This window comes from Opisthocomus hoazin, chromosome Z (assembly GCF_030867145.1).
Source record: "Opisthocomus hoazin isolate bOpiHoa1 chromosome Z, bOpiHoa1.hap1, whole genome shotgun sequence".
Taxonomy (NCBI): domain Eukaryota; kingdom Metazoa; phylum Chordata; class Aves; order Opisthocomiformes; family Opisthocomidae; genus Opisthocomus; species Opisthocomus hoazin.
In genome coordinates this window covers 4,844,478-4,987,704 of record NC_134454.1, presented here as the reverse complement: position 1 = coordinate 4,987,704, position 143,227 = coordinate 4,844,478, and the positions used below count along the sequence as shown (strand labels likewise).

Below are 143,227 nucleotides of genomic sequence, written 5' to 3'. Positions count from 1 at the left end.
TCAAAGACTTCTGGAAGAAAGGGAGAACTGGTGGCGTAGGCAGGGAGGAGGAGGAAGGTCATACAAGGTGAGAAGAGTCTCAAGGCTGGGGGACAGGACGTATTTGGAAGGAAATCTTGCTACAGGCAAAAACAAAACATTGCTAAGGGTGGAGAAAGGCAGACCATAGGCTCTCCAGGGCTGTGATCAACAAAGATACCTCAGACCCCAGGAGCTACTGCTGAGGACAGGGTTTTGCAGGTGCATCAGTCTCAGATGGACTCTGAAAACCAAGGTAGCCCCTGGAAAGCAGGGGCAGACATCTTCCCTTGGGGGTCTTGGGCTGGCATGGGCACCCTTCCAGGAGCTGCTCCTCGGTCCTTCATTCCCATCTCCCAGGGGAGCCCAAATTGAATCAGAATGTGGATGATGCAAGAGATGAACTACTTGATTGCTTTTCGGTGGGTTGTTGGGTAAAGCTTTATTTTATGTCACGATGACTCCTGGACGCTGTCCCGTGCATCCGGCTCTGGGTGACCCTGCTTTGGCAGGGGGTTGGACTGGGTGGTCCCCAGAGAGCCCTTCCAGACCTGACCATGCTGGGATTCTGTAATTCTGTGACTCAAAGCAGTAGGAAGGGCTAAAGAAGAGCGGCTAGTCAAAGCATGATTACTGCTCCTCTGCTATGGAAACACAATGAAATCTGCCCATTACTCTCTATAAGATGGTTTTTTACTTCCCTTTCCTTCCACAAAAAAGAAGTTCCCTGAATGAAGTCATGTCAAAATATAAACACACTTTATTTTCCCAACACTTCAATAGGCTTATTGTTTCCACCATTTATATTTAACATTAAAGTTTAATCATGAATTTGTTAACCATAAAAAACTATTACATGAGTACAGAACATTAAAAAAATTAGTAAGTATTTCAGAATGAGCACTTGAAAAGAAAATTTATGCATAGAAACAATGGAGAATTACAATTAAGAGCTCTAGGGATCTGAGAATGATTTGTCCAGCCATTACACAGTCATTTCAATTTAAATTAAAATTGTAACTATTTTCTAGTCTACTAAAAATATGTGGTGTCACATGAAGAGTTTTAATGGAGCTTTCTCTAGGGAATGCAGAAAAGCTAGTTAGTACACATAAATAACTATATATTGGAAACTGAATAAATTCTCTGCCAAAAACCTAATATGACAAAAACAAAAATGACAGTGGATTATTCTATTTTCTCTAATGAAGCGCAGCCCTCTTATTAAACCAAAGAAGCAGTTCACAGGGTGTCTGAGTCTACATGGTTTTGCCAGAGCTGACTGACAAAAATAAATAAATGTCTGCCAGATATATTCTTTTAACTTCACAAAGAGCTGTGTGAATTACACTGCGTACATTGTTCACAAACTATGACAGTGTTATCTACCAGTACAATCTTCCCTCCTCCTTCTCCTGGAACGTATGGAATAAGTTGCTATGGTCTATCCAATACCCCTGACACAGGGAAAAATTAGCTTAGTCAAAGCTTTAACCACTGCAAAACATGTTTGCAGAAATAAAGAGAGCTTTTTTTGTGAATTGCTTTGTTCAAGTCTACTTAAACATTAAGATCTGACCGAACAAATGTACCCACGCACCAAGTTAAACCAACTTTCATGTAGGCTTTTGCAGTTGAGAAGGTGCTTGAGATCCGGAGGCTGCTATGCTGGAAGTGAAAGCCAAGTTTAACACAGAATCATAGAATCATATGTTAGAAAAGACCTCTCAGATCATCAAGTCCAACCATCAACCCAACACCCCCATGCCTGCTAAACCATGTTCTGAAGTGCCACATCCACACGGTTTTTGAACGCCTCCAGGGATGGGGACTCCACCACTGCCCTGGGCAGCCTGTTCCAACACCTGACCACTCTTCCAGTAAAGAAATTTTTCCCAATATCCAATCTAAACCTCCCCTGATGCAACTTGAGGCTGTTTCCTCTCATCCTATTGCTAGTTACTTGGGACAAGAGACCAACAATTTAATAAAGTGTAATAAAGAACGAGACAATGTGTTTTGCCCGCTTTGCTCACCAGCACTGTACTTGGGTTTCAGAGAAACGCAAAGAATCCAGAGCTCACCCAGTCCGACCCCAGTGCTCCAGGTGGGGCCTCAGTGGTGCTCAGGGATGGGCAAAGTCCCCTCCATCAGCCGGCTCCTCTGAGCACAGCCCAGAGAGAGGTGCTGCCCGCTGCTACTCCATAGAGAAGGATCTCCCTCCTGCTTTCATGCTCAAAACCTATAGGAATCCACCCACTTATCCAGTCTGTAAGCACATACATGCCTGTCAGACCAACCTAGACACTGGTTAGTGAGGTATCTCATGACATCGTTAGCAGGTCAGCGTGGATTGCAAACAAGCACCATGCAGTCCTGTGCAACGCCTGCACTGCAAGAGGGTGCGTTGTGCTAGGTGGGACGGGTGGCAAAACCCATCTGTGAACGCATGGAGGTATTCTGGGGTCGTGGAAAACATCTCCCAGGCATTAATCAGGCTTTGGGAACACAACAGTACGATGCAAAGTTTCTTTGAAGCCAGTTTACTGTTACAGCTCTTGAGCACCCAGAAGGTAAAGCTTTAGGGACTGGCAGCTGCTGCCCAACCTGTTCTAATGAAGCACAAAAAATTTTGTTATCTGTCTCTCCCGACAAAGGTTGGCGGCACTTAGACATCTGAGAAGTTTTCCATATGGCATTCCTGCTTGTTTTCTCAACTCTTCACTATTTTCATAAGTTACAGATGTTGGAACAGTAATTCCCTTAGTTAATATATTGACTTTAACTAAGTAAAACAAAGGGCAAGCAATTAGACTAATAGCCTCAATCCTGACCGAGTCTGGAAAAAAAGACTCTGCATGTTTTCCTTGTGTTACGTCTATACCACATCTCACCCTATAGACTCCACAACTACCGAGGCTTCAATATGTAAACACATTTTGATTTTCCCCTCTCCTCAAAATTTGATTCCAGATCTCATTTAATCTTATCACAGGCCAGCTGCAATTTCTCTGTTGGTTTGCTATTACCCTCGCACCCAAACCATCCAACTGCCTGCTCCTCTGTCAAACCATCCAGCAGGACAAGAAAAGAGGCAGGGAGAAGAAAAGCAGTGAGAACGTGCCATGCGGCAGCGAAGGCACAAGGTTTATTGAGGTGTTAGAAACCACGGAAGCACCTGAGAATGGCCACACAGGAACTGAGGCTTCTCCCCCCAGAAAGGTGGTGGGATCAATAGTCCAGCTCAAGTGCATCCACACCAACGCACGCAGCATGGGCAACAAGCACGAGGAGCTGGAAGCCATCGTGTAGCAGGAAAAATATGATAGGGTGGCCATCAAGGAAACAAGGTGGGATGACTTACACAACTGGAGCGCTGCAATGGACGGCTACAAGCTCTTCAGAAGGGACAGGCAAGGGAGGAGAGGTGGTGGGATAGCCCTGTATGCTAGGGAGTGTTTTGATTATCTAGAGCTTAATGATGGCAATGATAGAGTTGAGTGTAATGATCAGCGGGAAGGTCAACAAGGCAGGTATCATGGTGGGAGTCTGCTACAGACCACCCAATCAGGATGAAGAGGCAGGTGAAATATTCTGTTTTCAGCTGGGGGAAGTCTCACGATTGCTGACCCATGATCTCATGGAGGACTTCAACTTAACAGCTGTCTGCTGGAAATACAACACAGTGGACAGGAAGCAGGCCAGGAGGTTCCTGGCATGTGTGGGAGATAACGTCCTGATACAGCTGGTGCGGGTCCCAACTAGGGAAGGCGTCTGCTGGACCTGTTTGCGAACAGGGAAGGACTGGTGTAGTGAGGTGGGTGTTGGTCTCTTCTCCCAAGTAACCAGCGATAGGAAGAGGGGCAATGGCCTCCATTTACGTAAGGAGAGGTTCAGACTGGATATTCACTGAAAGGGTTGTCAAGCACTGCAACAGGCTGCTCAGGAAGGTGGTGCAGTCTCCATCTCTGGAGGTATTTAAAAGATGTGTAGATATGGTGCTTAGGGACATGGTTTAGTGGTGGAATTGACAGTGTTAGGTTAGTGGTTGGACTCCATGATCTTGAAGGTCTCTTCAAACCTAAACAATTTTATGATATTCTCTGATATGAACAATATTTTCTGTGTTATAATTTTAAAGCAGAGGCTTTAAAAAGGGTTTTTCATGTCAAGCTTTGAATGGAAAAAGAATGTAAATGTGTTAGCAGATGGGCTGCAGGGGTAAAGCAGGAAGGGTTCACTGCTGTGTGTTCCTGTAAATCAACATGCAACACAGTTTTGCCAAAACAGCAAAACTCATCTGGCCTTTCTTTGGGAACTGGTTTTGTACACAACACATAGGAGAATTGATCTGCAGTTCTGAAGGGCTTCAAACTGGAACAGACAGGAAATACGATTACACTGGGAAGGGTAGGGATTACTCCATGAATTACAAAGAAAAGGGAGTCAAAGCGATGAAAGCAGATGTGCTGAAGATGGAGGAGCTTCTAGCAGGTTTTTCAAGCATTGGCATAGGACTACTCTTGTTAAATATCTTTATTGACAGCCTGGACACAAATAGCAGAAGGTGTCATAGAAATTTGCTCATAGCAGTTAAGTTAGAGGTGAGTGAAGTGGAACAGAAGGGAGGAACTGAGAACACGTGCAGTGGAAAGAACATGAACATCCACAGAACAAAGTAGTAGGGACAATAGTTCTAGTAGAAAGAGGACAAAAGAGTGTTTCCATTGCATTAAGTCCATACCAGGACTTAGAAGAACAGGGACCACCTATTTCAAAGGAAGATGAACCAAGATCAGCCAGGGGAGTACTCTGGGAGCTAAGAGGAGCATCCGAGAGCTTGGCCAACTCAGTCTCACAAAACACGTCAGTAAGTCATGGTTATTCATATACTTAGATAACAGTCTCCTGGGGTGCAGTAAGAAGGGTGTGGCCAGCAGGTCGAGGGAGGTTCTCCTTCCCCTCTGCTCTGCCCTAGTGAGGCCCCATCTGGAGTACTGTGTCCAGTGCTGGGCTCCCCACTTCAAGAAAGACGAGGAGCTGCTGGAGAGAGCCCAGGAGGGCTACGAGGATGATGAGGGGACTGGAGCATCTCTCCTATGAGGAGAGGCTGAGGGAGCTGGGCTTGTTCAGCCTGAAGAAGAGAAGGCTGCGAGGGGACCTTATAAATGCTTATAAATATCTGCAGGGTGGGGGTCAGGAGGATGGGGCCAGACTCTTTTCAGTGGTGCCCAGTGACAGGACAAGGGGCAACGGGCACAAAGTGGAGCAGAGGAAGCTCCAGCTGAACATGAGGAAGAACTTCTTCACTTTGAGGGTGACGGAGCCCTGGAACAGGCTGCCCAGGGAGGTTGTGGAGTCTCCTTCTCTGGAGATATTCAAGCCCCGCCTGAACGTGGTCCTGTGCAGCCTGCTCTGGGTGACCCTGCTTCAGCAGGGGTTTGGGCTGGGTGACCCACAGAGGTCCCTGCCAACCCCTGCCATGCTGGGATTCTGTGATTCTGTGACAAATTATAGCATTGTGGAGAGATAAGAGTTAAGTGTAGTGGTAACACGAAGAACACATTCACATACAACGAACATGAATGAAGTCCAGACTGTAGGAGGAGTTCCTAGCCAAGTGAATGAAGTTAGGACAGGCTCCCAGGTGTAGTGTACCAGTTGATTTCAAGGCTGAATGATACGCATGACTTCAAACAACCTGGCTGCCTGCAAGAGCAGTAGTCTGAACACAGGGAAGCAAGAAAAACCTTCTGGCCCTGTGCAGAGGCTTCCACAAGTTGGCACACAACCCATGGCCCTCATGGTCCACACAGCTTCTTGCTTTGTTAACCCTTGGTTTTGCCTCCCGGAGATCACCCGAAATAGACAGCCAGCAATCTCACTAAAAAAAAATTAGCAGTAGTGTAGCAGCAGTTTCGTTTCCAAGGAAGCACAAATGCTTCTTGCTTCTTGCCCGTCCTCTGATTCCTATCACCAGATGTCGTTCACTTGCAGCAGGGAATATTAGCAAAATAGTCAGGACAGCAGCCTATGAAGGGGAACCTTATTTCACACATCAGAGCTTGTAAGACAACTTGAATCAATTATCTCCCAGTTGTTTTTAGCTTAAAAAGAAGGAAGCAATGAGACATCTTAATTAGTATTTGTCCTGTCATAACATCAGTCTTGTCACCATCAGGAGGAGATGGTTACTCACATGGACTGTGCTTCTAAGCAGTGGCACTTTCAGGTATTTCGGCGTACTTCTGTAGTCACTCCTGAAATTAAAACTCGAGGAATGCAGAAGCAAGTGGATGTTTCAATTCTTCAGCCGCTGGGCTTGGCAGTTGTGATTGATGATACAAAACACACATCATGCTATTCATTAGCTGGACTGTCATCAATATGCCTCCTTCAATCAGCCCTTCCATCCTCTACCCTTCTTTCACTTCAGATCAGGTTCCAGGCAGAAACCAAATTCTTGGGAAGTTTGTATTCAAACAACAAGCAAGCAAAAAGCAGAGCTCGCCCAGCCCTGCAGCGCTCCAGACAGGTATCAGCTACAGCCCTCGGCTGCACTGCCGGTGTTTGTAGCCGATTTCCAACCGATGTTTAGTGGACTTCCATTTCAACATCCCAAAACCGAACAGGAGTCTAACGTTGCAGCAAGAGGAGTCAGGTACAGAAAGTATTTCGGTGCTGATACGCAGCTTTAAGGGCTAATTTGTTAGAGCAGCTTAGGTATGCTTGTGCCAACACAAACCCTTAAATCCTGTGCTGGTTGCATACCGGCTGGGCTGTCACTCCGCACATCACCCCACCGCTGCCACTGTCCCACCGACCCCCTGGGCTGCGAAGGCCAGTGTGCCACAGCTTCCCAAGAGCCCGTCCCCTGCTGCGATGGACCAGGTTGGTTCGTCATCCTGCTTTGATGGGTTTGCACCCCTCTGTTACATTTCTGACTTCCACCTTTTCCTCTGTATCCCACTTGACAAGGTCCTCAATGAGATAACCTTTCCAAAATTAATGTTTCCATGTTCTACACACACTTATCTACTAACATGACCACCCAGGTCTGGTTCTTGCTACTGGCTCTCTCACCATCTCCCAGTCAGGTCTGTGTCATTGTAGGTTGTTGTTGGTGTTGTCCCTCTTTTCTTATCACCACCCCCTTCTGCATCCAGAAGTTTCCTGGCCAGAATAGCTTTGAGAGCAGCAGCTCTATCCTTCCACAAGCCCACGCAAACATTTCTACCTTTTCTTGAAATTCACTAAAAACGTCACTATTCCTTCACCTGTCTACTAAGCAGCAAAGGGACAACTTGGTGTTGCAAAAAAACGATGGACCGCTTCTACCTCCACTGCTTTAACAAACAAGTGCCTCTAGTTACGGGACAGTTGTAATTAGCAAGCGTGTCTCATATCTGTCCCTGGCAGTTTCCAGCAACACTCCACTGTCCACCTGCCCAAGCCTGCGATGGCTGAGCCTCAGGCTTCGGTTACGGGGCAATAACACAGGGTTCACACACAGCATGGGCCACGGCTGCCTTCATCGTGTACATTAAGAAAAATGTGCAGCACGTTGCCGGCTTGCCTAGACATCACTGGACATCTCTGCCTAGAGCAAGGCTCCGACGCAGCTGCCTTCCCACTGCTGCTGCCTGGATTTATCCCGGTGCGGTTGCTGAGGCTGAAGGTATAAACGCTGCTACACCACAGACAACGCGAGCGCTTGGTAGACACCCACCTTTGTCTAACTGTTCCGTGTACTCACTAGTTCTGCACAGTTCAAATCATATTTCTAGCGCCTGTGTTCTGCGCCCAGCACTGCTGAAGGTGTTGCTCTGAGCTGCTTGAGGGCAGGCAGGGTTACAAATGGCTTCTCCCTTCACAACGGTTCAAAGGTGCCATTGTTCTTCAGACAACGTCCTGATGATCACTTAACAGGAGAGCATCAGAAGGCACACACACTTGTTCAGCCTCAGTGATGCTTAGTGATGAGATGCAGTCATGTCTTACAGGGGATCACAGTTTAAATCCTAGCACTCCTGACTTCACGTTTGCTGAAGACGGTCCTGTTTTGTACAACATCGACAACACAGTGCGACTCCAGGAACCACAGCTGTGACTTAGTTAATGATCTCAATAAATCCTACTTAAGCAGAGCGAAGAAGAGAATTATGCAAATGACTGTTTCTGCACCACATGTACTTGATAACTTCAGACAACATCAATACTTTTTTAACCTGCATATGTGAAAAATATGCAAGAGGGGGAACAGCTTACAGGATTTTATTTTAGAAGACTTGCAGTTGCAGAACATTTATTACAAACTTCACATTAAAGGAAACATACAGAAGACATATGTACAAAGAGGGATGGTTAAAAACCGAAGAAAAATGACAGATTTTTCAAATACAGCTGTGAATGTGGCAAAGAACAACTTCTCTGAACAGACCTTTCTAAAACAGTACGATTAAAGCCTCAGTACGGAACTGCTGCTTCCTCCACACACACATCACCCCATCACACTTGGCAGCTGGACAAGATGTCTTCTATCAGTCTCTTGTAGACCCAGGCATCACCCTTAAGCCGTTGTCGCCGGATACCCACTACTTCAGTTTTACTGAGCTGACACACTTCCAAGTCAAACTCCATAGTTACTTTGCCAAAATCTGATCGTGTTTGACATTTCAGGGTGTAACTGTACAAATGACAAACAGAACAGTCACTGAACTGTTTAATGTGTTTTGCAATGCGATTTTGAATTAATAAAACCAGTTTACAGACACTATCCCACTGCTGTTCAGAACATTGGGAAACAACCGAGAATGAGGTGAACCAAGAGCTTTGAATGCGTCAGTCCCAGAACACCATCGTGTACAGCAAACGCCCTGCCCCGCCACAGGAACCACTGCTGGCCACAGTCCCCCACCCTCCCAGTGCACAGCTGGAAGGATGGGGATGTCCCCACATTTTTCCTGGACAAGACTGCTCTCCTCTCTGCAGAGACAATACTGCCGAGAGGCTGGCTACCGCTCATCTGGGGTGAGAAGGGAGAAGCTGAGCGTGAAGTTTAAATCATTACAAAGGGAGAAAGTAGTGATGTGCAATTCTGTGTCCTTCCAGATTCTGAGCTTGGAAATGCATCAGGAGTTGAAACGTACTCTGACCTTCTACAACGCCTATATTTAAATATTAAAGAACTTTAGAAAATGCATATTCGTAAGTGAGCACAACGCTTCCTTCATGCGTTGGGCAATCAGGAAACAGACTCTCTGGAGATATTCAAGCCCCGCCTGGACAAGGTCCTCTACAGCCTGCTCTGGGTGACCCCGCTTCGGCAGGGGGTTGGGCTGGGTGACCCACAGAGGGCCCTGCCAACCCCGAACATTCTGTGATTCTTTGATCAGAACTAGGAACCAATGCTACTCTCAGTACCTTCGTCTACTTAGGAAACCCCACAAATTAAAATATAAGTTGTACAAATTAAAACAATCCACAAAGGTGTATGATTTCTGTGCAGCTTTTAAAACATACTGATCTCTAGGCTAAATGCTAATGTCTTTTCACTCACAAGAATGAGGGTTAAAGGTCTGCACATTATCTCCCAAAATTGTGTGATTTGGTCATGCGACTGTACCCCAACAAACCTGTCATTTTTATAATTTCACAAAAGATGGACAAAATTCAGATCAGCCTCTAAGAGCCACCTCACTGCTACCAGTTCACGTCAGTCAAACAGCCCTATTAGAGCTCACTTAACGTTGATTTGAATCTTGCGGATAAGTTTTATTGGACACATTCATTCCGTGCTCTGTACACTTTCTATAAAATTAGTCTGTTGCAGTGTGGGGCTGAGAAAGTAAGCCTAGACACTTTGCTGTATCAAGGGTTGGAGTACTGAATATTGGACAAATACAACTTGACGTCATCATATTCTACACTTACCCCTTCTGAACATATTCCACATGCTTCTTTGACAGAACTGTTATTATTTCATTCAACAGTTGGTCTGGATTCAGTAGCTGAGTGGTGGTAACGTTATAGTGTGCCTAGAAGTAGTCAGCTCATTAAAAAAACAGAGTAAAGGAAAAAACCCAACCAAATCTTTCTCCTAAAACTGAAGACATTACAAAAAGTTTTCATAAAGCAAGCCATAGTGACAAATACTTCAACTTCCCAATATTCTCATAGTTAAGACATTGTAGTAGCAACAGGAACACTCAGCAACAACTGCTGGACAATTAATATCAAAGCACGTACAAACTATAACCCATCATGAAACTGAACGCAGCAGCGATGGGCCAGGGCAGCACAGAGGCTGTCAGAGGCTTGTGTACGGCCAGAGGCCACTCCTGCAGAGGCCTGCTGAAGACAGCCACGCGACGGGCTGAGCACCCCACTGCACGCTCGGCAGCCAGAAGGCTGCCAGCAGCGCGCTGACCAGCCGAGACCCAGCACTGCTGGCAGCAAGGAACAGGCACGGCGCCACGCAGCTCTCCTAGGACTAATGCAGCACTGTGTTTAAAGAAAAAAGGTAACTTACTGCTCGCAAGTTTCCCGTTATGGGGGGTTTTATGCCACATCTAACGCTTCCTATAATGGACTTGTCCAGTAAGTGACTTATTAACCAACTTTCAGACAGCCATACGTAACGAGAGAAAGCATTTGCCAATGGTAATACATCACAAACATCCTATCTAACTCCTGACATCACAGAAGCAGATGAGAAGACAAGATGATAAAATAGCTTGAAAAACGAACACAGGCTGAAGATGCAAAGCCAGAGTAACTTTGGTGCTTGCAGCTCCTATCGAGCCTAAAACACGTGCAACTCCCTGCCACAACTGCTGTAGCACTGTGAAATAAAGTTCTGTCTTCCCCTGCTGCACTTCAGTGTCCCTAGACATGCACCAGTAACTCTGCATATACTATGGACACAGGAAACTGATGCAGAAGGATAAAAGCTTGTAGAGACAGAAGATCTAGCTTGTGTTTCCAATTGCCCAGGTTCCCGAATTATCTGAACAGTCTGGATTCCTGTCCGACAAGTTGGTCAGGTTTGTAGCCCAGCTTAGGTCCTGAAGTCGTCAGAGGCAAGATGGCAGTCTTACAGCTGCCTCAAGGAAAAGCTTCCAACTAGAATAGTGCAGCTGAATTCCATTTACACGGCCGCAAAACACAGAGCGGTCCTCTCACCGACAGGCAGCTCTTGCTGTGCCGGAGCTGTCCCAACAGCAGCAGCTCCAGCAGCCAGGCAGCTGAAGGGATGCATCACTGATGGCTACAGAAATCTTCATGCCTCAGTAACAGCCTTGCCTCTGTCACGTTAATCATGTTTCTCAAACGTGTCGTCTACAGATTCGAGTATAAATTCCTCCTTGCATAGCTTTTGAAGTATATTAGTTGCTTTTGAGTGATGTATACAGTTCTGTTCACTGCACTAGGATTACACCTATGTCATTTGACTTGCAGTCATCTAAGCTAATATTAACTTCATGAGACAACTTTGATCGGTAAAAATTATTAATGTAATTTTAAAGTGCTCTGTCCAATGCACTATCTGAGGAACTGCTTTTTCTACGGTTACTGAAGGAAGAATAAGTAGCCAATGGGCTCGAACACAGCGACATCAAAACTTTAAAAATCAAAATTACTCCCACAGTGTCAGAAATTTTTTCATAAGGTGTAGTTATTCAGGCTTTAGTTTAATCTCAGGTTCTCTTGACATTTAAAGACTATATATAAAATTTTTTAATTTTTTTTTTTTTGTAGGAGAACTAGCAGTATCTAAATGACAAATAACATGATTAAAATTTTCAGCTAGGGTTCTTTTAAAATCATCCTGCTTCCCTCACATTTGGTTTAGATGGGCTATCAAAAGCAATGGCCAAACTCCTCCCTTACTCTTTTGGTGACCTGCCTGAGTCCAGACTAACATGATATCTCTTAGCGATAACTGGGACTTTATCACGTTAACAGAGATGCAGTACGAGCAACTGCACTTTATGGTAGAATGCAGGAGAGTCAGGTGACAGACGTTTTCACAAGACCATTTCTAAAGGTATTGGATGTTTTATGTTTTCAATAATTGTACTTCTTTTCATGCAAGAATTTTCCAGCAACCATACCTTAAGTTTCCTTGGACGATCTCTAGTGGATCTTTTCTTTTTCCTTGGCGTAAGCATCGTTTTCACTTTGTCTAGGCCTCTTTCAAGACTTCCGAATATTTTGGCTTTTCTCTTCTTTTGACTGCTACCCACGTGAGCTAGGTTGAGATCTAAATCCACTGAATGACACCTGTTACACGAACAAATTCATCCATTACTTCTCCTCAGTGTTTAGAAATCAGTTATTTCAGATACATCACTAAAATATTACCAGACTGGACAGAATGAAGAAAACCAAAGCACGTGCAGTGTATTATGAGAGCTTCTGTCTGAAATTCAGTTGAGATTTAAACCCAGAGATGTATACAGAAACTGCAGCCCTCTGGGGAACTGCAATGCGAAGGAACTTACATTGTGGAAAATAGGAATATATTCTGAGGATAATTGAGTTACATAGATTTAAAAAACTTTTCTCCACCTTCAGTGTTTTCTAGTCAATGCAGAAAGAGGTTTTAGGAAGGTTTTTACGCAGAGAATGGAAATAACAGTTTGCTGTTGTAACAAGGCTTCCTATGCAGTACACGGATTAAGGTCATCCTGCTCTAAATCAGAAGTGTACACAAATAACTGGACGTTTACCTTCTTTCGGGAAGAACTTCAGCTGCTGTCAATTCATCTGTGTTCGTCAGGTTTGTGGGTTTCTTAATTGGGGTGACAGTAGTGAACTGGCTCTCTGAAAGAAAGCATCGAAGCCAAAGCATGTACACTTCTGCATAAGAGATTTTCTTCTCCTCAGCAAGGATTTCTCATGATTAACAATTTATTTCTAAATCCAGCCCTCTTCTGTCTCAGGTCTGTATCTTCAGAATGATAAAATATATTTTTTAAATGGTAACAATACTACCCCTACTCTACAAAGAAAAACTGCAACTGATTTCCCCAGGGCTCACAAGTGAAGCTTTAGTGCGACTGATGCAGTTCAGTACTAAAAATTTGGAAAGGAAGAGGATTAGAATTGCTTTCTTGCTCTGCCACTGGTCCCAGAATAGTGAGCATTTCACTGTGTCAAATAGTTGCATTCTTAACCAAGCCATTTTCCTCTATGAAGGGTGTGAGTTTACACCGCCATGTTTAATAATACACACTATATAACAGCCTAAAAAGTTAAAAAAACTTTTTAAAAAAGTAAAAACTTCCCACACACTGACCGAGCTCTGCAGAGCATGGTTGTGAATGTGCAGAAGCAAACACCAAGTGAAACAGCCAGCAAATGAGTTGTTACAGTTCAACACAACTTCATCATTTGAAGCTTCAGCTCTCCACAGAAATTGCACCTGGCCCCAGACAAAAGGATCTCAAAATTTCCAATGCATACTTCTACTTTTCATTCTCTAAGAAAGTACTAATACTACTTTTCCTGAATCAAAGATCTTCCCATGAAACAAAGAATTAGTTTTAAATTGTTTAATACTCAGAAATTCTAAGATGAGATGAAACACTGTTTCTGCATTTCCCATTTCAGAAAGAGTACGTACTTTCACTTTTTAAACTTACCACGAAGTCAAACTTCACAAGTTACTACGTACAATTTTAGGACAAAAAAACCTCACGTAAACAAGTAGTCTTTATAGTGCGTTTCCTTAAATCCTTCACAACGGATGTCACTGAACAGCAGTATGTCCATGATCCCTCACGACCTGAATCAGCCTGCAAAGACTTACTGTTTCTGAACAGTGTTCCTTGGCGTCTGGAACAGAAGAGCCTCCTACTGTAAGGAGCCCTTGGCATTTGAAGGCCAGATTTAGCATTTACAGCATCAATGCCAAAACCTTTATGTTAATGGCTGAAGGGAACAGTAAGGTACCTACAGGATCCATTATTTTTCATAAAAATGGACTAGACAGGCTGAGGACAGAAATTTCTCATAACTCAGAAAAGCTGACATAACTTAGATTTCTGTGGTCTATCACACAACTCTAAGATCTACACTTTGTTAACAGAAATATTTTCACTGCCACACTGGACTGCTACTGTGAAAATGCTGGTACGCTACCATGACAAATCCAAAAGTTAGATCTCTCCTAGAAGAAGCAATAAAAGCAGACTTGACTAAAAGTATATCTTTAATATCAGTCAACGTAATAACAAAGAAAAAACAGAGTGTTGAGGAAATTGTGTTCTTAGCCTTCATCGAAAAGTGGAACTGGATGCGAGTTTTAAGAACACAACACTTTGCTCCATGTCAAAGTGGGCCAGAAGGCACGCATGCATGATACTGTAATCAGCAATGACTTCTGTAATTAACATACAAGTAACGTGCCCTGCTATATGGTTAAACCTCTTGCAGCACCCTACCAGATGTACTAGAAGGACCAGGCTGGTGAACATGGCAAAAAAAGTAGAGTCTCCCAGAGACAGATGTGTTAGATACACAATGCTTGTGTTCATATATGAATTTACAATAATTCCTCAGCAACATACATGTTCGAAGTTTTGGTTAGTTGCATGAAGGTACCTTTGAAGGCAGGTGCCTGAAAGGGTATGGTTTGTACTTGCATCTCAATCTGACTCTCTGCAAAAGGAGTCTTTGGAGGAGGAAGCGCAAAGGACATTTCATTTCTTAAAGCTGACTCTGTATCAACATTCTCTTTGTATTCATGCTGCTTTGATGCCACTTTTCTTGTCACTGGAGTTGACAGTGTGAATTCTGTATCATCCAGCTGAGCATCATGCCTTGAATTCTACGAGAGATGTAACAACAAAAAAAAATACATCTTTTGCTGTATTCTGAGCATATTCAGCAATGTTACAGACAAGAAAATTTTTAAATTGGAGCAGCTTAAAAAGACCATACAATTCTTGCCTATTGAGCAAAACAGTTAAAAATTTCTTCAATTCTTCTGATTCCCTGTACTTGCTAATAAACACCTCAAGTCACTGGCCATTCTTTATCTGCTCTTCTAAATTCTTCACCTTGCACATTTAAGACTACTCCTCACCAGTTCACCTAAACACAGCTCAGAACTTTTGTTTGGTTTAATTGTACAATTTCTTTTGCTTCATTGGATTTTCTTCTCCAGTACAGACAGGCTGAACTTCTTCAAAGACTAGTCCACCTCTAGCTCCAAGATCTTGTTTGCTGGACTTTACTGTTTTCCTATCAGTTTTAAAATGCTCATTGCCTCCTTTACTCATTCCCTGTATGCTGTTTTTGTGTAAATCAAATGTCAAAGCTCAAGTTCTCATCAAATGAATCATGACCTACAGGTGGAGGAAGCTACGATTTATGTTCAGCTATATGTTTAAAACATTTCTTTACTCAGTTTGTAACTCTCCTTGGCCAGTGTCCACCAAACATTTAAATATGTAATAAGTTTTATGTACAAGGAGAATAAGATTTTTTGGATTAAGAATAGCATATCTATTTTTTTTAAAGGAACTAGAATTTATTCTTCAAACATCTGCTTTGTTCTGTGAGTATTTAGAACAAACTCTTCTAACAGAGATGCTCCAAACAGTGAAGCTGCATGAGAAAATTGCATGGATCCAAATGCATGTGGTGCTTCACTGCAGTCTGGCATATCTTCATATATCACAGTTTTTTCAGACTGAAAAGAAAGATTCGGTTGAGATTCCACTGCACTATTAGAAGGAAGATTTCATCAGAAAACTGTCATTAAAATCTAAATCTTACTTCTTCCTAAATTCCTAATTATGGTTAAGAACTAATGGAAGTTCCCATACCCTGAATACTGTCATCGTGGATTTGTCATTTGCATCAAAAGCAGATGTGGAATTATCCTCAAAGCACCATTACCAAGTCATCTTTTATGACCCGTGTCAAGAAGAGAAGCAACTCACAAAAAATACCTGTCTTTGATTTTAAGACTTGGACCACAAACTCTTTTTACCAAAAGCCAAATAATAAGCTGGAAAGAACCCAAGAAAAGTATGCAGTAAGGTCTGAAAGGGAGTCGGATAAAGGTAAACACACTACCTCCAAAACATACGATTATGGAATCTGCAACAGTACTTGAAACTAGCATTCAGAAGCCTTCATTGAATTGCTAGCCCCCCAAAAAGTTGTCATTAAATCACAGGATTCCTAACTTCAGCTAAGGCTTCTAACCTTCATGGCTTACACCACTTACAATCACATGGATATCACAGTATCCTTAGTTTGTAACACCTTTCCTTGTTTTTGGGAAACTCTTCCCAAGGACTTGTTTCATACCAATCCAGTGAAATTGCACACAGTTATTTTAAATCATCAGTCCCCAGCTGGAATGGATACCATTTTAGGAAGTGATGTTCTGCTAGCAGCTAAGTTTTTCTCATGCTACGATCCAGGACATTGCAACAACCAGACCTCTCACTTCTACTGGGACAGAAACAGAGCTTCCCGGTGTGCTACCAGACCTACTTCGATGACTCACTAAAAAGCCGTTATCAGAGGGCTGCTAGCTGGACCCGAGAAGCTAACAGCCCAATACTGTAGTTGAAGTCACATTCCATTACAATATGAATTCCTGAGTAGGAGTCCTTGGCTACCATGTGCCAGAGGAAATTCCTGCCGTGGTGGATTTTTTTGAATATCCTTCTACATCAAACTGCTTGAAATAAGGCAGTACTATATACAAGTTTGTGCCACTGATATTGGACGGAAAACTTTTAGAGCATAGCAATGCTTAGGTTGTAATGATACAGGACAGAAATGCTTAGGTCGTAGTGACTTTGTTTAATTTAGGCCTGACTACTTTGTATAAATAATGCATGCCTTACTAACAATCCTGCCCCTGAAGAGGAGCTAACAGGCTGGTAATAGGTGAACATCCAGCCCAGAAGGCGCCAAAAGCTGGACGACAGCTGAAGCAGCGTGAAGTTCACAAAGATTGAGGGTAACCAGGAAAAAGGTAAAGATGGCAGGGGGAGATCGCAACCACTGACTCCATTCAGAACCGAAAAGACTGCACGTCCCCAGCTTGCAAGCACGTGTAGTTAAGCAGGGAAGGAGCATACTTCTAAGACAAGCACGTAATGCGATGAATCAATCAGAATGTAACAAGTAATTTCTTTATTTTTGTAGGAATGTATGGTCCCTATGACTCTGTTAAGCAGTGTGCTAGCTTTGTGGATTTATCACCTTGCCCCCATACCCTCGCAAAAGTGCAATAAAGACAATTCCTCTGCCCTGTGTGTATATTGGCGTACTGCACACCGGGTAAATGATCCCACTTTTGGGACAACACCACCAAATTCAGAAACTGGCTAAGGTAAAGGTTCTGCTTACTTTGTTGTCTTCAAACCAGACCAGCTCTAGCTAGACAACTTTGCTAGCTGGGTATTTCAGCAAATTCAGTTGATACTTGCTCACAGTATCAAAATGTGGGTAAGTTAAAAGTATCCTGAGTGCTGTAGAAGGACTAATGGCTTGTTGTGGTGTGTAGACATGATTTTCACAACCACATCTGAAGGCATAATGCATGTGTGAAATAGTAGCATTAGCCACATCAATTCGCCTAGGAGACCGCTCGAGATGACGTAACTCCACAGCATCAGCACCACTGAACCTAGAGAACCTCCACCTTGCAGAAGGCTAACCCATGGTGATCATGGAAATCACATTATGCATATCCAGCAATGTTTTGGATTCATGATCTGGTAATCTTAGAATTCTCATCTGCGTTTCAAAGCAGTTGTATGAGTGAACTGAAGTGATCTGCATGCAATTGGATCAGGTGCATAAAAAAGTATTTGTTCTGAGCGCTTGTCTCCATGCAGAGAATAGCACGTTCAGACAGCTAGTTAGCAATTTTACACACATGTCTACAGTTCAAGGGGGAACAGCTAACACAAAGTCTGCAATTTTACTGAATGCTTTTGAGTTTGTAAAACACAGATGAGTATCACTATCAGCACTTTAGACAAGTACTGAAGTGCTCTATCTGCACTTTGCTACCAAAGCACAGGAACAGAAACTACCATAAGATATACAAGACCAACTGAGAACTCAATTCATCAGAAAAACATCAGCAATGTGTTTCCTTTATGCAAAATGAACAGAACCCTCTCTGGGACTGAGTTCTAAAAAGAAACAGGCGAGGACGGAATGGGTCTCTCCGCTTTGACTATCAGCTCATGAGGTATCCACATAATCTCAAAGCAGGCTGCCCAGATGACATGCCAGGAAGCTTCAGAGGACTTTCCTTACTAAGCCATGCTAAATGCAACTAGCAAGGTACAGTAATATTTAGAGATAACCGTGAAAAAGCCCAATAAGAAGTTAGTCACCACAGACAAAAACCCTGAACAATGACATCAGCCAGACAATGGGCAATTTGAGTTTGTGAGTAGCCAAGGGGAGATGCTGTGTGGTGCTCATAATGCACTATGTCCTCCCAGGTAGCTGTTTCAGTAATGTCAGCTCATAGAAGCAGCCCAGCTTGCTAAAACTGTTAATGAGGAGACTGAACTGTTTAATGACCAAGACTTTGGCCGATTGCACACATGCCCTCTTACCGATGTTCAGGCCACCAGTCTGTTTTCCCAGGCAGAGCTTTGCTAATGCTGAGCAGCATTTTAATCAGTATGTTGTCCTGTTGAATTCGAGAACTTACCTCGAGGTCTGCTGATTGTGTTGTACTGGCATGCCCTGGTAGACACGGAACCCTTAATTGCACGCGCTTGCCACGAGCCTTCTTCGATTGAAGCAGGAGGTATGTTGCTGACATTTGGTCATATTTCCACTAGGGGGGAAAAAAAAAAAAAAGTATTTTAATCTCCTCTTTGGAAACCTTGTAAGTACAAAGCAAGCTCAGCCTTCTGAAAATTTCTGAGTTTCTGCAAGTTTTTCTACCTGATGTGCATCCCTAACGTTTGATCACCCAAGTGTAATTTCAGACTTCAGTTGATTCACATTATGTGTTTGAGATCAAAAAACAGACTATGGTTGTTGCACTTCACAAGTTAGTTTGTAGTATGCTCACTAGTGTGAAAACTAATGCTGGGGCCAGAATCTACCTACTGAAGTGAATGGCAAAGCTACTAATTCAGTTTAGGCAATATTTCAACCAGAGTATTGATTTTTTTGGAAGTTGTCCCCCTCCATTCTTTCCCCACAAGTAGCACCAACTTTTTGCATGATTTTCAGCAGCTCTGCTTGTGTGAAGAACACAGGTACAATGGCTGACAGGTTTGCAGCATAGTACAATTAGTTTGAATTATTTACAAGGGGGTAAGGGATTATAGAATATAGAAGTCCTCCACCAAAGGACCATGCAAATGCCACAAACCTATTTGGAAGAGCTTCTCCCCATGTAGACAAATTATTCAGATTATTTCCTGTAGCTGAAGACCACGTGGCATTAACTTCACAATTCCATCTTAAGTATCATACACATTTTAAAAGTCTGTTTCTACTACAGTTACAAGGAAAATCTAACAGTTTTTCCAAAGTGAAGAACAATGTCACTGCTACCATGTACAAAGAAGAAAAAAATTCAATTTCAAGGGAGAATTTTCAGATTCATGTTAAAGCTGGAGCATGCATCATGTTTTAAGTCTCTTCTACAGCTTGCAATACAGCTGCTAACCTTTGTACAATTCTTCTAGCAGTCAGTTCAACTTTTGTCATTTGTATTCAAAAGTCACTAAACATACTCACATTTTAAAAAACTGTGACTAGTAACTCCAAAAAAATGTGTTTTATAGTCTGTCTGGGTGACACTCTGATATTTTTCTCTTACTCTTTTTTTCCTCTTACCTATTGAACCATTTGAAAGCAAAGAGTTAACCCAGCAAATGGCATCTGTTGTTCAACTATATATTTCTGTAAACCTAATTTGAGTTTAAGTGATTCAGAAGGATTTTACCATAGTGGGAAACAACAATAAGGTTTATGAAACATCAGAAGTACAATTAAAGGAGGAAAAGGGAAAAAAAATACTGAACTTCAGAACTGTAGTTACAAGCTACAGCTAGATTCTGGAGTTCTGCAGGGGCTCCTTAAATCTGAAAAGTATTAAAAATTTCATACCTGAGAATAAACGAGCACTAGTCTATTAATACAGTAAGCTTAATTAATTACTGTAAATTACTGATATACTCCTTACCTCTGATATTAATTCCAATATACTCTCCCTGCTCTGTTTATGAAACACAGAAAGCTCTGTTACACAGTCTTCATCAAGGTGTCCCAGCTGCAAGAACATGACAGATATTGAAGTGTGAGGCTGTCAAGTTGTCTCATAATCCATGTCTGACTGACACCGTTGTGAAACATAGTGGGCTGAGTCAATAATCAACCATAATTTTAGACCTCATATAGTTAGCATCATAGTTAAATATTGTAGGGAACAGACTGAAAAAGTCATTAACGCTTCAGTCTGGCCCCTCTTTGGTGAGAGGCTGCGAATTCAAATAAGAAAGCCTGACAGCAGATGAGATTTTAACTAGAATGGAAGCTACGCTTTCATCTCTCCATAAATACTCAAAGCTATCAGACATGCACATCTTTTCTAGAGCAGTCAGAACTAATGCTGCAAGCACAGCAAAGCTGTTCATTATCTAGAGAAACAGTGGCATCCCGTGGCCAAAAGCAGGCATTGGCTCCACACACGCAGGAACTTCTCAGTACTTACTGACAGCTATACTGTTTTTTTCCCTCTCCATACTACCTGAGTGTCTCACACAAGTAAAACAAGTGATAGAGAGATAGGACGAACATGTGGTCAATCAGGACAAATTTTTATTCAGATTAGAAATTTTCAGCGAGGACTAGATACAAGATAAACCATAATCATCTCTAGCATGCTCTTAAGAACGTTTGCGTTCTGCACCTTGAACGAAGCGTTGACTAAGCAGCCTAAAGAACCAACTGGTCATTTATATGAGGAAATACATTTTGATGAGAAGTCAGTTATTTTGCAAATTAAGCATGAGCTGCAGAATACAAGGAAAACACATTTGAAATTCCTCCTCAAGAGGAATCGAGACAAAGTAATAACATTTTGACAGCAAGAAGAATCAGAAAGGAACCATGGGCATCTCAAAGTTTGTCTTTGGAGAAATGCCTTCATACCGTCATACTGTGAGGACAGTACTAAGCCAGTAAAGATTACATTAAAAACTTTAGTATTTACCTTGCAAGTGTACTTACTGGGTATTTACTTTGCCACTCAACAGCATCAGAATAACCTTGCATGAGCCAAGGGTGACTTAATAGGTGTTTAACTGTAATCCGCTTCTTTGGGTCCACCTAGTGGGAAATAAAAATGAAGCTGATACTTCAATCACACAGAATCACAGAATCACAGAATAGTAGGGGTTGGAAGGGACCTCTGTGGGTCATCTAGTCCAACCCCCCTGCCGAAGCAGGGTCACCCAGAGCAGGCTGCACAGGATCTTGTCCAGGCGGGTCTTGAATATCTCCAGAGAAGGAGACTCCACAACCTCCCTGGGCAGCCTGGGCCAGGGCTCCATCACCCTCAGAGGGAAGAAGTTCTTCCTCATGTTCAGACGGAACTTCTTGTGCCTCAGTTTGTGCCCATTGCCCCTTGTCCTGTCACTGGGCACCACTGAAAAGAGCTTGGCCCCATCCTCCTGACACCCACCCTTCAGATATTTGTAGGCATTTATAAGGTCCCCTCGCAGCCTTCTCTTCTTCAGGCTGAACAAGCCCAGTTCCCTCAACCTCTCCTCGTAGGGGAGATGCTCCAGTCCCCTCACCATCCTTGTAGCCCTTCGCTGGACTCTCTCCAGTAGCTAATGACTGAGAAGAACTGAGCAAACAATTTGTTTTCTACTCAGCATCTTAGGGTGGTTAGAAGTTCAAATGGAAACCAGTACTGCTTCATAGCTTCACCAAAAGGAAGGTCAAACATGTGATCTGTCAAGAGCAGTTATAGAACATACAATAACAATAAATGTTCCAGGAATACTTAGCATTGGCTACATCGCTTAGATGCAGTCCAAGTGCATATTTGGTAAGTTTAGCTTCATTTATAAAACAACTCTTATTTACATAGCACAATTAAGAACCAGAAAATGCAGGCTGCCTGAAGACTTTTAATCATTTAAACTTCTCCTAATTACTTCTATATCCCAACATTCTTCTCAAAGAGTTTTCAGCAGAAGACAATATTAATATTTTCTTCAAAAATTTGTAAGAATTAAACTTCTTGTTTAAACACAGAATATTTTTAATATATTTCATCAATGTAATGTTTTGACCTGTACAATAGTACTTCATAGACCTACAGAATAGAAGCAATACCTTTACCTGCAGCATTTGGTTAAGTAGCAGCGTACTGCTAGGAGACAGCCACTTTGGAATAGAGTATTTTCCTCTCTGCAGAAAGAAAAGAGGATTTAGAATGAACCTTAAACAGCTAGCTCAAAAGGAATTGCAAAATTACTTGGATGATAGTGACATCTGTATTTGGTCAAAAAGGAAGAACAGCAGGCACATGCAAACTTAGCTTTAAGAATGACTTGAATAAGTTTAATGGTAGTACTAAACCCCAGCTGTATTAGTAAGGAAAATGCCATGTCTGAATTATCAGCGGCAGTTTTCACCCACTGAGTTTGTGTGACATTTCTATCACAGTCCGCTTTTGTAGCTAACCTGCTCCTTATCTATTGCATTGTTTCGTCATATCAACTTGACACTGAAGTCTTGGAAGTACAAACAGGTTGGAGCATGAATAACTGATATTAGCACTTGGAAATGTGAATATTTATTGAAATCACTACTTTTCAGACACTAAAAAGAAACCATCCTCAACATTTAGTTATTCTTTTTTCAAACAGGTTACATCTGATGCTAGAGCTTCAATTTCTGCTCATACTGCACACAGGAAAAAGGTTACAGATCCAACAGGTAAGTTTCTTTCAAATTATTTACTGGGGGGGTTAAATCCTTGATTAGAAGAAAATGGAAAATGGCTTTCAGATACAACAACAGTAGCTAAAAACCAAACCAAAATCACCATCAAGTACCATTTATCTCTCAGTGAAAATGGAGAAAAAAATTAATTAAAAAAAAAATCAGTAAACAGCCATTATGAATTAACACAACTATCAACTTGTCATGACAGTTTTCTTTCCACAAACAAATGCCTCCGTAACAAAACAGTTGATATTATATACAACATATATTTCTAAGCAGCGTATGTACTGCTTTGACATCACAGGTTAAAGAATTCAAGTTACATCTTTACAGACACTACTAATGAGCTATTTATAAATAGTTTGTAGGCTGTTTCACAATGCAGCTTCACTCTGAAACTAAGCCAAGTCAAGCAACACATGTAATCTGCATTTTTTTTTTTTAATTATATCACTACAGAACATGAGACCAGGAAAAACAAAATTAGCATCTACTTGACTGCGGGGTAATGCTGGAAGGTAAACAGCTTCCAATAGCTACCATACGTATAAGATCATATCAGAAATAACGTGGGTTTTTTTTAACAGAATCTATGACACACTCCTAATTTTTCATTCAAAAAGTAAAGGCATTTATTTAAGTGTTCCGCAAGTAAAGACATATGGAGCATTCCAGGGAAAGAAACATTGCGTGGAAGTCATACGATTCTAATTAGATTCAAGCAGCAGATTATTACATTGACTTGGAACAATAGTTCTGAGTTGAGATTACAATAAATTTCAAGATCTATAATGTGTGAAATTAAATTCCACAATAGTGCGTTGAGTGTCCTCATTTCAAGCAATCTTCAGTTCACAACCATATAAAATTAAAACAAATTCAGAGTGGAAATAGCAAGCCTGCAGCTTAACACCTGTGACTTTATCAGTTTGACTGCACCCAGACCAAGTTTTAAAACTCTGTCCTCTCAGTTCACACCAACAAGTTCCACTGGCCAACATCCTGTCAGTCCAAACAGCTCCTAGTTCCTGTGCACGCTGGGCAACTGTAACTATACAGAAATCATCTTTGATGATCTTAAGATCTCCCTTACACATCTAAGCTCTCTGTTCACACCACTACTGACAAGTTTACGAGAATGACCACCTTGAGCAGTTAGATCATTTACCACGTTCTGCATCTTGGCACAGTGACCAGCATAAAAGATTTTCTGTTGTCCTACAAAAGTATACTTATAAATGGACAAGTTCTCAATATATACTAAACTTACATGTCGACACCACAGTTCACAGCACAAGCAGAGAGGGAAAGGTAGCTCAAGTCTGACTGACAACCTAGTTGATTCCCCCTTACAGGGATTTTACTGAGAAATTGCAAGTTCTTGCTAACATTATCTGGAGGACATGCTTAGTCATATGGTTTAGTTTTAGGTATGCCTGCGAGCAGCAAGGAGTTGGACTTGAAGCTTATGGGTCCCTTCCAACTTGAGATATTCTATGATTATACAGGTAGGAAAGTCACACCATTTTAATGGTGACCTGTCTGAATATATGCACATTTGCATGATCTCTGTGGATCAGTTTGCCACAGATTTTTTTTTTTTTTTAAGTTCTTTACAAGAACTCATACTGAGCTTCCTACAGACCTTCTGTCAAGGTACTCAAATCCACTCCAATTCCAGGCCAAAAAGCCACGTTTGATAAACTAATGCTGCACTTCATACAGCTCTGATTGTTATGCATCCCAAAAAACATTCCCTGTGCAGATAAGCTTTCAGTTGCCTCCTACCAGGGTAGTCCTTGAACACTCTCGAGGGGGTTTGTTGGTTTTTTTTAGACATATCAGACCCTGGCTGAGAGAAGGAGAAAGAGGTAGAGGAGGTCAAAGCCCCTACCCAACACAGCTACTCCTCACACCACTCACTTACTGGAAGCTTTAGCAACACAAATTTTGTGGCAGCTTAGAAGTGATTGATAGAGGTGTGTATATGATGTAGAACACAGCAGCCGTTTAGCTGCATCAGGAGTTTACAGGCAAACACAACCAAAGCCTGAATTCTGTTGCTTACTATTTATTCAACTTTTTCTGTTGATCGTAGTGTCTTACATTTCCTCCTCATTTTGGAGGAGGAAAGCATAATAGCAGATGCAGCATCCTGCCTTTCCTAGACATGAGAATAGCTGACATTTAAAAACATTATTTTTGATAAATCAAATTCCAAATTTGCAATTCTATTCCACAGAATACAGGGAGAAGCCAGATAAAGGCTCAGACACAAAAAATCCAGTCCACCATCAAGAAAATGCTTCTCCTGAAACTCAATTTCCTATCATATTATAGGACCAAGCTAGAGTACTGCAAAAGCCAACTGAAAATGGAAACAAATTCAGAAAATATTGATAGGAGAAGGTAGCAAAGGGTAACAGAATTCAGCAGATATGCCTCTTCGCACCAGGCACAGCTCAACAGGTTCTGCCATCAGAAAAGCAGAGGCCTCTCATAATGCTTAGCAATGTCTGTTCCTTGTATTCTAGCACCATCAATACCTACCATGATCTTCCTGTAGAGAGCCATGACGCTGTCGTCATCAAAGGGGAGAAAGCCACACAGTAGAGCATACAGCAGAACTCCCATGCTCCAAATGTCTGCCTAAAAAAATAACAGTGAGTGGAAGTTCGTAAACCTGACCTATCTAAAACACCTCAGAAACAAGTAATATTGTCCCCCTTTGGCAAAGCCCACATACAACTCGTGCAAAGTAGGCTCCTTAATTCTGGACAAAACCCTTACATTCCAAGCGAAAGCACACAACCCAAAATCAATTTTCAATTCACTCAAGCTAGAGCACTTGTAACACCAATATCCTCTCACTGGGTCACCAAGTTGCTGCATTACCTTCATTCGACAAGGATTTCACTGGCAAAAATGAAATCAAACTCATCACGAGGGATTTGGTACGGGAACATATTACCAATTACAACAGCTGTCAGCACAGTTACAATAAACTGTAAAGCCCTGCTGCTTCTTCTTCTCTGTTTGTAGAGGCACGGCAAGATCCACATGCCTCATAATGTAATTCCCACTTAGATCGTAAACAAGAAGGAAGCTTGAAAAGCACTGGACTTTGCAGAAAACAAAACAAACAAAAATAAAGAAAGCAGGAGTTAGAGGCCAAAGACAGTGGTGCAAAGGCATGTAAAAGGAAAAAAAGGCTGACTGCACCCAACAGCACAGCTGTTTAGGAAGTTTGAGGGAACTGTAGTTACAGCATTTTGGATAGATTGACACAGGCAAGTAGCAGGTCCTGATGTTCTAGACACGGAATCAAAGCTGGATAAACTCCGCATTTTTTCTTCTCTCAAATTTTATACTACACTGTGCAGTACAAAGAGAGCAAGTTTTCACACAAGTTTCAAGCTAAAGACAGGCCTGGTAAAGCATACAAGATACTGAGACTGCACAAAAATTTGCAACAAGAGCTGGATAATTAACAGAACAAATAGCTGCTTGAAAGAATGTGCAGCAGAAGCCAGGAGTTTAAGTTACTGTTAAGTTACCGTTTCATAGGGCACCAAAATATGGAGCAATAAATGGACATAGTGAAGGATTTGTCAGATAAAGTACTCAGCTACATGACCTGTGGCCAAGAGCACTACGTGCTATTCCAGGCTGTGACAGTCCTTCGTGGTTTAAGCTGGCAGCTGCTCACTCACCCTTCCCCTGCAGTGGGATGGGGAGGAGAAATGGACAAAAAAATAAAACTCGTGGGTTGAGAGAAAGAAGTTTAATAAAGCAACCAAGGAAATCCTGATAATGAATATGCACAACAAACTATATAGAATACAACCATACACAATACAATATATACACTAAACTCAGTACACACCAGGTCAGGATGGCATCCAGAGGGACCTGGACAACCTGGACACGTGGGCCTGTGTGAACCTCATGGGGTTCAACAAGGCCAAGTGCCAGGTCTTGCACCTGGGTCGGGGCACCCCCTGATATCATTACAGGTTGGGGGATGAAGGGATGGAGAGCAGCCCTGCCAAGTAGGACTTGGGGGTAATGGTGGACAAGAAGCTGGATATGAGCAGTCAGCGTGCGCTGGCAGCCCAGGAGGCCAACCGTGCCCTGGGCTGCATCCCCAGCAGCGTGGGCACAGGGCGAGGGAGGGGATTCTGCCCCTCTGCCCCGCTCTGCTGAGACCCCCCGGGAGTCCTGCGTCCAGCTCTGGAGCCCTCAGCACAGGACAGAGCTGGAGCTGTGGGAGCGGGGCCGGAGGAGGCCCCAGCAATGATGCGAGGGCTGGAACCCCTCTGCTGGGAGGAAAGGCTGGGAGAGCTGGGGCTGCTCAGCCTGGGGAAGAGAAGGCTGCGGGGAGACCTCAGAGCAGCTGCCAGGGCCTGGAGGGGCTGCGAGAGAGCTGGAGAGGGGCTGTGACAAGGGCAGGGAGTGATGGGACAGGGGGTGATGTCTTTCAACTAAGGGCAGGTAGATTCAGACTGGATACAAGGAAGAAATTTTTTTATGATGAGCGTGGTGAAACCCTGGCCCAGGTTGCCCAGAGAGGTGGGAGATGTCCCCATCCCTAGAACCATTCCAGGCCAGGTTGGATGGGGCTCTGAGCACCCTGATCCAGTTGCAGATGTCCCTGCTCACTGCAGGGGGTTGGGCTACATGGCCCCTGAAGGTCCCTTCCAACCCACAGCATTCTATGATTCTAATTTTTCTCACCACCTGACGGCAGACTCACAGCCAGTCTCTAAGCAGCGACCGCGGAACCCGGAAACTGCAAATTTCACGAAATTCCACCAAAAGTTCAAACTCCTGGACAAGAGAGGATTCGAACTCATGGAAATGAGAGGAGCACAGAGCTTCCTGCCCCCCGGCCAACCACCATTCCTAAACTGAGCATGATGTCCATGGTATAGAATATTTCCATCTCCCAGCTTGGCTGGCTGCCTGGCTGTGCTCCCTCCCTGCTCATCAACTGAATGTGAGAAACTGGAAAAAGTCCTTGATTTCATAGCAACAACAGAAAACATCAGCGTTACCAACATTCTTGTACTAAATCCAAAACACATCAGCTACTGGGAGGAAATTAACTCTGCCCCAGCCAAAACCAGGACATTGTTGATGCGAGTCACACAGCTTCTGAGAACTACCTAGGCAATGTTATCCACTGGTGTTCGAGAGAGACCAAGTGAGTGCAACTGAACCTCACCACCTTTAAATACACGGGGTGGGTGGGGAAAACCCTAACCCAAAGCGGTGCTACGTACCTCTGAGCCAATGTATGCTTTGCCCTGAATCAGCTCTGGTGCTGCATAAGCTGGGCTGCCACAGCATGTGTTCAGATGGTAATCAAGGCCACCCTACAACAACACAGAAAACTGATCACACGGGAGCATTGGCTTTAACACAGTTTAAGTCTTCTGGCAGTGACATATTAGAGCCCTCAGAGGCTTAATTTTCCTCTGCCATGCATCTACATTCACCTTCGATTTTGCTTTGGTGCAACAGGTGGCTTCACTAGGCAAAAATTGTCTAAGACCATGAGTTTCCTACAAACGTTCAGATCCCAAGCTGTTCGCTCATCTACTATCCTAGCAGTCTCTTCTGCTGATCCTCCTCTGATGAGCATACTTCCCTCTGCAACTTCAAAGAGAGATGGAACTTGGGAAGAAGCGATTCAAGAGATTCTGAGCATGAGGCTAGCTGATTATTTACATCAGCATTTAATGCAACAACTTCATGAAGAACCACTAAAAGAACTTCCTTATTAAAGCCATGTTATTACTTTGCCTGGGCTTTGTTCTAAGCAGATCAGAGTAAGAGAATATTATACCACCAAGACGACGGTCTAATAGTCTTGATTAACTTGAGTCAAGTAAAACAAATTGAGGACAAGTGACTGTCTTTGATTCAGTAAGACCTTCTTCCCATTAAATTATTTCTTAACAGCACCCAGCATGTTAAGCTGGGGGTTGAGCTAGATGACCTCCAAAGGTCCCTTCCAACCCAAAGCATTCTATGATTCCACATAGCAAGGGCTCCTAGAAACCAATTTTAAACTCAGGAAACAACTCAGCACAAGCATATGGAACCAGGGGATTTGTAAATGCAACTGGAATAAACTGCTTGATTTGATCCACCACCTCCACATACATACAAATCTTTTGAAAAAAGACATACACCATTGACACTTCTTAGGGAATAATGCACAACAACATAAGATTTATATTATGGGCCTTTATATGTGACAGTAGGTGCTATACATACAAGATGAGCTCTGCCTTCGATTATGGTAAAAGATGAAGAATATGACCTAACAGTCTGGTCATAGCATGCAGTTAACTGCTCTCTCACGTAGTTAAGCCTCACTGAGTAATTAGTAGTGGGATGACAACTATGCAGCTTAAATTTAGGGTCTTTGGGGAAGTCTTTGCACTGCACTCTGAAGTCGAACATGCATTTTTCATGTGCGTGCGGCACCTCATTTCGCTCTACTCTGTGAAAGCAACTTACCTTTGGCTTTGCACAAAGTCCAAAGTCTATCAGCTTCAAATTATGTTCCTCATCAATCAGCAGATTTTCCTGGTAAAAGAGAAAGTGGAAAGGAATGCTTCTATAACCTAAGTATCTAAGGTTTTTTCTTTCACCTTACTTCTTCTTGTCATTAGCAGCTACACTTTATCTAAAGTTCTCCTCTGGAGATTCTGACTGGTTGCTAATGAGCACATCCCATTATCCAGATGGGGAATACTAGGTTCCTGCCTGCTGAGAAGGGCCTGGGGGTGGTGGTGGGACTGATGGACAGCAAGCTGAACATGAGGCAGCACTCTGCTCTGGCATAAAAGGCAGACAGCAACACCATGATGGTATTAAAAGGCACAGAGTTAGTAGACTGGGAGAAGTTACTCTAGTCCTCTGTTCTGCACAGCTGGGACAGCACATCTACTTTGCCTTCCAGCACAGGAAAGTCATCAAACTGACATAGGCTCAGTGGGTGGCCACCAGTCTGCTCAGGGGGCTGGAGCGCTTGCTCAGCGAGGAGAGGCTGAGGGAAAGACATTTGTTCAGCCCGTAGATGAGAGAGCTTCAGTGGAGACCTCATGGCAGCTTTTTAATACCTGCAAGGAGGGCACGAAAAGCGAGCTAGTCTCTTCACAGCAGTGCACGGTGGGGTAATGAGAGACAGCAGGCATCAGGAGACATTTAAAGTGGAAATAAGGAAATGCCTTTCTCCTCATAAGGACAGTGAAGAGCTGAACAGGTAGCCCGGAGAGACTGAGCTGCCTCATCCTTGGGAGAGGCTGAAGAGGTGACTGCATAAAGCCCCAAGAAGCTTGGTCTGACACTGCTTTGAGCAGGAGGTTTGAGCAGGGGCCTCCAGAAGTCACTTCCCACCCACGTTATCACACAATCCTATGATTCTGTCAGCTCTCCAGCTACAAGCCAACTCCTTCCAAAAGGTACAAACAATGCTTTGCTTGGGGACACGTTCTTTGGAGACAGCAATTTCATGAGCTATCTAGGAAAATGCTTGTGCACTAAGAATTTGTTTTTCTCAGAGATGCCAGCTTCTATAAAAATGCAAATTTCTAACCCCCTCAAGAAGAAATGGACCCAAGTCCATTTGCTAAATGCATGCTTGAACTCTGCAGTGAAAGCAAAGCCACAGGATAAGTCCAGTAGCATGCATCTCCCCCCAGTGTTGGAACATAGCAACAAGTAGCAATAATGCTTTTTCAGAAGATGTTAGATAAAGAGCTCTAAGCAGAAGAGAATGGAGAAGGTATAAGCTACTCCAGTTCCTAATGGAGAAACAAAGAGTGGGTGTTCATTATTATTTACACAAATCTGACTACTATTCAGGCTTACTGGCTTGAGATCCCTGTGGGCATAGCCCTGACTGTGAACATAAGCAATTGCTGAAACAATCTGCCGAAAAAATACACGAGCTTCCTCTTCTGAAAGGCGGTCCTTAGAAATTATGTAATCAAACAGCTCTCCTCCAGGACAGTACTGCGGGAAGACAGGAAAAAGAGAATGCATTCAGCACATAGTAACGAAACCTAAACAACAACAAGAGCACTGGACAGCAACGGGAGGACTCTCTTCCACTCCCACTGCTTTATCACAGCAGTGCCTGAGTGCCCCAAGCCAGCCCCGTGGCTGACCCAAGAAGCCGAGAGGTCCGAATCTTGCCTGACCTGTTGCAACAGATTCATTATGCTAATGTCACAGGCGATACAAATTGCCCAAGGGGTGACAACCACGCAGGAGTTCCGGGGTCCCATGTATCCTGCTGATGCTACTTTAAAATCACTGAAGCGCAAGGTAGGAATTAAAGTTACTTCACTTATTGCAAACAGCGAAGAGAAGCCTTTACAAGAAGGTAGAACGTATTACCAGCTTCCTTTTTAAACTAAAGCATCTTGAACACACTCACCACTGACGTAGCCTTTTAAGAATTGATTCATTCGAACTCTGTTATTATCTACCACCACAGCTACAACCAGGAACCTTCGCCATGGCAGAAACACCACTTCTTACCTCTAAGACTATGAATATTTTCTTGGATGTCTCTATCACATGATACAACCGGCAAATATGCTGATGGCTCAAATTCTTCATGGCATCAATTTCTATTTTAACACGAGGCAAGTCATCCTAAGAGACCACAACAGCAAGCTGTGAAATTGCCAACTACTATGACAGCCTGTACATCACAGTAAGCATCAGATCATTGTGCAACACAAAATTTCACAGTATGTATATGACAGCATATAATTCAACTGCGCAAATTCAATCTGGCAACAGTGCTGCTTTTAGTCCCCTACAATTTGGGCACATTGGTCAGCAAAACCCAGAGAGGCAGATGTAAAATAGCTAATATTCTCATCAGCATTCTCATTGTGTTTGAATTGCTGTAATAATCTTTAACTTCCTCAGTTTTACAGCCAGGGAATGCTGCCCTCTCCATAAGAGGGCACAAGATTTGCAGTCTTCTGTTAAAATACTTTCCAGCCCCCAGCACCCACCACTAGCCAACAGGACAAGCCAGCAGCGCTCTGACACGTCGCAACCCCACGTTCCTGAGAACGCCACAGCACGGGAGAAGACACTACCAACTTTTAAGTCTTCTGGCTTACCCCTAGAGCAACTTTGTCCATGATTTTTATCGCAACTTTCTCACCAGTGAGATGGTGTCGTGCAAGCTTCACCTTTGCGAACCCACCTAGAATTTGAAAAAACAGGAGACGTTAAAAGCTCAGTGTGACGGTGTGCTTTCCCGTCTGTCACCTCGCAGCGATGGCCACTGCCAGCTTCCAGCCAGGCTTCCAGCGTCCTGACCCCCCCAACTGATTCGAAGATCTGGTAGGAAAAACCTAACAGTACAATGTATACTGTTAAGCAGGTGTTCTATATTGCGGCGCTGGGCACACGGGGGATTTCTCCTCCAAACGTGCGCGCCAGACACCCTGTTGCTTCAGGTTAAATACAATCACACATGTAAATATTCATTATATTTCTAAGAACTAAACAGCAGATGCAAATATCTTTCACGCAGGTCTGTTAGCATCTTTGGGTGGTCTTTGGGGGTCCCAAGATGAAGGCCCATCCTCTTCATCACGCTGTTCACTGAGTGACATTTGTTTCTGCGCAGACTCAGTTCTAGGATCACGTAGATCATGTCCTTCGGGGTGTTTGGCTCTGGTCTTGTTGCTCTCTTGGTGCCTCCTTATCTCTGTACTTGGCGCATCTGCCCTCCCAAGGCCGAGCTATCTGGAGTAGAATTATTTAGGAGTCTCTTTTATCCCACAATTATCCCAATTATTTGCTGAGAACCAAGGCCGCTTTTGTTTCACTTAATTATTTTGTCTAACGACTAAGTGGTAGCTTGTGCCCATGTCCTTCCACTACATTCCTTAGTGAGAAAACAGGGATCAGTGCAACGGTTACATCGTTGGATCACTATGCACGCAGGAATGCAAGTTACAGTACTAAAGACTACTAAAAACTAGGAAATATTAAGGCTTTTTTTGTCATAGTTTCACTTTTCTTACAATCCCCTCTATCACAACACCCCCGTGAAGCGCGGCCCGTGGGCTCCGCAGTGACGGTTCACCCAGCCCCAGGCAAACACCGGCGCGGCAGACAGACGGCAGGCGCCCGCTGGCGCTGACGGGCGAGGCCTACCCGTCCCGACCGTCTCACGCAGCTCATAGTGCTTCAGGACTTCCTCGTAGTCCCCGACAGCCATCCCGGGGGGTGGAACCGCCGCCCCGCGGCTCTCCCCGGTGCCCGCACCGCTCCCCTCCGGGCGGACTCCCAGGAGCAGCCGTTACCGTTCAAATCTCCCTGTCGCGGCGCACGCTTCCGGTCAGCTCCCCGGAGGGGCCAATCAGCGCCCAGAGATGGACCGGAACGGGCGGGGCCACGCCGGGCATGGCGGGAGGGAGGTCGAGGCGGGGAGGTCGAGAGGGGGCGGGCGCCGCCATAGCGGGAGGGTCTCGGCCGCCATCTCGCTGCCGGCTGTGCCCCGTCCCGGTAGGGACGGGAAGCAGCGCCCGCTGCCGTCGGGAAGCCCGCCGCCTCATACAGCCACCGGGGACGGGCGTGGGACCAGCTCCGCCGGGCCGTCCGCCACGCACAAGATGGCCGCGGGGCCTGCGCCACGCACAAGATGGCCGCCGGGCCTGCGCCACGCACAAGATGGCCGCCGGGCCGGGGCACCGGGAGACGGCGGCTCCCGGCATGCCGCGACACTCGGGGTCGGGGCGCGGCCGCGCTGCGACCGGGAGTGTCCTCGGCCCCTGAGCAGCGGGAGGAGAAACGCGGGGTCTGCGCTGTGAAGGCTGGGATGGGCGGTCTGCGGCCGGCCGCCCCCCTGCAAGGCCTTTTACGTTTCTGCACATCAGACGTCTGGGCCTAAAGACACAAGTGAAAAGTAAAAAAAAATGGTGGAACTTCTTAATTCTATAAACTGACTCTCCTTTGGAATCCCCCAGATATCCTTCCTGAGCAACGACCTACATTTCCAAGAGTGAAGTTCAGTTCTCTCCCGGAAAAAGAAGGAAGGAGGAGGTTTCAGTGAGAGAATGGGGCCGTTCCTTCGGGGCGAGACAAATGGTGTCTCCTCTAGAGGAGATGTCGCCTTCTCCTCTTCGTCAGCCGATTAACGGTTCCTTGCGTCCTGAGGAACGCAGCCACCCGTCACGAAAACTGTGATTAACTTCACCCCTGTGTTTTCAGTTGTTCCATGTGCGACTGCCACAGAACGAAGGAGGGCAATGGGAGAGGTGAGCGTGTCCAGTGAAACCAGGCGGGGGTCTTGGTGCCGAGGGTGGCACCGCACGTTGGCCAAGACATGGACTCTAAAACCTGTTTGGGAATTTTATACAGCAAGCGTTCTCTATCGCAGCGCCGGGTGCAGGGGGACCTTTCCTCCTGGCCTGCACACCGCGTATCGAAGCGGGGATTCCTTTACTTGACTTCTTATCAATAAGTTTCACGCCATGGGGCAGCCCCGTGCTGCTGCTTGGTTCTGTCATTCACCAAACTCTTGGTCAGTGTTTTCACACCACGTGTGTTCAGTGAGGAAGGGTCTGGGGGCCTTCCCCCAGGGGGTGTGATTTTTAGTATTACAATGTATTATAATGAAGGACGGGTTACTTTTGGGCACTACTTCTCGGCCAGAACCAGCCAGAACTAGCCAAGCACTACCAAGCAGTCTTCTCATGGTGTTCTTATCTCCTTCAAGGACAGTTCCCTGATTCAAAGACTCCTTTTGTTCATCTTCTTGGCAGCTTGAAGGCAACGGTTTCAAACATGTTCCTAAACAAGCAACAAAGTCTTGTTATTCTGACTATGCTAAGGCCTTTATGATCGCAGCTTTGCCTTCCCTCCCCGTGAGCCTGCAGGACCGGGGTGCCCGAAGGAGGATTGAGACCCTGCTTCTGCTGGTCCTGCATGCGCTGGTTCAGCCAACGGAGCCCTCCTTCACCACCAGCGGGACTCCCCATCCACTGGGAAGGGGTGAGCAGGGCTGAGAAGTCGCCTGCACCACCGGCCCTGTACCTCCACCGTCAAAGACGGGATCAAGAGCTGTCTCTGGCTGGCAGTCCTCCCTGCAGCCCTCCAGTGCTGGCTGCTGCCTGGGGTGCCGTGAAGAGCAGCGGGCCCTGAGAACGGCATAGCTGCCAGTCTGCCTCAGGAAACAATGGCAGCTCCTGGCACAGTGGCTCTGTGACATGCCACCGAGGCATCCTCCCGACAGGAGGAAGGCCTGGAACGGGGTCTGGCTGCCTCGCGACCTCGGGGACTGCTGGCAACAGTAAGTGACCTGCTGCAGTCGGGGAGGTAGCTGGATCCCACAGTCCCAGCCACCTCTGCTCCTTTCCACACACTCCTCCAAAAATGTCCGCATGTCCCCTCTCCAGGAGGACAGGAACCTCCAGGGAGGCTGGGCAATGGCCCATGAGGAGGCCACGAGAAGAGAGCTTCAGGGCTGGACTCCTCTTGCACCGTGGCCATGTCACCAGAGCATCAAGTGAAGCATGCTGGCTGTCCCCCTGCTGTGCTGGAGCAAGACAGAAGATGCTGCAGATGCAGGGGCAGAGGTGCTGGTGCAGCAAGCCTTCACTCTCTTGGGATCTTGGGTTGGATGCCAGGGCTTCCACGTCCGAGAAGGTGGCCACAGACGTCAGGGCTGTCAGTCCGCAGGGTGGTACCTGTACAAGTTGGAGAAGGGACGCGTGGAGGCATCTCCACCCTCCCCTGTGCTGCTGAGCCAGGGACAGAGTGCAATCCTGGCTGAAGGATCCCGAAGCCCTATCTGTCTTCTGCCTCTCCCCAAGCCAAGAGGCACTGAGGAGTACCATCTGCCCTCGCATCTGGCCCACCAACAGGCTGGTGCTTGGCCAGCTTTGCCCCCTCCCTCAGCCCCTGGGTGTCCCCTCACCTCCACTCTCCCCGCCAGCTGTTTTCAAACCAGGCAGGTACCTGCCCTGCAGCCATGGTCTGCGGAGCGTGCGGATGGAGGCCAGAAACCTCAGCTTGGAGGCCTCTTCCCGACAGTCAGGGAGAAGAGAGACCAAGGGGGAGGGTGAGGGGGCAGAGGCAGGGCCAGCAGCAGCCCAGGCTTGGGGGACCGCAGCGATGGCGCGGGGGGCCGGGATGGCAGCAGCTCTACATAGCCCTCCAAAAGCCCGCGCGCAGGCAGCAGACAGGCAGCACCCAGCCGGGAGCTGCAGGCAGAGCCTTGCTGGCAAACTGACCTGTTGCTCAGCAGCAAGGATGAACTGATGGGAGATGTCAAGACTGGCTGCAGTGATCATGCCCTGGTGGAATTAACAATCCCCAGGGATATGGACCAGCTGAAGAGTAGAGTCGGGATGCCGAACTTTAGGAGAGTAAATTTTCAATTCTTTAAGGAGTTGGTGGATGGGACCTGCAGGAGAACTGCCCTCAGGGACAAAGGAGTTGAACAGGCCTGGCAGCTCTTCAAGGACATTCTCTTTCAAGGACATTCTCTTGGCATCATAGGATCATAGAATCATTAAGGCTGCAAAAGACCTCTAAGGTCACCAAGTCCAACCACCACCCCAACCCCACCATGCCTGCTAAACCATGTCCTGAAGTGCCACATCCACACATTTTTGGAACCCCTCCAGGGATGGGGACTCCACTGCTTCTCTGGGCAGCCTGCTCCAATGCCTGACCACTCCTTCAGCAAAGAATTTTTCCCAATATCCAATCTAAACCTCCGTTTGAGGCCATTTGCTCTTGTCTTACCACTAGTTACTTGGGAGAAGAGACCAACCCCCACCTCACTACACCCTCCTGTCAGGGAGCTGTAGAGAGCGAGAAGGTCCCCCCTCAGCCTCTCCTTCTCCAGACTGAACAGCCCCAGCTCCCTCAGCCGCTCCTCATCAGACTTGTTCTCCAGACCCCTCCCCAGCCTTGCTGCCCTTCTCTGGACACGCTGACTTCCAGACAGATCTCCTTCCACAAGGAGCTGACACAGTAGCTGGGGGAGAGAAGAGTTGTTTTGCAGACCTTTCACTCAGAGCACAAGAGCTCTCAATTCGCCTGTGTAAGAGATCAGGCAAGGAAGGCAGGAGACCAGCATGGCCCAGTAAGGACTTCCTGGTCTGACTAAGGGAGGAACTTCACAGGCAGTGGAAGCAGGGACAGGTATCCTGGGAAGAACATAGGGATGCTGCCTGGATGTGTAGGGACAGGATCAGGAAAGCTACAGCACAGTTGGAGCTGAATTTGGCAAGGAATGCAAAGAACAATAAGAAGGGCTTCTACAGGTACGTTGGCCAGAAGATTGAAGAAAAGGAACACACACGCACAGAGTCCTGTGAGAAATAGGATGGGAGAACTGGTGCCAACCAACATGGAGAAGGCTTAGGTACTGAACAATTTTTTTGCCTCAGTTTTCACTGGCAGTTTGTCTTCCCACGTCTCTCACGCCTCTGAACCTCAGGACAGGGACTGGGGCAATGAAGTCCCTCCCATCATAGGAGAGGATCAGGTTCAAGAGCATCTGAGGAACTGGAACATTTGCAGATGATTATTGATATTTCTGACAACATGTGTGTAGAGTGAGGACAGGACAAGAAAAGAAAAGGTCAGTCTCAGGTTCATTCCCCGCCCGTCTGCTCACACCACACAGATCCCACAGGATGGTCCTCATGCGTGTCAGAATGGCTGCCCCGGAGATTTTCTGGTGAACTATTAAGATGGGGATTTTACTACTGAGCTTGTTTACAACAAAATTTGCTGCCTCACATCTGATGAGGTATTCCACCAAATCCCACTGTGTCCAAGGCCTGTTTGCACACTGTGCTTGGCGTGGTGGCCTTCTGTCTCCAAGTCTCAACAGGAATGGTGCTGCGTGTTAAGAACAAGATTAAGGAAAAAACGGTCTGTAAAAGTTTCTAGTGACACACTAGAACTGAACATTTTAAACTGCTCAGAGCAGCAAGTAACACACTCCTGAGTTGCTGCTTATAGGCTTAGAATCATAGGCTGGAAAAGCCCTCTAAGGTCACCAAGTCCAACTGTCACCCCAACACCCCCATGCCTGCTAAACCATGTGCTGAAGTGCCATGTCCACACGGTTTTTGGAAAGAACAAGTGGTGGCACTGAGACCTAAATCATGTTAAGGGCTTTCTTGACTTTTATTCCTCTATTAAGAGAAAGGAATTGCACTCCAGCACGGAAGCTTTAACAAACATTCTCCTAGCTAACATCTGGCCGATCCGTGGAGACACCGCCCCGAACCCACACACGCGTGGATGTCGCGATATCCAGCACCTCTGGCCCCGTCTGTAACCGAGCTGCAGTGCTGCACCAACCCTCGCTGGGGCCGGGGCTGGGGCTGGGGGCTGCCTGGACATGGGGTGCAGAGCACTCCCCCCCTCTTCCCCCGATACCGGGCAGAGAGGCTCGGGTCGTAGTGACGCTGTTTAATTTAGGCCTGACTATTTTGCATAAAATACACATGCCTTGCTAACAATTACGCCCTTGGAGGGGAGCCAGCAGGCTGGTGAGAGGGGAACACAAAGCCCGGAAGGCACTGAAAGCTGGACGACTGCCGAAGCGGCGTGAAGTTAACAAATAGGGTAACTGGGACAAAGGTAAAGGCGGCAGGGGGAGATCGCGACCACCGACTCCGTTCGGAACCGAAAAGGCTGCGCTCCCCCCTGCAGCGTGCGAAGGTAAATAAAGAAGGAGTGTGCCTTTAAGATGAGTGATAACGCGATGCCTTTAAGATGAGCGTATAACTCGATGAGCCAATCGGAGCTTCATCAGCGATTTCCTTGTTTTCGTGGGAGCTGTGGTCCCCGTGGCTCCGCAACGCCGGGTGCTGGCTCTGTGCGGTTATCACCTCGCCCCCAAACCCTCCCAAAAGTGCAATAAAGACAATTCCTCTGCCCTGTGTCTGTGTTGGCGTGTCGCACGCCCGCTAAACACGCCTGCTCTGGGGACAACACCCCAGCCCACCGGACGCTTTCACTTTCACTTTGCGTTTCCCTTTCACTTTTGCAGGGAAGATGGCAGCGGAGCCCCGGTCCTGGCCGTCCCCAGGTCTCGTAGCGGCGGTGGCCGTGCTGCTGGGGCTGCTGAGCGTGTCCCGGGCGATTGGCAGTGGCGACGCGGAGTTCCCGTGGGGCGCGGTGCGGCTGCCCACGGACGTCGTCCCGCTGCGCTACCACCTCCTCGTCCACCCTAACCTCACCACCCTCAACTTCGCCGGGACGGTCGCCATCGAGGTGGCGGTCACCCGGCAGACCCGCGCCGTCGTCCTGCACAGCAAGAGGCTGCTCATCGACGGGGCCACCATCGAGGGCGGGGACGCCATGGAGGCGCGGGGGGTGCGGGTTCTGGAGCATCAGGCCCTCGAGCAGCTGGCCCTGCTCCCCACCCAGCCGCTGCGGACCGGGCTCCGCTACACCCTCCGCATCCAGTACCGCGGGAATCTCTCCGAGTCCTTCCACGGCTTGTATAAAAGCAGCTACCGGACCCGTGGGGGAGAGCTCAGGTAATCCTTTCTGGCTTGCAGAGCTCTTCAGTCGCACCGGCGGTCATTTGCTAAACGTGAAATTGCTCTGTTTTCACGCATCGTGGGGGTGCACGCTGTGTGTGCGAAGGTGCGTGACCAAAACCTGTTGTTTTTCCCCCGCGCAGGGTGCTCGCAGCGACGCAGTTCGAGCCGACAGCGGCGCGAATGGCCTTCCCCTGCTTCGACGAGCCAGCCTTCAAAGCCAGCTTCTCGGTCAGGATCAGGAGGGAGCCGAAGCACCTTGCGCTGTCCAATATGCCGATCGTAGGTGGATACGCGTAACGATGCGCCGTTGCCTGATGGTCTTTGAAAGGAGAAGGTGAAAGGAGAGTGGAATATCCAGGCAGTTGCTGTTGCTGGTTATGGTGGCCTGAATGTCACCTCAGCTCTTTTATGAGAGTGTGGTACCCGCTGCTGGTAGCCTTGATGCAAGGTTAAAATGAATGAAGAAAACCACGCGTTGCGTGGGTTCCTGCTTCTCAGCAGAGGTGTGAGAACGATCAGCGCAATGTAGTCTCCATAATCCTTGTTTCACTCACAAAATGCCTTCCATGGTGATCTCAGATTTTAAGACTGATGGTGAAATATGTATGAATAAATACACTATTCATGCATATTAACGTAATTGTCAGATAAGCAGGACCATCTCTGGGAGGAAAAAAAAATACTTTGGACTTAAAAAAAAATATATGAGTGAAAGTACACGTAGTAGCTACAAATATTGTTTGCTATTATAAATATGTAGGCATATATAGGGTTAACTACGTTTTGTACATTTGATCTTGCTTTGGGTGTAAAAGGTTCTTCATACTGTACTATCAGTTGCTGGTTTGCAAGGAAACTCACACTTATAAATGAGGGACACCCCCACTCACCCCAGATACCTTTCAAAAGTGAAAGTCAGCTTAAAAAATCAGTTCTTTTGCAGAGAAATGGATAAAATAACAAATAAGGAGTGGGTGCCAGTGTTACAGTTCAGCATGGATAAACGTGTTTCAGGTCTAAGTTAGTTAGCTAAGGCTCTCTGTAACCAAGAGGGGTGAGCAGATACCTCCAGCACGCGACTCCTTTTGTGCTAAACCAGATATCTGAGGTAGCTGAATCACGATTTGGAGGAGTTCACTTCTCTCATGTGCAGCCACAGCTGTTGAGATTTATACAGCTGCTAATGAGCTAAAATTGTGTGAGATTCATTTGATCGGTGTGCTGGCAGACACTGAGGAAAACTGAAGCAGTGAACAGTGTTTCTGTTTTTCTAGTTTTACCAAAGTAGTATTAAGTGACACTTATGAAGTGCCTGTATATAGACATTTGTGTGTTTTAGTTCTCTCTGTGGGAAGAGTGGGCAAGAAAATGACTTCTTTTGGGTGTATCTTTGCAATGGAATGTAATATCTTCAAAATGCAGTATCTTTAAAGCGTAGTGTCTTTAAATGGAGAAGAATCACAAGTGTTTGTGCTCATTTTTTAGGTGAAGTCTGTGAATATAACTCCCTGGCTTGTTGAGGACCATTTTGAAACTACTGTCAAGATGAGTACGTACCTCGTGGCCTTTATTGTTTCGGATTTTAAATCCATCAGCAAAATAACCAGCCATGGAGTTAAGGTAACTCTGTCTCATTTTCTAAGAGCTTTTTTGGTTTTAAGTCTGTATGGACATGTAACGGTTTACTTTTTCCTTAAATCACCAGATTTATATATCTTGACGTTTTACGGGAACGAAAGGAGAGAAAGAAACTGGTTTTGTAGTCGCATGATTAGCTTGCATTGCAAGCTTTATTAATTTCAAAAGTTTTTGGTAATGGGCTTTTTATATAATTATATGCATTGGCAACATTGTTTTGTGTAAGATTATGTAGTTAAAAGCAAATGGAATGCAGTTTTATGGAGAATCTCAGCACTAAAATAAACCTGTGTTGGTGGAATGACTCTAACATGGTAGGGATGGAAATAGTAGAAGTCTTTGTAGGGGCGTACTGGTTCTGGTGGGTAAGTTTTTAAACTTCTATTCCTAATCCTGATAATATTTTCCTGCAAATGTGTTAATAATTCTTGTATGACAAGTGTTAGCGTTGTGCTGTAGTGTCCGTCTTTGTGGTCACTGAAGTGACCGTGATAAAGAACAACTTCTGGAAGCTTTCGGTGCGGGTGTTGAGGTGCTGCCTGCTCGCCTGCTGTAGGTTTCTGTGTACACGGTGCCAGACAAGATCGACCAAGCTCATTATGCCTTGGATGCAGCAGTGAAACTTCTAGACTTCTATGAGGATTACTTCAGCATTCCGTACCCCTTACCTAAACAAGGTAAGCGCTTAATAATTTTCTCAAATACATTAAGTTATTTAGCGCAGACAGTAAAACAGCACAAAATCAGTAATTCAGAGTACTGAGACAGAGCTAGGCGTGGCTCACGGGCTTTTAAAGTGGCTGCTTCGCAGAGCTTAAGGACAGATTGCAAAGCTCCACTGGAAATGAAGATCCTTGTCTTCTGTACAGAGCTTTTTCTTCAAGTATGTTTTTGCAGCTACAATTAAGAGAGCCCTTAGAAGTATGTGGGATACATGTGCCTGTGTGGGAGCTGTCATGAAGTGGGACAAGTGGCCGAGCGAGTTCATTACTGAGTAAAACTATACTGGTACTATTTTAATATTTTTTTTCCTAGATTTAGCAGCTATTCCTGATTTTCAGTCTGGTGCTATGGAAAACTGGGGACTGACCACATACCGGGAATCTGCTTTGCTGTATGACCCTCAAAAGTCCTCAGCATTTTCCAAACTTTGGATTACTGTGGTGATAGCCCATGAGCTGGCTCATCAGGTGAGATTTGGGGGAGAATAAGGAGTTTGAACAGCCCCCTGCAAAGGGGTCAAGGTGGATGGAGTTGTGGCAGGCTGCGCAGACACGGAGACCTGTGGTCGTAAAGCTGTTCAGTTCAGCAGCTCAAACGCTGCGGGGCCTTTGCACCTTTGTCAGCCCTTGAAATTAATTGCAGGCCACCAAAATAGGAATGTAAAGGTTTACTCTTTCATATGTGGCTCTCCTGCCAAATGTGGTTTCTTTACAAGGTTTCTTGGAACATGAGTGGAAGACAGTGTTTTAGCATGTTACCATTAAAATGAGAATGCAATGGGAAGAGGTCAGAGCAGGCTGTATCGCTAAAAAAAGGTTCCCTAGAGATCAATAACATACTATAAATGCAGTTTCATACAGCCCAGTAGCAGCTTTTGTGATAGATTGTGTATTTGATTTCAGAAGCTCTTTTTTTCCCTCCCCTCAGTGGTTTGGCAACCTCGTTACCATGGAGTGGTGGAATGATCTGTGGTTAAATGAAGGATTTGCAAAGTTCATGGAGTTTGTGTCGGTCAGCGTTACCCATCCAGAACTGAGAGTTGTAAGCAGCTGTTACTGTATTTTTATTTTATTACTGACTTCTGAATCCACTGATTAGTAAGGATAAAGATCAAGCAGATTTGTGCTGTGAACCACTTTTAAATTTCTGTTTGATAGGATTATCTGATGTTGACTCTGAAGGGTAGGAATGTTGATTTAGCTATATGTAAATATTTTCAGGAACTGATGATGGGAGTTAATGGTTGCAGTGAAAGTGTATCCTTATTTTAAACACATTTAGACTTCCAAAAATGTAAAGAAAGTATTTTATCTTATTTCATCAAATAGGGTCAGACTTGAAAACACTAAAATCCATCCACTAGCTTTATCAGAGGACTAATTATGAAATTTTCTACCAAAGTGAGACAAACAATGCATCTGAGCAGAATTTTGCCATAGCACTACGGTGGCATGATAATAGAGAAATTCACCTTTTTCTTGTTTAGATTTGTTTTATGGTTACTGATCGCTCTGTCATGAAACTGTAGGAATGTGCATGTGTCTTTTTGAAGTCTCACCAGCTCGGCTATTTACATTCGTTTAGAACACTAGAACTCACATGGCTGTGTTACTGGTTTGGGTTGTTTTATGCTCTGGAATAAAAAGAAAGTTATGTTTTGTTTTCTTTGAGTGATGTAAAGATCATGTGGAATGGACTGAAGAGTGAACGCATAGGGATTCAGGGGTCACTGAGCAAAATTTATTAGTAATATTTGGGTTTGCCTCCTATTAGGAAGACTATTTCTTAAGGAGATGTTTTGATGCCATGGAAGTGGACGCATTAAATTCATCACATCCCGTATCTACTCCTGTGGAAGATCCAGCTCAAATTTTAGAAATGTTTGATGAAGTTTCTTATGAGAAGGTAAAATATGTAACTGCTATTGATTTCAGTTGTACTGCTTGCAACACAAAATTGTATTTTACTGATTTCGCTGCTACATAGAAGATGTCCCTGACACATGGTGCTAACCATGTCATGACTTTAATAATTCCTTATCCAAAACTCCTGAGCAGATTCAAATGGCCATTGCCTTTTCCGTTTCTAAAATGAGGAAGCCTTCACTTCATGTATCTGTTGTGTATCAATTTAACCATTTTTTTAGGTTCTTAACCCAGGGAGTGTTTTTCAATGGAGCATTATATGGTACTGGCTTGCATAGTAATTAAAAAAATGATAACATAACTTACTCTATCAGTGATATTTTTAAGAGTGATGACCACAAATCACGCAAGTCCTGTTTCAATGTACATAAAACACGATTATTTTTTAATCAGAAAGACATACAAAAGTGAACTGCTACGCAGATAATCGGCACGCTGAAATTTTTCTGAAACAAGCATCTTGCCAGCTAAGGAGTAGTTTGTAAACACTTTGTCGCTCTTTTTTTTCAGGGATCTTGTATATTAAATATGCTGAGCGACTACCTGACTGCTGACATCTTTAAAGCTAGACTTGTCCAGTACCTGCAGAAATACAGCTACCAGAACACAAAAAATGAAGATTTGTGGAACAGCATGACAAATGCAAGTATTCCTTATTCTCTAATTTTTTTCAAATTTCGTAACTTTTCATGAATAATGTGGTTCTCTAATACATTACTGAAGACTGTGACCAGTACTTACGAAATCAAAGAGACATAACCAAAACTTTTTTTCCCCCTTCCAGATTTGCCCCGCAGTAGGTAGTGATAAAAATGAACTACAAGGTGATGGTTTTTGCAGAAGAAGCGAACAGTCATCTTCAAATGCAGTAAGCATCTAGTTTTCTACCCATCAGTATTTAGGAGTTTGACACTTATCTGTGCCCTCTCATGTTACTATTCCATGTCATTGATAGGTGCACAGTCCAAAGCATTCTTTGACACTTGGGCATGGTTCTAGGGAGAGTGTAAGTTTCCTCATTTCCACTGGAAGTCTGTTCTCTCTGAGACGGGGCAGAAATCCCAGGGCTGAAAAACAGCAGTCCTTAAAGAGATGTCATTAACGATATGAAAATGTCTACAAGGAAACCGTGTGGAGATGTCATGCTATCCAGTCTAAACATGTCTATGTAGAGCTTATGAGTACCCCGCAGCTTTGAGAGTTCTTGGGTACCTGTTTCCGTTTCACTGTCGGTGCAGTCCCATCTTCCTCCTCTTCTTACCTCTCTCATTTTTCCCTCGCTAAAACCCAGCATTGGACTAAAGGAGAGACTTTTGATGTGCGGGCAATGATGGACACTTGGACGCTGCAGAAAGGTTTTCCCCTGGTAACTGTCACGGTGAGAGGGAAGAACGTCCACCTGCAGCAGGATCGCTATGTGACGGGAGAGGATTCTACTTCGTCCATGGGGTAAACAGAAAGGGGTGATCTCGGCACACAAACCAAAATGCTTTCGTAGGGCAAAGGCTGATGTACAGCGACAGCTTCTGCTGCACTTTGTTAGGGAGTGCTCCCCGAGCTGTTTGGCTCTGCGTTGCTCCCTGCGCAGCCATACTCGTGTTGCTGGACCTCGGTCCTGGTAGCTGCAGAGCCGTGGTGCTGGGCATTGGGGTGAGCCTGCGCTGGGAACGCGCTGCTGGAACTGGAGTTCGTATCATAGAACCATAGAATCATTAAGGTTGGAAAAGTCCAACCATCAACCCAACACCACCAACGCCTGCTAAACCATGAAACCATGGCCCCAAGTGCCACATCCACACGGTTTTTGAACCCCTCCAGGGATGGGGACCCCACCACTGCCCTGGGCAGCCTGGTCCAAGGCCTGAACACTCCTTCAGTAAAGAAATTTTTCCAAATATGCAATCTAAACGTCCCCTGACGCAGCTTGAGGCCATTGCCTCTCGTCCTATCGCTGGTTACCTGGGAGAAGAGACCAACCCCCACCTCACTACAACCTCCTTCCAGGTAGGTGTAGAGACCGATGAGGTCTCCCTTCAGCCTCCTCTTCTCCATATTGTTGCGGCTTCGTTGCCAGTGGTCCCCTGAGCAAACTGAACCGAAGCTGGGCAGATGCGTCTGGCTCTGCGCAGGTGTCGGAGGTGTGCGTGCGGCCTGTCCATCGCTGTCACTGCGCCAGCAGAAGGTGTTACTCCATGGTTAGACCGGGACAAGTTGGAGAAGCTTTTGCAAAGTTCTTTCATTAAACACAGCACTTCTGTTTTGCAATAGGTACTTGTGGCACATCCCACTAACCTACATCACCAGTAAATCTCACACTGTTCAGAGATTTTTGATGACAACTAAAGCAGGTAATTTCTTTTGATTAATTAGGCAATTAATTTAATCAAAGTTTGTTTGCAAGCCTTTTGGGTTTGCAGGGTTTTTTCCAGAACGGGGAACTGGAACTGCTAGTACCAGAGAAGCAAATTTCTGTCAGCTCAATAGTATCGCTATAACAATTTCTCAATATATTCAGAAACAGTGTTACTGTGTTGTTTAAATCACTGAAATGAGAGCAGCAGTATTATTGGGTGTAGTACTAGGATATATTTGAATCACTGAGAAGAAAAGGAGTTCCATTTTTGTTTCCAGATGTCATTATCCTTCCGGAAAAGGTGGAGTGGATTAAATTCAACGTGGACATGAATGGGTATTACATTGTGCACTACGAAGATGATGGATGGGATCACCTGATTAACCTGTTGAAAGAGAACCATACAGTGATTAGCAGCAACGACAGAGCCAGTCTCATTAACAACGTATTCCAGCTTGTGAGGTAAGGCCTTCTGTCCAAGCCTGGCAAAAACACAAACTCGGTATTTATGGGTACACGCTGCTGAGGAAGGAAGTGTTGGTAACGCAGGTAGCATTCGTTAGATCTGTTAAACAGACTGAGAGCGTATTCTTTTCTTGCTTACAGAAGTGTAAACCTGGGATTTCTCTTGACTGCAGAGGATTTATGTATTTAGCCTATCTAGTGAAAGGTGTCGTGTTCAAAAAGGCATTCTGATGGAAGGATGCCAGCGTGAAGGGGGGCCTGGGATAGTGGTTTTGCACCAGGAAAGGCACTGGTGCTGTCTGCCAGCTACAGACAAGGCTGCTACAGTGGTAAAGGTGTGACGGGGTTACGGTCGTGATTAGCCATAGCTCTATGCATGCGTTACGAAAGTGGGGTGGTGGGGCTGGGGGAGGGTTAATACTGTATGAGTTTGAGGTGGCAGCTCACAGGGCGATGCCAGCAGGGCTGGTCAAGATTATAATCTGGACAGCAGAAGAGAAGTCTTTCTGATTTGAAGAGAAAAGAGGAGCGTGAAGAAAGGTTGCTCAGCACGTTCAAGGAACTTAGCAAAGGAGGAAGGGACAGAGAGCAAACTGGGTTTAGCAGGGTTCAGTTTATGGTGGGTGACTAGAACACGCTTGTGTTTTGAGGCAGAAGAGGCAGGTGGATAAGGACAAAGTGAGAATGTGTGCACGGAGCTGACTGGAAAGGAAGCGGAAAAAAGGTTTTGCAGAAGGATGAAAAAACAAACAAGGAGAGTGAGAAAAGATGTCTTGAGTTTCCTCTGTTTGCTCTTGGAAGAAATTTTTGAGATATGTCCTGCCAGAGACAGAAGACAGTTTGCAAAGTCAGGTAAAGACAGCGAAGAAGCAGTTGGGGTTGTAGCTTTGAGGTTTACCACAGGCTAAATACCTGCAGGTCGAGCTGGAAGGGTGCTGCCCAGGAGGAAATGAGCTCAGTCATTGGACTTCTTCTGTGTGTGTGTGGTTTGTGGAGCAAAAGCAGTAGTGGGGAGAGAGCAAGAGGGAGAGGCTGTGCTGGGGTCACCTTGCCACAGGAGAGATGGGGGGAAGAAATGAATCTTTCTTAATCATTCTCTTCTACTCCATTTCTTAGTTCAAAGGTTAAATATTAGGTTTCATAGCCTATGTAGCTGCTCAGCCACATTTCGCTTCAAAAAGCAAAGTGAAGAGGGATTTGGAAATACCCTTAAGGCTTTCCTGTTTGTACCGTTTTCTGAAAAACATTTGGCTTGGATTTTGCTTTCAAGTTTGCCTTTTAGGTTTAATTCTAACTTGTTTTATTCCCTCTCTTCTACTTCCTTAGAATAAAAAAACTGTCGATTTCCAAAGCTTTTGATTTAACTTTGTACCTGAAACATGAAAGACAAATCATGCCTGTACTCCAGGGTATGAGCGAGCTGATTCCTATATACAGGCTTATAGAGAGGAGGGATGTGGATGGTACAGAAAAACACTTAAAGGTAACATTTTAAGTATCTAAAACTTTCTAACTCTGCCTGTACCCTGTAAAACGCACTTTAAAACACATCTTTGTTGTTACCTTATTTTAGGAGTATATAGTCAACCTATTTAAAGACCTGATTGACAAGCAGTCCTGGAGTGATGAAGGCTCCGTGTCCGAGAGATTGCTTCGGCACTCGCTGCTGCTGTTTGCCTGCGTGCACAGGTACCAGCCGTGCCTCGACAGAGCCCGAGCGTATTTTAGAGAGTGGCAGCAGTCCAACGGAACCTTGAGGTCTGTTCTGTAACTATTACTGTTTTTTTCTGATACTCTGTTTAACTACACTAGAGATAATTTATGAAAACAGTTAAACTTGAGTCCTTTCTGCACTCTGAAGTTGGACCTTCTTAGTTTTGTATCTTATACTTCAGCTTCCCAGTGCCTTCTCAGTTTGGTGCACGATACGGGCCCAAACTAGCACATACATCGTGGTACTCCACAGCTTGGGTGGTTAAAGATGTTCTGAAAAGTGAAAATACCATGTATTCCCTCATTTATACGTCTGAAGATAGACCTGTACCCGCTGTGAAAATAGGTGACTACTGTTCATGGACTTCACCTAATTTTTGTTTCTCGTCATGACACAAGAACTCTCTAAAACACCTTCCAGAAAATCTCTGAGAGATTGTTCTGGGCAGGCCAAAGAAGACCGTTATCGGTATCTGACTGGGCATAGCCATGGGAGGAATATACAAAAATAAAGAAGAAAAAAAGAAATGAACAGAGAGTCCAGAATTCCTGGAAGCCATTTCCAAGGCAGGAACAATACTGAGATACAGCCTGAGATATCTGAGTTTCTTCCCGGCCACAGGAATCACTTTCTAACGCCCCGAAGGGACCGGTGTTTTGTAACGAGTTGTCTGCTGTGCCCATTGACGTGTGGTGGTGGCAGGGTTGTGTTCCTGCCTGTATTCCTCAGTGTGATGTGGAGAGTAACCTGGTGTTTGGTTTGTCGTAGCTTGCCAGCAGATGTGAAGACAGCGGTGTATGCCGTTGGGGCACAAACATCCGAAGGCTGGGATTTCCTCCTCAGTAAATACAGACTGCACGCGTTCAGCGTGGAGAGGCAGAACATTGAATTAGCTCTCAGCCTCAGCGGGAGTAAGGACAAACTTCAGTGGTGAGTAGTTACACAGAGCAGAGATGCGTTTGGGGAAGGTTCAGGAACGTTGAAAAAGGAAACAGAATTATTCAGAGCCTTGTGTCACCGCTTTTTAACACGGTGGGAGGAACTGCCTGGACCTTCTCGTTGCTGTGCTTTGGGGCTGGGAGTCAACGCGCTCAGAATTTGCACGAGCAAATTGGGGCGAAATACAATAAAACAGCTGTTCAGATACCTTATCTCTGCCTGACAGACACATCTTTATTTACCTTTGTAGTTACTTTGGCTATAGGTACACCTGCTGTACATCTCTCGTAAAAATCAGCGGTTTCCTGCTGTTAGGAGGGCTGAGCACCTCTGAGGTTTTCAGGCTTCAAACCGCACGTTCCGTGGCTTCTGCCTGTTGGTGGGGGTGACAGCACGGGACACTGATTTAACTGCGTTCAGACACTGCTGCAGACACGCTGCTGCTGTTTCGTTCTGTTCTTTTTCATTCCTGCCATGGCAGTGCTGTTTGGACGCCTTCGGCACGAGCAGCACTTGCAGGCCTGAATTTCCCACTGGCAGCGTAGAACAAAAACCTTTATTAGAGAGGGAGGAGTGAGGCTCGTTGTTAGCCTGGAAATTCTGAGTAGGAGCGAAATGTAGCCTTGTTTTTGTCCTGAATATTCAGAATACAGGTCTGCCACGTAACTGGAATTGTGGAAGTAACAGAAATGGGGCACATGGATGTGGCCGAGGAGCGCGTCGTGAAAAGCTGGAAGTGACCCGGCAGAAACGATGTGTCAGGACCTTTAGGGCTGTGAACTCTCAACCCCAGTACCACGTGCTAAGGGTATAGTGATTTGTCAGCTTTATCTACTGGCCTAAGCAACTTCCATTTCTGTTATCAATTCTCAGGCTGATGGATGAAGGTCTGCGTGGTGACATCGTAAGAACTCAGGATCTTCCACATATTATTGTACATGTTGGCAAAAACCCATCTGGCCATCATCTAGCTTGGACGTTTTTAAAAGAAAATTGGGAGAAAGTTGTAGAAAAGTAAGGAACATAAGTGGCTTTACGTCTCTCTCTCTAGCCAATTGTACTCTAAAACTCTGCTTTCTACAGAAATGGACATTTTCTGAGTGTGGGTGATTCTTTTTGGCAGATTTGAACTTGGTTCGAGTTCGGTAGCGAGCATTGTCACTGGAGTGACAAGTCGGTACTCGACAAGGTCACAGCTTGCACAGGTAAGCCATTCAGACCCTGGGTTTAACAAATCGCTGTAGTATAACTGACATGAAAATTTGGATTCAATCTCAACGTGGTGAAAGCCTGGCCAGTTGTGAAGCACCAGCGTAATACCCTGCCTGCTCCTTGAAAACAATGACAGCGGTGACGAGTTCGATCACTCGAGGGCCAGCATTAAGCCAGTGGCCAGGAGAAGGGCGTTCTCTGCTTAAGCGGTGAGCTTGGAGGCAGAGGATCAGTGGTTGTCTGCCAAAGCAGACGTGGCTTACCTGCCTCTGTTAATATTTTCTACCCACTCTGGAAAGCAGTGAGGGAAAAAAATAGCAGGTCTTTTCGCGGAGCAGGCACATGAAAAATGCTGAAGAACAGGGAGAAATCATCTCGCTGTTCTGCATCTCCTATTCTGGGGAGAAATCTCTGTGCTCCTGGTGTCGTACATGATAACAAGTTTGTCTACTCATTCCACAATCTCTGTCAATAGTAAAAAACCCCAAAAAACTGGTCCACATGCAGATTTAATGGCATTCCTAACACCATCTTCAGAAGCTGCTACTTTTTGTTGCCAGTTTAAAATTTTCTGCTTTAGGGCAAAGCACAGGCGTAAGTAATGCAACAATATTAAATAGAAAATGAAAGAATATAGAATATAGTCTCAGTCTTCATTTTAAATCTGAGTGGACTGTCGCAGTGTGTGAATGGCCGTGTCGTGGCCAGTGCCAGGGACTGCAGGGATGTGAAATCCTACCCAGAGATGTGGCTGCTTCTCCCTTGGGGGTCGTGGGGCTTGTGGGCGAGCCTGGACACCGAGTCAGTGTGAGGTGGGGAGGGAAACCCCAGCAGCTCCCTTCCTTCTATCCTGTCCGCGTCTTTCTCGTACTTTGTGGAAGTGTTTGCATTGTGTATCGTGCTCATCAAAGCAAATTCTCAGCAAACGATGTGTTTAATTGGTACAGGATGTACAGTCACTGCATCTTCTGAAAGCGTCCGTCTCTCTTAACGCCAGCTCCAGTCTGAGGCTGTACTAAGTTTCCGTGATGAGATCCCTGTGATCAGGAGTGCCTTCAAAAAAAAAAAGGGGAAAAAGAAAGCGAGAAAGGCAGCTGCCAGCAGTTCCAGCACCAGGGGGAATGCAGCCAATTCCAGGAGCAGAAGCAGCCTTCAGGTTTCCAGTGGCTGCATGGCCAAGCGCTTCAGGGATGAGAGCAGAGGCTTCCTAGGCCCTGGGGGAGCTGGAGCAGGGCTTTTTTAGAAAGCTAGAAGGGGGCACAGAAACCCCCAGGTAGGGAAAACTTCCTGAGGTGTTTCACCATCAACACTTGGGCGATGCTGCTCCTCCAGGCGGGCTGCAGCCAGATGCGGGGGACCCTTGCTGAGCGGTAACGCAGCCGCAGGGTCCGGCGTCTGTCCCGGCCCGTGGATGGTGTCGGCAGGAACGCCCGTTGTGGCTGCAGCCGGGGACGTCAGCGGGAAGGCGTATTGCGAGGCAGAGCGGCCATCGGGCAGAGCAGGGGATGCTCCTTCTCCTCCTTTTCCCGCTGACATCCACACTGGAACGCCGCCGTCCCGCCCTGCTGCAGCTCGGGCGGCCGCGGGGCTCTGCTGAGTCAGCAGGAACCGGACGGGTGTCACGACGTGACGGCTCCTTCAGCTGCGTTTTTTGTAGTCTGATTTGAAACATAATCTTCCTCAGCTTCTGACATCCAGCCACTATGAAACTGTTCTTTTAAAAAGACTGTTCTTGGGGTGGAGGGAGTTGGGGAAGGGGGTGGAAGGTGCTGCGTTCGAGGGTCATGGATGCCTTGCTGGTCCTCCTGTGCTGCTGAGAGACATTCCTGCCTCTTCAACCGCTCTTTCACATTTGTGTCAACAGGTGAAAGGATTCTTCGGTTCCCTGGAGGAAAAAAGCGCTCAGCTTCGCTGTGTCCAGCAAGCTGTGGAAAACATCGAAGACAATATCCAATGGATGGACAGAAATCTTGAGAAGGTCAAAACATGGCTGCAAAACAACCATCTGTAAATCAAGGCACCTTGGGTACGTTTGTCAGAAACAACTGTAAAGCGTTGAAAAGCTGTGAAAATTCCGGGCTGGAGGGACGTCTCGCTTGTACAAATTACTTTGGAAGGAGCTGTGAGGCCGGCTGATCTTGCTGCTCAGTGTTTTTCGTGTTTTCCTCCATCGTGGTTGTGGTTTGCTGGGAATGGACCTCTTTCACCAGGTGATGCTTCTAAGAGAAAAGGAACGTTGTGCAGAGACCCGGGGCGCAGGGGAGGCTGGCGACGAGATCTGATTGCTTCTGAACGAGCAGGAGGTGCTGGGAGACCACTAAGAGAAACTTTTCCACCCGCAGACGCTGACCCTTTGGTGTCCTTCCCACACGGGTGACAACTGGCAGCTCTACTGAATACTGAAGTAGCTCTGAGTGCAGCCCTCTGCCTGTGTCTTCACCCTGATGCTTTACGCTCCCAGGACAGTCATTTTTACAAACGTACCTCAGATCAAGCATCACCTAATTAAATAAAAAACCCCCAAGTATCAGCTAATTACAATTACAGAATCACAGAATCACAGAATCACAGAATCACAGAATCACAGAATAGTAGGGGTTGGAAGGGAACTCTGTGGGTCACCCAGCCCAACCCCCTGCCCAAGCAGGGTCACCTACAGCAGGCTGCACAGGACCTTGTCCAGGTGGGTCTGGAATATCTCCAGAGAAGGAGACTCCACAGCCTCCCTGGGCAGCCTGTTCCAGTGCTCCGTCACCCTCAGAGGGAAGAAGTTCTTCCTCGTGTTCAGCTGGAGCTTCCTCTGCTTCAGTTTGTGCCCATTGCCCCTTGTCCTGTCGCTGGGCACCACTGGAAAGAGCTTGGCCCCATCCTCCTGACCCCCACCCTGCAGATATTTGTAGGCATTTATAAGGTCCCCTCTCAGCCTTCTCTTCTCCAGGCTGAACAAGCCCAGCTCCCTCAGCCTCTCCTCGTAGGAGAGATGCTCCAGTCCCCTAATTGTGTCTGTCAAAGTAAAAATGACAAGGCCTGTGTCTGTGCAAGCTCCACCGCAGCCCCTCAGGCCTGGAGGTCGTGGTGGCGGCGCGGGCGCTGCGCGGGGAGATGCCGAGACCCGGCTGCGCTGCGGTGGCCTTGGTGCCACCCGGCCCCGTGCCCTGCCCGGCTCCGTGGCTGCCGGGGCGGATACCTTGCCTGCGCTGGAAACACCCCTGGCTTTTAGCTGACGTCCCGGAAAGGAGTGCACACATTCTGTGTGCAAAAAAAAAAAAGTCAGCGAATTTTACTTCAGATGATGAACCATCAGTTTGTTTCAGCAGGAATTTTTGATTTTAATTATCTGTTTTTCACCTAATTGAAAGGCAGCTGTTGTCACATGCACTCGCTGGCAGTTAAAAGGACAGTCAGTCGTTCATAATGGTCTTTACGTCTGACGTGTAGGGCAATGGTAAGAACTGGAAGCTAACGGCTCTAAGGACACTATTAATATCGTGTGCTCGGCAGGGAGAGTTACTTAAGAAAGCTAACCTGAAATCTTGGGGGTGGGTTGCTTTTTCTTTTGGTGGAGGGCTTTTTTTTTCAACAGGCAGCTGTGAATGGCCTGCTCTGTTTACCTGCAGAAAACTTTTAGTTCTGTACTAAACTTTAAAAAAAAAAAGACACCCAACAAAACTGTCTAATTACCACCAGATGTGCTTAAATGCAAGTGATTTCTTTGCTCTTACAACCAGGTCCTTGACACGATTCTGCAGGGTTCATTTCCCCTGCGGTTCTGACCTGTCTCAGTTTCCTCGCTGATGTGCTGAGGTGGCCAGAGTCGTTAACAAAGATACTTAAGGAAAAACACCTGATCTGGAGCTAATCGTAAGATTTTCTCTGTGCCTTGCTTGCTCTTCTCTTGAGTAGAAATGATGCCTGCCCGAGAAGTTGAAACCTGGTTCATCAGCCTGCGGAAGGGCTGAGTTCTGCTACTGAGGGCAAAAAGCTCCATGACAACGTTGTAGAAAATGCGTTCCTTTCCCTCGCCACATCCTTCTGCGCCTGAGGCATCTGGTGCCTCTTCACTCGTTAACAGGAATTCTGAGCAGGCTGTGCATCACTGCTGCATTTTCTGTTGTTAAAGGTATTTTGACTTGCTTTAAAATGTTTTCAGAGCTGAAAGAGCAACTGAACAAAAAATAAAATTTGTTTGTGTGGTTCTAGATGAAGAACTTCACTTGCTCGTTTTGCACGTCCATTTCTGTATTGGGTTTGCGTGGCCAGGGCTGGGGGGCGGCTGCAGGGGTGGCTGCTGTGAGAAGCTGCCAGAAGCTTTCCCTGTGTCCAACACAGCCAGTGCCAGCCAGCGCCAGCCACCTCCAAGATGGACCTGCTGCTGGCCAAGGCCAAGCCCATCAGCGACAGCGGTGGCACCTCTGGGATCACAGAGTTCAGAAGGGAGGGGGGAAACCTGAGCAACACCAGCAGGAGCTGGGAGAGAGGAGTGAGATGACGTGAGAGGAACAACCCTGCAGACCCCACGGTCAGTGCAGAAGGTGGGCAGGAGGTGCTCCAGGCACTGGAGCAGAGGCTCCCCTGCAGCCCACAGAGCAGACCATGGTGGGACAGGCTGTCCCTGCAGCCCTGGAGCAGACCACGGTGGGACAGGCTGTCCCTGCAGCCACGGAGCAGATCACGGTGGGACAGGCTGTCCCTGCAGCCCTGGAGCAGACCACGGTGGGACAGGCTCTCCCTGCAGCCCTGGAGCAGACCACGGTGGGACAGGCTCTCCCTGCAGCCCTGGAGCAGACCATGGTGGGACAGGCTGTCCCTGCAGCCCTGGAGCAGACCACGGTGGGACAGGCTGTCCCTGCAGCCGCGGAGCAGACCATGGTGGGACAGGCTCTCCCTGCAGCCCTGGAGCAGACCACGGTGGGACAGGCTCTCCCTGCAGCCCTGGAGCAGACCACGGTGGGACAGGCTGTCCCTGCAGCCCTGGAGCAGACCACGGTGGGACAGGCTGTCCCTGCAGCCGCGGAGCAGACCATGGTGGGACAGGCTGTCCCTGCAGCCGCGGAGCAGACCATGGTGGGACAGGCTGTCCCTGCAGCCGCGGAGCAGACCACGGTGGGACAGGCTCTCCCTGCAGCCCTGGAGCAGACCACGGTGGGACAGGCTCTCCCTGCAGCCCTGGAGCAGACCACGGTGGGACAGGCTGTCCCTGCAGCCCTGGAGCAGACCACGGTGGGACAGGCTGTCCCTGCAGCCGCGGAGCAGACCATGGTGGGACAGGCTCTCCCTGCAGCCATGGAGGTCCACGGTGGAGCAGATCTCCACCTGCAGCCCGTGGAAGGGACCCCACGCCGGAGCAGGGGGGTGCCTGAAGAAGGCTGTTACCCCATGGGGAGCCTGTGCTGGAGCAGGCTCCTGACAGGACCTCAGACCTGTAGAGAGAGAGGAGCCCACGCTGGAGCAGGTCTGCTGGCAGGACTTGTGACCCCACGGGGGACCCACGCTGGAGCAGGAGCAGAGTGTGAGGAGGAAGGAGCAGCAGAGACGTGTGATGAACTGACCGCAGCCCCCATTCCCCATCCCCCTGTGCTGCCGGGGGGGAGGAGGGAGAGAAAACCGTGAGTGAAGCTGAGCCTGGGAAGAAGGGAGGAGTGGTGTTTGTAAGAGTTTTTGTTTTATTTCTCACTATCCTACTCTGATTCAACTCGGTAATAAATTAAACCGATTTGTTTTGCTTTTGAGCTAAATCTCAACCTTTCAGCTGCTTCCCAACACGGCGGGAACCCACAGGTAAAGTTTGGTCTTAGTTAACTGTGACACGGCCTTGAAAACCAAAGGGAAAAACTGCACCTGGATCTTGATGGGACTGTGAAGGCCCTCACGAAGCATCACTTGTGGGAAACCGTGCAACTTGGGACAGAACGGCGCCGTCTCACGACCCTGAAGGATCCGCGCATCCTGCGCCTCCCTTCTCAGGAGATCAGCTGCTTGCACACCTCCAGCTGCAGAAGATCCTGGAAAACTGCAGCCGTGAGCTGGCACTCGCAAAGCCCCGAATCCACAGCTGACTGGCTCCTGTAACCACTGTTAGTATGTTAGGTGTTCACCTGAGCAATGAAATGATGACCCTCAGAGGTCCCTTCCAACCCCTACCATTCTGTGATTCTGATCGAGCACAAGACTGGGGTCCGTGAAGTCCTTCCCCACAATCACCAACAAGTATTTTGCAGGGTTTTTTTTTATACACGCTATCTTCAGTTTTGATATGCCACTGCTTAGGGTTTGTAAGTTCTTTCTAGCGTTTGTCTACAACAGCTCTTCAGGTAAGAGCACTAATAAATGAACAGTAACGAACACCGTAATGCGTTCTTAAAAACTTTATTAGTGTGACACAGGTTCCGAGCACAGGCTGCACAGTACAGTCAGAAGGCTAAATATCCCCAACGTGAATCTCCCGGCTGTCTCTGCCCGCCGCGCTGCATCGGCTGGCGTCAGATCTCGGTGTCGGCACGGACGCTGGCGTGACCTTCCCCCGCAAGCTAACGGTGAAGCCGCAGGAGAGGCGCAAGGATGCGCCAAGAGATGTCCTGCGAGCTCCGCGGACAGAGGGAAGCAGAGGGAGCCCCGGGCACGCCTCGGCCGCCACAGCCCTGCCCGCAGCGGGCTCGCGGGAGGCGACGCCTCGTGCCTGCTCCCCGGCAGAGCAGGCGGACGCGGCGCTGCCCCTGGCAGCGGTAACCTCTGCCCTATTTCTGCTTTCCCTTCTGGAGCGCGAGGAGCAGAAGCAAGGACGAGAAACAGTGCAAAATTTAAAAACAGAAAAGCCTGCCGGTTGACCTGAGCTTCTCTTTGATCTCTGCTAAGGCTCGAGTGTGTACCTGCTCTGTTTCCTCCTCCGAGACGGTAACGGTGTCATTGTTACACCAGGATTTGTGTTTGTTCAGTCCAGGAGACTCCTGAAGTTACGAGAAAACAGTACAGATACGATTGGAAATAAAAAAAAGAACCACTAAAATCCTTATCTGGCGTGTTTTTGTTGTTTTAGCTACAGTTAAGGCAGCATCAGGACACCTGTTTGCCTGCTAGATCCGCTTGGTGGAGCGGTTCATCCCCAGTTTCTCACTCTTTAGCTACCCACAGCTTACCCACGGTTTCCTACAAGGAAGTGGCTTGAGGAAAGGCTGCACGACCAGGCTGAGGTGGGCCGAGGATAACTAAAGCTCATTGTATTCCAGAATACTTAATACATTCACTGCAACGTTAAAAATGCTAAAACATACAGATTCTTCTGAGATTTACAGGCACTGCGTGGAGATTATGTGCAAAAGTCTGCAGATTTTTTTTTTGGCATTGCTATTCATTTACGAAATACATTTCTGGCAAATATAAAGCATTTTTTCCCTCTGAAAACTGAAGAAAATTACAAAATAGTCAAAGTATATGAGTGTAATAAAATGAATGGATTGGGGGGCAGAACAACACCTTAGTCTACTACTGGGAAAAAAGAAAACACGGAAGAAGTGCAGCAAGCATCGTTGTACAAACACCACCCAGAATAACCACATGCTTTTTGCATCAGCTTTTGTTCTTCAGGAATAATCATCCAGCAACAGAAAGAAGACGTTTCACATGACGCACCAAGACCCTGGGGGGAAGAAAAAGAAAAAAAAAACGTAAAGAGTGCTGATCTTCTTTAACTTGGAAAAAAAATTTTACATAAAAAATCTGTGCAGAATTATCGGAAACTTCAGTCTTTTGCTGACAGAAAGGAGTCTGAGCAGAAGCACCCGTGTGGAGCGGTGACGATGCCCCTCTGTCTGGCTCAAATGGAGCCAGGCCTGCGCTGCGTGCCGCCCCGCGTGCCCGCACAGCGCCAGGGCTCAGACCCTCGCCGTCGGCACGCAGCGACGGAGCGCGGCACGGGACGTGCCCTCGCCCCTCTGCTCCCCACCCCAGAGACCTCCGGCTGAGCATCGAGGTACAGTGACGCTGATACTTCCACCGATGACGATGATGACAGACTCCCAGTTGCTCTCAGGTTACAGGCACGACCAAGCCAAGGACAAGGAGCGCGCAGCGGCCGTGGCACGCGTGTATCCGTGCCAGGAACGCCGAGAGCAAAACGCTGACACGGCTACACCCGCCAGCCTGGCCTGGGGCTTTTACGTCTGTGCGGGACGCGGTTCCAAAACGAGCCTGGGCAGCAACAGCGACATGAGCTCCCCGTCCTAAACCAGCTGGGATGTGCTTGGTCTTCATCACCCCGTACAAAGGTCTTACCAGGGCAGCGATACGCCACGCCTCGGAATCCCTACGCAGCAATTCAGCTGCACGAAGGATTCTGTGCAAGCTGTACAAAGGCTGCGGGGAAAAACGTAAGGCCTTTTCTGCCCAGGAAGGCCGAAGCTCGAGGTCATTCCCAGTGCTGCCTCTGACCGTGTCTGGGCTCGGTTACAAGGCCGTCACCAAAACGCAGCTGCAGCAGCACTAGCGTGAGCTGGCGTTGCGGTAATTCAGAGAATAAAGAGGGAGAACTCTCACCCAAGGATGTTAGCGTTTAGCTCGTTTTCTGCTTCTCAGATTTGCTGCTGGAGGACTGTCCTTTTGCCTGAAGAGCAAGAGAAGGACGAGACAGTGAGAACCTGAGAACTAATCTAAATTCTGAAATGAAACAGTGACAGAGACTGATCAGAAGTCACAGTTCAGACAAATGTCATCTGCACTTGAAACACTGCAAGTTTAGCAACAGCATCTGAACTCCTGCATGTATGTTTTAATTTTTCCACCATCGCTCTGTTTCAGGTAAGGAGGGCTGTGGCTGACCTTCACATCCTATTTCTCAGCTTCCTTCTGCCCACGCTGGTGATCCAGCCACAACTCAGAACGTTAAGAAGCAGCATCCTCCTGCAGAGGAGCTGAAGACCCCCACAGCGTTACACTGAACGCCCCAACAGTTCTGCTGTTACGCAACAGGCACGTGTGGCCATTTCGTAATAAAGAAAAACCCCATCCCTTCAAACGTGAAACGGAAACTTTCCAGAGCAGATGGTACAAAATCCAAGCAACCTTTCTTTTTTTTTCAAAAATACAGAAACAACTGCTTTCCTTTTCCCACCAGATTCATTCCACATACTTACTTATGAATATATGTATATTTTCATTAATTTTTTACAAATAAATTATGATAATGACTTGAGAAGCGGACCTGTGGTTGAAGGAGTACATTCTAACCACTTTCAGAACGCTGTTATTTAAAACTGTCAAGAAAAGAAGTGGTGGGGATCCCGAGGCAGCTGTGGGCAAGTGAAGTGTGACTCTTAGATCTGTCAATACGGGAACGAGAAGCCTGGGGAGCACACACTGAGCCCTCTGTAGCAGACCACACTCTCTCCAAAAGAAACACCTTTTAGCCTCTGTTTATTGAAAATTTCCCTTGAAGCAGACAGGTGCTTTTCTCCCATGCACACGCTCACAGAAACGCATCAGCTTCACCCTGTTTGTTTAAAATTCTCCTCAAAGTAATACCCATGTCATGTGAATCCAAAATCCAGCCGCCCATCTTTCATGTTCACAGTGCACTGTCCATTGTATCACAGGTATGTTTCTACCTTTTTAGGGCCTTTGGGTTTTCCTTTATCCTTTGGGGTTGGTTTCGTGGTGACGGTTTCCTTTCCGCTTTTGTCCTACACTCCAAAGAAAAAAAATAATTACAATTACAAACACAACAGAGAACTGAGGTCTCCTATGTGACATCTGCCACAACACACTATTTTAAATGTGGTTGGTAAGGTGGGAGAGAGCTGAATGCAGGATGCATGTAATTACTGCCCTTGGTCCACAGCAAGCTGGAATCTGCAGCCTTGTTCAATACTGGGGAGACTGGGGCACCAGAAAGCACACACGGGTACAAACCCTGGTGCATGTGGGCAGATTCTGTATTTACCACAGACCAATAATACTGCTCCGAAGTCCGTAACCAACTAAACCAGCACTCAAACCACCAGCACAGCTTGTGTTCTGCTGTCTGAGGACTCGGTGTCCCGGCAAGCCCTCGGGGAAGCCGCGCAGCGGTCAGCAGAGCGCTCTGCAAACGCAGCTATCTCCTCCCAGGAATTATCTGAACTTCAGGGCTGCTGCTTCTCTGCCCTCAGGAGAGGAGCACACACAGCACGCAAGCACCGACAACCATAACCAACATGCTAAGCGTGGACAATTTGCAGTTGGTAGCTGGGCGCCTTGTCGTGTCAGATTCAGGCAGCTAAAGCAGAATTTCACTTGGGAACGGGTTATGCTTCTGTAGCTGTGTCTGCCCAAGGATTTGACTTTTGACTGCCAACACACTGGTTTGGTCAAAGATCAAGGATCTCGTAAATTCAAGCTTTTTTGTTCCACCTGGCAGGGAGCGGGCAGGTCCCTACTGCAGGAACAAGGCAGGGACGGGCTGGCAGGAGTCAGCAGCAGTGAGAGACAGCGGCAGCTGAACACGATGACGACTCTCAGCTCAAAAATGTGTGTACCCCCCTCTGCCCGCAGGTGAGGGACAGAACGCGCCTCGTCACAGAATCGCAGGATGGTTTGGGTTGGAAGGGACCTTCAGAGGCCATCTAGCCCAGCCCCCTGCAGCGAGCAGGGACATCTGCAACTGCATCAGGGTGCTCAGAGCCCCGTCCAGCCTGGCCTGGAATGGTTCCAGGGATGGGGCATCTCCCACCTCTCTGGGCAACCTGTGCCAGGGTTTCACCACCCTCATGGTGAAGAACTTCTTTATCTGATCTAAATCTCCCCTCTTTCAGCTCGAAGCCATCACCCCCTGTCCCATCACTTCACGCCCTTGTCACAGCCCCTCTCCAGCTCTCTCGCAGCCCCTCCAGGCCCTGGCAGCTGCTCTAAGGTCTCCCCTTGTCCTTCTCCTCCCCAGGCTGAGCAGCCCCAGCTCTCCCAGCCTTTCCTCCCAGCAGAGGGGTTCCAGCCCTCGCATCACTGCTGGGGCCTCCTCCGGCCCCGCTCCCACAGCTCCAGCTCTGTCCTGTGCTGAGGGCTCCAGAGATGGACGCAGGACTCCCGGGGGGTCTCAGCAGAGCGGGGCAGAGGGGCAGAATCCCCTCCCTCGCCCTGTGCCCACGCTGCTGGGGATGCAGCCCAGGGGACAGTTGGCCTGCTGGGCTGCCAGCGCACACTGCCGGCTCATGGCCAGCTCTTCATCCAGCAGTACCCCCAGGTCCTTCTCGGCAGGGCTGCTCTCCATACCTTCATCCCCCAGCCTGTATGGATACCGGGGGTTGCCCCAACACAGATGCAGGACCTTGCATTTGGCCTTGTTGAACCTCATGAGGCTTACACAGGCCCACCTCTCCAGCTTGTCCAGGTCCCTCTGGATGCCATCCTGTCATTTTGGTGTATCAACCGCACCACTCAGCCTGGTGTCATCTGCAAACTCGCTGAGGGTGCACTCGATCTCGCTAAGTCACTGATGGAAATGTTAACCAGCACCAGTCCCAGTACAGACCCCCGAGGGACAGCAGTGACAAGTGGTGTCCATTTGGCCACAGCTGTCCCAAGCGCCCTGGGGCTCCTCTGCCTGGGAAGGATGTTCAGTGACCGCAGTGGCACGGTGGATGTCCCGAAGCCAGACAAGACCTCTCCCTCCATCCCAGCTCAAGGTAACAAAAGCCGGGTTGAGAGCAAGCAGAAAGCACGTCTGACAGCGATTCTTCTCACATGTGGACCAAACCTCAGTCCCCTCCTTCACACTCTGTTCCACCACAACCATCCTGTCTCAGTCACCATCCTCATGCTGGTGACCTCCAGACTGATGCAGCTTCCACTGCCAGTTCATTCCACACAGCCTCGCACGTGCGGCACTCTTCCCAGCCGAGTCTGACAGCTGTCTGTCAGCTGTGTTTAAGACGATCACGTGACAAATAAACGCTCCATCTCCCCTTGTAAGACCTCTCCAGTCCATTCCCTCGTCTTTCTTCACAGCTCTATTTTCCCTAACACCTCTAAAACTCTCTTCTACTCCCAGCATTTCCCCCTGCAAAATCCCCTCGAGCTGTTTCTCAGTTCCACCCTACCCGCTATCGGACCACTAATCTGTACAAAAACTGTTACCACAATTCTCTGCTCAGCTTCTCCAAATCTGTCTTACCTCTCTACAAGACTCTAAATACCACAAATCTTCCTTCTTCCTAATAAATATTTACTACACAGCAAGACGCATCGAGCTTCCATTATAGCAGTAAGACAACCACTACATCTGGGCAGCATCTTCCAAAGAGGCGAGCTCTAAACCTCAACAGAGCTACTGCAAAGGAAAGTGAGGAACTTTCACAGAGTAGCAAAAAACTGTTTATTTTGCAAGTTATTAGCAGAAAATGTCCTACCTTTGAGTGCTGTGGTGTGGCAGGAGCCTTTGCACAAGTATCAAAGTCACCTGACAGGGCATCGATAGCTGCAGAGTCATCTGTAGGCTTCTGCAATGATTTTAAATCTGAAGTCACACAATACATGCAATACTTCCCACAGTCAAATGAACATTTCAGGAATTCATGTCTCCTTTAATTATCCCTTTCTTACCCCCCCCACCCCCCGATCTCCACACATCTGTTAGGAGGGAGATGTCCATCTGAGGTTTCCAAGATACACGACTTCTTTGAACACTGGCTGTGTATGATAACTGTATTAATTGTCAAGAGCTACTCTTCACAAAACAAGTTTTACTCTCCACACTGGTGCTACCTACTGCATTCAACAGCATTTATGAGAACTTGCAATGTATCACACCTCGAGCCTACGACGACATTACTTTGGAAAAAAGATCAGAGCAGGCAGCAGGAAACAAGCACAGAACAAAAACATCGTAAATGTTACCTTTTGTTCTTTGTGCTTCACATCATCCTTTGCTGTTGGCTTTACTGGTTTGCCCTTAGAAAGAGGAAAGATTACATACTCACTTTCAACTGGTCAGATGAGTTTTAAGATCCAAGTACTTACATATGACACTGGGAGTTACAGACACACCAAGGAAACTGCACCAGTCTGACCAGTGTCTTCATTTCTCATGCTATGTACTCAAAGTAGGTTCAAGATGTGTTTTCACGGTCTGTTACTTTAACTACGTCTGCGATACCATCTTTCTATCCTCGTAGTCTACTGGAAAAACAGTTTCCTGATCCACAAAAGACCGAATCGCTGCCAGAGCAGTCACGTGCTCCAGTGAATGGCGGTTTTACAGGGCCTTAGCTATACCACCACGGTAACACCTGTGCATAAGCTTTGTCCCCAAACTTGGAACGGAACTACTTGGAAAGAGTAAACATTATTACCCACAGTTTGCAAGGATCTCCTGCTTGAAAGGAGACTATAAAGCCAAGCTGTTTAAAGGGAGACATTCTCTTCTTTCACCTGGTTTCCTGGAGCACTTAAAACATTAAGCCACACTGGGTGGTTCAAAGTGATTTATTTGTTCAGACTGCCCAACAAAAATAAAATCTGATTTTTTTCTTTTTTTTTTTTCAAATTAAATGCATGCAAGGATATACAGAGCTACTCTAAGGATAGGATATTTACATGTTTAACCCTCATAAACACTGTACACACACTTACTCACTTCTTCAGCTTCCCTGTTCTTCTCGTAATTCCAGAGAGGACAGACTGGCTTATATGCACAAATTCCTGATGTTGCAAATAAAAACTAACAAAACTTTTCCTTACCTGCCCATCTGACTCCAGAAGTTTTTTATAGTCAGGTGGGATAGTATCATCTCTTTCTCCAAGTTTGTCTCTGTGTTCAGATTCAGCTGTTTCCTGAAAGCATTTAGTTTTTTAATAGCTTTAGTATTTTGTTACAAATGTTAGCGAAAAGTAAGTCAGAGTGCTCATTACACTTAGGAGAGCTGCCTTTTTTGAATTTAAAATTCTAAAACTACCAGGAAAAACTCGTATTTATTTCACTACGAAGTGTGTTTTATGCCTCTAAGTTTTAAAATTACTAGCTCTCAATAAGTGTACACCTTTAATAAGTTAAACATATATACAGAGCGGCATCCTAACATTAAAAAAACAAAAGTCAGGTCAACTTTCAGTTCTGCTTTTCAACGATATGACTAAAAGGAGTCATCCCATTCTTCCGCATCGAATCTCATCCATGCACTGTGGCATTAAGAAAAAACTGATATACCTGCAATGTCTTACCCGTGGAAGTGTCTGAGTACCTTTAGCAGAACCCAGGGCACTCATCCACCTCACACCCAAACTGATCAAGAGTGGCCTACAGTTCTCATCAGACCCAGGAGCCAGGGTCAGTTTCAAATCCAACAGAGTCAGAAGGCAGAGCACCACAAGCTCCTGAAAATTGCCCCAGGCGGGGAAGCACTCTCTCCACTATGATTATTTTTCAATTAAAGCTGCTTTGATTTCTGCCAAACATACCAGAAACACTCCAGACAAAAACACCGGGTTTGGATACAAGTAGGTTTTTAAGCATATTGTTGAAGAATATTTGAATTGTATTTGTTAATGTAGACTTTTTAAGGATCTTTTCTTTCATTGTTTTGAATATAAGCATTTTCCACGCCTTTGTAAAGAACAACACACAACGAAAGCTGGGCTCCTACAGCTCCACTGAAGCACAGAGGCTGCTGAGATCTCGCACATCAAGCGTTTGCTCTCTTGGTACAGCACAGCACATTACCCAGACGGCATAAATCCGTTCCCAAGACAGCCAACAACCTCCACACCAGAGCCTGGTCTGAGATTAGAAATCTCCTCCCAGATTCCAGCCTAAATTTATTCATGGAGTCTTACGGTGGGTTTTTTTTCCCAGTGATGTCCTTTACCATAACTATTTCAATTTACAATTTACTATTACTACTACTCTTATGCAGAAATGCATCTGATTTTCTTATTAGCAGAAAGGTCTTTGGACAATTATATGAAGAAAGACTGAATGAAGACAAAACAAGCAAGTTAAAAAATGAGATTGACTAATTCAACATGTCCATTGATGAACTTGTATTTGTGGGGTTATGAAAGTCAAAGTTTTGCAAAAAGGCGGCCATAAATTAATTTTAGAAATCTAGCCAAGAGAAGACACCTGAAAAATAATCAGAATAATGACAATAAAAGGCATGGAAATAAAATTATTGCAAATTTCCTGTAATATTTCAACATTTACCTCCAAGTGGCTAAAGTGTATTAACTAACTCAACATTTTTCATAAAACACCCACGTAATTCAGCTGACTGAAGAGTGGCTGATATGCCTACGTGTAGGACAACACTAGAGTATGGGCTTTTTTCCTAGTAACCTAACTCCTACGTCTGAAAATCACAGGCCATATACTTCTACGAGTATGTAAGAAGTATTGTACTATATCATGTAAAAAAAAAAAATCTCTAAGAAGTAAGGTATCTCAGATTTGGGGTTTTTTTGTTGTTGCTCCACCCCCCCCCCCCCCCCCCCCCCGACTGCTCAAGTTTCAGAATGTCTTTTATTACCTTTACTTTATCCACAACTGGTTTGTTCTCATCAGGGTCAGGTTCCCTCTCCCCCAGGGAATCAGACAGGAGATCCAAGGCTTCGTCCATTTCTTTTCCTCCCTAACAAAGTATAAACACATTCATGAAAGCAAATCGGCTGGAAAAATAATTTAATTCATCAAGCTAATACAAATACTGACTAATGAACTGTCAACTTCAGTGAACAATGAACAATCAACTCTCCCTTTGTAATTACAAAGTAGCACAATAGCTGGGGAAAAGAATTACGGAATATTCAGACCTACAGATAATATAATTTCAGGAAGGGGTTATGGAATTTATTTTAACCGCTTTCTTTTGTTACACTTAAGCCTAACTGATCTAATGAGAATGGTTCTACAAAAAGATTGCCTTTTGGTAATTGCCTTTCGTTTTGCAAACATCATTACCTCTGCAGATGCACTGCTGAGGAAGTGTCAATCTGAATCAAGACTTATTAACATTTTATCTTCACAATATGTATAATCTTTTGCTAATTCACATCAGTTTTATCCAAAGAGTGGTTAGGAAAAAAAGCCCTTAAAACCAACTGAAACCCAGGTGGGAGGAGCTTTCTCTTCCCCTTTCCAATGAGGCTGGGAACACTAGATGGAGCTCCCACCGCATGTATCAAAATCGAGACAGAATGAGCCACGCAACACCACCAAACCCAACGAAGGAAGATCTCCTGACATTAAGAAGAGGTCATAGCACTGCCTGAGCCTCCATTAACATTAAACTCCTCCTTTTACAGGATTAACAGATGACTTTGGCACTATGGTAATGACTACACTATTCTTGTTTTAAATGTTCTCATTACCTAACCAGGGAAAGAAGGGTGTGGTTCAGTTAAAGGCCCAAGCCTGAAAATGAAACCACACCAGCAACCACCCACGTCAACCCACAGAAAGGAAATGCACACATCCTCTGACGGCCTCAGAAACTCTGGAAGAACCCGCACAGGACTGGGCACTTTCTTTTCCCAGTGCAGGCGAGGAGCTTTCAAAGCCAGGCTGAAACACGACAGCGCGCGGGACTCGGACAAAATGGGCATGGCAGTCTGTGCAGTCAGCTGAACACAAAGTGTTCAGAATATCACACTTATTTTTTCCCCCAGAGAGAACATTTTCATTCTTCCTAACAGCCAGTATTAGCAAGAAATTATTTAACTTTGCAACAGTCTATACTGGTAAAACTGGCCGGATTATGCTCCCACCCCTATTCACCAGTCAGTTCCGAGTTTGAGACAAGGATCTACAGCAGAGGCTGCTTACGGAGGTAGAAGCCAGCGGAGCTGCTGAGTGCACAGAAGGAACTGTAGCAGCAGAGACAACCTCCGAGGATTCTGCAGGCTTTTTATCCTCCTTGATTTTCTGAAACAAGACACAGCATCATTACTAACGCAGAGGACTAAGAAAAATACCCATCAAATTCCATGCATCTGAAACACAATGTCCATACAATTTATTTCTAGGGCTTTATTTTTCTTGGAAGCTCTGCTTATTTCAGGCTGAAATTGAAACCCCCTCTTTAGAAGTATCGTGCAACTGCTGAGCATCTCAGTTGGCTCACATTCAATCTTCCATCTACGACTGCGTTAGACCCTGGTACAGCTTAAGCCAGAGGCAGGTTTAACGTGACTTCATAGGAGTTAGGAGTTCACCAAGCCCATCTATATTCCTAAGTAACACTTTAAGAAGTCTCAACTGCAACGCATTACTTACGCAAGCAACTGGCAAAAAGATAAGACAACTAACTTATTTAGGGTCTTCTCTTGTTAAAAGTCCTACTCTCTCTTCTATTAACTGATTGCAAAAAATATTAAGAATTTTTATTTACTGAATTTTATTTAGGAAAGTATACACAAACTTTAAGGGAAACAAATAAAACATCAAGATTACTGAAACAATTTGGAAATAAAACAGATTTTCAAAAATCAAACATACCTTTACTACAGCTGGTGTAGGTAATGGTGCGGATGGGGATGGAGAACCAGCAAATCCTTCTGTCAAACCCTCTAAAAGATCATTTTCACTCATAGGCTATCATTAATGAGAGAAAAAAAGGAGGCTTTTAAGCCTTTTCATGTATTTAAAAGTGAACAGGTAACGCAGTCTACCTCCATCTTTAAACTGAAGACTAGGAAACTTGACTGGGACATTTGAGTAAGTAATTAATGAATGAAATATATCTGAACATTCACTTTTTTACCTGAGACTTTTCTTCAGCTTTTGGTATGAGTGGCTTTCCATCTTTATCCTAAAAAAGAAAAATCGCCTCATATTAAACCAAGCCGTCCTTAAACGACCATGCAACACAAGCACTCTGAGAGCATTCACAGAACAACAGGCAGTATTCCACAAGAAAATTATCTGACTAGTAACCTCTAGTATCTACTCCTGTTACTCAAGGTGTCACATAAAAAATCCAAGTCCTATAACTTAGAAACGTCCCAGTGCTGAACAGTGACTCAGCGTGTGGGATTCTGAGCTTCCCTATTTCGAGTTTCAACTTCCATGGATACAGCACAATTAATAAACAAAATCCTAGCTTCCAGATGGGTAACAACATTCCTGGATGCGGAGTCCAGAAAGGCCATGTCCCTTTTCACACTGGCAGCTGTGGCAGGTGTTATGCAAGTCTTGTCTGTAAAAATACCACCTTGAAGGGTCGGGTTTTTTAACAGCTTTGACCAAAAAAAACTTACTAAGTTCTAAAACACAAAAAGGTCATGAAAGACTCTAGTGCAGTAATCTCAGCCAAAATTGTTCACGTGTAGGTACTTGCATCTAAACCACTTCTGGGCCTATGCAGGCATCTGATGATAGATGTCAGGTATTCAGGAACTGCAAACCTGCATTTTTATATATTACAAAAATGGTGAACTAAACAGCAACCTTGCAAAATGACATGGAATTTCAGTTTCATACATATATTCTGAGGAATCAAAGGAAAGTAAGACTAAAACAGCACATTAAATAAATTACTTTTGCTTCTGTTAATCTGTACTCCGGAGGAATTGTTTCTTCATCTTCACCCAGTTTTTTGTGTTCTTCCTGTTTGGTTTTCTCCTACGAATGCAAAATAAAAATTATATTAATGAAGCCAAATAACTACATCCCAACAGAAATGCATACGAGCAAGCTCTCAAAGCCTTCTATCTACTGATTCAAACTAGTCTTTTAATCCAACTACCAGATAAAAGTCTGATGCAAATTAAAAGAAACTCTTTTCTCTTGAGAAAGCCTTCATTTCTCTGCCTACTGCTTCCTGTGTATACCAGAAGTACCTCTACATATTTCAAAGAAGATAACAGAGTTAAGTATAGATACAGGCATGGAATAGTAACAAAATAGCATTATACCTCTGAGTTTTAATTAGTGACTTTTTTTTTTTAAATCCACTCAACAGCTACCTGGGCTGCACACAAAGGAAGGCTGAACGGAGAAATCCGTAGCCAGCTTCAACAAGGACTACTCTCCGCACCCCAGGTTAGGTTAGAGGACAACAACTAAGAAAAGGTATTAAAGCCAACTTTGGGAACTTTGGTTTGACAGAGTTCCAGCACATCAGAAGAGCTGTCCTCTCTGTTGTTGGCTCCAGCCAACACCACCTGGTCCGTAGTTTGGGGTGGCAAATAGGAGCATTCACACTGTGACTACGAACAGCATTCCTTTAGAGAGAATACACGTATCTCAGCGACTTACTTCAGGTTCCCTGTTGAAATGATGAGATCAGTGACAAAACCCAAAGTTTTATGCATTGTTCTCAATTTAAACAACTCATCATAAATTTGTTTCCTTTTGAAAAAGGACCATACTGTATGCCACCTCTGATGTGCACGTTAATTCAGCTTTGATTCAGCAGTAAGACACTAAGCAAATGCAGCTTTCAGAAGCTGACAGAACTACTCTACTGTATGAGGCAAAATCATTAAAAAAATGTACTCACTGTGCTGAAATTCTACTAGCACTTCCTAAGCAGAATCCATCTGGTTTCAAATGGAAATTTTGTTTTTTTAAAAAAAAAAAAAAAGTATTATCTCTAAACTGTTTCTCGCCTGGGAAAATACAGTAATGCTGACGATAGTTACATCAACAGTCTCATTTTTGAGGTCTGATTGCTTCCCTACCTTAACTTTGTCCACAGCAGGTTTCTTTTCGTTTGGATCAGGCTCCTTCTTTCCAAGGCTACTGGACAAGGCTTCCAGTGCTTCATCTGCCACGTGACCACCCTGCACGGGTATCGATACCATAAAAAACAATGCTTACTTTGGAGCTCAGCTGCAGCTGAAGAAACCTATTCATATACCACCACTACCAGCCACACATTACTTAAGGTAAAAACTGAGAAGTAAACTAGAAAACTGCAATGCTTCTTTCCCTAATTGTCTTCATACACTTGGGATCTGCTGAATTCAACACATAAACTCTGACAGGGGCTGCTCTGTAAACTTTCCAAAGACTTACGCACAGCTAAAGTGTTCCACAGGGGGCTTTTCTGTCTGTTTTGTTTTTTAATAGAAACAAATATACCCTAAGAAGAGATGCAAGAATGTCAGCCACTAAAGCAATCTTCCAAAATATTCAGTATGACAGTTACGAGTTCTTTGCAGAATTTGTCTTTTCCTGCAGTATCTATTCAGTTCACAAAGAGCATCCCATCCCTTTTAGAGCATCAAGAGCTAGATCAGATCACAAGAACTGTCAGTTTGACTTCCTCTACTAAGGAGGTCACTGACCTTCCCTGTTCTGTTTGTGCTTGACTTGATTTTTTTGGAAAGCAGTCAGCCTTTGTGGCTTACCTCTGCGGAAGAAGAATATGCGATACTGAAATAAGAATCCATTATGATTTGATATGTCAATACTGACAATACTCTGCGCCATTGCATAAAGTAAGCATTGAGTTTTGCTTTAGCTCCTGTGAAGACTACTCACTGAGGACACAGCTGATGGAGCTGAGGACTGCACAGTGCAAGCTCTGGCACGAGGGACTACTTCATCCTCAGTAGTTTTTGCAGACACCGGAGCTGAAGGCTTCTGAAACAGAACAATTACACTGCATTTTATGGAACATGCTCAGAAACGCAAAATGCACCTGTTAAGTGGCTTTTTTTTTTAAATACAGTACAAAACAAGAAAGAAAAGTCTTAATTTAAAGGTAGAAGCCCCTCAATTAAGGACCAAGTGCATGTTCCACTGAAGGCAAAGTGGGGGTGGGAGGAACAGAAACAGAAAAAAGCATTTTTCTAGAAAGAATAGTAGCATTATCCAGTCTTGGTAAAACAAACAATGTTTTGGCATCTTCAGTGAACCAGAAAGACATACTTTGGATGTGGTGCTGGGCTTCGATGGTTTGGACTGTACTGCAGGCTGTGCAGGGCAGGCAAAGTCTTTTGAAAATTCGTCAACAAGATCAGATTCACTCAAAGGCTGCAAAAAAAGACATATGTGGTACAAGTGACTCACTGCCTGTTTTTAATTTTTTTCCTCCAAGAATTATACTTCAGCTACTCATAAAGCAGGAAAAGTTCTGGCGTAGCCTACACCAGAATAACCTTTCACATTTACACACAACAAAACAGCATGGATTTTGCAGTGCATAAGACGAAGAAAAACACTTTTCAGTACGAGTCAGTTGCTTTGTTATCGAAAGTCCATACAATATCCAGAACATTATGTTCAATACTGTTTACAGTGCTACCGAAAAGTGCAACAACTTAATTAGAAAAAAAAAGAATGCTAGTATTTACTGTAAGAGCACCACGTTGTTACAATATTTCAAGCATAAATTACATACAGGTGGTCGAGAGCACCACCATCAGATCATGATTCTCCCATTTTATCTTTTTTTCTTTTTCTCCAGCAGAAACAGAGTTCCCTCAGCGGCAGTGTCAGCTGGAAGATCTCTTTGTTAGCTTGAATACAAACTGCTGACACTCAGGGGGTTTCACTGCGCATGTTCTGGGTGAAAGTGAATAAACAGCAGTTTGAGTCCCCTACTGTGTGACCTACCACAATCTGCTGACATTATGTGATCTAGCACTATGTGATCTATGTACTTCTGTGATCTATTACTACTGCTCCCAGGATTCTTCAAACTACTTATTACACCTAAATGTTTAAATCTTTGCTAGCAGTGATCGCCATCTACTTGCTGTGTCAAACTTCATTTGTTAGGCCTCATTTGGTTGAATTCATAATATGTAAAATAACATTTCTAAACGAGAGTCTCTTACTTCCTCTCCCATTTTCCTTCCTTTGTCCATTTGTGCCCCCAAGTCTTTATAAAATGTCTCACAAGGCCCCATTTTTTGTAATGACTGAATTAATCTACTAAATCAAAAAAGCGTTTAGGCAGTAACAACTTTTTTCACAAAAGCAATGCCGCCGCATGTATTTAAGGGTATGCAGAATGGAGGCCCAAAGTAACAGAAGCACTTGCTGAAATCCTGAACAGAGAAGAACTTTGCATTCACCAGGAATCAAGGAAGAACTGTAAGTGACTGAACTGATGACACCACACGAATACTGGCAAACACATCTTGCTCCAAATCGCTTTCTTCAAACTATCAATAGTGAAGTAGTGCTGAGAAAAACACTATAATATCCGACTTCCATACCCCTGTGATTCAGCTACAGAACACCTGTTCGACTGTATTTGTGTGTCTGATTGACAGCAATGCAAGAGCACAGGAATACTTCATTCTTCTACTAACCACTCAATGATTTTGGCGTAAGAGGTTTTAGCCAAATTGTGAACCAACCTCCCTTAACTCACGCCACGCTCCTCTTCTGGACATTTTCTTTTTCTTGCGTGCCACCTCTTTTGTGCTGTCTGTGAGACAGAAAGGCTCGTTTCCTAACACTGGTGCCTGGTTCCCCAGAGCACAGCTGCTCTTCTTTCCTTATGACATGCGTGGCAGGCGTCCCTTCTCTGCAGCGCTCGTACATCACCCACTCAAGAGAACTGCACATCTTAGACCTGACATGAAAATCTATACAGACGTAAAGTCTTTTCATCACTGCCTTTGCCTTCCTTCGTATTTCAAGCTCGAATGATACAAATGACTTCAGATTTCCGCTAAAAATGCACAATATCATTCTCGCTCAGATTGGTCCTGACCTTCACAGAAACCCAGCATGGCAGGGGTTGGAAGGGCCCTCTGTGGGTCACCCAGTCCAACCCCCTGCCCAAGCAGGGTCACCTACAGCAGGCTGCACAGGACCGCGTCCAGGCGGGGCTGGAATATCTCCAGAGAAGGAGACTCCACAGCCTCCCTGGGCAGCCTGGGCCAGGGCTCCATCACCCTCAGAGGGAAGAAGTTCTTCCTCATCTTCAGCTGGAGCTTCCTCTGCTTCAGTTTGTGCCCATTGCCCCTTGTCCTGTCGCTGGGCACCACTGAAAAGAGCTTGGCCCCACCCTCCTGACACCCACCCTGAAGATATTGATAAGCATATATTAGGTCCCCTCTCAGCCTTCTCTTCTTCAGGCTGAACAAGCCCAGCTCCCTCAGCCTCTCCTCGTAGGAGAGATGCTCCAGTCCCCTCACCATCCTCGTAGCCCTCCGCTGGACTCTCTCCAGCAGCTCCTCATCTTTCTTGAAGGGGGGAGCCCAGAACTGGACACAGCACTGCACATGGGGCCTCACCAAGGCAGAGTAGAGGGGGAGGAGAACCTCCCTCGACCTGCTGGCCACACTCCTCCTAATACACCCCAGGACACCATTGGCCTTCTTGGCAGCCAGGGCACACTGCTGGCTCATGGTCACCCTGTTGTCCACCAGGACACCCAGGTCCCTCTCCACAGAGCTGCTCTTCAGCAGGTCCACCCCAAGGCTGTACTGGTGCATGAGGTTGTTCCTCCCCAGGTGCAGGACCCTGCACTTGCCCTTGTTGAACCTCATCAGGTACATCTCTGCCCAACTCTCCAGCCTGTCCAGGTCACACTGAATGGCAGCACAGCCTTCTGGTGTATCTACCACACCTCCCAGTTTGGTGTCATCAGCAAACTTGCTGAGGGTACATTCTAACTCTTCATCCAGGTTGTTGATGAAGAAGTTAAACAAGACTGGGCCCAGTACTGACCCCTGGGGGACACCACTAGTTACAGATCTCCAACTAGACTGCACCACTGACGACAACCCTCTGAGTTCTGCCATTCAGCCAGTTCTCAGTCCACCTCACGGACCACTCATCCAGCCCACAGTTCCCGAGCTTCCCTAGGAGGATGTTATGGGAGACTGTGTCAAAAGCCTCGCTGAAGTCGAGGTAGACAACATCCACTGCTCTCCGCTCATCTACCTGGCCAGTCATGCTATCGTAGAAGATTCACCTCTTGGTGAATCCATGCTGACTGCTCCTGATAGCCTTCTTTTCCGCCACTTTCTTAATGATGACCTCTAGAGTGAGTTGCTCCATCGCCTTTCCTGTGATGGAGGTAAGGCTGATGGGCCTGTAGTTCCCTGGGTCCTCCTTCTCGCCCTTCACACCCTTCACACTCATTTCAGAAGAAGGCAAGTTACCTGTACTTTTCCAATTTCAGCAGCACTCCTTATCTCACAGTGTTTCCAAAGTGAAGCCCTCAGTTTCTCCAGTGCAGTTCCTTTGCTCTTCCTAACTTCTGCCTTCTTCCCGAGCATTTTCAGTTAACCTTTCTAACTTTCTCTGTCCATCTTTTCAATCTATCTTGCACATTCTAGGCCATGATGGATACTTTTTGCAAACTCCAGTTTGTTCTTTGTAATGAGGAAATTGTCCACAGCAGCTTTTTCCTCCTTTCCAGTTGTGTTCCTTTATATTTGATGACTAATGAAACTGTCAAGAAAACAAAAGATTTTCCTGTCTCGCCTCTCTCTGTCCTTCAAGAGCTCCAACAGGCTTCTATAGAATACCTTACAGTAACGCCCCACACAGCCTTTCTTTGTGTCCACAGTCATTTCTGTAACTCTACCCTATCTTTGTAATCTCTAAACCTTTTTCTTACCATGATCAGCAGGTTTTGTGCAAGGAAGTAAACACACAAGCAGACCAAGAGACTTACATAATGGCACAGAGAGAAGTGATGACAGAGAGGGAGAAAACAGGGTATCTATTCACGCCTCTACAATATTGTCGATTTTCTAACCTTAGGTTTTTCTTCAGGCTTCGGCAATATTGGTTTTCCATCTTTATCCTAAAAGTAAAATAAGTATTATTGACATTTCTCCAGTTACAAGTGCCATACTCCATAATCACCAGCAAAATAATAAAAGACAAATGATACACAGAAGATGAAATTGGTGACACAGTAACAGGATTCTCTAAACAGGAGGAAATCTTACATGGCCAGGTAAGTGGATAAAATAAGCAAATGTGATGTCAGCACACGAACGGGCCAAGTAACCAAAAAGTGTTCATTCCTACCAGTATCAGCATGCAGCAGGAACTACTCCTGTAGTAAACCAGCCCGAATTCATCTAGTAGTAAAACAAGCTTTGAGTGCAAAACCCAAACTCTTGCACTCGAACAAAACCTGTTGTTTTGCTGAACTTCGAGCAAATCTCCATCACTTGAAGTGGCAATATGAAATCACGAGTGCAATTTTCGGACCACTTTACAATCGTGTTTCAAGGTTACATGACAAAGTGATACCCAAGAGCACTTCTGTAAAGGCATGGATTTTACAACACTGAGGTTTAATACCAGAAACAAGTGACAACACTCTTGGAGAAGAAATGTGTAACCTGGGAAGATCAGAACTTTGCTCAGAATGCCTGAAAAACCCAGCCATGCCCACAAAGGGAGGGAAGGAAACTAGAGATACAGAAATCACCAACAGGAGAAACCTGCTGATTAAATACTATCTTTGCTTGTTTTCCCCATGTTCTTCCCCCTCTCTGTGATGAAGGAAAGAGTCAGACGCAGTGCCCTAGTTAAAAAGCAATGGAGAAATGAAAAACTTACCAACGCCGGTGTTAACCTATATTCTGGAGGTATTGTATCGTCACGTTCTCCAGCCTTTGCTTCTTTTTTCTCTTTAGCTTTTGCCTTAAAAAGGAAGAAAAAAAAAACACTTAGAGAAATTAAAATAAAAACTCAAAGTACACTCAACTTCACTATCAAGATTCTTCAGCCTACTGTTCGAAGTACTAGCATCAGATAAATTATTCCATATATCAAGATATTAAAATTCCTCAATTTATTCCTATAAAATTTCTGTGGTAAAATCATGGTTTAAGAATCAATGCTGATATGTCAATACAGCTATATTATTTTAAATTCTAAAAAACTTCAGACACTATTCAGAGCCGTAACTTTGTGGCAGGTACTTTCAGAATTTTTAGGGTGTACAAGATCCTCACGATTCCTTGGATTTCATCACTCTGATTATACAAGCTGTAATTCTGTATCTTTTTCCATCACTGCTACTGAAACACAGCTTTTAATTATCTGGACCTCCTCCGTGAAACAATGCATCCACGAAGTTATGTGAAGGCCCAGACTGACCACATCTGCAATGCAACGTTCTCTTTTCTGTCAAAATTGAGCTCCAACACCTTCTCTCGGCAACAGATTATTTTCTGCTATTCCCTGTCATTTGTTTGCTCTGAGCTGTAACTGAAGACAGGGGAAAATAACTGGTATTAGTAGGGTTACAGGCAGAGTTTGCAAAACTAAACTAAGAAGTTAAACACGCAAACACAGGGCTACTGTGTAAATCTAACTGCTGAATAAGAGCAAAAGTCTTAGAAGACACAGTGAAAGGCAAGACCCAAATTAGAAAGATAACAGCATCTGACGGAAAAAGGAGAACATGCACTAAACCCCCCAAAAGTTAACAAAAAATCAAACAGCAAAGATGTGCAAAACAAAAGCTTGTTGTAAACTGTCTCCAGTGCCTGAGGAAAAAAACAGAGCAACTATAAGTAAGACAGGACAGGTGTATGTATGTATCCTCATATAGCCAAATGAAATCATTATCATTTTCCAGACCACCTTACTATATTGTGTTCTACCCATATCCACTCGTGATTTCTTTGTTTCTTAATTTTCTTAACCACATACGACTTCAACATTCTTTAGGCCTTTGATGTGGAAGTTGCTTTGTTATTATTTTACACATTTGTATAGCATCTACAAAGAAGACTTTGGATGCCACAGGAGAGTCTGAAAGCTGCTGTGAAAAGGAGTAAGATTATACCTCTGACACCTCCACAACAGGGGTAAGATCTTCTGCAGGTTCAGGTTCAGGTCCACCAAGAGTATCAAGAAGAGCTTCCACTGCATCATCTTTAATTTCCTGTATTTAAGAAAATATGCAAATCATGTAATTGTATCTTCAAACTGACACAGGTTTTACCTTTCGTTATCTTTTGTGCTGTACACGAATCAAACAGCCACCACCAGACTGGTCATTTCTGTTTGGCTCTACCTGATTTCTTTACACCATATTGCAGATACAGCAAATTACACGGTAAGATAGCACAGTCTAATCAAGATGTATCTCCTGCTCAGGAGAGGGCAAAAGGAAAACAGCAACAGGAAACACAAAAAACGCATGGTGTCACGTAACACAACTGCCATACGCTTTGACATGGCAAACCCAGAAAGTGTAAGGTCACAACTGCTCTCTACAGAGCGAAAAACAAAGGTCTGTAAAACATGGGAAAATTACATCATACCCACGTTTTAAACACGTGTCGCATCGCTAAGAAAAAACACACATTTTTCTACTGCATTGCCTCTAGTCAGAAGAGCCAACAGTTATTCTGCAGAATAATCCAAAAGAAAAATCATCTGACTCACTAAAGCTGGATCTTTAAGGTACAGCAGAATGAGCAACAGTAATTCCCATTTTTCCTGTACTTTCTCTGATAAACATGATTTGCAACTGAAAATGAGGACAATGAGCATCTTTACAAGACCAGGCACACCTAAAATACAACATGCGCTTTTGAATTTTAATTAGAAGTTAACTAGTCAAATAATGGCTATGTATACCTCTTTTGATTTTGTTTCTTTCTCCTTAGGAGGAGCTGAATTCTTGACTGAACTTGCTGCTTGTGCTTGCACGATTTCCCCTTCCTTACTAGGTTTCTAGAAGAGATATGAAATTACAGGCAAATTTGCAAAAATAAAAAGAAGGGAAAACTCATCAAGATCATTTTAAAGTGAAATATTAAGATAATGATGGCAATATTTCATTGCAATGAAGGCATGCAACGGCAAGAAAAATATCAATACCTCTGTCAGACTTGTCCTCTTTTCTTCAGCAGCAGCAGTACTACAGGTAAAGTCAGATGAGAGGGCCTCTGCAAGCTCGTCATCTGTCATTGGTTTCTGAGCAAGAAATTGCAAACTAGGTTATGATTCTTAAAGTTCAAATACCAACGCTGTCAAACTTGGTTTAAAATCTGAGTGTGCTCCATGCTTAATCACACAATGACCTCCTTACGCACGGGCTGCTGTCATAGAAAAAAGAAAGATATTTCCCCTCACTGGCTGATTCATTTTTCACAGATAAGCTTTCATTATTGTACGTTAAACTTCTAAACCGTAAAATTAAGCTGTCTTACAGAATTCTCTTGTTAAGTTAGAAATTCAAGTAATCTTTGCTCAAGACGTTATGAAAAGACTCCTGTGTGCACTGCACTGCTACTATTCCTTGCCTTTGTTACTATTATGTGCAGTATCTCTATTAGCATTTATTTGACTTGTTTCAGCTTCAGTGTCCCGAAAATTCCTACTTCTTTATTAAAAACATCTGCGCCAAGTTTTAGTTAGTTTTTTCAGTCTCTATGTTATATGGCACCTCACAGACCTCTTCCTGGGATTTTTAGAAGACAAGAAACATTTCAATTTTCCTACGAATCCAATGATAATTGGGTTATTTTCACCTTCCAATATGAAAAAATAAATCTTACTTCATCTTGTTCATTGACTTTTGGTGGGACTCCATCTTTGCCTTCCACTTTGCTCTAAAACGAGAATTAATTTTGTAGTGAATGGGAAGAAAAAAATACACAATACAAAAAAAAACACACACAAAGAGTATTTTTTTTTTAACTCACTAACCTTCAACAATTTAACATACTCTGGAGGGAGACTACCTTCCCGTTTACCCATTTCTTCCAAGTATCTTGAAGATATATCTTCCTACAAAAAGAACGCATACATTAATGTTTGTGCGCTCTTGTTTGTTGAAATAAATTTATCATGTAGACCCATCTACAGTGATACTTCTGGAAAGAAAATGCAAGGGTCGGCTGGGGTAGAGGGCGAATCCTGGACCGTGACTATGACAGCGTTTTTCACAACCCAGTGCCGTGCACATGCATCTCGACCAGCTTCAGCAGTGCTCATCACCTAGGAAAACTCTGCATCTCCACTGCCAGATTGCTTCTGCATTAACATAAGCCACTTCAGAGTCTCGTAACGTAGAATGTATTGCTGTGCCTACAATGAATTTTAAATACTTATAAATTCCAAAACTTTTGTCAAGGCTGAGTACTGCACTGAGCCACTGAGCTTGTAATCTTAATCCTTCTTCTGTACTTTCCCATTCTAACTCACAAAAGTATGCATTCTTCCCCAAATTCTCAATGTTTTCCTCTCTCTCAAGTAGAAATGAGATTTCCTAGGTTGTTTATGCTCTCCTAGACCTCTGTCACTGCCATTTGTAAATCCACTGGAGACGATGCTTGGAAGTCTGTTCAAAAAGCAGCAAACTTTCTTTGTTCACACTTTACTGTTCCCTGTGGCAATACAGACGTAACTGTATGATTTCTGTATTACTGAAAACAACACTAAAATGCAACTGTGCAAACTCCATTTTACCTCTTAGTGATAAATACTGGATCAATGCAGCAGTGAGCAAATAGAGACACATTTTAGAGATAAATCTTCTAAACCAAAAAAATTCAAAATGTAAAATACCGTAACTTCTGGACCAGTGTAAACAGGACTAGTAGGCACATCTTCTTCAAGTCCACCTAGGGTATCTATTAGGCTGTCTAGTGCCGACTCGTCCATAGCAGCCTAAAAAACAAGCAAATAATTATATAAGCTATCAGGCTGTATGAAGGAAAAAACCAAAATCTGAATCAGCTGGTGAATCTGTGGAAAACTCCTGGAAACCAAACCAAAAGCTTTCTTTCAGTAGGTCCTGCATTTTGCCAAATTTTCCAGTGAGAACTGTTCTTACACTCATTCCCCAGGTTCAGTAACAAGATCATTTGTATTTCTATACCAGCTGATATACATGCATACATAACAAACATTAACTGAAGACTAATTAATTTTATGCTAGTTGTGGTAAAAGTGATTCTAAACAAGTCCTATTTAACAAACCACAGATTACACAACCCTAGTTTTGATACCTATTCTTTCAGATAGTCCTTCACCACCATATACAACTACTATGTAGCAATACTTCAGCAGTTACCAATTTATTTTTTCTGAAACTGAAGTGTTTCAGAGAGACAAACACTCCCTGAGACATTTTGACAAGGGAATCGTTTATCTGGGTCTGTGTTTACCAACCTCAGTACTTGGCTTGTCGGCTGCAGCAACCACACTTGCACCGGCTGCGCCTGCACCAGCTGCACCAGGCGCTATGGACATCTTCTCAGACTTTGGCTGGAGAAATTAGAGGAAAAACAAGAGATGGCTTTATTATATGGCCCTATGTTAAAAATTCTAGAGGCAAAACAAAGTAAATCAGAGATGTTCTACTCAGGCATGCATATCTGTCATCCCTCTTTACCTTCACTTTGAATAAAAATTGTAAGCTCGTTCTACCTACTGGCCCAGTGGTCTGTAAGTTGAGTAGCTGCAGCCTGCATGATGCTGAGCCCAGCCTACAACATCCAACTCGGAGGTCGTGCACATTTTCTTGGACTTGGCAACTGGCTAATGCATCTGCAGAGCATCCAGATGCTTGGGCAGAGGAAGCTACCATCTACCTGCAGTACTATGAAGACACACTCTGTTTTCAGTGTGATTTTGCAGTGAGAAGGAAAGTACTCTATCTCTTTTTTCTACTTTGCCAGTATAACAAATCTGCAGTGCAGAAAGACCATGAGACCCCTTCCAAGTCTCTTTTGAAAGCTCTCATTTACACCTGACAGTTCTCAATACACCATTAACGCCAGCAGCAAACGCTGCTCCAATAGACAGGGTGAAAACTGCTCCAGGGCGTTAGGTTCAGGAGCAACACCACCACAGAACGCAGACTTCTACATTACTGACATTCTCACCTACTGCAGCAGAGCTGCAGGAGTCCCTTCATGTTACTCTGGCCTGGTTACCCAGACACACGCAGACCAGAAGACCGAAAGATCTAGATCCTGCCCCTACCACACACTTCGCTTCACATTTTTCTCCACTTGTTTCTCTAAAATGACGTCTCCCCAGATTTTTCCCCAATCTTTCTCTTCCCATTTTTTGCCAGGGTCTTGCAGTCAGGGCATACGGGCTGCCCTACCAGAAATGGATAACCTGCTGACCTGATGCATCTGGAGCCAGCACTGTGACTACAAACATGCCTGATGTCCACACATGAAGGAGCTCCACGACGGCACTGCTCATATAAACAAAGCATTTGCTTCACTGACCAGATAGTCACAGAATCACAGAAAGGTCAGGGTTGGAAGGGACCTCTGTGGGTCATCTAGTCCAACCCTCCTGCCGAAGCAGGGTCACCTACAGCAGGCTGCAAAGGACCTTGTCCAGGGTTCAGCAGCGAAGGGGCAAGGGAAGAGACTAATGAAGAACCAATTACACCCACGTAGCTGCAAGGAACCCACAAAAAGCTTGCACGAACGACAGATGACCCCTAAACACGTAACACACGGGAACTGGCCTACAACTTTGCTAATCTCAATGCTGCCTGCTTGGCTAACAGCCACAAGCATGTTGGACAATGTGAACAGATGTACCAGGAGGACCACAAAAAGTGGATGCGCACCAGGATCACCACCAACGCCATCTGGTTGGGCCGTGTTGCCTGCAGCTGATGCTTATCCACTAATGCTGTCATGGGCTAGCTGGCCATGGTATATTCAGGATGTTGTTTAAGTTAGTGTGTGAAGTGGGAAGTCTGTTAGTCACAGATTTTTAAAGCAGCACAAGGAGGTTTGTCATACATGCCTTTACACACAAGACAGCTTTTGTACACTGTAATCTAGGGGGGCCCAGCGTTGCTATACAATATTCAGCATAAGAATCCATCTTGCTGCAGGTTTCTAACTCCTACAGTAACACCAATAATAAAAATTGGATTGCTACTTCTACTATACCTTTGCTGTCTCTATGGACATTGCTTGTGAAGGCTGGTCAGCCTTAGTTGTAGGTACTTTTCCTGTATCATTGGGTTTAGATGTTGTTGTCACAGAAGGTGAGGCTTGGCTTTTTGCCTGTGCAGATATAAATGATTATAATTAGATAGGGAAATACTTATGGACTGGTTTTGTTTGGTTTGAGTTTTTTTGTGGTTTTTTTTTTAAAAAACAAAAGAAAGAAGAGAAATACCACAATAAGCCCTGGGGGAGGAGGGGAGGGAGAGAGAGAGAGAGACACGAGAGAGAGAAAGAAATTGTGAGACTTACACCACTGGGTTCCTTTTGCTTCTCTTCAGACAGCTTTTGATTCTGAGAGTCTGTTGGCTGTTATAAAATAAAAAATTAAGATGATTTACCCTTACCACCATTCAGTGCTATGGAGCATGACCTACACTACTTCAAATAAGCACAAAGATGGTTACCAGCACACTTCTTAAGCTGTTGTGAAGCAGTAAGGCATCCTGACAGTTCCCCCCCCAAAATGTGTTTCCATACCTGTAAGTTCTGAGCTCTTTTGCACCCAGGTATGTTACCAATCACATGGCAGTTTGACGTGGCGCAGTAGCAGCAAAGAGCTTAGCTCCTTTTTTCAAAGTTAGTCAAAGACCAAAGTACAACTTGCCGAAGGTGAAAGGTAAGTATTTACCTTGGTTGGCTGTGTGGTTTTTCCAGGTTCTGTTTCAGTGGTTGGTGTGGACTGAAATACAAGCAACACATATTCAGACACAGATTTATAAGCTTGGTTATTTCTAAACGCTCATCTTCTTCAAAGAAGAGTATCAGACAGGTTCACACTCAGGAGCACACATGGTACATAACTAATACACAGTGCTTTGACCTTGCTGCTTACAACACCCTGGCACAGACCCCCGCTCCAGCGATCTAAGAGAACTGAAACGTGTGCCAACGCACACACACTCCCCAGGTGAAGCATCAAAAAGAGAGGGAAGGAAGATATTAAACAAACATAATGAACAGTTTGATTTACACTGGAAAATTTTCCGCAGCCAAGCCACAAAATGGATTCCTGTGATCCACATCAAGTCAAAGTACAGTGAGCAATAAATCAGTACTAAAAGAAACACACAGAATCACAGAACAGAATCACAGAACCATTTCAGTTGGAGGAGACCTTCAAGATCATTAAGCTAACACTGTCAATTCCACCACTAAGCCATGTCTCTAAGCATCACATCTACACGGTTTCTGAACCCCTCCAGGGATGGGGACTCCACCACTGCCCCGAGCAGCCTGGTCCCATGCCTGACCACTCTTCCAGTAAAGCAATTTTTCCTAATACCCAATCTAAACCTCCCCTGGTGTGACTTGAGGCTATTTCCCCTTGTCCTATTGCCTATTATTTGGGAGAAGAGACCAATGCCCACCTCACTACAACTGCCTTTGAGGTTGAAGAACAAGCACTGAACAGATGTAAGAGCATGTCAGAACAAACATGGAAAACTTAAAGAATGGTTACATCTGATAAGAAGAAAAGAAAATTTAAATGACAGCCTCCTCGCCATTTTTTATTTTTCCTGCTGTTTTTTCTTGCTCTTGCTACTTCAGCTGTGCTATAACTAACCCAGAAAGAGCCCATGTGGAAAGCGACCCAGAGATGCCAGGAGAAGGCTGCTGCCTACTGCGCGAGCCTCGGGGAGCACATGGATGAGGAGAGCGTGATTCCACCTGCCAGGAACAGCGTGGGGTGCAGAGACTGCGAGTGGGAGACGCAGAGCCCGACGCCGGGCCCCCTCCCCGCTGGGGCTGCCATCTCCAGGCTTCCTCAGGAGCCGGTGGGGACACCAGTTTTGCCTCGCCTCACACTCCATCTCCTGCAGCACAGACGGTCTGAGCTCTGCCTGGGAACTCATGGGCCACAGACAGAAGCCCTACGTATCCCTTCTACCCTAACACTACACTAAGCATATTTAAAAACACTAAGAGACAAATTGTACTTTTTTTTCCCCAGCAGCCTATTAAAAGTCAGTGAACAACAACAACAAAAAAATCTATTAGGCAGTAATTTAAATTTTTTCATTGTCTTATAATGTTTTCATTTCATCTGCCACACATTAAGTACCATTTAGATATATCCAGCTTCTCTTTGCTAGCTGACCACTTCAATAAATTTGCCGAGTTTGTTTAGCATTTGTTATGCAAGTATTCACACCCACACACCGAACCACACACACTTGGCTGGGAAATCCTGAACATGAATGAAAACGCAGATGACCGGGCCTAAGCTCAGCAAAGGTCTCGAAGCTGTAGACCACAGTAAAGAACACAACACCACATGCAAGTACGAAATAAAAGGTAAAATAAATGCACGTAGTATGGCCAATAAACAGGAGGAGCTGGAAGCCATTATACAGCAGGACGGCTACGACTTGGTCGCCATCACAGAAACGTGGTGGGACAACTCGCATGACTGGCATGCTGTCATAGATGGCTACAGACTCTTTAGGAAAGACAGACCAACAAGGAGAGGTGGGGGAGTTGCTCTATATGTGAGGGAGCAAGCAGAATGCATTGAGCTTGGCCTGGGGGCAAGTGAAGAAGGAGTTGAAAGCTTGTGGGTTAGAATTAAGGGACAGGCTCACACGGGTGACATTACGGTGGGTGTATACTACAGGCCACCTGAGCAGGAGGAGGAGGTTGATGAGGCCTTCTACAGGCAGCTGCAAGCAGCCTCACAGTCACAGGCTCTGGTTCTCATGGGGGACTTCAACCACCCTGACATCAGCTGGGAAGACCATACAGCTAGGCAGGCGCAATCCAGGAGGTTCCTACAGAGCATTGATGATAACTTTCTGATGCAAGTGGTGGAGGAACCAACAAGGAAAGGCGCGCTGCTGGACCTCATGTTAACAAACAAGGAGGCACTGGTGGAGGACGTGAAGGTTGGAGGTAGACTCGGCTGCAGTGACCATGAAATGGTCGAGTTCAGGATCCTGCGTGGAGGAAGCAGGGCGATAAGCAGGATCAAAACCTTGGACCTCAGGAGGGCTGACTTTGCCCTCTTCAAGGAGCTACTGGGAGGAATCCCGTGGTCCAGGGCTCTAGAAGGCAGGGGGGTCCAAGAGTGCTGGTTGCTCTTCAAACAACACTTCTTCCATGCACAGGAGCAATGCATCCCCCTGAGAAAGAAATCGAGCAAAGGAGGCAGGAGACCTGCATGGTTAAACAAGGAGCTTCTAGCGGAGATCAGGCAGAAGAGAAAGGTGCATGGAATGTGGAAAGAGGGGCAGGCCACTTGGGAAGAGTACAGAAACATAGTGAGAGCATGCAGGGATGCGACGAGGAAGGCCAAGGCCCACCTGGAATTGAAGCTGGCAAGGGATGTCAAAAACAACAAGAAGGGCTTCTTCAACTACATCAGCAGCAAAAGGAAGGCCAGGGACAACGTGGGGCCGCTGCTGAATGAGGCGGGTGTCCTGGTGACGGAGGATGCGGAGAAGGCAGAGCTACTGAATGCCTTCTTTGCTTCAGTCTTCAGTGCTAAGACTGGCCCTCAGGAATCCCAGGCCCCGGAGGTAAGAGAAGAAGCCTACAAAGAGCACGACTTTCCCTTGGTCGAGGAGGACTGTGTGAGGGATCGCTTAAGTGATCTGGATGTCCACAAATCCATGGGCCCCGATGGAATGCACCCACGAGTGCTGAGGGAGCTGGCGGATGTCATTGCTGAGCCACTCTCCATCATCTTTGAGAGGTCCTGGAGGACAGGAGAGGTGCCCGAGGACTGGAGAAAGGCCAATGTCACTCCAATCTTCAAAAAGGGCAAGAAGGAGGACCCAGGGAACTACAGGCCGGTCAGCCTCACCTCCATCCCGGGAAAGCTGATGGAGCAGCTTATCCTGGAGGCCATCATCAAGCAAGTGGAAGAAAAGAAGGTTATCAGGAGTAGTCAGCATGGATTCACCAAGGGGAAATCATGCCTGACCAATCTGATAGCTTTCTACGATGACATGACTGGCTGGGTAGACGAAGGGAGAGCCGTGGATGTTGTCTACCTAGACTTCAGCAAGGCTTTCGACACAGTCTCCCATGATATCCTCCTGGGGAAGCTGAGGAAGTGTGGGCTGGATGAGTGGTCGGTGAAGTGGATAGAGAACTGGCTGAATGGCAGAGCTAAGAGGGCTGTCATCAGCGGCGCTGAGTCTAGTTGGAGGCTGGTGACAAGTGGTGTCCCTCAGGGGTCAGTACTGGGCCCAGTCTTGTTTAACTTCTTCATCAACAACCTGGATGAAGAGTTAGAATGTACCCTCAGCAAGTTTGCTGACGACACCAAACTGGGAGGTGTGGTAGATACACCAGAAGGCTGTGCTGCCATTCAGCGTGACCTGGATAGGCTGGAGAGTTGGGCAGAGATGAACCTGATGAGGTTCAACAAGGGCAAGTGCAGGGTCCTGCACCTGGGGAGGAACAACCTCATGCACCAGTACAGGCTTGGGGTGGACCTGCTGGAGAGCAGCTCTGCGGAGAGGGACCTGGGTGTCCTGGTGGACAACAGGTTAACTATGAGCCAGCAGTGTGCCCTGGCTGCCAAGAAAGCCAATGGGATCCTGGGGTGCATCAAGAAGAGTGTGGCCAGCAGGACAAGGGAGGTTCTCCTTCCCCTCTACACTGCCCTGGTGAGGCCTCATCTGGAGTACTGTGTCCAGTTCTGGGCTCCCCAGTTCAAGAAGGATGAAGAGCTACTGGAGAGAGTCCAGCGGAGGGCTACAAGGATGGTGAGGGGACTGGAGCATCTCCCCTACGAGGAGAGGTTGAGGGAACTGGGCTTGTTCAGCCTGAAAAAGAGAAGGCTGCGAGGGGACCTTATAAATGCCTACAAATATCTGAAGGGTGGGTGTCAGGAGGATGGGGCCAAGCTCTTTTCAGTGGTGCCCAGTGACAGGACAAGGGATAATGGGCACAAACTGAGGCACAGGAAGTTCCGTCTGAACATGAGGAGGAACTTCTTCTCTCTGAGGGTGACGGAGCACTGGAACAGGCTGCCCAGGGAGGTTGTGGAGTCTCCTTCTCTGGAGATATTCAAGACCCGCCTGGACAAGATCCTGTGCAGCCTGCTGTAGGTGACCCTGCTTCGGCGGGGGGGTTGGACTAGATGACCCACAGAGGTCCCTTCCAACCCCTACTATTCTGTGATTCTGTGATACTGATAGAGAGGGAGGACAAAAAGTTCCCAAACTCTGCAGTGTGGTGGGCATGGGGACGGGGGGAGGCGAAATCACTTGACGTCTCAGACTCCCCCATTTGGATTTTCTCTTGATATCTACCCTGATTAAAACACAGTACTTTTAGGTTCAGGCACACTTTATATGCTGCCACTTCTGCATTCTCATTACATGACTACCACACGGTTAACTCAAAGATATACGTTTGTGTACCTGTACATTAATAATCCTATATTGGAAGGGTAACCCTAATTTTTCAGTTTTCAAGCTCAAAAAGGTTGGATGTGTTTACGTAACACCTAAAGCAAAGAGTCAATCAGACATGAGATGTCCTGCGGCAGCAAGGCTGCAAAGAAATGTAACAGAAGTGCAAGCATGAGGTTCAAGAAACAGAGTTTGACTTTTCCTGCTGTGGGACTGCTGCCTGCTCAGGGCTTTAAGTAGCCTGCTGTTAGAGGACAAATTCAGCTTTTCCTCAGGTGCTTTTCAGCAGAAAAGTAAACACACCTTTTTGCTTGACAACAGAATATATTTACCAACACTTCTGTCAACACCCCACAACAGCTGTACAGAACATAAACTCAAATTTTCAGCCTGCCAAACCACTTATTAGCAACTACACGCTATTTTTTTTGTATTATATATATAATAATAAATACTTCATGGATTTTTTTTGTGTAGGGTATGCATTATGCATTATTCTTGTGTATCTTTTAAAATGTGCAGAATTGCTCATACTATTAATTTATTTACGACAGTACTTAAGAATATATGGACTGATGTGGGCAATGCTTTGATTCAAGACTTACACACACATGGAGATGCTGAGGCCACACTAAAACACACGAGAATGAACACATACACGCTCACACACAGACGTATCTATTTAGATACGCTTTTAGCAATAACAAAGTTCAAATCCAATTTAAAAAAAGCTATTACCAAGCAGATTAAACCAACATTTTTAGTACAGGACTATATATTCAAAGGCAACTGTTCAGTCGCCCTTTAAACAGAGGCAGTTGTGAGCAGTCACAGCCTGAAGACACGGCATCAGTTTACACCGAACTCCTACAGAGAAAAAGATGTTCCGCCTCCCCTTCTGCTGCCTGCTTCCACCCTGCACTGTGCCAGCAAACTGACTCAGGAAACTGAAAAACAGCCTGGAAAAGAAAAATCATATTTTTTAACTCGTTCCCCGGTTTACAGCGCAGTTGCACAAAGGCGTGCTGAGGTAGGAAAGCTGGATGGGATGCGTTTTCCTGGGTGGCAGCAGCAGCACCCTGCTCCCTCCACTCCTCCAGCAGAAGCCACAGGGTGCCTCCTCTCCACCCTGGTCTTCCCACCTTCCCTCCCAACCCCCGGGGCTGCACCCACAAAACAAGAAGTTCCACATTCCTTCTTCCACTGCAGTAACTCACAGCTTTCTCAGAGGGGCAAATACCAAGGGTTAATCTGAGACAAAGGATTCACGTCCGCAGAACTGAAAGCTCAAGAGGAGTCCAGAGCATGCGTGTGAGGGCAGCTGCGCACTAGAGAGTGTCTAGGAATGACAAATGGGACGTGGCTGCAGAAGGCAATTAGGAAAGAGTTGTTAATTTGCAAGAAATTCAGGCCTAGAAATGAAAGTGACTCAGCAGCCGTGTTTCTTTTCAGAGAAGCCTACTGTCAAAACGCAGATGACTTGCTTAATGCAGCACGAGGAAGACACTAACAATGCAAGAGACATTAGAAGCAAGCACTAATTGTCTTACACATGTGAACGCAGGACGCTGTTCCAAAGGGATGTGTGTCTACCTGTCTCACAGCACTGAAGTACACCTCTGCCACTCTATTTTTGTCTCGTCTTGCAAACAGCAGTTTTAAAGATCTGACAGGAAATATACCACATTCTTCTGGCAGTTATTTCAAGTTTCAAGTAGGGCAAACCATAACGATTTTTAAATAGCTGTCTGGTTTAATCCATATGGAGAACAGCATCAATAATGAAGACAACACAAATCAGTTCGCTCACAAGCAGAACAGGAAGATTAAACTGGAGAGTTGCCGATACCTTCATTTGTGAGTAATGATGATGGTGCACAAACAGAAAAGGTTTAATTGTCATCCAGCTTGCTGCTACCAGTCTAAGCCTTACACGTGTGGAGGAAAAGGGTTTTAAAAGCCTGAAGGGAATGTATTGGCTAACTTCAAATACAGAGAAGATGGAGCTAGGCTGTCTTCAGAGACACACACTAAAATGACAAGAGCCACCAGATACACGTTGCAGCAAAGGAACTTCCTGTTTGGTAAAAGGAAAAAAACCACAGTAACAAAGGTGATGACAACCTCCGAAGTGGCCACCCAGAGATGCTGCACAGCCTGCCCGGTGAGGCCTGCCGCAGTCGGACTGGCCGCAGAGCTGGGCTGGACCAGGGCAGCTCCAGAGCCTCCTCACCCCAGCTGCTCCCAGCATCCCTCGTGTGTGCTTGGGAAATTGCCTCAAGCTGCATCATGGGAGGCTTAGATTGGATACTGGGAAAAATGTCTTTACTGAAAGAGTGGTCAGGCATTGGCCCAGGCTGCCCAGGGCAGTGGTGGAGTCCCCATCCCTGAAGCGGTTCAAAAACCGTGTGGATGTGGCACTTGGGGACATGGCTTAGCAGGCATGGGGGTGATGGGGTGACGGTTGGCCTTGGTGACCTTAGAGGGCTTTTCCAACCTTAATGATTCTGTAATCCTATGAGGTGCAGGCAGCCCTCTGCTCTGCCACAGCACAAGTCCCTGCCGGTCCAGCTCAGTATTAGGTGGCTTTGTTGGTTTCACTGCTTTCGTTATGGAAAATGAAGGAACAGGGATCTTTTATCAGTTGTTTAAATAATATACGTAAATTGTGTTAGGCAACAGAGGCGTAAGGGAGGATTATGACTCTCTTCTAACAAGTACGTGACTGATGACACAGCCTCGATGCGAAAGGAGTTCTAGTCATAAGACAAGACAGAACAGGCATAAACGACAAAGGCAAGGAAGCTGTCAGACAGACAAAGATATGAGATTAACGAGCAGACGCAACTGTACGTACACCAGAAGCTGAAACTTGTCCTGAATTCTTTGAATATGTGAAAAACTATCATTAGGTAAATGACCCTGTAATTACACTGGGGGGAGCTACATACATGTCACGAAGCGCGAGTGAGCTAAAACTAAAATTGCTATTGCTGTCACAAAATCCTCCGAGTACTTTGTACAGCATGTTTTAGATATTTTTTGCAGAGGAAACTAAGCTGCAGAGTAGAAATATGCAAAGTAAAGTTACTCTGCATCAGCGTACTGAAAAAGAAATTCCATTGCTTTGTGTATTTGTGCTTCGCTGCAAGCACAGGTCTCCCAGGAATTCATACCTTAGTTTCAGATGGCTTCATAATTTGTGGTTTCGATGCATCCGCAGAGGAGGGCTGCTTCTGAGAGAAAAAAAAAAGGCAAATTAATTAATTCCACCTTTGTTACACGTACTACTATTAAGCAAGCATAAGCAACCTGAATTCATTATATAGCCAGCTAAAAATTCAGAATAAATTAACTGAAGAGTTCTCGTTTTAGATCTTTCTGTGCTGTTTGTATTTCTACAATACATGTATGTAGGACTTCAACAGCGTGAAGCCCACAGATGTCCCTGCAACATTTTTTTGTCTTTGACATGTACTGAAAGCGAATCTCCTGTCAGCTATCAAAACAAACTCAAATCCTGCTCTCATACTGAAACATATATACTTACTGTGATGGATTCTGCCACATTTCTTTTTTTTTTTCTTTAACAAAAATTGTATTTTTGGATTTACTAGTTTGTCACACCAAATATTTATAGTAAACAGGAATAATGAATCTGTACGAAACACACAAGTGTTTCTACGTATCACGCAACCCTTTTGCAAAGCTCCAAATGACACAGTCTTATTCCTAGTTGCAGTGATGTTGATCACTGAACAGCACGTTTTAGTTCTGCTGTGATTGTACTAAAGTTCAAAGCCCAGCAAAGAACACTCTGGTTGTCTCATCGATACTTTATGCAGATGCTATACTGCCTGTCTACTCCCACTTCATGTTCCTCTCCTCAACCCCGTACCTGCCGTCAATCACAGTGACACATTTGTACTTTACATTTAAATGAACAGCACAAGTTATCAATTTTTCTACGTTTGTTCTTCATGTTTACCATGCCACTTGCTGTATGAAAACATGCACTGTCCGAATGAACTCTGAGGCTGTATTACTATTCCGTACCCAGGGTGACTTCTTACTTCCATATGAACAATGTTCTCATTTCCAGAACCTTTCATAGCATAAGCCTTTCTGAACAGTAAGACAAAACTTGCACAGAATTTAAAAGGTACACTATGGCGATGACAGCGTGTCCCTAGCACCAGCCTATCTGGTATCCTGCACACCTTGGTAGGAGGTCTGACTACTCTAACCGTACACCAGAGAGAATCTGCAATTGTCACACTACAGAAACGTAAGCAAACAATATCCGCTTCCATATATGTATAGATTGACTACATAATAGATGGGAACTTCTGCATGGGTGGAGACACACAGGAATGTACGGAGACTCCTACATCAGGACAGGGAACAGAACTTTTTAAACAACCTTTTTATACATTTCTACTACCACCATCAGGTAATCTGTAGGCAAACCCCATTTTTCTTAATTTGCCCTTTAGTAGTTTTTCCTTTTCTTTCTTCTCCGCGAAACTACTCTGAATTCCTTCTACACGACTAACAAGTAGGTACCTGCTCTACAGCTTCCTCTTAGTCACCTTAGTCCCTGTTGATTTAAGAAAAACACATTTATCTGAGCCCTGATCCCTTCCTCCCCTCTGAAAACTCCTACCAAGCCTTTTCCTCACAAAACACCAAGAATTTCTTTCCCCCATTCCAGCACAGCAGCACCACTACAACCGGCAGAGATCAGTGAAAACCTCCCCAAGCAGCCAGCGCCTTCCTTCCACCCCGTCCAGCTGGATGGCCGTAACCAGCAGGAGCTGGGGGATGAGGAGTTCAAATGCTTGTGGAGGAAGAAGAGTAGTTTCAGGATATAAAAGTTTAATGTACAGCTGTTCATCAGTGGCTATGGAGAACGCCAAGCCATCCTCCCTGAAACACTCGGTTGATTCGGCGAAGAAAAGCCTGTCCTGGGGATTGGGGGGGAGCGGGAAGGGTGGGGGGGAGCGGAAGGCATCATCCCGCAGACCACCGCAGTAGGTACCACGACAGCCTTTGGGCTCCCTCGGGGCCACGTCTGCCTCGCTTCGTTTAAAGCACGTTTTTCCCAAATTACCCACTATTCAGGGCCTCCAGTGTTCCACTCTCTCCTTGAAAAAGAGACACTACGAGGAGGACGGCGGTCCTTGTACCCCCCAGCCCTTTAGTGCTCAGGGTCTGCACCCACGCTGAGCCTTGCAGATGGGCAACGCAAGAAGCTGCCGAGGTCCAACCACCGTTTGGAAGCCACCATGCAGAGGGTGAACACCAGCCTGACTCCGGGGACTACTTTTTACTGCAGGCCTGTTCTGCCTCTCCCGTCTCTAGCCGTGCCCAGCTGCTAACCGGGTGCACTGACAGTCAGACCAGGGAAGGGGTGAAGCAACACACAGACGCGTGTCAGGCGCGGATGTAAATATTAAAACGCTGCCTAGCAACTGGGATAGTAACGGCCTGACACACAGCTCCCGCCGCCCGGGCAGGCACACCCTGCTCGCACCCAGGGGTGGCAAACCCCCCCTCTCCTGAAAAAAGCCCAAGCTGCCAAACAGAGAAGCAGGAAGGAGGAGAGCTTGACTTGCCGTGCAGGCTGGTCTCGGCAGAGAGCCGGGCAGTGGTCCTGCAGGGAAAGCACAGGGCTTGGTGAGCTGTCGGGGATGCCCCGGAGCGAAGAGCCGACAGCAGATGGAAAAATAAGCATCATCGGCTCCGACGCCTGCTCCTCCTGCTCGGGGAGAGGCACGGGTGATGGAGGATGCCGAGCCGGCCCAGGCCCGCGGGGAAGGTCCCCTGCGAGCAAGGGGCAGCCGGGGGTCCCGGTGCGGGGGATGGCAGCTGCACAGCCCTTCGGGAAGCAGCTCTGCGAGCGGGGACAGGAGGTGAACCCCGCGGCAAAGAGCACAGGGGCACACAGGGTTCACCTCCCACAGAGGAACCACCGGCAGCACAGGACCCCCACGACCACCACAGAAGCAGCTGGAAAGACATGGATGAATACTGATGAAGTGAGGACTGGTACCTGTTAATTACCCCACCCTGCTAGCAGAGCACAGCCTGTGCCCTAACCAGCCCATGGCCGGCAGGGCAGGCACAGACAGACCGACAGACAAGCAGAGGATCTGACCAGCGGACCTCAGATGCTCTTGGCAGCGAGTTAGAGCACGGCTTTCCAGCAAGGGCTGATGAAGAGACTGGGGACCTAACCAGATAAGAGAATGAATGCCCTTAGAAACTCTTGTCAAATCAGCAGGACAATCTTCATGGTAGTGTTGAAACAGAACAGTTACAAAAGCTAAAAAGTGGGTTAGTAGAACACAACAAAACAAGAAAGCCTATCAAAAGTTTGGTACCTAGTCTCACTTCATGCACCCCAGAAATCTAGAAGCAAAAGGGAAACTGCAACAGGAGAAGGAAAAAAAAAAGTGCAGCTGACAAACATCAAGAGAAAATAATTTTAACTGTTCAGAGAACTGGATGCAAACACCCTTTGGAAACAGAAAACAGCAGGTGAAGAAATCCATAAGAGCTCTTGGTCACAGAAAGCTCAAAGTCAATTGAAATCGCCCCACATGCAACACAGCAAGAGCTACTGTCAACTGAAACTACGCATTTCGTAAATCCATGGAGAAGATTCATCAGACTGAGGAAGGTCACTGCCCACCCTGAGAAAGGAACAGCCAGGTAACAACGCAGCCATCACCCGGCTTCAAAAACACGATGCTGAAAACACCAAGCAACCCATACAGAAATACTTCGATGACAAGAAGAGAGTAAGTAAGAATCAACACACCAGCCAAGAATGAAGTGCGTAAAGACAACACAACACTCAACACACTCCAACACGGCAGCCAGCCCGCTGGATAAGAACGCAGGAACCTCTAGAGGAGGACATGCTGTCACTGCAGCTCCAGGTGACGTTTTCCCGAGTGGAATAGGAAGTTGGTGTGCATCATGGGGGTTTCAAGCTTGCTTTCCTCCAGGTTCCAGTCTGAACGTTCTGGGGAGTTCCTGAAGGATCTCCGACAGGCGGGCAGCAGGTTGGAGGAGGTCGGATACAACAACACAAAAACCCAAAAGCTAGGCAGGCAGCAACACTAAGAAAAACACGCAAGGATACAATGCCACAGGCTGAGATACTCTTGCCAAAAATAACCAACAGGAATCAGAGATAAAAATCTGTTACCACGACAACATAAATACAGCTGTAAAATACAGGAATAACTTTCTGTCTTTTTGGCTTGAACTTCTCTAGGTCAAGCGCTAGGACAGTTTTGGCCACCACACTGCAGTATAGATTAAGCAAGAAAGATCTGAGGACAGGTTTAGGAATCAAATGTGAAGAAAAAATATGTATGAGGGACTCAGTCACAGAAAAAGCAAGATGGCACCTGGTGTTTTGTCCTCTGGTCATGGAGCCAAGAAAACAGGAAAAGAAGAAAGTGGCTTATTCTGTAACAAAGAATCTCTCATGCCAGAGCTCAAGAATCTCGCTTCTGGGAGAAGCGTCACTCCACAACAGGGGCTGCTGAGATGAAGCCAGCACTTCCAGCCACAGCAGCCTTTGGGCCAGCCTATATAAATATTTTCTGAGTGAACTAGCTGTGCCCAACGTAGGAGAGAGGAATGAGGAGTCCTCTGTGGCCACCCGAGCTCTCCTCTGGGCTTACACACTTCACACATGAATAAGCCGGGATTGCTTCTCAGGCTTACAGTTAACAGCAATGTTACTACTGCAGTGTTACTATTAAAGGCTGTGTAATACAAGGCAAAACATGATCTACCTGAACACAAATGGTTGCTTCTTTACACGAACGGCTCTGTTGCCGAGCTTTAATTAACAGCGTTCGCAAGATGTAGAGACCTACTGTCAAAAATAATGAGTTATTTCCACTAATTTTCCATTGAGCCAAGCGGAGCTGCAAGACACAGTCTGAGTCAACACCTGTATGTGTGCGTATATGTACAAATATAGACATACAAAAATACATAAACATCTATATTTGAAGTTACACAGCAGCTAAGATATGCAGTGACTTGAAAGTGGAAAAAACATACCACTGAAACTACCTCTTTATATAGATTTTATTATTACAGTATCTATAATAGCTGAATTAAAAATTACAAATTTGAGTGCTTCTATGTCATTTTCCAACCCAAGTAATTCCTAAAACAATTACTTCATAATTACTGTTCCTATACATAGTTCCTTTATTATGTTGATAAGAAAAACAACATCTTTTTAAGAGAAAGTTAAAAAAAACCCCACACAACCAAGAGAACAATTTTTTCCCCCAAGATTTCAGGCTCCCAGATAATTCTGTGGAGTTTTAATACCAAGAACTTAACGAAATGGAATAGCAGGATATAGGATTCCAGTTAGTACCTGTATATTATTCAGACACTGGTGTATTTACACAAAACATTCCCACTACTCATCCTGCTGCGATGAGTTTCTTTGTGGAAGTAATCAGCACGGTATCTCTTCTGAGCAATTCACATTGCAAGTTCTAACGACCGATTCTGCCACATGACTACCAGCGTGCCTCCTCCATTTCTAAAGCCTGTTATCATTGCTGAAACTCACAAACATTGCATGCTGTAAGCAAAACCTACTGCTCGTGCCAGCTACTGAGAGGGAGTGAGAAAAACAAAACCTTGGAGAATCGGCTTTTTCTGGAGCTAGATTCTAACTCAATCTAAAATTCTTTGCTAATGCTGTTACTGCAATGCCACTGAGCTCATTACAGCTCTGACTCAGAAAAGCCCCACAACTTTGCACTGGTTGCCACAAAGCAAACCAAACCCAGCAGAATTTAATACCGAAGCATGGAGATTCATTTGAACAAGCAGTTTGCTCAATTCATGCCTTGGTGGTTCATCTCTTCAATATATATGCTTTTAAACACCTACCTTAAAAAAAAAATCCCAAACAATCAAAACACAAAACCAAAACTAACAACAAAAAGCCTGCTATCTCTACGGATGCTTCCTGTGCTTTTAACACCCATAAACTCAGCTGGTGTGAATATCACTTTAAGTAAGTAAAAACTATTACTATTATTAGAGTTTAAATTTCCACAACTTGACAAAGAAAAAGCAATTTTAGACATAAACTGACTTGCCTTTAGAACTAAGAAACTTAGTAATAGATTGTGCTCTGTTCAAATACACACTGACAGTTCTGCGCAGACATGAAGAATGAACTGAGGCACAGCTAAGGCATACTCATCTGCCGAGGTCAGATGAACCTCACCAGGTAAGTCTGCTGGACTATGCACGGAACTCAGCCATCAGGAGAGCCTCACCAGGACATCCCTGCCTCAAGTGCCATCGTGGAATGCTCCAGAAGTGGGTGTGCCGTCTGACAGCCTCCAAACTCCACAGGCACTCCTCCTCAACGACAGTAAAACTAGTAACAAACAGTAGGATTATGTCGGTGCTTCTTTCCCAGATCAGACAGTTGGCTGTAATGAATCAGAGAGACAAAACTCAAAGACCACTGGTAACACAGGACCACACCTCTCTGCAAAACTCAATTCAAAAGATAATCCAGGTTACTACCAGGGAAATGATTAACAGTGAAATTTTATTATTCTGCAATTTTCACACCACACAGAATAAGTATTTGCAACAAGTATTAATCTATACCCAGAAGCAAGACCAGCCATCATTTACAGATGTTAAAAGACCGTGTAGGAAACAAACAAATCCATCTTCTCATGAACAAAAACATAACAATTTTTTAAAGAGCTTTGTTTGAACCAAGAAATTGAAAAGCTGTTCAGGTCATGAAGCGTTTTTACAGTCTTGAGTGCTGCTAAATTTATTGACGATCACAGCACATTTAGCCAGACAACCTTCATAAGACAGACTGACACTTACTGTTGTCTTCTATTTTGATTGCTAAAATAAAATTTCTGCCATTTTGGCACAGAAATTTAGCAACACTGAATTTTATGTATCAGCTAAAGCTGATTAACCATAGTGCTCAAATTTAAAGTAATGGGTTTTTAAGCAGTGTTTTTTTAAGGTAACCTGCTTGCATTCGAATTTGGTCACAGTAAATCAAATGCCACCAAGTACAACCTTGTGAGTGAGATCAGCATTGTATCTACCGCAGTGTAGAACAAGGCTTCATGCCACCCAGAAACTCACTGCTCTGTCAAACCACCTTCAGGTTAGATGTCTGTTTTAAGATTTCTGGATTTCAGCAATCTATGTCAAGTCCAAAGCTCAACACCAGTATGCTTGGTTTTCTTTATTTTAGTAACTACTCAGTCACTATTAAGAGTCTGAAACAGCTTTATGCTTGAACAAAAAAACAACTGAGGGCAGCAAATGACATTTGACTTTAAATAATTTTTGTACCCTTTGACTCTTCTTGAACTTCTGACACCTCAGTTTACACTTACTTCTACGCAGGAAGCCAGGGATATGCAGAAGAAGTTAGAACCAGCCCACAGCTGATGGTAAGAAGCACTGTGCATTCATTTGTTAACATCTCCCACTGTGCCCAATGCTTCCACAACTTATTTGCTGTTTGGTTGTTTATTTGTTTCGGAAGCAGAGGAAAAGAGTTTCCTAGTTGGTCACAGAGCAGTACCCAAACACGAAGAACCTTTACATACACAGAGTTTGGCTCACGGGGTGAAGAAATTATTTAGACTTCAGTATTTAGCATGGCTACTGCTTTATAATCTTTACAAGGACAATTTCTATTTAATGTCCCTTCATGATTATTGCAAGTGGTCTGGAAAGAAAGCCAGCACATGCTGAGCAGGGTAATCAGAGTTCATGTGCTGCCTTCAGAGTCCACGCGCACGCAAACGGGCCAACACTTCATGAGATCACTGGAGATGCACTCCTCCTTCCTTTCAGATGGAGTCGGAAGCAAAGACTGCAAGTAAGCTCTGTTTTCATATCCAGATTATACCTCTCCAGCATTTTATTTTCAAACTTACTTTTCGCTGTCAAAGATGTTCATTTTACTGCCATTTTGATGAAGAGTGACCTTTGTATTCCCATCTGATCACAGAATGGGTTACCTAACCTGACAGTTCCCTCAGCTACACATGCAGAAATACCCACAAAAACCACAATTTTCATCATCAGGCAAAACTCCTCATCGGACATACAGCAGTGTCACGAAAAGAGTTCTGACATAATTAATTTGTTTTAAACCCCACGTTGTTATTTCTTCTTCAATGTGCTCTTTGATTACCTCCTCTTGGAAACTTCCTGTTTCCATCACCATAAACTCTACAAGCTGGCACATACCGGAATTTCATTTTCATTCAGTCATATTCAGATATTAGAAGCAGCACACCAGTACCGTCACCACTCTTCTCAGGTTCCCACTCTGCACAACAGAGCATTACAGTAAGGCACAAGCTGGTCACCGCAGCAGAGCTCTCCTTTTTTCCAGACAGCTCAATAATCCCCTTTTCAGTTATCAGTCCTGCAGAAGGTCACTATTTAGCTCTAATTACTACAGCTAACTGTTTCCCTCTCTGCATGTTGTTTTACAAACCAGAATGTTCCAAAGCTACCCGTGGCAGCTAACTGCAAGCTGATAAGAAAACATCAGGAAAACACGCGGTTAGGTGCCAGCCACAAGCCACCCAGAGCTGCTGAGCTCAGCCAGGATTTGTGTCACTTGGTCTGCAGTGTCACCGGGGGACAGCTCGCAAAGCCCTTCCCAGCAGAGCTGGGACAGAAATGGTGGACTGCAAACAGAACCAGTGTTCTACAATGAGGGGTTTAAAAGGACAGAAATGTTATGTAAAAGCGGACTTCATCTTAAGACTGAAGATCTCCGAAGTTATGAGCTCAGTTATTTTTGTTACAATACTCAAACTAGGGAGTACTCAAAATGGGCGGCTGGCAGTCACAAGACCTAATCAGCAATACTCTGAATTAGAAATTGTATTTTTCAACCCCAGGATGCAGAAACAAAATATTATTCGTGAAGCCATATGAACTGATATACACACATCACAACAGCGCTGGCTACCAAAATAAACGGAAAATAAAGGATAAACAATCCTACAAACACCAAGTCAAGGAATCTCAACTAAACTTTGCTGTTAAAATATCATCTAAGGATAACACTGCATAACCTGCTAGGGGTGACTGTGGGTGGGGGTGGGTGTGTGTTGGGTTTTTTTCTTAGACCACTCTAGAAAAATTCAACATTGTTTTACTATTCCCACTCAAAAAGAGCCAGATTGGGGCACTTCTCCCTTCAGCACCGGCTCTTAACTCAGGATAACCCAAAGCTGCTTCAGAAGGGCCCCACGCATGCTTTTTAGAAATAAGAATGTTACTGTTCAATTAAAAAAATATAAAATCTCCACCTTTGTGAGGCCTTGTCCTGCCTCACAGAGGCTTCCTTCCTTCCTGGGGATCAAAGATATGAGTTTCCTAGTGGGTTCAAGCACTTCTACTAAGCAAGGCATGAAGGCAGGCACAGAGCTGCCTTCTTCCAAAACCAGGAAGGTTTCTGAGCCTTAAAGAGCTGCCAAGGAGTGTGCACGGCCACCGACCTCCCAGCCTCCCTACAAGGCTCTTACTTTGGCAGAAGAGACTCTCGACAAACTCCCAAGCTTTCTGTGTTTCCCTAAGGAAAACAAGAGCAGACGTGATGAGCATGAACACAACAGAGACCAACTCACTGAAAAAGCAGCTCCTTTACTTTCTGGAGACAGACGTTTCTCCTCTACCCCCATTCCCAGGCCTCAAAGAGCCACCACCTTCAGGGCAACATGACTTTGCCTAGGTTTCAGACTGGGAGTGTCCATGTAAGGTGCAAAGCTCCAGAACTACAGCTGTGAGATACCCGGCTGAGGGACCTGTCCCTGAGGCTGAGACCAGGAACAGAATTTTCACACACCTAGTCACTCCCATTAAAAAAAAAAACAAAAAAAAGCACTGTTTTATACAAGAGGTTGACAGTAAGAAATACATTAGTCTAGAGAACAAAATGTCTTACGTAGAAGAAATTATTATCTGTTATGTTTTATGTCAATTAAAAAAAATACAGCACAGAGAAAATTAGCCATCAAAAAAAGACAACAGATCAAGAACTCAGCAGAGGTCTCTGCAATGCGGAACAAGAACTCTGTGTTCTTTAACACACTATTTTCACTTTCTCCAAAGCAGAGAAGAGGAGGGAAGATACTGATACTGCCACTTAATGACATGAAGATAGACTTTGTTTGCTCAGCTTGCTGCCGGACCAGACTGGAAACACTCATGATTATGGATCAGCAGTTTTAGTTTACAGGAACTATAAGCAAACAGTAGCACAGCCTAAGCAACACTCAGCTATCTAATTTCTACTACTACAACACCAACAAAACCAAACAATTATTGAAAAGTATTATTTTTCCCACACGTTTGCTGTGCTTGGTTTGTTGTCAACACGTTGTTGATACCTCAGCATGCCACAACCGAGAAGCTGCTCTGGCAGATCCCCACACCCTGACTACGCAATATTCTGTACGTGCCATCGGCACACTCAGCTCTGCATCTGTCCGTCAAAAAACCAAAACGACACAGGTTTTTGAAGGAAGAACAGCATGGGCTGCGAGCAACGAGGAAAGAAAAAGAAGCCCAAAGCAACAGCAGAAACACAGAGCAGCTCAGACACTGCTCCTCCTCGTCCCTCTCTTCTCCAACACTGCTCTGTCACGTAAACCACTCCTTGTGTAACGCGTAAAACATGGAGGCTAGCGCCGTGCCCACACAGGAACACCTCCCAGCGCCGGTTCACTCACAGCCGGCGACCCCGGCCCGCTGGCGACGGGACCGCCTCGGCAGCCCTGCCAGCCCGCAGCTTCTGCCCGCAAAACTCCCGGAAGAGAGGAAGGAAAAAAAAAAAAAAAGAAAAAAAAAAAGCTGACCGCGGATGCCTGCGGGCCCCCAGCAGCAGAGGGAGGAGGAGGAGAGCGAAGCCGGTGCGCAGAGCTGACTTACGCGGTAGACGCGTGCCTTCTCCGCGGCAGGACGGCGAGGACGCCGCGGCGGCTCGGCTCCGCGCAGGCGGCGGCTTCGGTTTCCAGGCGGTGCTGGCCCAGCCCTCTGCGAGCCACGGGCTCCGCGCCCGGCAAGGCCCGGGAGCCCCACCTGCGGCCCGGAGCAGCCCTACGCCCGGTGCGGGGGGGTCCCGAGGGGCAGGCCCGGCCCTAGGCCTAGGGGGGGTGGGAGGGGGTCCCTGAAGGGCAGGCCCGGCCCTAGGCCCGGGGAGGGGGTCCCGGAGGGGCAGGCCCGGGAGCCCCATCTGCGGCCCGGAGCAGCCCTACGCCCGGGGGTGGGATCCCGAGGGGCAGGCCCGGCCCTAGGCCCGGAGGGGGGGGGTCCCGGAGGGGCAGGCCCGGCCCTAGGCCCGGAGGGGGGGGTTCCGAAGGGCAGGCCCGTGAGTCCTGAGGGGCAGGCCGGACCTTAGGCCTGGGGTGGGGGGTCCCTGAGGGGCAGTCCCGGCCCGAGGAAGGGCGGTCCCGGAGGGGCAGGCCCTCTCTTCAAATTTAGGGTTTTTTTGCTACGTAATCAAATTCTTAATACCTGTAGTACGGGAGGGGGGTTTTGTACTTTTTTTTTTTTTTAAGGAAAAGCCCCCACACCACTAACAAACCCCCACTTTTTCATAATAGCCTCTATGTCACCCTTTATCTCAAGGAACAAGAAATGAAAGTCAGCCCTAGAAGAGAATGAGAAAGGGTAAAATGCCCGAAGATAATAACACAGGCTGATGAGGAAGATACCCCATTTTTGAGTGAAATACAGAATTTTTTCGGGTGAAACGATCGCATTATTTTTCATCATTGCACGGCTTTACAAGCTGCAACTTTTGCAGCGGTCTCCGGATCGGAGGCCTCTTTTACAGCCCTGCTTCTCAAACGTGAAGATGACCTCGGGTGATGGGACGCTGCACCCCATAACATTACACAAAGCCAGCTCCTCCATGCAGGAGGCAGCTTCTGTACTCCTACAGCTTCCCATTTTTAACATTTTGTTCTATTTTTAGCATGCCTTTGCTACCAAGAAAACCAGCGCTGTTCTCTAGACAGACACAGTTCTTGTGATTTTCACTGGAGGAGCAGCCCTGGGGTTTGCCACACACATCTGCTCTAAGGAGAACATGAAAAGGAAGTTCTCGGGTAGCCCATTTAAATATTTTTCTGCCTCAAAATTTAGAGAAAGCCTTTCCAACCTTCACAGTGCGACTGGTAACACAGGAATAAATTTACGCATTTCTGTGGACGTTCCCAATCAGTACTGTGACTTCAGATGCCTTCTATTCAAAAATGCCTTCCTTCACAATAAGGTGTCTGTGCAAAGCTCGTAAAATAAAAATTTAGTGACTGCTAAGTAGTTATGTAGCAGAAGAAAAAATCCCAGCAAATATACTGACAGTAGGAATCACTTTTGATGATAATCCAGGCAACTTGTGACAGAGTATCCAGTCTGCTGCAGAAACAGCAGAGACTTCACTCCAAGGTATTTAGTAATTGCTCTTTCTTTTTTTCTGTGCCGTTTCCCTGTTTTTTGCACAAGACAGCAGATTGAATCCCCCTTCAAAACAGTGTTAATTTGCGTGCCAGCTGAAAGTAACCTTAAATTTCTTAAATCATTAAGATCTAGAAGCTTTAGGGATAAAACAGAATCACAGAATGCCTTGTGTTGGAAGGGACCGTTGGAGGTCATCTCGCCCAACACCCCTGCAGTAAGTGGGGGCATACTTCCTCTGAAAAAATATTCTCCTCTGAAAATATTCCAGATCAGTCAAGGCTGAAATAAAAATAATTCTTACTGAATTTCTATTGTTGTTGAATTCTTAACAACACTGCTTCAATAAATTGTCCTTGAAAGCAATATGGACAAAGATATTTACTAAGCTATAGCAGCCAGCAGCAAAAAGAAAGTAATTACTCATTAAGAACTCATTAAGAGCAATGCCAAAAATCTGCTACCAAAAAAGCAGAAAAACATCATTTGACATCAATAGAACTACCATATAAGAACATAAAGATCCAGGAAAGATAGCTGGATCCAGCTGTGTTCAAATATTAGCACCTGCTATTAATAGCGATGATTGAACACTGAGCTAGAAATTGGCTTTCCTGTTGGCGATGGAACTGGCAAAAACAATTTAAAAGGCTGCAAAAGAAAACACCGCAGCGCTGGTAGGGTACCTTCTGCAGAGGAAGGAGGTTGGTTCAGTTTTTCCTCTGCACTGCTGCCTGCTCACGATGGTAGCAATGATCTCCTGGTTTGTGCACCTTGGCAGTGAATGTATACATGGAAGAGGCTGCTCATAAGCAACCAGTAAATATTCCTGATGATCATAACCTTACTTGAATCGAACTTTTCACTCCATAAGGCATGTGCTTACTGAAAACGCCCTGGTGCAAAAGAACAGTCAAACTGGACTTCACATCAAAAAGGAAAGAAGGGCTTGTGATGGGTAGAAAGAAGTCAGAACATCCGTTTCAGTTAAGTATCTTTAAATTATTCATTTAGATTTGAGTCATACAGAAACTGGGCACATCACAGCTGCCGATCAAACTTCTAGGTGCTCTTAACACAGAGAACACAAAACCGGTAGAGATGAGAGGGAGCACTTAATCCTCATACCACATGGACACCTATGCAGCCGAATAAAATCCCTGTGAGAAGACACTGAGCAGTGCATAAACACTGGCTGCAGTGCCAGGAACGTAAGAGTGAAACAACAAAGAGCACAGGGATAAAATTAAGACGCAAAGAATGGCAGCTCATATACACAGTGATACGAAAATGAAGCCAGAGAGCCAAGTGCTTGCTCTGGGGAGTAGCCCACATCACAGGCATGTTAAACTACCCACATACTAGCCAGGCATTAAGCAATAACAAGCATTCATCACACACAACTTCCTGTATCCTAAACTCGGGAACACAGGCGACCCAAGCAGAACACAAGCCATCAGTTATTATTACTCACTAACTGAAGGAAAAATTACTTTGGCCATAAACAGAGGCAGCAAAAAAACCTCTGGCTATTCAATGTAGAGCTAGTAATTTCACCACAGGGTAAGAGTAGGTTAAAAAAAATGAACAGCTCTAGCTGGAGCAACTTAACTGCCCCACCTCACCCGCCTCTTCAAAGAAATTAGAAACTGATCTGGGGTAAGGTACACCAATGAAGAGTATTATTGACCAACAAAATGATTAAGGAATCGAAAGAGATTTTCCACGCAAGCCGCATTAAAGCTACAGCAGGGAAAACTTACAGGAAGAAACAGCAGTCCCAAAGTTGTCTAAAAACTGGAAGAATATTTTTGATTGCATTAAAAGACTTGATCTATTTTTGCAGCAAAAGAGGAAAGGCTGCCTTGCCTTTTCAAGAAATACTTCCTTTCCTGTAAAATTCCTGTAAAACAAATTGCCTGCAAAATTTTTCTTTTGAATAAGTATTTTCAGAGACAAAAAGAAGGGCAGAAAAGAATAAAGCTATCCAAATGGCTTAAAAAATGTATGGGTGGCACAAACTAGAAGAATGGAACAGTAAGTCTCCAGGTTTTGCTCTATTTTAAATGACACTAGAGGATCACAGGAGAGGGTTAAAATTAAAAGATACAGTTAAGAGAAGGTGTAGCCTAACGGAATAAAGGTAGTCATGGCTGAGCAGGAACTCAAAAGGTTAAACTTGAAATAGCTATTAAGAGTCAGTATTAGACAGCATGAGTATTTTCATAGCACATAATCTTTACCAATAAATGTTTTGGAATGTCGCAGAAACTGGAGAAGCACCAAGTACTGAATAAAATACATAGCCTAAGCTGTCATAACCTAATATAAAGCAATTCCTGGCAATTATGTTATGCCACATTTTTCTCATGGCACTACCTTCCAGTTCTTATGCTTAACAGCATGGCTGGAAATTGTAGCTTGTGAAAGATAAACTTAGAATGAACATATACAGAAGACTTAAAAGATGTGTTAGTCAGCAAATTTGATGTGAGCTTCCATCGGACTATGCAGCTGGTGACTGATGCACAGAAAAATTACACTGGAGACCATCCCACGCTGTCCAGCTGTCGTAGGAACTACATATGGACAACTACATCCATCTTAACTACCAGGAGAAAGGCCCTGGCAAACTCCAAGGAACAGAAAGAAAAGCAACAAAAATGTTGGGCTGTCTTTAGTGATAGACAAAAGCTTTGAAAGAAAGGGACAATAGGAGTTATAACCTTGTGTCCTCCTTCACTGAGTAGAAAGGAAAAATAATTACTTAGGCAGCACGGAGGTATCTTTAAAAAATCCCTTTCAAAAGTGGACAGATTTCCTACTGATAGGATCTTTCAAACGATGGGGCATCTCCAGCTATGGAACACTGCGGTGAATTCAACTGACTCCTGGCTGTACTTTGGTTCAGGCTAAGGAGCAACCAGCCTCATGTCTTGGGGGTGAACTGGCGAGCTGGAAAGCCCCTGGCTCACGTACAAAGGAGTGAAGGCATCTTGAAAAATAGGTTGAAAGATGGTTTGGAAACCCCAAAGTGCAACACAACCAAAGTACAGAACAAGATGTCAGAGCTAAAATTAAGACATCTATCTTGTCTACACTATTGACTAGCAGTAACTATTCACTCTATAAATACTGCTGTCAGGATGGGCCCAGTGTGAGCTCTCCCTGAGCTGCAGCTGCACTGCAGGCCAGGGGACTCTCCCCTTGAGCAGGGATCCCTCTCAAGGTTAGAGACTCCTTACCAGAGGCTAAGAGATCCTTCCTTACCCAAGGCAGAGAGGTCTCCCACCTGCGGTGGATCCGTGGTAAGTGACTGATAGCACGGTGAATTAATGCTGTCAAACGTTACTAATCCATGCAGCTACTCAACTTTATTATAAACACTGTATGGATAATTCCATTAGACATAAACCATTGTTCAACTCGAAAAGGAGTTTAGAAAGCAAGGGGGTCCACTCTGAACCTCATGACTCGATGTGAGGGCCCTCTTTACTCCTCGTCTCTGGTCTCTGTGTGAATCATTCCAACTCGATTCTAACTCAATTTGCCTTTGTATGTTTCTTCCATGCAGTAATTAATACAGTGAACCTTGCCATCAAAGTTACTCAACGTCATCAAACCACTGTTAAACTCTGTTAAATTCCATTAAACTTATCAAACTGTCAAATTATTATTTTACCTTAATAAAACATATTGCTGCTTTGCTCTTTTGCTATCTGTAACAAACACACACCTAGCAGTGATTACCAACTACAGCCATCAGTTCACGTGTGACCACCACCAGAAAGTGTGTTTCCAACACTGTATTTCAACACTCTGCGAGACCTGAGCACCTTTAACGTGTTCCCTGCTTCTCTTCAAGGAGTATCAACTGCACTGGTATGCAAGTCGTCTTTGTAAGGCCTCTTGCACTGCCTTCCTGAACGACTGAACTGCTCCAGGGGCTGTGGAAGCAAAGGCAGTCACCACGCTTCCATCTCATCAGGTGCCGCTGAGTAAACAGAATCCAAACATACAAACAATACCTAAGGGTGAAAAAAGAACCGTAGCCCCACGAGTCAAATGAAGTTTGCCACTGGTATCAAAGGGATTGGGATTTTTTTAAATAACTAGGAGACTAACTAAGAACACGTGAAAGGGGAGAATGTTACCCAGTCTATTTCCTCAAGAAGTCACCACTGGCATTCTGCTGACTTATGTTCCTCTCTTTTGATTCACTACAATTTCTAGCAAGACTTGAAGAGCATCTTAGTGTTGCTGAACACTGGCTAACAAACAGTTTTCTATCCCATTGCAGGGGATGAAGTCTTATCATATCATCTTCACTTTTAAAAGAGACCATTTCCTTAAGTACACATTACCTCAGCAGCAGAAGGTGCTCCGCTTGTCTGCGTTTTGGGGGGTTGGCTGACATTAGCACTTGCTGGTTTCTTCTACAAAATAAAAGAAAGAAATAATAAACATCAGAAAAGATGATGAAGAAAAAGAAAAGCCAAGTAAAACTTTAAACCAAAAGGAATAGTATACAAAAAGCGGTACACCACAAAAAATGTCTGTTAGAACATTTTATGCAAGGCAAGTCAACCGAAAATAAATTCTCCTATGTAACTTTAAATCACGCAGACTCATTTCAGAAAGTTTTGCCCAGCCTCGAACAGGCTGAGTTCTCTTGCATTGTTTTATGGACAACATATGAATCTGTGCTATTTCCTGTGGCAGAGCGACTGTTTTAATTAACAATTAAAGCAACAGCAACCATATACGCTTTAATGAAAAGTATCAGTGAAAATAAGATGGGTAAGCTATTGCTGTACACACATAACTTGAAAGACAACACAGAAGGTAACGTTACAGCTCAGGCAAGGAAGTACTAATAGAAAGCTAAGGGCAAAATGATGGCTTTTCTAGATAGTACATATACTTCCAACTGAAACAAAACCATGACATCCCCTTTGAACCTCCAGTTTTCAACCAATGCAATGCCATTATTATGAAGTACCAGTAAGTGCCACTGCAAAACCTCACTGATTGCTGAAAACACATCTATGAAGACTGGGAAACTAAGCCATTAGTAATGAACACAGCAAAAAGCATCAGATTTTTGGAGCCAGCAAATGGGTAAGACCGACTCATTTTCTCTGATAAGTGGAAGCTCAACATTCACAGCACAACTGAAGCATTCACACTTTAATAACTCTCTACAAGCAGGGAAGTCTGCAGAATGACCCAGATTCCTTCTGATGACACCAAGCTGAGTGGTGTGGTTGATACACCAAAAGGACAGGATGGCATCCAGAGGGACGTGGACAAGCTGGAGAGGTGGGCCTGTGTGAACCTCAGGACGTTCAAAGAGGCCAAGTGCAAGGTCCTGCATCTGGGTCAGGCCAGCCCCTGGTACCAGTACAGGCTGGGGGCTGAAGGGATGGAGAGCAGCCCTGCAAAGAAGGACTTGGGCGTACTGCTGGATGAAGAGCTGGCCATGACCCAGCAATGTGCGCTGGCAGCGCAGCAGGCCAGCCATGCCCTGGGCTGCATCCCCAGCAGCGTGGGCACAGGGCGAGGGAGGGGATTCTGCCCCTCTGCCCCGCTCTGCTGAGACCCCCCGGGAGTCCTGCGTCCAGCTCTGGAGCCCTCAGCACAGGACAGAGCTGGAGCTGTGGGAGCGGGGCCGGAGGAGGCCCCAGCAATGATGCGAGGGCTGGAACCCCTCTGCTGGGAGGAAAGGCTGGGAGAGCTGGGGCTGCTCAGCCTGGGGAGGAGAAGGCTGCGGGGAGACCTCAGAGCAGCTGCCAATGCCTGGAAGGGCTGTGAGAGAGATGGAGAGGGACTGTGACAAGGGCTTGGGGTGACGGGACAAGGGGTGATTGCTTCAAGCTGGAAGAGGGGAGATTTAGATCAGAGATAAGGAAGAAGTTCTTCCCCATGAGGGTGGTGAGGCCCTGGCCCAGGGTTCCCAGAGAAGCTGTGGCTGCCCCGTCCCTGGCAGTGCTCAAGGCCAGGCTGGACGGGGCTTGGAGCACCCTGGGCTGGTGGAAGGGGTCCCTGCTCATGGCAGGGGGTGGGACTGGATGATCTATACGGTCCTTTCCAACCCAAACCAGTCCGTGATGCTGTGATTCAGTCAGCACACTTGTACGCAAACTCAGAAGCATTGGTTTTCAGTTGATGGGACACCAGTTTCTGTAACAGACTGGTAGACTCACAGAACTCTGTCATTACGGTAACGTACACCTCCTGTTCTCTTTCTGATCTAGCTCCAAAACCAGGAAAGCATCTGGCTTACGCAAAGCTTCACATTCAACACTCAACCTCCACTCAGAGGCTGGGGCAGCGGGCCACAAGAATGTGGCCAAAGGGTACAGACTGACACAAAGCGGGGTATTTACATCAAAGATTTCACACTTTTGTAGGGGCCACACTGAAAACAATGACGTCCAGTTAAGACTCCACAGTATGTTGCACAAACCGTGTGTAGCAGTGATTTTTCCTGTTGAAGGAATGTCAGGAGTGTGGCTACCTCCAGCCCGTGCTCTCGCCCAGCACCCTCCTGCATGGCTGCTTAAGTCCAGTACTGCCCAGTACAGGCCAGCACTACCCAGTACAGCCCAGTACAGCAGCCAGGACCCTGGTTTTCTGCCAGGGCTGAGGGATGTGGCTGCCAAGTTCAAGCAGCAGCAAAGCCAAGCAGGTATCCCACAGACACAGGCTTACGGCTCCTCAGACCAGACACCCTTAAAGGAGCAGACGCTCTCCTTCCACACACCCTTCAACCCCCATTACAATGGACATTTTTAATTCCCTTAAGAAAGCGGCAGTCTTTCAGCCCTAGCCCCTGAAGTCAGGTGATGGATGTGCGAGGCCTTTGGAGACAGCACGAAGATGGAGAGCGCCCTGGGTTCTGCCTCTGATGTAGTGCACTAAATAGTCAGTAATAAGTATTATTCACAAATGCTTCATCTTTTAAATGAGCTATTAAGTTGTTGAAGGAGCACAAATTTTTAAATGCTACCCTTCCATTTTCAAAAAGAAAAGAAAAAACTCTTCAGTACCACAGCTCTCGATTCCCACCTCAGGCTCAGCCTTTGGTTCAGGACCTCTTGCTCCATGGTGTTCAGGACTTACCTTTGGTACCGAAGACTATGTCCAACATAACTGTGTTGCTCTGAAAATCCACAAATAAATTACTGTTTTGCACAAGGAGTTTTTATGATACCTACCAACATACTAAAAAATTTCAGGCACAAGGCTAGCCTTTCCCCCCGCCCCAGTCTGAACTAGGAAGAAACTAACAGAGTGCAATAAATTCTTGTTCTGAGCATGAACTTACGTTAATCATTTAAACAGTGCCAATAAAAAATTGTTATACAAACATTTCTCTGTTTCATGGTAAGCGGAACAGCAAAAAAGATACAGGTATTTTCTCTCAGAAAAGAAAAAGAAGCAAATAAATTCTGTTCTGGAGTAAAGAAAGACTACTGGGGGATAAGCTATGTGGAAAGTTAAGCCACCACATCAAATCAGTATTCTTTACTGAATACTGACGACGACAGGCTAAGTAGAGTAATACATCTTAGTTCCCAGGGTCATCTTTCAACAGTGACTTCTTTGGTATCTACCCCTTAACACATTTGTAAAAGCAGAAAAATTGGCCACATCACGCTACTGGGTTCATCCTTCTTTTACGCCTATTAAATCAACAGTGTTATGTGCTTCCCATCATCCTGCCCACAATGCTCCCTCCAGGCACACCAGCTCTGGCAGCCTTCATCAAGAAATCCATCAGAGCTGCCCCCACCTTCTCCTCCTCCAAGAAGCAGGAGAGCATTTTTTTTCTGTGACAGTCTCAGACACAATCAGCTAAAGAATCACCTTGCAGCTGTACTCACACCTTGCTTCCCAACATGATAATAACAGAGAATTACCAAAGCATAGATGCTTTATGAAATTAATTAGAATAATCGCGAGTTGCACAGAATTGTGTGGGAAGGAATAAAAGCTGTGGCACACAGGTACTTCTAATCTATTCTTCATTATGAGCAGTGGCTTCAAAACAAAAAGCCAAAGCACTGTTTCAGAGCGGAATATTAATTCCTCCGTGTTTAATAAAGGGGATATAAAATACTTCTCCCTTTGATATGTAGATTTTCCTAGTGAAGACACTCTGTAAGGCTGGTGTCTAGAATTACGGATTAAATGTTTATTTTGGATTATAACATTCAAGTGCTCATCACAATATTGCAATGAGAATGCATATGCTACAGTTGTCTTAAGGGGAAAGAAAAAAAAAAGTCACATGAGGAAAGAATGTGCAATCTCTGTCCCGGAAATGCTTCTGACAACCATAAGCAGCATTTCAGCCTCCACCTTTCAATCTTTCGTTCAAGAATTGCTTCAGCAGCAATCACACTCTGTTTCTTCCTGCAGCAGCAAAAGCCTCACGTCACAACAGCTCCCAATGAGTTCCAAAATTTAACTGAAATAATGTTATTTTTCAACTACCTTTTGAATCTTAGCCAAAGAAGAACCAAAACAGAAGACAGGCAAACAAGCTGGTGCTGTACTCCTCAGCACCCTCCGCTCCTGCACTGAGGATGGATCAGGGCCACGCTCCCGGCATGCTGAGGCAGACACCCCCGCCAGCCCCCCGGCTCTTGGAGCAGGGGGGAAAAAACCAAACGAGCAATGCAGTTTAAAATACATAATTTTTTACCAAAGTAGAAAGAAACCCAACAAACGCTGCAGTCAAAGTTACTTCTGCACCTCCATAATTCAGACCAGCAGCGGGCAGCCCAACAGATGTTCACCAGCCATCATGTCTTTACTCAGCACTACGGCCCTGAACTCTGAGTAACTCCAGTGGTTTTTCCAGACAAGGAATCCTGCACAACAAGCATTAGGATTAAAAGCTATCACTGGAATCCTGATGTTAGAGTAAAGAATCAATTCCAAAAGGATAGTAATGTTTCAGTGCTAATTATCACTGTCACCCTGTCAAAGTACAGAATGTATTTCCTGTTAAGTAAAGAATAATGAGCTGAGCAAGCAGCACATATTTTGTCTACACTGCTGTAAAGCATGACTTGAAATGGCAGGACGCATTAGGGAGGGTCTTGTTTCATACCATATCTGGTAAAACATGGCCCCTCTCTTATCTGGGGCTTCAAATTCGTAGACTATATGGCTCTGTCCTCCTCTTAATACCACATTTTTACATTCAGACACCAGCAACACATAGGCTAGATTTCAGACTGATACAGAAGCTGTCCTTGGTGTTTCACTCTACGACAGTAAAAACAGAATAGGTCTTTCCAGATTATGTGAAGTTAATAACAGAATCCGCTACCGGAAGGCTGTGCTGCCATTCAGCGTGACCTGGATAGGCTGGAAAGTTGGGCAGAGAGGAACCTGATGAGGTTCAACAAGGGTAAGTGCAGGGTCCTGCACCTGGGGAGGAACAACCCCAGGCACCAGTACAGGCTTGGGGCGGACCTGCTGGAGAGCAGCTCTGTGGAGAGGGACCTGGGTGTGCTGGTGGACAACAGGTTGACCATGAGCCAGCAGTGTGCCCTGGCTGCCAAGAAGGCCAATGGGATCCTGGGGTGCATCAAGAAGAGTGTGGCCAGCAGGACAAGGGAGGTTCTCCTTCCCCTCTACACTGCCCTGGTGAGGCCTCATTTGCAGTACTGTGTCCAGTTCTGGGCTCCCCACTTCAAGAAAGATGAAGAGCTGCTGGAGAGAGTCCAGCGGAGGGCTACAAGGATGATGAGGGGACTGGAACATCTCCCCTACGAGGAGAGGCTGAGGGAGCTGGGCTTGTTCAGCCTGGAGAAGAGAAGGCTGAGAGGGGACCTTATCAATGCTTATAAATATCTGCAGGGTGGGTGTCAGGAGGATGGGGCCAGACTCTTTCCAGTGGTGCCCAGTGACAGGACAAGGGGCAATGGGCACAAACTGAAGCACAGGAAGTTCCGTCCGAACCCGAGGAAGAACTTCTTCCCTCTGAGGGTGACGGAGCCCTGGCCCAGGCTGCACAGAGGGGCTGTGGAGTCTCCTTCTCTGGAGATACTCAAGACCCGCCTGGAGAAGGTCCTGTGCAGCCTGCTGTAGGTGACCCTGCTTCGGCAGGAGGGTTGGACTAGACGACCCACAGAGGTCCCTTCCAACTCCTACTATTCTGTGATTCTGTAATGAATCCATTCAAAACAGGGTAGGGGGGTTTCAGAGCAGAATCACACACAATGGGAGTGTTTGCCTCTGAAGGGGCAATACTGAACACGTTGTTCAGGAACAGGACAGCAGGACCATGCAGCTCACTGTAACACAAGACCTGCCTGGTCGAGTCTGGCTGAAGTTCCACATATCCCATTTCCCTGCCTCTAGCAGCAGCCAACAGCAGATGCAAATGAAAACAAAACCGGTGATGTAGAAACAGGTCAGGTATATGCTGATACTCCTTCCAAATACTCTCACAGATTCAAACAATTTGTGGCCCAGGGACTTCTTTATTTCAGAATTTTTTATAAACTGTCCTGGGTTTCTCTACAGTGATTTTGTCCCATCTCCCCTTGAAAGCATTTCTCTTTTAGCATCCAAAAGCTGCTATAGCACAATGCCTTGATGGCATACAAAGTCTGAAGTGATCTGAAACTGGTGGAAGGGCACAAGCAAGCTGAAGATGATGTCAAGATAAGGGGCAAAGGAAAACCATACCAGCTGTCTCCCACATCCTAACACTTCCCATATGAATTTGCTAAAAGCCCTGGAACATCAGGGGAAGAAAGGAAATTTCCGACTTCATATGCTTTGCAATGGCGTGCTGCAAACTCGTTGACTCAGGAGCATGATGCCAACAGACAGTGAGAAAATGAAGGGACAGATATTGGAAAACAGCAGCACATTGCTCACTTTTGCTGGGTGGCAGGTGCATCCCAGCTGCAAACATATGCAACAGCATCAAGTGCATGAGCAACCACGAATTCCAACAACCATCATTTCTTCTCTGTTAACATCTACCGTACACACACCCACAAGGAATGAAAACACTTCATTAAAGCTGATTTAGATTCTCGAGAAGTGTCTCATTCTCCTTAGAATGTGAATTCAATGAATGTAAGGTTCTGAAAACCAAGACATAAAGAGTTAAGATACATAGCTGTGACTTGAACCTTCGTCCTTGAGCAGTGCCCAATACAACCGTAACACATGCACACTTTCACTGTCAGCTACACTGATAAAGAACTGCCTATGTCTTCTTTTAATTGCTTACTCTAACACACCTGCAGTTTCCAACTCTGTCCCTGCAGCAAATCTTCCACCTGTTTCACAAGACACTGTGTACAGATACGCGTTCAGTTGCTCATCATCAGGTGGACACATTACGTGTATCTCAACCTAAAGCTGACCATTCCTGTTGCAAGTAGCTTCCCCCGTCTGTCTAGACTTAAAGCTTGAGAAGCACTGCTGAAGTGAGGCAAACCGGTATGAGGGTGTCTTTCCGTTGTCAACATACAGTAGGTAATGAAGTGGGGGAGCTCAATCTTTCCAAGAGCAACGTGGCCCTGTGAAGCAGCGTATCACAGTCCTGTCCCCTCCAAAACCCTTCCACAGCACCTCTCTCCTGTGCTAGATGCGATGGCACTGGGTATGAGTGCAACCAAAGGGCTTCCCAGTCACTGCCACAGTGAGGAATCAGGGTGAAAGTACAATCGGAATACAGCCTTTAGGCCACACCTTAGCTTTTGTTTTCAGAAACTGAACAAACTCAACTTAGTGTTCTAGACAGACGAGTTGGAACTTTAGTACTGCGGTAAGCCTTATGTTTCTGGCCACTGAGCAGAAGAGGTGAGTGTGGACCCTGGGGAAGAGGAGCAGGGAAGGACTGTGTGCGTTCTTTACTTTCCAAGCTGGACAGCTGTCAAGCAGAGTGGAGGTTGCTGGAAACAGCTGCTGAAATCACCCGCTGTCTGCCTCTTCCAGCCAGCCAGCAAGCTCTAGCTGTGTGGCTTCGGTGCCAGCCGCTCCAGCGTCGCACAACACAATGCATCTCAGAAGCTTTGTATCCCAGTGAGGAGCAGACACAAGCTGCAGCTGCCAGCTCTGCTACCAACTCCCCTGTTCAAGAAAGATGAGGAGCTACTGGACAGAGTCCAGCGGAGGGCTACGAGGATGGTGAGGGGACTGGAGCATCTCCCCTACGAGGAGAGGTTGAGGGAACTGGGCTTGTTCAGCCTGAAGAAGAGAAGGCTGCGAGGGGACCTTATAAATGCCTACAAATATCTGCAGGGTGGGTGTCAGGAGGATGGGGCCAAGCTCTTTTCAGTGGTGCCCAGCGACAGGACAAGTGGCAATGGGCACAAACTGAGGCACAGGAAGCTCCAGCTGAACATGAGGAAGAACTTCTTCCCTCTGAGGGTGACGGACCCCTGGAACAGGCTGCCCAGGGAGGTTGTGGAGTCTCCTTCTCTGGAGATATTCAAGACCCGCCTGGACAAGGTCCTGTGCAGCCTACTGTAGGTGACCCTGCTTCGGCAGGGGGTTGGACTGGGTGATCCACAGAGGTCCCTTCCAACCCCTGCCATGCTGGGATTCTGTGATTCTGTGATCCTGTGAAGCCTGCTCCACGACCCGAGGGAAAGGCTCACTGCCTTCAGTGAGCTCATGGCTTCCCTTCTGAGCCTGAAGGACGCTGCTTACCACACAGCTGCGTGGACCAGCCTGCTACTTGGTGGCCTGGTTTCTTTTCTCTCCTACCTAGCGGTTGGATGACCTTAATTAAGGCAATTCCAGCTCTGTGCTTCAGCACCTCCCCTTCCCCACGTTTTATCTACGTCACTCAGACAATGTGTCTAGTCTCCTTTACACAATGCTTGAAGACCTAAGGATGAAATGACTGTGTGACAGTCAAGCAGTAAGTCACTGGAAACTTCAAAAGTAAACACTTCCTGAAGAGACAATCTTATGAATGAACGTCTGTTGGTACATCACTGACAAAGTGCACGCACTCCCTGCTGACTGTATGTAATTCCAAAACTATACTGTTATTAAATAGGTCATCCGCACACTGGTAACTCCTGACTATTTTAAATCCTTGTGTTGTTTTATAGTATTGTGATGCTAGAAATGCAAAAATCTTACGGAGCCATTTGATCTCCTCAGCACCTCCATGCAAGCGCATGTCTTACCAAGCAGGTTTCTATTTATAGTAAACCTGCTGTGTTTTTCTCAAGGTGCTTTTAAGTCCCCAGGAAGGAAAGGCTTAAGAAGCCTACACCTTAAACGTACTCACTTTGAGTTCTCCTTGATGATGTGGTTAATTAACATCTACTCAAACCTGTGTCAGACCTCTCCTACCTTTACTTTTTAGAGCTTTACTCTTCCTCACTCACTCCTTCAGGACTACATACCCGAAGAATCTGCAAGACAAAGTCTTTTATTGTTATTTTTTGCTAAACGATGAGTGTATGGGCTTTTACAATTCTCCCTTCAATATTAGTACGAACTCTTCAAAGACCTTTGTATTTCCTTGTCATTTTTACAGTGCATTAACAAACCTTTTCTAGTAGGGAGGTGAACAAACTCAGTATTCTAGACAGGGGTGTTCACAGTTATCTACAGGCAGATGAAAAATTTCTGCTTCAGAAATTGAAGGCTACAGGAATAAGCTCTGACTTCTAAACAAAACTACAACACTGCAGACTCTCGGGAAAGCTGTAAAAAGATTTTGAGTTGCTACCTCAGCTGCTTAAAAAATCAGAGTGTTTTGGAGCTGGATGTGAACCACGGTGGAGCTAATGCTGTTTAGTGGGCCTAAGGAAAAGTGTTTCGATCTACCTGCACTTTTAAGCATTGTAAAGTCAATGGAATAAGCTAAATACACAAAGAAACTCAGAAGAGGAAACACACACACAGTATTCTAAGGACTCAAACCCAAAAATATCAGCAGAATAAACTTAGCAACAGCCTTCTTTTGCCAGCTAAAAACAGATTTCTCAACCACAGGTCAGCAACAGTAACTCCACAAGCCAAACTACAGGCTTCAACTCCCACCCTTCCCACAAAGAAGTCAGCACTTCTATATAAAGAGCAACAACGTGCAATCAAAGAATTTGGCATTAAGCTAAGAATGTATAAAAGAACAAAGCTATTTAAGAAAAAACTAAACTGCCTAGAGAAGAAAGGAGGAACATGTTCCCAGGCTAGACAAGCCTTCCTTGGTATGTGGACAGGAAAGAAAAGTAATTGCTTTAATCATCTACTTCAGAGGACGGTAATAAAAGCGTTCCCTGGCCTTGATTTGCAATGCCGTTAAATAGCCCACAGCTTAGATCAAGTTATTTTCCACATAGCTGCTGCTATGAACAAAGTCTCAGCCACACCTACTTCTGGCTGCCCTGTATCAGTGGTTGACACTTGAAGCCAACAAGCAGGCCACTAATAACGCACATTTCTACAAATTCTTCTCTTTCCAAACCTGCTGTTAGCCTTCATGGGGAAGCACTGCTCCTGCCTGCAACGGCCGCGGTGCCTGCGGAAGGGCTGTTCGGTACCGGCACTCGCACGCTGGCCTGGAGGACACCTTCTCTCCGTGACACCAGCCACACTCGCTGCGGCACGCAGGGACCCACCGCTGAATGGACGACAGGGCGTGGGGCTGCGGGGAGAGGGGTGACCCTCCAAGGCACTGCTCCTAGCGCTGCCCACAACCCATACGGCTTCCGGCTGTTAACAACAGCCACTGTGATCAGACTACTCAGTTGCTTGTGTAAACTCAACGTTATAACTCACTGGGGACTGTTAAACGTTAAATACCAGTTCCTAAGGAGACGGTACCTTGAAAAATGATTTTTTCTAAAATGCAGCACTGACCACATATTTGCCAGTGTGTCAGGAGAGATGGCCCAGAGGTGCAACATCTATGTATGAATTTGGATTTGTATCTCTGGAAGAAAAGCCAGGATGCAGGAAAGATGGAAAGCGTCACAGTGCACCCACTGCATCCGTACTTCTTGGCAGCCAAAAAAGCAGGACCCTCAGATGTGTCTGAAAGCGTACCGACACTGCAGGACAGACACATCTACTGAGACCATTTCCACTGATACTAACACAAAGTATTTGTGAAAGGATAAACAGAGCAAAGAAATAATTTCCGTAGGCTGCTCAGCAGCACAAGACAAAACTACATTCCTGGAATGAATAATGAGTGACTACAGTCGCCAGTTAATTACCTGAAAACTACCACTCTGCTATCAAAAGACAAAAATCTGTATAGGAGGGAATTCATTACCAACTATTCCTCTTAACAGGTTTAAACACTTGAATTTACCTCTGCTGCTTCTGCTTTTTTCTCTCCCGATTTTGAAGAATCTCCACTTGCCTTCTTGCCACCATGCTGCAAGTAGAGAAAATACATGTGCAGTTATTAAGATCTTAAATTACACCTTCTATGTAAAGAAATTCCCAAACGTCTCAGTGCATGCATAATTCCTTTCACCTACCACAATACGACAGAAGGGAACATTGTAAGTTTTCCTCCTCACTAGTGGGCAGGATTTCTAAATGACCTGCTGGATAATTGCAAGTGAAATCACAGTCAGAAAGTCACGACTTCCAGGGCAGTACCATGTAATGTGATGGTTCTGGAAGACGTTAAGCGTATCACTCATTCCTCGTTAGCACAGCGCTCTGTCCCACAGGCTTCAGCAGAAACCGAACAGCTCTGAGGCATCAACACAATGTGTGCAATCACAAGCAAGCGCTCCAACATCCGAACTTCCCCCAGAAACACTGAAACACTCATTATGCCCAGCCCTCCTTTTATCTGGAAGAAAGATGTTACTACAATTTCTAGAATTCTGCTACTGATACACAAAAAATAAACACTGTAACAGTTCAGGCATGGGTGCACAGTAGGAAATACAGTTCCTCCAGGTTCCCCAAACCTCCTCTATCTTTCCTCCCCTCCAAGAATTTAAACTTCTTGCTTTTATCTAACCTGATGTGCAGCCCCATTTGTTCCCCACGTGCCCCAAGGTACAGAAACACGCAGTTTGTTCGGCATACACACTGGCATCCAGCGCACATTTTACTCTCTGCATCTCTGAAAAGTGGTGAATACGGTCCCTCAAAAATCTTTTTCAAAAGCAAACTGTTTCATCTTTATAATTAAAAAAAAAAACAGTAAAAAGCAAGAAATTTTATTATGAATATAAAAGGCAACATAATAAAGCTATTATCTAACATCTTAGCTAGTGTAACTTCCTGCAGCAACTGAGACATCTGGGAACGAAGATTCACGTCTGGTTTGTTTTGTTAAGTAAAGAGAGGAGATGATTTGAGACCCATTTATTCCCTTCTGTTTTGAGGACCGAGCAGCAGGAGGTAAAGTTTGTTAATCCACTAAAGTAATTTGTTCCTACAGACTTTTCTCTACATGGCTATAGGCAGAAGGTAATGATCCATGTGGCACTACCCTATCTTCAGCAGGAACGTGTTCAAGCACATCAGCAGACAGGCTCGGAAAATACTATAGCTGAACAAACAAATAAAACTAAAGGCAAAAAACCAGCATATCTCCAATCTTCTTCCATTATGGTGGCACATGACAAAAATTTCAAAAATTGTTTCAGACCACCTCTAACAATGCAAATTCTCAAAATAGGTTTGGGCACGACTAAGATACTTGACAAGTTTTAAAACTGAAAATTCTGTTCTCATATTCCAATTGTTCCTCTTCAGGGGAAAAACAAGCTCCATAGGCTGTCTGCCTTTTCAGGCAAGAGATTAATCGATTCACTGCTCCGTAACAGCACTTGCAGTATAGACACAATTAACCCAGTTATCTGCACTTTTTACTGCTACAATAAAAGCACACCACATACATACCAGTAAAAGCAACGTCACTGAGCGTGCTCTTGCTGACAAAATGATAACCCCACAGCCAGCACTGCTGTATGGCTCAGGAGCTACAGCTCCTGCCCAGCAAAACTCTTTCATGCCGACAGATTTTTTTTTTCTTCCATTAAACCAAGTCCCAGAATGCTGGAGCCTTACTTAGCTCCTACTGAGTGTGCCAGACTTTCATCAGGGCCAAACCCCGTGCTACCCTTCCTCCCTAAGTCCACCTCCACATCTTCACACCAAGGACACCTGCAGCAGACAGGACCCTTCAAGCGGAATATCAGCTCCACATCCCTGAGGGACCCCCGGGTGGCTGCACTGGCCAGAGGCGACAAGGAATGGACTAGGAAAAGGACCACAGCTTTGCCACTCCTAAACTCAAGACAGAGAGAGATTAAATGCATATCGTCTTCCGTCCAGAAGGCTGTGTCAAACAGCACCTATAATAAAGAGACTTTGACTTAAAGGGTAAATACTGTTTAACCGTGGAACAAAGCTTGTAGGGCCTGACCAAAGTAATTTTTTATCCACTAAGTTGGAGCCATGCACTGTGTACACATTAAGCACTGCTGCTCTCTGGCCTCAGATAATAAAACAGCCTATGAAAGTCCTACCTCACATGAAAGTCTGCCGTCCTACGCAGGCAACCCTGGAAAGCACAACTTCCTAACACACCTGAGAAGACCATGCTGGTTCCCTGAAGAGCTGATGCTTAAGATATGAGAAGGCACCCTGTTTCAAAAATGCCCTTCAATGGCTCTTTTCTGCTCCGTATTTCCAAGCTTTGAACCTCCTAGTAAAAAAATAAATATGTAAATAAAATACAGCAAAATCTGCTTAGCAAGAGACTAAGGTCAGGTTTTCTGGGACAGTATGCACGCACTGCTCCTTCACATTCCCAAGCGGATGACAGAGCTGACTTTTCCTTTGAGCCCTCTTTCCTTTTTCTGCTCATCTGTCCTTACAATGCCAAAGAAACATACACATAACCAATCACAGAATCACAGAACGCTGTGGGTTGGAAGGGACCTTCAGAGGCCACCTAGCCCAACCCCCTGCAGCAAGCAGGGACATCTGCAACTGGATCAGGGTGCTCAGAGCCCCGTCCAACCTGGCCTGGAATGGTTCCAGGGATGGGGCATCTCCCACCTCTCTGGGCAACCTGTGCCAGGGTTTCACCACCCTCATGGTAAAAAATTTCTTCCTTGTATCCAGTCTGAATCTACCCGCCCTTAGTTGAAAGACATCACCCCTTGTCCCGTCACTCCCTGCCCTTGTCACAGCCCCTCTCCAGCTCTCTCGCAGCCCCTCCAGGCCCTGGCAGCTGCTCTGAGGTCTCCCCGCAGCCTTCTCTTCCCCAGGCTGAGCAGCCCCAGCTCTCCCAGCCTTTCCTCCCAGCAGAGGGGTTCCAGCCCTCGCATCATTGCTGGGGCCTCCTCCGGCCCCGCTCCCACAGCTCCAGCTCTGTCCTGTGCTGAGGGCTCCAGAGCTGGACGCAGGACTCCCGGGGGGTCTCAGCAGAGCGGGGCAGAGGGGCAGAATCCCCTCCCTCGCCCTGTGCCCACGCTGCTGGGGATGCAGCCCAGGATTTGTGCTGACACCGGGGGTTGCCCTGACACAGGTGCAGGACCCTGCACTTGGCTTTGTTGAACGTCATGAGGTTCAGACAGGCCCACGTCTCCAGCTTGTCCAGGTCCCTCTGGATGCCATCGTGTCCTTCTGGTGTATCAACCGCACCACTCAGCTTGGTGTCATCTGCAGACTCGCTGAGGGTGCACTCAATCTCCCTGTCTATGTCATTGATGAAGATATTAAACAGCACTGGTCCCAGTATGGACCCCTGAAGGAGAGTGGACAAGAACAGCAGCTCCAGATCTGTCACACAATCAGCGGGCATACAGTTGAAGTTACATTTCTTGTTCAACCAATGAGCTAACAACAATTCCTTATAGTTGTTAAGTTGGCCCAAAATATTTTCCAACTTTACTAAGGACAAAACATGCAAACCCACCCACAATCACATCTTAACAAAATGCACAAACAAGTGTCATCTCCAGAGTGACCTTAGAGCAGCCTTCCAGTGCCTGAAGGGGCCTACAGGAAGGATGGAGAGGGGCTTTTCACACGGGTGTGTAGTGATAGGACAAGGGGGAATGGCTCTAAACTAAAAGGGGGCAGATTTAGATTGGATATTAGGAAGAAATTCTTCCCCATGAGGGTGGTGAGGCCCTGGCCCAGGTTACCCAGAGAAGCTGTGGCTGTCCCCTCCCTGACAGGGCTCAAGGCCAGGTTGGATGGAGCTCTGAGCGACCTGGGCTGGTGGAAGGGGTCCCGGCTCATGGCAAGGGGGTTGGAACCGGATGATCTTTAAGGTGCCTTCTGACCCAAACCATCCTATGATTCTATGAACAAGAGAGTTCATCCCAATATCTTCATCCCGTTCCACAGTATACAGAAACATCACGACACTACTGTTTTACAGACACACCTTTAACTTCTGAGCCAAAGAGCATTCATAAACTAGAAAATAACTGGCCTAGGTGAAAAGCACAGAGCAAAATACTAACAAGCAAACACATGACTGCATTCTCAGCCTGCGCCTGGAAAAATCGGACCTCAGCTAAAGGTCTTTCTTCAAGAAATTCCTTCTAAACCTCGGGAGCCCCATCAGCATTAACGAGCCTTTGGTCCAAAGCCATTGCGCAGCATCTCAGAGGACTGCAGTGATGACACATTTAGTAACTGGGTGAGAAGGGAAGTCTTCTTGCAAGACTGTCAGCTCAAGTCAACCAACTTTGCATCACAGATGTTACTTTATGCCGATAGGAATCTGACCTTTGTTTTCCATTGAAATCATGAGGAAGATGGAGATTTTTGATGCTGCTCAGAACACTGCCAGATGGAAAGAGGTGTGAGAGGAACTACAATCAAGCACACTAAGGAATGGAAAGGCGAAAACTAGATTCTTCTCACAGCCATCCTATTCTGCTTTACATACTAGCCAGTAAAAAAACCTTGGTAGAGGAACCAGTGAATCTCTTTCGCGTCTGTTCCTCTCTCCCACCTTTTCTGCTTCGCTCACTTGTCCTTTAGACCACGAACTGCCTCGTGTGACAGACGTGCATGGGATGGGAGCGCGCTTCTGCCTCATGTGGAGGGCTGCATGCGCTGTTCTGGTGCCAACAGCTCTCACGACGGGTTTCCCACGGAGCATGTGGAGGAGTGGTTTCCTTATCTGATCACAGCGAGTCACGTTGCCTCAGGATCTTTTCTTACCCTGGATTCAGTGACCCAGGACCACCGAGGCCTTCAACACTCGTGTCATCACTTAATGTAGCAACTCCCAAACTTTCCACCTTGTGACACTGTCACCTCCACCACACTGTGTCACTGATTTGACACGACACGATGAGTGATACTTGAAAACATTACTAAACACCCATCCGAGCTACTTTGGGCAGTTCAAAACTAGAGGTACAAATGCAACAGATTGCATCTACCTGATTACATACTTAGGAAACGCATTAAACTGATGTTATCTCTTAAAGCTACCCTACAGGACGCACTGCTTCTGTGAAACTTTAACAAAACGCAAACCCCTTTTCGCTGCTTCATACAGAGACTGGCTGTTTCCTCGTAAGAATAATAAATTATAAAGCAGGTTGGTCGCAGTAGTGAGCAGCGACCCAAGTCCCGCCGAACCGCACGGAGCCGTCGCAGAGCTGCGTTTCACTTGGGGAGCACCCGGCCAGCGACGGCCGCTCCTGGCAACTCCAGCACCTGCCCGCGGCCAAGGGCACGCTTCCGAAAAAAGGCACGATGCCGGGTTTCTTCCAGAGCTGACACAACCCTGTATAAATTCTGACCGATGTCACAAACCGTCCCTGGAGGGGTTCAAAAACCGCGTGGATGTGGCACTTGGGGACATGGTTTAGCAGGTGTGGTGGGGTTCGGGTGATGGTTGGACTTGATGATGTTAGAGGTCTTTTCCAACCCATGGTTCTATGATTCTATAAAATAATCCTGCTGCTATTATTTAAATTAAGAAAGCTTAGCGAGTACTAAGTATGCAAAAATGCAGTGATGGGGCCACTAGTAGGGCGTGCTATGACAAAAAACCTATGTCATTATTTACAGTTCTCTTTCATTTTTAGAGAAAAATGCAAGGTGGCTGTAGTGAGGGGGGGGTTGGTCTCTTCTTCCAGGTAACCAGAGACAGGACGAGAGGGAACGGCCTCAAGCTGCGTCAGGGAGGTTCAGATTGGATATTGGGAAAAACTTCTCTGCTGGAAGAGTGGCCAGGTGTTGGACCAGGCTGCCCAGGACAGTGGGGGAGTCCCCATCCCTGGAGGGGTTCAAAAACCGTGTGGATGTGGCACTTGGGAACATGGTTTAGCAGGCATGGGGGTGTTGGGGTGACGGCTGGACTTGGTGACCTTAGAGGTCTTTTCCAACCTTGATAATTCTACAATTCTACAACTCTAAACCGCCGCATGCTGACCGCGCGTGACGGTTTCGCCAGCCAGCGAGCTCGCGTTCTTCACAAGATTTACGGAAACAGCCACCAGCCCAACGCAGCCCGTTGCTCGCTGCCGCCTGTCACAGACCGCGGAGGGGTCACGGCAGCACTCCCGGAGCAGACCCGGCTCCGCCCGCCCCGGGACGGCCCTCGGAAACGCCACGGTGCTCCCCCGGCCACGGCCAACCCCCTCAGAGACCCTTCCCCACACCGAGCTCCGGGGGGGAGACCCGCTCCCCGACCCCCGGCCCGCTCCCCGACCCCCGGCCCGCCCCCCGCCGCCGTTTACCATGGCGTACCACCACCGCGCGAAGGCCATGGCGCTGCCCGCCGCTCCGCTCCGCTCCTCTCCTCACCGCCCCGGCCCGGCTCCCGCTCCCGCCCCCCGCCTCAGGGCGGCACCCGGCGCGGCGGCGGCCTCCCACCGCCGGGCCCCGCGGGGCGGCCGCCCTCCCTGCTCCCTCCCTCGTCCCTGCCTCCCTGCCTGCCTCGCCGGCAGCTCCCGGCCCGCCTTACCGCCTCGGGCGCCCCGGGGGGCGGCTGCCTCCCCGTCCCGGGCTGCGACATGGCGGCGGGGCTGGCTGCTGCTGCGCGGCCCGGGGGGGAGCGGCGGGCGGGCCCTCCCCTCCCTTCCCCCTCCCCTCCCCTTCCTGCCGGGGCCGGGACGGGGGGGCCGCGGGGGAGCGGGCTGAGGCGGCCGGGCCGGGCCGGGGGGACGTCCCCTCGATGCCGGAGTGACTTTCCTTAAAAGTAGTTTTTTTTGTGGGGGTAAAAAAAATCCCACTCCCGGACAGTTTTTCCTCACGAACGTGGGTTCCTCAGCCTTGCGCCGTGGTGGTGAGGGCGCGTCGGGAGCGTTCACCGCGGCTCGGGGCGCTCAGCGGGAACGCGCTTCAGGTCTGGTGGTCTTTGGTAGAATCACAGAATCATTAAGGTTGGAAAAGCCCTCTAAGATCACCAGGTCCGACCGTCACCCCACACCACCACGCCTGCTAAATCATGTCCCCAAGTGCCACATCCACACGGTTTTTGAACCCCTCCAGGGATGGGGACTCCCCCAACTGCCCTGGGCAGCCTGGTCCAGTGCCTGAACACTCCTTCAGCAAAGAATTTTTCCCAATATCCAATCTAAACCTCCGTCTGAGGCCATTTGCTCTTGTCTTACCACTAGTTACTTGAGAGAAGAGACCAACCCCCACCTCACTACACCCTCCTGTCAGGTAGTTGGAGAGAGCAATGAGGTCCCCCCTCAGCCTCTCCTTCTCCAGACTGAACAGCCCCAGCTCCCTCAGCCGCTCCTCATCAGACTTGTTCTCCAGACCCCTCACCAGCCTTGCTGCTCTATTCAGGAGTGAGTCCCGAGCGTCCCGTCCGTGTAAGTCCTCATATGAATGAGCTGCCTGGGATGTGCTGACGGCCCTTCACCGTAGGAACAGGCAATGGTCGGTCAAAGCGGAAGGAAGATTAAGCACGACCAAAGCACCCTGATCAACGGCTGGAAAGTCCTCCGTGAGCGGGAATGGTGCAACCCTGAGCCTGGTTTGGGCAAGGCTCCTCTTCCTGCAGGTGTGTAGCTGGAATGAAAAACTGATCATTCATCAAGAGTGGTTCTCCGAGGCCACCTTGATAAAGAAATGAACTGCAGCTGAAGTAGTGTGGCAAATATTCGTGAAGCATTATTTCCTGGCCGGGTTCAAGGCCAGGTTGGATGGAGCTCTGAGCAACCTGGTCTAGAGGAAGATGTCCCTGCCCATGGCAGGGGGGTTGGAACCAGATGAGCTTTTAGGTCCCTTCCAACCCAAACCATTCCATGATTCTATAATTATTGTTATCACAGAGGCCCTAACATAACTGAAAGAGCTAGTGTTCAGTATAAAGGCGCTTGTGTAACAAGAATAATAGGAGCTTGTTGTTTTTACATAGAAGAAGGGTAAATGTTACCTTTAAATTGAGGAGCTCCTCTTGGAGGAGAGAACAACACCCCGAGAAGAGTGCTTGGTAGTGCTTAGCTGGTTCTGGCCAAGAATTAACATCCAAAAGTAACCCATCCTTCGTTATAACACATTATAATACTGAAAATCATACCCCTGGGGGAAAGAACCCCAGACCCTTCCTCAATGAACACGCGTGGTGTGAAAATGCTGACCAAGAATTCGGTGAATGGTGGAACCGAGCAGCAGCATGGGGCTGCTCCATGGCCTGAAACTTATTGATAATATCATACAGATTTATGTCTTTTGTGAATCGGGTATGCTAGTTTTCTCTAGCATCCGAACTTGTGCAACTCCGTAATAAATCAATATCTCGTCTCAGTGTGTGAGATTCACAGATTCGTGGAATACCAGGTTGGAAGGGACCTCAAGGGTCATCCGGTCATCGCACAGTGGGAACGAACTCGTGCTTTTGTGACAACTTTATGGCAAGGACAATGTGATGAATAACACGAAGGCAGCCTCCAGGGAAGGGGTCCGAAGTGCGGTGTTGCCTCGCTGTGTGTAGGTGCATGCACGCGCTCCTGCAGAGGTTGTGTGCAGGAACTGTCACGGCCGACCAGCTTTGTCTTGCCCAAGGTCTTGCTTGTGCACAGCTGAAGTATAAGAAACTTTTGGGGTGCTCTGTGCTTGGGGATCCCAGGGTTAGGCTGGCTGTGTGGAACAGCCATTGGATGGGTTGTGTTACCCCGAAGAGTCTTTGGGGAATGCTCTCCAGAGCTACTCCCTGCTTCCTCCAGGGAAGAGGCAGCAGGACCATGTCACTTAGTAGGAAGTCCATCAACTGGATTAGTGCTTGTGCCCTCTCCTGTCAGACAGGTGTGAGTGGGTGAGCGTGACCCCCTCAGGGCCTTGGCGAATGGTTTTAATCTCCAGACAGGTTAATGCCACCCCTGCTCTTCCCTCCTGGTTAGCTCTGTGCAGATTTGTGGCTGGCCTTTGAAGTGTTTCAGCCTGTGACATGTGCAGGGTTTGCGTTCCGCTCCACGGGTGACCTGCGTAATTTTAAGTACCCAGACTTTACACAGAATCGCAGAATCCCAGCATGACAGGGGTTGGAGGTGCCCTCTGGGGATCACCCAGTCCAACCCCCTGCCGAAGCAGGGTCACCCAGAGCAGGCTGCACAGCACCGCATCCAGGAGGGTCTTGAATATCTCCAGAGAAGGAGACTCCACGACCTCCCTGGGCAGCCTGGGCTCTGTCACCCTCAGAGTGAAGAAGTTCTTCCTCATGTTCAGCTGGAGCTTCCCCTGCTTCAGTTTGTGCCCATTGCCCCTTGTCCTGTCTCTGGGCACCACTGGAAAGAGTCTGGCCCCGTCCTCCTGACCCCCACCCTGCAGATATTTAGAGGCATTTCTAAGGTCCCCTCGCAGCCTTCTCTTCTCCAGGCTGAACAAGCCCAGCTCCCTCAGCCTCTCCTCGTAGGAGAGATGCTCCAGTCCCCTCATCATCCCTGAGCACTGTACTGCATCTGGCCGTGGAAGATGGGACCAGCGTATCAGGCTGTTGTGCTTCACGGCAAGGTGCTCCGGAGCAGACAGAGGTGAAGGCCATGTTTAATGCGTGGCGTTTGCGTGAGGCTCTTGTGTGCTGTTTTGCCTGGGATCACTCTGACAGGTCTAACAGATTGTACCGCATTCCTCGGCTGCAGGCAGCCGGCCCTCCCTGCTGACACAGCGCTCCAGGAAGCCTTCAGCATGCTTCACCCCTCTGGTCGCTACGTGCCTGATGGCGAGCCGCTGGGCCTGGCAGTAATGGAGATAGTGGAGTCGCACACTAACGAGGCAGTAATACCTGAAAGCCTTGCTGATGTCGGTCTGTACCGTGCCGGGCATTTGGAGTTCTGCTGATCCAGGAGCACATCGTCAATTCTAAGCTCTCCCAGAAAGAAGTGAGCTATGCAGAGGAGACGTGAACGCTGGGTAGCTGCAGGAGGGAGGAGAGACACCCAGACACTTGCTCCAGTTCCCACAGCGACTGCGTGCCTCCGCAGCGCTGTGGAAACCATCCGGGCTCCAGCCTAGCAAGGAGGTCTTGCTTTGGGGCTTTGGCACTGTTGTTTGTGTTGGAAGGCTCCTCCCGTTTGCCACTGCTTTAACAAACCATAGTTTATAGGCAATTCCTGCATAAATTTATTCTTAACTTGTTTAGATTACTTTTATATGTAAAGGAGGTAGACAGCACACATTTACAAGGGGGATGGAAAGCAGACGCTTGTTCCTGTAACACAAGTGATTCCAGCCGACGGGCGCCTGAGTCAGCTCCCGAACCTCCGCGGGCCGAAACGCCGCTCCAGCAGTGTGCTCACGTGGGTAGAGATCTGGGCATTGGAGAGGAGGAGTTGCTAGTAATTGTCCAAGTCAGTCTGACGCATATTATCCATCAGGAAAGAGCGGGTTTTTCTTGCAGCTTTCAGTAGCGTCGAGGTGTGCAACTTCAGACTCACGTTGTGGTTTCTGTTTTATTTCCTGCTTCTTCCTTCGCAGCACCTGCAGGCGAACAAACCCACTGTGCGTGGCAGTGGTGGTGGAGTTCGGCACAGGGCCGATCAGAAGCGGGTGCGGGAGGCGGCGGAGAGTTCAGGTGTGTGGTTGGTTCGGTGTGCGTTGGCTGGAGCAGACGCAGGTGGCCGCGTCAGCAACACGGGTTCTTCACTGTGACAATGTGTAAACAAGTGTTTAAAAATATTTTCTGTGCTTTTAATAGTCATTTAGAGATACATTTCATGGGTACATTTACATTTACATTTGATTCAAGGTGTTGGAAGCCTAAAATTGGAATCCAAGATCACAGACTCATTTTTCACTATCATACTCCATCTCCAAAGGGCACCAGCTGACGTCAAATGCCTCTGAATAAAAAGGTGCTCAAAATGCTGGCAGGATCAGATGAAACTTTTGCCAAGCATACATATTTTATTAGTATGACTTGCATAATAGTACGACTGCAAGCTTATGAGTCATTCACCAAATTTACAAAATAAAGTACAAAACCTCTTGTGTAATTGGATTTTTATCTAGGGTAGTTTAAAAAAAGCCTAAAAGTAAGTGTAAAAACCAGTCAAACAAGTTGTTTGTTTAATCTCTTCCCTCCTCTTCTTCTGGTTCACCAAGAAACTTGCCACAAGTTTTCATTCTGTTCTCTTCCTCCCAAAACCAAAACCATCAGGATTTACTTTTTTTTTTTTTAGCTGATGCATACAGTCCCACCCTGTTTTAACACACCAGCAGCAACAGACAGACAAGTACATTTCAGTTCTTCTCCTGCTGTTTTTGTTCACGAAGTATCCAGTAAATGGAAATTGGAATTTTCAGTTGTGGAAATCCTGTTTGTTGATAACATCCTTGCTCTATAAAGCAGTAATTCAGATCCTTACTATGGATAACAAAGGTTTCTTTCTGTATATCTCAATACCCATGTCTCTGTACGTGTTACAAACATGTTCTCTTTTATCATATACACGGTATGTCCTCTGCTTGTTTAGTGTGGTTTGAAAATTTCCTGCTGGACTGCATCCCACTGCTGAATGGAAATTTCCTTTCCACAGACGTAAATCCCAAGCTTTGACACTAACCAAGAGAAGATTAGTGTTTTCCTTGGCTTTTGTTATGCTGTAAATCCCTAAATAAAGGGATTAAAGGTGGACTTCAACTAAAAAAAGAAAACCCCACAACTTTGACATTAACTTTGAATAATTACTGGAGCTCAATTTGGATGATAGGTACAGGGTTTTTTATTTATCCAGATGTTCTGTTTTGTTACGCTGAAATAGGACAAATCCCAGAGCTTCAGGGGCTGTTGGGGGGTTGGAACCAGATGATCTTTAAGATCCCTTCCAACCCTTACCATTCCATGATTCTGTGATTCTATGATTCAGCAGAACGTGTCACATATAACCACGGGTGAGACAAGCGTGTGTTGTGACCTACATCGGTCAGGACTTTGTTCTCCCCCAAGTGTTCAGTGCTTCCTGCTCTCCACAGCCGGTTCTGCCGGGGAAGCCGAGCCGTACCGCCGGTCGGGAGAGTCAGCAGGGACTTGAGGCAGCTGAGGTGGGACCACCGTGCCCCCAGAACAGCTCTAGCTGTTGATCAGTTTGTTGATCAGAAACAGTTTAGGAGCGTGTGCTTCGAATCATTGCTTTGTTTTCATGTAAATTCTGCTTTTAGCAGATCGCTGGCCTTTCCCTGGACGGGATACAACCACAAACCCCGCGAGGTTGCGACTCCGAAGTGAGGTCCAGGAGCCAGCTCAGGACGAAGAGCTGGGCGTTCCCGCAGTGAATGCCGAGCATCGCAGCTATGCAGGGGTGGCTAACCTGAGCTCCTTTCTGTCTGCTGGGTTTGTCTGCAAAGGACTGCCCTGGGTTAAGGTATATGCTCTCAAGTGTACACTGAATTACGAAATAACAGCAAAATGTATGTCCTAGACGCTTCTGATTTTTATAGACCTGGAATAACTCTGCTGAATGCGAGATTTATACGTATGAAAACGACACCACGATTTCCCTCAAATCTTCAAACTGTAGGCTTAGATTCTGTGACTGATCTGTAACTAGACACTGCAGATAAAGAGAACTTTGGAGAGCTCTGTGTGAAGTGAGACAAAATATTTCTGTTCGGAAGTAAATTTTGAAGTCTTTATACACTAGGAATTTTCAAAATCAACAGAAAATCTTGCAAATAAAATAAAATACAAAACTTTTAAACATAGTTTTCATTTTCAACAAGCAGCATTTAGCAAAATATTTTTATTTGTGTCAGTGCTGTACCTTCTAAGTTGTAAAAGCCATGCACAAGATTAAAACTTTTGTGTGCTTCTTGGACATTTTCTCAATCTCCATTCGCCACAAAAACAGTGATTTACTTGGGAGTAATAGCGTTCCCTCCAGTGCAAGGCTGCACTTAGCCCCCATCACGAGGTGCGCGGTGGTCCCCTCAGGGCAGCACTCGCCTTCAGAGGAAATTAATCCTGAAATTCTTGGCACTAATAGAGGCTTCACAGAGGAAGGGTTATGAAAAATAGCTGTGGTTTTCTAAATTGCATCCTGTAAAACAAGCTAAAAATTGTTTGTACTGGTTTGCAAAGATGCAAGGATTCGTTTACGTGGGTGGCTTTTGATGAGCCATCCCAGAGTAAGGACGAAAAGGTTTTGCATGACACCACATCTCTTTCTATTTTGTTTCATTTTTTCCCAGCGTCTTACCTGTGCCCAGGTAGACATGTAATTAGGGCTGAAGAAGCCCGAGACAGATCAAAGCATATTTTACCACTAATCCAAATGCAAAAATAAAACCAACACTCAACTACTTTATGTATAGTATGTGCATACGTTCACAGATACATGCATACTTGTCTGTCTGTCTGGCAACTATTTTGTACAAGTATATGGTGTAATGAGCGGTGCCACTAACCAGTATTCCCATGATTCCCAAGTAAAATAAAAGACTAATGACTAAAGAATGAAGAATAATGATTTAAAGCAGTACAGCACTGAAAGGTATAATTAATATACACTGAAACTACATGACAAAATATGAAGCTTAAGACAGAATTCTGATAGAAACCCGGGAGAATCTCTAAGGCCAGGAAAGGGAGAAAAAGATCTCCTCTACCGGCCTCCGCTCAGCCGTCGTAAGGGGCAGCCTTCAGCTGGGTGTCACCTGCAGCTGCTGGTGACACAGGCAGCACACAGTGGCCGTGACTCTCTCAATGCCACAAAATACTGTCATTTCTGTGGCTGTCCTTGGGGCCTGACAGGAGCACGCTGCCAGGACAGTGCTGGGCACTACCGCCTGCTAGACAACACTAATGCTCTTTTTGCCGACACTGCTAAATATCTATTTTGCTTCCTGCTAGTGTTTTGAAAACTCTTCCTCGATGCTGTGTTGGCTGGGCAGTGGTGCTTCTTCTCCTGTGCTTTCAGCATCTGCCTATGAAATAAGACGTCAGTAATTACAAGGGCACTTCCACAGCATTTCCCTCTGCACTTGTGGCTGGTGATGGAAAAGTCTCTGGCAAACATGAAATTCCTGTTGAGAGAGAAGGAAATTACAGTGCCGGGCTGTGGCAGCTCTCTCGCGCTGTGCCGTGTGGGATGCTCCCGCAGGACTGCAGCCCCATGGCCGCAGGGTTTGGGGACCTTGGGCTTCCGACCGCGCTTCTGGGGGGGCTGCTGAGGACTGAGGGGTGTCCTGGGTCGCACAGGGTGCTTGTGCCGGGTAAAGGCACTGACCCCGAGTTCTGCTGGTGCGCAGTCCCATCAGTCACCCCGCATTTCTGATCTGATTATCGAGCTTGGAAACAGGGCTGCATCAACCAACAACGAAGAAAACTTACTGCACGACTCGTCCTCTCCGGTGTGCCGGCTGGGGTTTTCATCCCAGCATGCAGTCATGCCTCATGGCATAATTACGTCTGCAAGATCTATTTGTGTGCAGACATGCACATTTGCGCAATCAGATGCACATTTTAAATACATATACATGCAAATAATTGGTTAATTACACTCTAGAGACAGAAAATCACATTGTCAAATACTTTGCCGACAGCAGTCTGCCTGGAAACAGGGGTAAGAGCAGACAATGCTGCTCGTTAGGAGAGCATCGAATTGCTGAGGGGCTGCAGATGGGCTTGGTCAGCGTCGGTGTGTGCTGTGCCTTTAGCAGCCTCGTTAGCGTCTGGTTCACCCTGTGCATAACTTGGTTGACGAGTGCCTTATTTGGAAGCGAGACGAGCATGTTAAAAGCTGCATTAATATTAACGACCGCATCTTCAAAAGAGAGCTCTGCTTACAGCACGATGCCGCTGAATCCATTACAGCCATCCGCTGCTTTGCCGCTGCCTCCCTGCTCAGATGTTTTCCCAGTCGTGGAGTTCGAGCTCTTCTTCATCGCTGGCGGCTGCGTGCTCTCTGTGGGACCGAGTGTCACAGGTCTCTTCTCCGATTAATACTACAGCTTGTGCCTTTTAACAAGCACAACTTCCAGTCAAAACAGCAGAAAGGAAGCCAAAGTAAGCACAGCCCAGTACAGAAGCATTTTATGGAAAATTGCGACACCGCTTCGCAGGAAATTCTTTCCTGTTTCGGAAATGTGAGAAAATAAGGAACTGGGGTTGGTCGGAAGGGAAGCATGGGCAACAGGGAACATATTTTACAGCTATATGCTGTTTTGAAGGCAGTATACATGTTTCATGATTGAAAAAGAAAGCAAATTGAACTAACATTAGGCAGAACCAGAGATAAGTGAGCACCTGGAAACTGGACCACAGCATTCGGTGCGGTGTGGCTTGGCGTTGAGCTCAAAGCAGGTAAAAAACCCCTCGCCCGCTGGCTTGTTTCTCTGTGCGCTGACTGCGCTGCTCCCGCCCGGGCGACTGACGGCAGCTGTTTTATAGCTGCAAAACAGCACAGCAGCATAAACCACCGTCTCTCCCGCGTGGCAGAGCGGCAGCGGCAGGGCGGGAGCCGCTGCGTCGTCGCGTTGCTGGGGGACGTCCCTGCTTGCCGCGGCGCCCGTTCCTGCCGAGAGCAGACGTGGCCATGGTGGAGCCGAGGCGCGGATGGCTCCCGCTCGGCACGCACTGCGCTCCCTGCGGAGCGATGCTCCTCTCTGTCTGTGTTGTGTTTGCAGCCCTGTGTTGCGGCAAGACCCGTGTCCGCACGGATCCAGGGCCGGGTGTGTGCATCGAGCTCAGAGGTTGTGAAACCCCGAGTATTTCAGGTCACCACAGGCAGCAGAGCAGTAACGTCTGAAGGGAAGTTCTGCTACTGTAAAGGCCCTAGCAGAGCTGAAAGAGCTAGTCTTCCACACAACGGCCCTTGCGTAATTAGAGTAATAGGAGTTTGTTGTTTTTATGCAGAAGAAGAGTTAGTGTTACCTTGAAATTGAGGGAACTGTCCTTGAAGAAGATAAAGACACCCTGAGAAGACTGCTTGTTAGCTTTTGGCTGGTTTTGGCTGATTCTGGCCAAAAAAGTAGTGTCCCAAAGTAACCTATTTCATTTCAGGACATGGTTTAGCAGGCTTAGTGGTGCTGGGTGGACGGTTGGACTTGATGATCTTAGAGGTCTTTCCAACCTTAATGATTCTATGATTCTATGATTCTATTCCATCCTTCATTATAACACATCATAACACTAAAAATCGCACGACCTGGGGAAAGACCCCCAGACCCTTCCTCACTGAACAGGCGCGGTGTGAAAATGCTGACCAAGTGTTCAGTGAATGGTGGAACCAAGCGGCAGCACGGGGCTGCCCCATGGCCTGAAACTTGTCGATAAGAAACTGAATGAAGGAATCCTCACTTTGATACGCGGTGTGCAGGCTAGGAGGAAAGGTCCCCCTGCATCCGGCGCTGTGATAGAGAGCGCTTGCTGTATAAAATTCCCAAACGGGTTTTAGAGAGTCTCTGGTTTTGCTGACTTAGGGTATCAGTTCTCTGCTTGAGGAAAGGCATTGGTCTGGCACGGAGTGACTTGTGATGTCCTCGGCTTCTCCTGCCAAAACCAGCCGGGCCACCCCAGCTCATGGCTCTGCCCCTTCCCAGCTGCCCACCTGGCACCAGAATCCCAGAATCCCAGCATGGCAGGGGTTGGAAGGGCCCTCTGGGGATCACCCAGCCCAACCCCCTGCCGAAGCAGGGTCACCCAGAGCAGGCTGCACAGCACCGTGTCCAGGCGGGTCTGGAATATCTCCAGAGAAGGAGACTCCACAACCTCCCTGGGCAGCCTGGGCCAGGGCTCCGTCACCCTCAGAGGGAAGAAGTTCTTCCTCGGGTTCAGCTGGAACTTCCTCTGCTTCAGTTTGTGCCCGTTGCCCCTTGTCCTGTCGCTGGGCACCACTGAAAAGAGTCTGGCCCTGTCCTCCTGACACCCACCCTGCAGATATTTAGAGGCATTTCTAAGGTCCCCTCACAGCCTTCTCTTCTCCAGGCTGAACAAGCCCAGCTCCCTCAGCCTGTCCTCGCAGGAGAGATGCTCCAGTCCCCTCATCATCCTCATAGCCCTCCGCTGGACTCTCTCCAGTAGCTCCTCATCTTTCTTGAATTGGGGAGCCCAGCACTGGACACAGCACTGCAGATGGGGCCTCACCAGGGCAGAGTAGAGGGGGAGGAGAACCTCCCTCGACCTGCTGGCCACACTCCTCTTAATGCACTCCAGGATCCCGTTGGCCTCCTTGGCAACCAGGGCACGCTGCTGGCTCATGGTCAACCTGTCGCCCAAGAAGCACAACCCTGCACTGTTTCCAAAACCCACAGCACTCAGGCTGCCTCCCGATGCCCAGGACAGGGGCCTGGGGAGCCAGGAGCTGGATCGTGCCCTGGCCCGTGCCTGCTGCTCACCTCGTGTCTCTGCCGTGACTCACCGACAGCCAGCACCGTGACAGATCGGTCCTGCTCTGCTCTCCTGAGGACCCAGCCAGCGGCATGGCAGCTTCGGGGTGGAGTAATAAGCTAAAGATTTAATGTGTAATTATTAAATATGGGAAAAATAATGGCCTTGAGTGAGAAAATAAACATTCCCTGCTGTAAGACCCCAAAAACTCAGACAAGAGTTTTGCAAACGGCATATGAGCAACAAGTGCCCACCTCCTACACCAGGCACTGGGGAAGTGCTACAAGGATGGTGAGGGGACTGGAGCATCTCCACTACGAGGAGAGGTTGAGGGAACTGGGCTTGTTCAGCCTGAAGAAGAGAAGGCTGCGAGGGGACCTTATAAATGCCTACAAATATCTGCAGGGTGGGTGTCAGGAGGACGGGGCCAGACTCTTTTCAGTGGTGCCCAGCGACAGGACAAGTGGCAATGGGCACAAACTGAGGCACAGGAAGTTCCATCTGAACATGAGGAAGAACTTCTTCCCTCTGAGGGTGACGGAGCCCTGGCCCAGGCTGCCCAGGGAGGCTGTGGAGTCTCCTTCTCTGGAGATATTCCAGCCCCTGCTGGACAAGGTCCTGTGCAGCCTGCTCTGGGTGACCCTGCTTGGGCAGGAGAGTTGGACTAGATGACCCACAGAGGTCCCTTCCAACCGCTACTATTCTGTGATTCTGTGATTCTGTGAAGTGAAAATCCTCCTCTACCAAGCAGAATTTTGCATAACCGGGGGAAATGTGGTCGCTCACGCTTGTCGGGGACCCGCTTCAAACCTCACTGCGAGCTGTGGCTTCCCACTGCCCAAAGTGAGCTTCAGATCAAGTCCAGGAAACTACTTCTGCAAGAGGACTGCAATATTAAAATACAGTGGCAGTAGCTTACATCAGCCGTGTGCGTGTGTGAAAATCCCTTTCCCCCTGCGGGGGTAAAACTGGAGAAAAGTGTACAAATCAGGACACCAAAGTCCGTTACCCTGTTAAGCAAAACTCCATAAAGCTCTGCCAGCGCTGCACGCTGCTCTCAGAAGACGGTGGATCCTTTTTAACAGACGATCACGCCCAAACCCGCTGCCAGCACGTCGCTAGCGTGCTGATGTTCGTGGTGAGCAAACAGTGACGTGCCACTGTGCTTGTGTCGCTCGCTGGTGCCAGGGCAGACGTTTCCTCTGCATCCTCTGCCACCGCTGCCAAGGCGTGTGGTTTGCAGCTCGAGAAGGGGGACATGCTCGGTGTGCCAGAGAGAGATAATTCCCTAAACCCCTGTCCCTGGGGATCCAGGACACCCCGGGGCGCAGGGAACTAAAAACTGGGAATGCAAAAGGGACTCGCGAAGAACGGAAGGGCTTGGAGAAAACGTGAGATGGCGGTCTGAGTTTGGACTTCGAATCATAGCACCATAGACTCATTGAGGCTGGAAAAGCCCTCTAAGATCATCAAGTCCAGCTGTCACCCCAACCCCACCATGCCTGCTAAACCGTGTGCCCAAGTGCCACATCCACACAGTTTTTGAACACCTCCAGGGATGGCGAATTCACCACTGCCCTGGGCAGCCTGGTCCAGTGCCTGACCACTCTTCCAGGAAAGAAATTTTTTCCAATATCCAATCTGAACCTCCCCTGATACAACTTGAGGGCATCGCCTCTCTTCCTGTCGCTGGTTACCTGGGAGAAGACACCAACCCCACCTCACTACACCCTCCTGTCAGGGAGCTGGAGAGAGCGAGAAGGTCTCCCCTCAGCCTCCTCTTCTCCAGACTGAACAGCCCCAGCTCCCTCAGCCGCTCCTCATCAGACTTGATGCTCTAAGAGGGCTTTTCTGACCTTAATGATTCTGTGATTCCGTGAGATGGGGAGCAGCAAGTCCCTTTGCTTGGCGCAGCCCCGCTCTTTTGGGACGATGGCACATCTCTGGGCAGAAGCTTGTTTGTGCCCTTTTTCCGGGGTTTGCTGGTCCGTGGATTTTCTTCCTTCTACCGCAACCCCGCCGCTCTCCTCTGCTCCTCTCTGCCAGCGCTTTGCTGTGTTTTCTGGACCAGATCTTTGGGAGATGCTCAGAGTGTGACTTAACTGTGGCACAGAGGAGAGGGCCGCTGTGATGGGCTGTTAAGCTCAGACCTCTGCTCCGTACCAGGACTGAGCTGGGTCCCTCTGCGCAGATCTACTGGTGTGACTGCACTCATGCTCCTGGCGTTTCTTGTCTTCCCAGAAACTCTGTGTGGAAAAGTTCTCAGGAGTGGTTCTGGGCTGGCTCTGAGTTTCTGAGGGTAGAGGAGCAGCCTGTTTGGGGGGGGGCGAGCGCTTTGCTGTTGGGTCGGGTCTCCCTCGTCGGTGGACTGTGCTGCTCCTTTCTGCTCCACCTCCCTGCCATGAGCACCAGGCTCTGCAAACCACCCAAAGAGCTGTCAGCTTCACGATGTACACAGCAAATCCACATCAGGCCTTACACCCTTGACTTTCACAGTGGCAGCTGTGTGTTAAGACCCTTCTAGACTTTGCCATACAAACCTCACCAGAGTGCTTGTCACCTCTTTCTGGACTGTTGGATGCTTAGAAATGTCCTACAGGCAGTGCAGGTTCTTTCAAGGTTGTTATGCCAAGGAACAAAAAGAGGAAAGAAAATGTGCTACATGCAGCGTTGCTTCTCCTTAGCCCTCGAGTCCTGCAGAAGTGGTCTGTGAGGCACCCTGGTTTCCACTGCTCCCGCTGGGAATCAAGACAGTGCCAACTGTTGTACGGCTAAACAATAGTATTAAACATATTTTTCTGATACTCTGATGAGGTCTGTGAGTCTCAAGCACCCTCATGTACTGAGAAATATTCAGAGATGTGGCAGAAAGACAGAATCTGAGCGCTTTAAGCTGTAAGACCTAGACAGATGTTTCTATTGCTGAAAATGTCTCCAAACATCAGTGGCACGACGGCAGCAGGTTCTTCATTTCCCATGATATGCCTGGCCCCAGCTCGCCTCACTGGGATGCCCAGCCAGACGGCAGGCTTTGATTTTTTCCCATCAGGCTTTGATTTTTTCTGCCTCTTCTCTCGGGAACTCCCTTTGCACTCTCGGGCCGTGACTCATTTCCTCGTGTGGCTCATCTCGTCCTGCCCGCCACTGAGCTGATGCCTTGCTCTTCCCCTCTGCAGCAGCAAAACTCGCTACGAACAGGAGCGAATCGATCACGCTGTCGGAAACCTTGCCTTCTCTCCTGCAGCACGCAGAGAGCCCTGTCTGCCGGCGCCTCGGCGAGGCTGCACACACAGCCGGTTGTCTGGGGAAAGGTGGGGAAAACATCCAGCTCTCTGCATATAGCGAGACCTGGACAGGCTGGAGAGTTGGGCAGAGAGGAACCTGATGAAGTTCAACAAAGGGAAATGCAGGGTCCTGCACCTGGGGAGGAACAACCCCATGCACCAATACAGGCTTGGGACGGACTTGCTGGAGAGCAGCTCTGCGGAGAGGGACCTGGGTGTCCTGGTGGACGACAGGGTGACCATGAGCCAGCAGTGTGCCCTGGCTGCCAAGAAAGCCAATGGGATCCTGAGGTGCATTAGGAGGAGTGTGGGCAGCAGGACGAGGGAGGTTCTCCTTCCCCTCTACACTGCCCTGGTGAGGCCTCATCTGCAGTGCTATGTCCAGTTGTGGGCTCCCCAGTTCAAGAAAGATGAGGAGCTACTGGAGAGAGTCCAGCGGAGGGCTACGAGGATGAGGAGGGGACTGGAGCATCTCTTCTATGAGGAAAGGCTGATCGAGCTGGGCTTGTTCAGCCTGGAGAAGAGAAGGCTGCGAGGGGACCTTATAAATGCTTACAAATATCTGCAGGGTGGGTGTCAGGAGGACGGGGCCAAGCTCTTTCCAGTCATGCCCAGCAACAGGACAAGGGGCAACGGGCACAAACGGAAGCAGAGGAAGCTCCAGCTGAACCCGAGGAAGAACTTCTTCCCTCTGAGGGTGACGGAGCCCTGGAACAGGCTGCCCAGGGAGGCTGTGGAGTCTCCTTCTCTGGAGATATTCAAGCCCCGCCTGGACGCGGTGCTGTGCAGCCTGCTGTGGGTGACCCTGCTTGGGCAGGGGGTTGGACTGGGTGACCCACAGAGGTCCCTTCCAACCCCCACCATGCTAGGATTCTGTGATTCTGTGATTCCATGATTTTATATTCCCATTATGCAAATGAGAGAGGCACTGGTGGTAATAACTCAAAAAGTGAAGTATCCTCCAACTTCAGTCTCAAAATGTGAGGTCCTTGCGGTGGGAGGCACGCTTGGCTGGCGCGAGCGGGCAGGGAGACTGGGGCGCGCGTTCCCCCGTGCTGCCTGAGGTGCGAGACCCTTCCCTCCTCACACGCAGCGTGGCGCAAATCCATCCGTTAACGTTTTTCAAGGTACGTGATGCTTTCTTTGCCAGAGAAACCGATCTCTTCTTGGGTTGGCTTCCTGCCTGCTTAGATTCATTTTCACCTGTCGCTCAGACAGAGTTTGCGTCATTATTTATATAAATTTTTGGACAGAAGGCAATGAAACCTCAGTGGTGGAAATCTTAAAATAACGCAGTCTCCATGTAGCATAACTAACTCTTGGATTTAGCCTCTCACCACTACAGAGGAAAATAAGGATTTTGGGCGTGTTTTTTTTCCAGTTTTCCATCTATTTTCCTCCAGCGGAGGGCTACAAGGATGGTGAGGGGACTGGAACATCTCCCCTATGAGGAGAGGTTGAGGGAACTGGGCTTGTTCAGCCTGAAGAAGAGAAGGCTGCGAGGGGACCTTAGAAATGCCTACAAATATCTGCAGGGTGGGTGTCAGGAGGATGGGGCCAAGCTCTTTTCAGTGGTGCCCAGTGACAGGGCAAGGGGCAATGGGCACAAACTGAAGCCGAGGAAGTTCCAGCTGAAGATGAGGAAGAACTTCTTCCCTCTGAGGGTGACAGAGCCCTGGCCCAGGCTGCCCAGGGAGGCTGTGGAGTCTCCTTCTCTGGAGATATTCAAGACTCGCCTGGACGCGGTGCTGTGCCCCCTGCTCTGGGTGACCCTGCTTGGGCAGGGGAGTTGGGCTGGGTGACCCACAGAGGTCCCTTCCAACCCCTACTATTCTCTGATATTCTGTGATATTTGAGTAACACACTGGTGACGTGCCAGCGGATTTTCGTGCTCCTGCGGGAAGTCGTTGCACCTGACCAGGTCCAAAGGACGCATGCATGGATGCTGTGGGTGGAACTGGGGGACTGCTGTCATGTCGGGCGTAACGCACGACGCAGCAGGGTTGTGGAAGGGCACAGAAATGGGAAACGGGCTGCAAAGTCAGTGTCCAGGCTGATCTTGGGTCGTGTGGAGGGAGACACATTCGGAATCTGCCTCTCCTCTGGACTTGCATCCTTATGGCTGAGAAACAACACACTGCTGCTGGCTGCGTCAGATGCATCCTATTTTTTCACAGCCTTCAATTCAGTTTTAACGGGCAAAGCATGGCACTGTAGCAGCGATGGTTCAGTGCTGTAAATAAAAACACCAGCGACGTGGTCAGAGGTGAGACTGGAGCAGCGTGAGCTGCTGTACCGTGCTTCAGCGTGTGTGCGTTGGTGTGGCTCTGTGCTGTCTGGGAGGATTAAAACTTTCTAATGGTGACACAGGACATAGTGCACCTCACTCTTTGAGGAACAGTCCAGAGAAATCGATCAGACTTGCAGGGTGCCTTGGAGGTAAACAAACTGAATAAAATCTGACCAGAAGCAGAGGAGCGGTTCTCAAGGTTGAAAGCTCCTTGGAGGGGGTGCTTGTGGTGGCGTGTTTGTCTGCAGGGTTCCAGCTTCAAGACTGATTGCAATTAAAGTCTGATTCACAGAGAGAGGCAGTTCTCCCAGTAAGCGTGAGACGACGCAGCTGAAATGCCAGTAGTGCAGAGCCCGTTCCACTTTTTTTTTTGTGCATGTACTACTAATTATAAACAGGATCTGAACTGGCAGAAGAGAGATTAGGTCATGCTGGCAGAGTCTGTTGCTTCATTCCTGATTTTCTCTTCAAACATGGAAACATGTGCCATCTTGTGAGCTCACTTTGTTTTTCTTTTCCTTTTTCTTTTTCTTTCTCTTCTCTTTTTCTTTTTCTTTTTCTTTTTCTTTTTCTTTTTCTTTTTCTTTTTCTTTTTCTTTTTCTTTTTCTTTTTCTTTTTCTTTTTCTTTTTCTTTTTCTTTTTCTTTTTCTTTTTCTTTTTCTTTTTCTTTTTCTTTCTTTTTTTCTTTTCCTTTTACAGGTAGAGCAAACAGCTAAAAATTAATCCATGGCCAAGAGTGCAGCTCTGTGTGCACACACACTTCATCACTAATGCAATGCTTTCAGTTCCTTGCTGAAGAGAGCCAAGAAAAAGTATTTAAGCAGAGGTACACTTTGGAGTGAGGGAACTGCCGAACAGTTCTGGGGAGTGAGGCAGAGCTCTGGCAGCTCTGAGCCAGCCCGAGGAGACCCTTGCTGTGCTGCTTCTCTTGTGGTGCCCAGAAGGTTTAGCCAGCTGGTGGGAGAGACACCTCTCTTCCAGTGCCAGGTGCTGGCCAGGGAACAGCCTGTTTGGAATGCTGTGGACAAGAACTATCTGAAGACAATACATTCTAAAGAAGCACTCGGTTCTTTTTAGCTTTGTTAAATAGCCCAGGAGAACTTCCATTAAAACTTGTATTTCGTTCACAACAGCAGCTAAGAGAGATGAGAAGGTTATCCTGGGTTCTCGAAGGAGGATGTCCTGATCCTCCAACCCAAATAAAAGGGATCACTGGATCGCTGGACAGACCTTTTCATACCGACCTGACCGTTCTCTGTTACCATAACAGAGATGTGGCATCATACTCTTGGTCCTTTCTTGGTTCTTTTTCTAAACTCATCACTGCTTCAAACCGTGGTTGAGTGATGGGGTCTGCTAATATCTGCCCCATGTAATCAGGGAAGATAAGACCCTGTGAAATATAGATTATATCTGATTATTGTTATTACCCACTGACATTCTGCGTCAGGTTGAACATCACAGCAGAGTGGTCTTTTCTAAAGAGTGTGTGCTTACACCACATGCTTAAAGATGAAAACATTATTACAAGCCTAAAACTGAAGAAGCTTATTTTCAATCCATTCAGAAATGTATACAGATTATAGACTGCTCTACATGTGTGAGTTCCTA

The 143,227-nt window shown here is 46.4% G+C and overlaps 3 protein-coding genes across 6 annotated transcripts; 1 reads left to right on the top strand and 2 right to left on the bottom strand.

The window, feature by feature from the left end:
- Window positions 1–8,526: 8,526 nt before the first annotated feature.
- MELK (maternal embryonic leucine zipper kinase) lies at window positions 8,527–33,286 on the bottom strand. Its single transcript, XM_075410902.1, has 16 exons — window positions 33,211–33,286; window positions 32,163–32,248; window positions 31,564–31,680; window positions 30,889–31,032; window positions 29,533–29,601; window positions 28,287–28,379; window positions 25,552–25,650; window positions 22,393–22,461; window positions 21,271–21,369; window positions 20,225–20,311; window positions 18,731–18,859; window positions 14,629–14,854; window positions 12,753–12,846; window positions 12,135–12,303; window positions 9,952–10,055; window positions 8,527–8,704 (listed from the first exon to the last, which is right to left on the bottom strand). Exons 1-16 carry the CDS (start codon window positions 33,272–33,274, stop codon window positions 8,527–8,529), a joined length of 1,827 nt encoding a protein of 608 aa, XP_075267017.1. The 5' UTR covers window positions 33,275–33,286.
- A 5,795-nt stretch (window positions 33,287–39,081) lies between these two features.
- Window positions 39,082–54,751, top strand: LOC104331737 (endoplasmic reticulum aminopeptidase 1). The gene is made up of 18 exons (XM_075411077.1): window positions 39,082–39,569; window positions 39,716–39,854; window positions 41,061–41,195; window positions 41,770–41,890; window positions 42,249–42,403; window positions 42,864–42,977; window positions 43,710–43,841; window positions 44,372–44,503; window positions 44,646–44,729; window positions 45,153–45,310; window positions 46,130–46,209; window positions 46,493–46,676; window positions 48,006–48,162; window positions 48,253–48,437; window positions 49,162–49,323; window positions 50,206–50,346; window positions 50,456–50,537; window positions 52,409–54,751. Exons 1-18 carry the CDS (start codon window positions 39,082–39,084, stop codon window positions 52,553–52,555), a joined length of 2,796 nt encoding a protein of 931 aa, XP_075267192.1. The 3' UTR covers window positions 52,556–54,751.
- Window positions 54,752–56,894: 2,143 nt separating this feature from the next.
- Window positions 56,895–125,332, bottom strand: CAST (calpastatin). 4 transcript variants are annotated; one of them, XM_075410990.1, is made up of 30 exons: window positions 125,230–125,332; window positions 118,621–118,686; window positions 107,660–107,731; window positions 90,929–90,988; window positions 83,018–83,068; window positions 82,639–82,695; window positions 82,330–82,446; window positions 80,573–80,668; window positions 79,967–80,068; window positions 79,106–79,186; window positions 78,955–79,008; window positions 78,275–78,370; window positions 78,032–78,127; window positions 77,232–77,330; window positions 75,995–76,078; window positions 75,177–75,224; window positions 71,378–71,482; window positions 70,988–71,089; window positions 70,183–70,284; window positions 69,038–69,121; window positions 68,262–68,309; window positions 67,997–68,092; window positions 67,325–67,423; window positions 66,030–66,131; window positions 64,246–64,338; window positions 63,403–63,456; window positions 62,916–63,005; window positions 60,141–60,220; window positions 59,074–59,140; window positions 56,895–58,177 (listed from the first exon to the last, which is right to left on the bottom strand). In XM_075410990.1, the coding sequence occupies exons 1-29, from the start codon at window positions 125,278–125,280 to the stop codon at window positions 59,083–59,085; spliced, it is 2,343 nt and encodes a 780-aa protein (XP_075267105.1). In that variant the 5' UTR covers window positions 125,281–125,332; the 3' UTR covers window positions 56,895–58,177; window positions 59,074–59,082. The 4 variants fall into 4 exon arrangements, with proteins under 4 accessions (XP_075267105.1, XP_075267107.1, XP_075267106.1 ...); XM_075410992.1 differs by having other exon boundaries at window positions 60,141–60,215; XM_075410991.1 differs by having other exon boundaries at window positions 90,929–90,985.
- Window positions 125,333–143,227: the final 17,895 nt, after the last annotated feature.

Excerpts from the sequence above, each read along its gene's own strand:
- LOC104331737 (XM_075411077.1), top strand. The coding sequence starts at position 39,082 with ATGGCAGCGGAGCCCCGGTCCTGGCCGTCCCCAGGTCTCGTAGCGGCG. Across the intron at positions 39,855-41,060 it reads CGCTGTCCAATATGCCGATC|GTGAAGTCTGTGAATATAAC; the intron begins GTAGGTGGATAC and ends CTCATTTTTTAG. Across the intron at positions 42,404-42,863 it reads CCCATGAGCTGGCTCATCAG|TGGTTTGGCAACCTCGTTAC; the intron begins GTGAGATTTGGG and ends CCCTCCCCTCAG.
- CAST (XM_075410990.1), bottom strand. The coding sequence starts at position 125,280 with ATGTCGCAGCCCGGGACGGGGAGGCAGCCGCCCCCCGGGGCGCCCGAG. Across the intron at positions 82,447-82,638 it reads AGCAAAAGGAACCCAGTGGT|GCAAAAAGCCAAGCCTCACC; the intron begins GTAAGTCTCACA and ends ATATCTGCACAG. Across the intron at positions 78,371-78,954 it reads AAGTCAATGAACAAGATGAA|AAACCAATGACAGATGACGA; the intron begins GTAAGATTTATT and ends TTTCTTGCTCAG.
- MELK (XM_075410902.1), bottom strand. The coding sequence starts at position 33,274 with ATGGCTGTCGGGGACTACGAGGAAGTCCTGAAGCACTATGAGCTGCGT. Across the intron at positions 28,380-29,532 it reads GACTTTGTGCAAAGCCAAAG|GGTGGCCTTGATTACCATCT; the intron begins GTAAGTTGCTTT and ends GTGTTGTTGTAG. Across the intron at positions 21,370-22,392 it reads TACTTAACCAAATGCTGCAG|GTGGACCCAAAGAAGCGGAT; the intron begins GTAAAGGTATTG and ends ATTTCCCACTAG.